Source organism: Zingiber officinale, chromosome 8A (assembly GCF_018446385.1).
Source record: "Zingiber officinale cultivar Zhangliang chromosome 8A, Zo_v1.1, whole genome shotgun sequence".
Taxonomy (NCBI): Eukaryota; Viridiplantae; Streptophyta; class Magnoliopsida; order Zingiberales; family Zingiberaceae; genus Zingiber; species Zingiber officinale.
Genome location: NC_056000.1, coordinates 128,324,630 through 128,440,266, shown reverse-complemented (window position 1 = coordinate 128,440,266; position 115,637 = coordinate 128,324,630). Strand labels below are relative to the sequence as shown.

The following is a 115,637-nucleotide window of genomic DNA, read 5'->3' as shown; positions in this document are numbered from 1 at the left end:
TGTTTCGCCTTCTTCCATCCGGAGGTTTGTCAGTTGATTCCAGAGTAGGTCCTGTCTCGCGAGCTTTGCTTCGGAGGTTCCTTTCTTGTAGCTCTAGGAACTTCTCCCAAAGTTCCTTTGCTGATTCATAATCTCTGATTTGATTGACTTCCTGGAGTAGAAGTATGCTGAGCAGGTGGAACTTGGCTCGTCCGTTCGCTACTAAGTTGGCTTGATCTTTCTTGATCCATTAGTATTCTTCTTTTTCGACTCCTTGTGGATCCTTGGGGGCTACAAAACCATATTTAATAATTAAAAGTAATTCAAAGTTTATTTTGAAAAATACCTCCATGCATTTTTTCCATGTCGTAAAATCACCCTCATACTTTGGTGGGTAGATTGTCGATCCGGCCATCGTCTCGATGCTTCAATCGGTAGTTAGTCCTTCTGAGGCGTTTTGGCTTTGATACCACTTGTTGCACCGATAGACCAGCAAGAGGGGGTGAATTGTCTATCAAATAAAATATACCTTTCTCAATCTTTCAACTCTAAATAGTAGCACAATTATACAAAATTAAATTAACAACTAAAAAGAAGAGGTAAAAAGAGTTTCTTGGTTATAACCTAGGTGGTTGTTAATTCAAGGCAAATAAACGCATTAAAAAGTCTCCTTCGTTGAAGGCAGAGAGACATTTTATACTCGTTGAACGCTAAGAAAGTTGCTAGGAAATGAATAAAGGAGTTGTTACATATTTTCTAGCTATAGGGGTATTTTTATAGTTCTTGGAAAACTTTATCCGCAGCTTGAAGGTACCTTCAAGATGGTCCAAGGTGCATTCCATTAGCTAAGTTTTATCCGTTGAGCATAAAACTCTATCTGTGGCTAACAACTATTGGAAGCCACCTTCAAGAACTGGAATGCGTCTTCAAGAGCTGGAAGGCGCCTTCCAAGTGGCAGATCAGCTCCTTAGTGGTTGATCTTTTCATGTGGGTAATTCTCTAGCTAACCAGAGTTGAGCTCACCTAAATCCAACTCCATCATTCTCCTGAAACATGCTTTCTCTTTAACTTCTCATAACGTCATACACGCCCTTCTTGTCCACGGGTGTACTCTTTGCAGCATCTCGTCCCTTAGATGCATCTCGTCCCTTAGATGCATCTCGTCCCTTAGATACACTGAGCATGTTGGCTCCTTTCTAGTGCTATATCCTTCTCGCTAGCTGCATCTTCTACTCGACTTCTTATGTTCCTAAGTGTTGGGACATTGACACCCGCTAGAGGGGGTGAATAGCGTCTCACCCAAAACGTTGCTTCCTACAATGGTTAGTGTGCACAGCGGAAATACAAGACAAATAGTAACAAGAGAAAGCAAACCTAACACATTGATTTAACGTGGTTCATAGATAAAGCTCCTACTCCACGACTGTGTGTAAGGTGGACGATCCCGATCCGTCGGTGGATGACTCCCCAGAAAACCTCCGGCTAGCTCGAATAGCTCCTTGTGGGTGGAGAAACCTCTCCACAAACTTACACAAGCACTTGATCACTTAAGAAGACCTTGGAGACTCTAATAGGGGTTAACCACCTCTATTTTCGTTAACCTTGGCTAAGCACCCCGAGCTCTATTAAATAGAGCTCGGGAGGAAACAGTTAGCTGTGTTTTCCGCTACCAGTCGACTGGTACAACCACCTGTCAACTGATCATAAGTGAAATTCGACCGTTATAAGCCAACGGTAAGATACTAGTCGACTACTATAGTACTGGTATAGTAACGCTATAGTACTGCTACGGTGCACAATAAAATTTTACCCTGAGTACAATCTCTCATGCACTCGTCCTTGCCCGCATAACCTAGACCTAGCTTTTTAGCCTCCTCCATCAGCCTTGTGCCCCTCGGATGCCTCTCCATCCTTCACACCTTGCCTTCTGGAGCTTCCATTAGCCTTGTCATCATTGTCGGGTCTTCACTGCCAAGATCTATGCTTCGGGACTTTATCCTTTGCCAAGTTACACTTGGACTTACATTGCCAAGACTACATACTTGGACTTACACCACCAAGACTCACCCTTGGACTTCCCTCCTTTGTGAAGATCACCCTTGGGCTTTCCTTGTTGTACCCATATCCTGCACACTCATAATGCATATTAAATACAACAATAAACCTAACTTAAACCTTTGCTCAAACATCAAAACCTAGGGTACCCAGATTGCTCTAACACTAAGCTCCTGTACACTTAGACATAAGGATTAAATACAACATGATCTAACTGAACTTGGTTGACCATATCAAAATTATCTTGGGGTACTTACAACTTCTACCCTAAAAGTAAAATAATATTCTTTTCAATCTCTCTTCTTCTACTCATTCTTTTCAATCTCTCTCCTTCCACTCATTCCATAAATATAATAATAAAAAAATAGAAGAAAGAGAAGAAAATAATAAAAATTTTGAAGATAATAAAAATTTTAATGTAGTTGATGTAGTGTGTAGTGAAAAGTGATTGTTTAAATTTAATAAAGTGAGTTATTTATTAGAAATTTTTGATATAGTGATAGGAAAACTATTGTGGGTGCTCATACCATATTTGGGAGAAAAGTGAGAGTAATGAAAGTTAAATATATAAAGTTATAAAATTATCATCACTTTTATTAAAGAGTTACACATTCAAGAACCTAGTGCATCTTGCATACATTTAGGCTACTTTTGGTTGGGTGTAATGTAATCTAGCTTGTAATGTAATCAAATTTGTAATGTAATGTAATGTAATCTTGATTACATTACTACGTTTGGAAATGTAATGTATGTAATATTTGATTACAAGGATGATTACATTCTTTTGTTTGGTATCTACTATTTTTTATCAGAAATGTAATTTGTATTATTATAAAATGACAAAAATGTCCTACGACCTCTACTGATGGTCGCCGCACTTCTGTCGGAGCTTGCGGCAGCTACCGGCCGCCAACGCCGCCGACCATCGCGGCCGCGCGTTCGGCGGCCGGCGGCGGCGATCGGCGGTGGGGGGCGGGGGTCGACGGTGGACTAAGGGTATATTCGGTATTTAAATTTTGGTGGGATGGTGACCTCGTAATGTAATCGGATTACATAGCATTTGCTTTGTAATACAGATTACAAAACTTCACTACATTTTGTAATCTAGATTACATTACATTACAAATTTAAAAGTGAAATAAACAAAATAATCTGCCTTGTAATGTAATCATGATTACATTACAAGGCAGATTACGCCCTACCAAACGCAGCCTTATTGATTAAGACTTACGCATTTAAATAATTGTAGCTCATTTATTAAAGTCAGTGTCGGTGTCAAAGTCAGCATCTACGTCGGCATCAAAGTCAGCGTCGACGTCGACGGAGTGCGAGCATCGGGCAATGCAAGTGTTTTTTGTCTCAACGCAAATAATACCTAAAACAACGATTTTTGGAGTTAATATAATAAAACAAGGATAAAACTGAAATATAAATTTTTTAGTTCTCCTTACCCTTCCTTACATCCTAAATCAGGGTGTAAGAAATTCTTTTATTTCATGGGTATGGAAGGTTAAAGCTTACCCTTCGTTACCTTTCCTTTCTGTAGCTCACTTCCTTCCAAACAGGATTTCAAATTTTCCTTCTCCTTCTTTAGCCTTCCCTCCCCTCCCCTTATCTCCTCCCAAACAGTGCGTTAAATATCTGATTCACCGTGGCACCATTCTCTACCTTGAACATAAAAAGGAAATCTCACTTTTGGTGATGTCCCTGTGATTTGGTGTGGCGGAGATGAGCTGGAGGTTAACGTGGAACGCGTGAGAGAGGAAACACATTAACTTGTGAAACGAAACGCTTCAAAAACACCGCACACCCTCCCTTTCCCGAAAACCCTAGCTGAAGCTCTCTGAATCGTCGCAGCTCCCTCTCTCGCCTCAGTTGCTCGTCGTCGCCTCCCACTTAATTGACAAGAACCCTAGCTTCTCTCTCCCCATGCCTTGGTTCCTCGCCACCACGAAGCCTCACAGGTGCCCTTCCCTCCTTGATCCGTTGCCGGTGGGAATGAGATAGATCTCTCTCGCAGCGAGCTTTCTCAAGTCGCGACGCCCCTCTCTCGCCTCAGTTCCTTGCCGCAAAGCAGTTTCTCGCCGTAAATCTCTCTCGCAATGAGGTACTTTGTTTGCTCTGATTCTGCGTTCATAGATTAAGCTTGTTTCCCTTGATTTGGGTTTCGAAGACTAGTGGTTGTTCAAGGGTTTAGGGAGATTATCCCTCTTATTCTGTGTACTTCAATTCTCTCTCGCATTCATTGTTGTCCTCTATTTTACAACGCTTTGTTGCACTCCAAATAAAGATTTCACCATCCGATGATGAATTGACATTGCAATTGATTTTGTAAACATCGTGTTTGTTTTCGCCGATAAAGAGATGTAGATTTCAAAGTCTCTGTTCTTGGTTGTTGAACTCAAACTTGATTAGCTTAGGATTCCAATCGATATGTTGATATTCTATATGTATTTTCTTGTTTACTTATTAATAATTGTATAATCTTCCATTATCATTAATTAATATGGGAAAATAACTATCAAGTTATTTTCTTATTTACTTACTAACTACTAGGTTAATTAATATAGAAAAAAGTTTATTTTAATTTCTATCACAATTATCAATTTGGACTTGATTTCTGCTACAATCTATTGATTCATTATAGTTATAATAGTTATGCTTTACTTACTACTCTGTCTTCTAAATAATATTTTTCGATAAAGTTTAGAGCTATTTCTAGTTTGTTGGCCTAACTATTGAATTTATGTCATTCTCTTTTTGTTTTCAATCAATATTGAATTAACAATAACAATGATATAATCAAGCCTTTCCAATCAGAACATCTTGACTAATTTATTTAGTTTTTGTGGATTTTATTATGTTATTCTACTTTATAAAAATGTTAAAGTTTAGTGTCTCTGCCAAGTTAATTGGAATAGTTGTTGTTTATTTATCTACTTATCTATTGTTAAATATAATACGAGTGCGTCCAGAAATAAAAGAAAATAGAGTTGATGATCAAAAATTTAATCCTCAAATTGTAGATGATCGAGAATAAAAAATTAAAATAAAATTCATATCACTAAAGGATACATATTTATTCTATAACTAATATGTATGAGAAATTAGATTTAGTTCAAGGAATAACACAGAGTAGAAAAAAATAAAATCAGATTTAATTTATAACTAATGTAACTAATATGCATGAAAAATCAGATTTAGTTTAGGGAATAACCCAGAGTAGAAAAAAATCAAGTCAGATTTAGTTTATAACTAATATAACTAATATGCATGAGAAATAGATTTAGCTCAGGGAATAGCACCATGTAGAAAAAAATGGTTAAACGGAGGCCTATCGGAAAAGATAATGATGCAAATGGTTAAACACTCCCAAATACTCTCAGAAATCTACAAATAAAAAAATTGCCAAGGCCAAGTCATTCGTAGTCCTTCAGCAACATCAAAGTTATCTACTCGTTGGTTTAGCGTCTGCTGTTTAAAGTGACGATCACACAGCTGCGTGTGAAACGATAATTCGCTTTGCATGTGACGAACGCACAGCTGCGTGTGTCGTTGTTTCCTGACCTTTGCGAGCAGAAAAGGAGAGGCCGGGCGTTTTGATCTCTTCTTATACAACGGCGGAAGGCATGTCTAGTTCACCCAGGAGAGAGGAAGATGGCGAACGCGGGGAGGGAGGGAGGGGGAGAGAGAGAGACAGCTCAGATGGCTGTAGGAGCATCGGAAGTAGAGATTTTGAAGCCCCGTTGCGACAAACGAGAGTACAGGAGGATCGTCCTCCCAAATTCTCTGGAGGCACTCATAATCAGCGATCCTGAAACTGATAAGGCGGCCGCTTCGATGAATGTCTCAGTTGGCTCCTTTAGCGATCCTGATGGTCTCGAGGGTTTGGCTCATTTTCTCGGTAAGGGTTTGATGAATTATCTTTCTCTTTGAAAGTATCCCTAAATTTCTTCAGGCACATCAATATGTCGATATCAACGATCCGGCAGGCAGGTTTTGGTTGAAGTCTGCTGCGATTTTAATTTATCAAACTAGTGAAATACTGAATTCAGACTGAGAGACATATAAAATATAAATATAGGAGCCACAATTTACCGAAAAATCATGTGAAAGGTCTTATATACTATAAGTCTATCTAACCTCCATCCAGGTGATATATATGACGAATTATTTCAACCACAGGCTTTTCTTCTTTTGATGTTACATTTTGAGATCTTATCCATGTTCCTCTTCCGACAAAAATATCTTAGTCAAACAAAGTAGTAATTGCTTGGGTGTTAGTAGATTCAAACATTGAAAAAGATGAACTAGTTCATTAGTTCTTCCAGATACAAATTAATTTAGAATAACATATTCCTCATTGTATACTATAATGTAAATTGTAAGATAGGAGATCTCTCACAACAGAAGTATGGTGCCGGCCTGCTGGACCAAAAGAGTATTTTGCCATAAACATATGAGATTAATTAGGAAATCTTCTTAGGGCTTTAGACAAACTTAATTGAAAAATATTTTGTTGGAATTTGTTATATTACCATTCGGTGTGCGTGACCTCACTGCAAAGCTCTAGAGCAGGAGACTTAGTAAGTGATTACTTTAGAAAAAAAGTTAACTGTCAGAAGAAAAAGTCTTCTTGGTATTGCAAAAAAAATTTTATTGGATATGAGATCATTGTAACTTTGTGTAGATTGTGTTTGACTCAAATAGTCAGCGAAGACTAGTATTCTTGTTTGTCATTTTTGAACTATAAACATTCTATTTTGATTACAATTTTTCCTTGACTCAAGTAGTTAGTTAAGAGTATTCAAGTATTCTTGTTTGTCATTTTTGAACTATAATCGTTCTATTTTGATTACAATTTTTCCGTCCAAAATCGTCACTGATTTTGTGTTCTTGTTTTTTTAATAGAGCACATGCTTTTTTATGCTAGCAAGAAGTATCCAGTTGAAGATAGTTATTCAAAATTTATCACTGAGGTAATTGATATTGCCTTTGTTATTTGCCATTTACTTCAATATGACTTTTTTATGCTTATATTTTCTCTACTACTCTCTTAGTAAGTTTTATTTTTCTAACCCACCCTTAAATATTTTGTTTCAGATTGCGAACTCAATCATTCTCTCTCCTTTTGACTAATAACTAACCTTTGTTTTTTTTATTATTTCCATAGTTCTTTGTTTTCCTAAAACATTTCTAAATTTTTTTGTCATTTTGATAAAAAAGATTCCAATTTAGAATTATAAGTAATGCATGCTTCAGCATTTAAGTCTATAGATTTTTGGTTCAAATCTTGCAAGCACTTGAAGGGGAGCCTTGGTACAATGATAAAGTTGTTGCCATGTGATCTTGAGGTCCTGAGTTCGAGTCGCAGAAATAGTCTCTTGCAAAAATACAAGGTGATGCGGTGATATGATGAGGGGCACACCCCACTGCCACGGTGGAGGTCAAAGTCAAGACGGTCAACGGGTGGATGGTGTTTGCTGGTTGGGCAAATCATACTCCGACGAGGATTAAGCACCGACCCACTGTCTTTGACACAGGGAGTAATCAAATCGACGCTCAAGGGACGCACAGAAGCCGAGCTGAGCGGCTCTTCTGCTCGGCCTAGCAGCAGACTCGACATCAGCCGAGCACGCGGACAGTGAACTTCCCGCCGAGCGGCTATCCCGCTCGACCCAGCAATAGAGCATATGGACAGTGCACTTCCGGCCAAGCGGTTATCCCGCTCGACCCGACAACGGACAATACTTGGACAGTGGACTTTCGGCCAAACGGCTATCCCGCTCGGCGTGACAGCAGACAGTACATGGATAGCAGAATTCCGGTCGAGTGGCTATTTCGCTCGGCCAAGCAACATACACAACAGAATATCTTTTGACATCCTTTTGGGAGCTAGTGCCGCTGACAGGCGGCATGGTCAGACAGAGGATCGTACGACGGAAACTTCCACTGTCACTTCAGAGATATCTTCGGCCCGTTAAGGCATTATGTTAGGGACACTTTACTTACACGCCATTTTAGGGAAGACTTTGAGATGCGTGCTCGTCTTGGGAAGCGTGCACGCATGCTTTCGGAGCTCTATATAAAGGGGGTCCAAGCATTGGCAGACGTATGCGTTGCATGCGATATTTATTGTTGCGCTATAGTTCTCATTGCTTCTTCTTCTTCTTGCTTCGCCGGAGACTGACTTGAGCGTCGGAGGGCTATCGCCAGGGACCCTTCCCTGGCTCGACACTAACGCTGCTTGTGTTGTAGGTCGGAGCGAAGTTCACCAGAGGTTAATAGGAGCGCCACATCTCCAGCATCCATCTCATCGACTTTCGGACAGGATTATATTTGGCGCCGTTTGTGGGAATGTCACCTGAATCCGACTGAGAAGATGGATGATGCTGGACGACTAACCACCGTGACGCTCACTCAGGAGGAGTTGGAGATGCTCGTGCAAGCACGAGCAGTGAAAATGATCGAGCAACAACAACAACAGGCGCTAGCCGATCGGCTAGCGCCGCACCCTACAACATCGGCGACCAACAGGCGAGCGGGGCAAAAAGACCGAGCGGAGCAACTCTCCGTATGGGGGCAGAACCGAAGGCCTACCGACACCTAGGGGGAAGAGAACCCGCGCCAGTTCCTTTCCATCGAGCTCTGTTCTAAACCCCCTCAGAGATAGCCCAAGCGCATCAGGAGCGAGGATCGTCTTCAGACGATGCTTCCGTTCGGGACGCACGGAAAGGAAAAGCGCCCCGAAGCAACACGTCTTCCGAACGGATCAACAGACAATTCTCAGAGGAGATCTTACAAGACTCTCTGCCCTGACACTACATTTCGTTGGCGATTGAGACGTACAATGGGTCGACCGATCCCGATGATCATCTGGATCGGTTCGACAACGAAGCTACGCTGCACCAGTACACGAGCGGAGTGAAGTGCAGAGTCTTCCACACGACTCTCTCCGGATCGACGCAATGCTGATTCAGAAGGTTGTCGGACGGCTCGATACGAAGCTTCAAGGATTTCTGAGCCGCATTCCAGCATCACTTCGCTAGTAGCCGACGCTACCAGAAGATAAGCGTCAGCCTCTTCGCCCTGAAGCAAGGGCCCAAGGAAGTGCTCCGAGCGTACATTCAGCGCTTCAATCAAGTGATCATGGACATCCCCTCGGTCTCGTCTGAGACCATGACGAATGCCTTCACCCAGGGGCTTGCCGAGGGAGATTTCTTCCGGTCACCCAGGGACTTCAACCACATGCTCAAGAAGGCTTGCCGAGGGAGATTTCTTCCGGTCACCCAGGGACTTCAACCACATGCTCAAGAAGGCCAACGAGTATATCAATGTGGAAGAAGCTCAGGCAACCTGAAGGTGCCGACTGAGAATACGGCACCGACCGAGCGCCGACCGGCAAACAGCCATCTACCGCCCAAGGGGCCGAGGGCTGAAGGAGCACGGCTGCACCAGGAGACCATGACATATGTCATAGCATGTGGCGTCCGATCGGCCTAAGGCATTGAAGGGCAAGGTATGGACACCTATGCTTTGTTCATTCCACCAGTCGGCGACGCACAACATGTGGGACTGCTGGGGACTGACACCAATTGTCAGCTGACCGACTCCAAGAGGATACCGCCGCCAATCACCTTCGCCCGATCGATGACCACGACGTAGATCCGCTGAGCGTCGGGACGACAGAAGGTCACCCGAACGCCATCACCATCATCAACATTAGCGGAGGGAAGACACCGATCCGTCTCGAGCCCCAGCCGAGCGAGATAGACCATCCGCTCGGGAAGAAGAAAATAGGAATAATGCTTCCCGAGGAGAGATAGGCATGATAACCGGTGGACCGACCGACGACGACTCCAACTGAGCCAGGAAGTCATACGCTCGGCCGTTAGAGATCCATGTTGTGAGGTGCAGCAAGGAGAAGGCCGAAAGGCCTCAGATCAGCTTCGGCCCTAGCGATCTGGAGGGTGTAGAGATCCCTCATGATGACGTTTTGACCATCCGAGCGGTGATCGCCAACTACACCATTCATCGGACCTTCGTTGACACGGGGAGTTCAGTGAACATTATTTTCAAGAAGGCGTTCGATCAACTGTAGATTGATCGAAGCGAGCTGCTGCCCATGGCGACCCCGCTTTACGGATTCACAGACAACGAAGTTTTGCCGATCGGCTAAGCAAGGTTGGCCATCTCGCTGGGAGAAGAGCCGTTGAGGAGGACCCGGACCACCAACTTTATAGTGGTGGACGCGTCATCGGCCTACAACGTCATTTTGGACCGACCGACCCTCAACGAGTTCCGGGCGGTAGTGTCAACTTACTGCCAGAAAATAAAGTTCCCAGTGGACGATCAGGTGGGCGAGGTGAGGGGCGACCAACTGGCTGCTCGGCGCTGCTATGTGGAGATAGTTAAGACTGAGGCCAAAGTTGCTCGGAAGACTCCACGACTAGAGGTAAATGCTATCACCGAAAAACCTCCCACTTTGGTATATGAAGAGAAGGAGGAGATCTAGATCCACCCAAGCCAGTCGGAAGCCACGACCTCCATCGCCACCGACCTGGAGGAGGAGAAGAAGGCTGAGATTATCGCTCGTCTCAAACAAAATCACGATGTGTTCGTCTGGTCGACGCATGAGCTGCCCGATATCTCCCGAGTGTGGCTCAACATGAGCTTCATGTCCGATCGGACACTCGACCGGTCAAGCAAAGGAAAAGGAATTTTAGCGCGGAGCAGAACGTGATCATCCGGGAGGAGATAGAGAAGCTATTGGAGGCCGGCCATATCAGGAAAGTCCAATTCCCAAGCTGGCTAGCTAATATTGTGCTAGTTTCCAAACCGAGTAACAAATGGCGGGCCTGCATCGACTTCCGCGATTTAAACAAAGCATGCCCGAAGGACTTCTATCCGCTGCCTAGGATAAACCAAATGGTGGACTCGACGACGGGCTGTGAGTTGATCTGTATGCTTGATGCATATCAAGGCTACCACTAAGTGCGGCTCGCCCGGGAAGACCAAGAGAAGGTCAGCTTCATTACGGTCGATGGGACATATTGTTACAACGTTATGTCGTTCGGACAGAAGAATGCTGGAGCCACCTACCAAAGGTTGATGAACAAAGTGTTCTGACGGTAGATCGACCGTAATATAGAGGTATACGTCGACAATATACTGATTAAATCCCTCCGAGCTGTTGACCTATGCGTAGATATCGACGAGACTTGTCGGACGCTGAGGACATATGGAATAAAGATGAACTTGAGCAAGTATCTATTCGGCGAAGAGTAGCCGCTTCCTGGGCTACATTGTCACCGAGCAGGGCATCGAAGCCAACTCGAGTAAGGTCCAAGCTTTGCAGAACATGTCTTCGCCTCGGAATCTGAGGGAAGCTCAGAGATTGACTGGTCGGATCACGGCGCTATCCTGGTTTATATCCAAGTCGTCCGATCGGAGCCTGTCGTTCTTCAAGGTGTTGCGCCAAGCAACGAAATTCCAATGGGACGCTGACTGCGACCGGACGCTGGAGGAGCTGAAGGAGTATCTGAACTCCCTGCTTGTATTAGCCAAGCCGGTTATGGGTGAGTCGCTATGGATCTACTTGTCGTCCAATGAGCATGCAGTCGGGTCGACTCTAGTTAGGCAGAACGATCAAGAGCAGCAGCCTGTATATTTTTTGAGACACATATTAAAAGATGTTGAGTCCCGCTACATTAGTACTCGCCGCGCGGAGGCTTCACCCGTACTTCCTGGCACACTCAATAATTGTGATGACTAACAGCGCTTTGGGAAGAGTCCTTAATTCGGAGGCGTCCGGGCGGCTGATTAAGTGGACGACAGAACTTATTGAGTTCGACATTCAGTATCAACCCCGAGCGGCGATCAAAGCTCAAGTCTTGACAGATTTCGTTATAAAAGTCCAGAGTGACGAGCCGACAGCAACATGGAAGATATATTTGGATGACTTGTGCACTCGGCAAGGCAGCAGGATTGACATATTGCGTATCTCACCGCGGGAGGACCGGATGCAACTGTCTGTTCGACTGGACTACCGAACCACTAATAACGAAGCAGAGTATGAGGCGCTGATAGTCGGTTTACAGGCAGCTCGACACGTAAGAGTAGTTAAAGTCCTCATCCACTCGGACTCCCAGCTCGCCGCCCAGCAGCTATCTGGGACCTTCGAGATAAGCAACACATGGCTAAGGCTCTATGCAGAGGCTTTTGAGAAACTGAAAGTCAACTTCCAGGAGGTCGTTATACAGAAGATCCCCCGATAGGAGAACCAGGTGGCAGATGAGTTAGCGAAGCTAGCCAGTTCGTTAACGTCGATCGTCATAGGTCAGCCGATCGAGCAAGTCTCACTTGTGGCATACATCGATCGGATGGAGGGAATAACCTTCTCGAACGACTGGAGGATGACCCTCACAGAGTTCTTGTGGTCTGGAGCTGCGCCCGCCGATCCGGAAGAAGCTCTCTTGCTGAAGAAGAGGGTCGGGCGGTTCACCTTGATCGGGGATCAGCTCTACAAGAGAGTCTTCTCCAGACCCCTCCTCAAGTGCGTCGGATCGGAAGATGTCGACTACATCCCGAAGGAGGTGCACCAAGGCTCTTGTGGAGGTCACCCGAGTGGCCAAGCGCTAGCCCGTAAGATACTCATGGCCGGATATTTTTGGCCGACCCTCCAGGAGGATGCCGCTCGGACGGTGGCCACCTGCTTATCCTGCCAGAAGTATCACAATCTGTCGCACCGATCGACCGAAGAAATGAAGGCGTCCACGGTATCATGCCCGTTCGACCAATGGGCATGGATATCGTTGGACCGTTCCCAATAGCGACCGGTCAGCGGAAGTTTTTGCTCGTTGCAGTCGACTACTTCTCTATGTGGGTGGAAGCTGAGCCGCTTGCAAGAATCATCGAGCAGATGATTACCAAATTTATCTGGCAAAATATTATTTGCCGGTTCGGTGTTCCACACCGACTCGTGTCCGATAATGGAAGACAGTTCGCCGGTTGAGAGCTTAGAGAATGGTGTGATGGCTATGGCTTCCAACAAGCCTTCACCTGAGTGGCCTACCCTCAGGGCAACGGGCAAGCCGAAGTCGCCAATCGGGAGATCCTCAGAGTCTTATGCGCTCGGCTCGACCACATGGGAGGTAGCTCGGTTGATGAGCTCCCCAGTGCGCTGTGGGCTCTCTGGACGACTCCAAAAGAGGCGATCGGCGTAACCCGATTTCATTTTGTGTACGACGATGAAGCAGTGGTCCCCGTAGAAGTCGGAGTGGAGTCCGATCGGGTGTAGCTCTACGACGAAGGGAACGCCGAACGGAGGCATATGAAGCTCGACCTGGTGGGCGAAACACGCGCTAAAGCAGCCGTTCAGCTAACGACGTACTGGCAACGGATGAAGCAAAACTACAATCGAAGAGTAATCCCAAAATCCTTCTAGGTCGGCAATCTCGTCCGGAAGAAAGTGAAGCCAGTCGACGACGTCACCAAGCTCGAGGCCTCATGGGCAGGGTCTTTTAAGGTCGTACAGAAGCTCCGTTCGGGCGCCTACTATCTAGAGGACAAAGAGGGAAGACAGCTTGAGAGGCCATGGAGCGCGAACCATCTTCAACCCTACAGGGCTGGATGAGAGGTGCGTAAGTGAATACTATGTCATGTATTTCTTGTATGTCTCTCGAGCGGAGGGGAAAATTTAAATAAAAAAGCAGAAGCTCCTTGAAGTACATCTTTCTCAAACGGTCGAGCGGCGACCTTAAACGCGAGTATGCACTAAATCGTCGAGCGGAGACGTTAAACTCTCGTCTCCATTAACGGTCGAGCGGCGACCTTAAATCCTTGTCTCCATCGACGGTTGAACGACGACCTTAAACGCGTGTCTAAGATTGATGTCCATATCAAATCATTGAGCGGCGACGTTAAACGTGGGTCTACATCAAATCGTTGAGCGACGACGTTAAACTCTTGTGTTCGTCAGTGGTCGAGTGGTGACCTTAAACGCGTGTCTGCGCCAACGGTCGAGCGACGACCTTAAACCCTTGCCTCCATCAGTGGTCGAGCGGCGACCTTAAACTCGAGTCTTCGTCAAATCGTCGAGCAGGGATGTTAAACTCTTGTCCCCATCAACGGTCGAGCGACGACCTTAAACCCGAGTCTACGACAAATCTTCGAGCGACAACGTTAAATACGAGCCTACAACAAATCGTCGAGCGGCGACGTTATACCCCTACCTCCGCCATCGGTCGATTGACGACCTTAAACACTTGGCTCAGTAAGAGAATAAACAGTGGCTACTCAAAGGCCTAAGTCCGCAAAATACAGTGATCGTTCGACACTGCTCTTCAAAGCGTCCCCAGGACCAATCGGCGGTGCATAGAACTAGTGCGCCACTGAATTCGAAGTGGATCGATCGTCTAGGAGAACTAACTGTGGACGAGCGGAGTTATAGGGCCGCGAGTTCGTTTCAAACTCAAAGGAGTCAAAAAAAACATGCAAGGAAATAAAGTCGTCCGAACGGACGAGCATTCATTAAAACTTGAGGATTACAGATTACAGGGCTCCGCCTCACTCGAGATAGTCCAAGGCGTCGTCGGGCAGCGCGGCTATAAGCTTGTTCCGACTTATGACCTTGCTGGTCAAATCGGCCGGCAGGTGGCCTCCCTCGCGAAGCTGATCGATCGTCTCGTCGATCGCCAAGTCGAATAGTCGGAGGGCCCGGTCGGTGACTTTATCATAGAATGCATCCGAGCGGATGTAGGCTTGCTTCATGGCATCAAAGCTACTCCCCTCGGCATCTTGATAAATCCTTAATGCCGCTCAGGATCCCTCCAGCTCATCCTTGGCAGCGGCTAGCGCAGGCGGAGGGCCGTTTCTTCGGTAGAGCGGGAGCGGCTATTCCGCTCTGCGATCAGGAAGTCTTCAGCCTCCTTCAGCTTCTGGGCGAGAGCCTAGGCCTCCTTATTCTTCTCGTCCAGGTCGGCGATGGCCCGGTTCTTCCTTGTGTTCGCCGACTCGATCTTATTATCGAAAGTGGTTACCTGCTTATTCAGCCGCTCCAGCATGGTGGCCTACCCAGTGCTCTTGGCCTGTTCGGCCTTGAGCAGCTTATCGCTCTTCTCCAGAGTGGTTTGGAGTCTCGCCACCTCGGCGTCTGTCTTTTCCTGAGCGGCGGAGGATTGGCCGCTCGGCGCCTTCAGTTGTTTTACTTCCTCCTCCAAAAACACGAGACTGTGGCATATGGCCAGGCTGTGGACAAGCAAAAAAGAGTTCGTGAGTGCCGATCGGAGGTAAATTATGAATGTACATTAAAGTGCTTACTCCAATGGACATTTGGGTGTGACTGTTCGCGAGGGCGCCCGGAGGCATCATCACCGCACGGGCTCGTCCATCCTCCCAGATCTTGGCAAGCGGGCCCTGGATAATGATCTGATGCTTAGGGCCTCGATTCCCGACACTCGGTTTGTTGTACTCTTCGGTGGGCAAATGGAGGATCGTAGTGATATGACGTTGGCCGCTTGGGGCCGACTGCGCCGAGGTTGCCCGACCTGAGGGGCGAGACATCGTCGCCGGACGGATGCGGGACTTCTAAACTTTTGAGGGCTTCGAAGTCGGGGGCATGAAGGCCACCGACGGCGCGGCGAGAGTCCCTTATGGCAGATCGGCAAGGGACGGTGTCTGATCAGATGACACGGAAGCCGTCGTTTGTTGAACTGGAGTTGGGGTCGAAGTTTCGACCCGCTCGGCCGACTGCGCCCTCGAAGTGGCAGAACGCGATGAAGGTTCGGCTCAACGCCTCTTGCGCCTGTTCAGTGGCATATCGGAGGAGATCGAGCCCGATGGCTCCTCAACGGGAATGATAGGGCGTTGCTTAGCTGGAGGCTGTGAGCCCGGGGCAGCTCCTCCGCTCAATGCATGGCTAGCCTCGCCTTCGCCTATAACAACGGGCGTTTCCTCGCTCTCGCCGAGCGGATCGTCATGTGGGCCGACCGGCTGCAGGCCTTGGTTCGCCAGTTCTTCAATGGCCACCGCATCGATCGTGGCGTCCTTAAGCTTCGCCTTGCCGGTCACACGTGTTTGCATCATGACTTTGGCTACAAGAGAGAAAGAGAAATCAGTTAGCATCAAAGGAAGAATTAAATGAGCTTCGTACCTAGGTTGATCGACAGCCGGGTGCAGATCGGACTCAGGCCGAAGATGTACAGGACACCCGCTAGCAGCAGCCTATGGATATCGTATTTCTGACCGGTCGGCATGGAGGCTGCATGTAGGTAGTCCGATCGGCTCTTGTAGCTCTTCAGAGTAGGCTGAGGCGCCACTTCGAGCTGCCAGCTGGTCGAGAAGTTTGGCCACTCGGGAAGACGCATAAAGAAGAAATACTCTTTCCAGTACTTATTGGAGGTCGACATCTTGTCGAAGAATACCAAACCGACTCGAGACTGGAAGAGGAAGGTCCTCGGATTGGACAGTTTAGGGTAATAAAAATAATGAAAGATCCGGGGGTAAGAGAAATGCCGTGCAGACGGAATAGGATAATGACTTCGCACAGCAGCCGAAAGGAGTTCGGCACAAGCTGAGGAAGGAAAATGTGAAAATATTTACAAACTACTAGAATAAAAGGATGAAGGGGAAACCGCAGGCCGACGATAAATTAGTCTCGGAAGAAACAAAGGCAGCGGTCGGCGGGGAATTGAGCCGATCGGGCGAAGAAGGCAGAATGATCTGATGATCAGAAGGAATTTTAAAAGCATCGCGCAGGCTTTTAGCGTCACCCCCATCAAACCTAGACTCCATGGATGTATACTAGAGTCCAGGGACAAGAGTAAGCGGCTGAGAAGAGCTTGCCATCGCAAAAACAGACGAAAAGGGGAAGAAACGTGATCGAAAAGGAAGAAAAAGGTCGCTGGAATATCGCCGGAACAAAAAGGAATACCGAAAAAAGATCGAAGGTAGAAGCGATGGGGAGAAGGCTTATGGGAGAAGGGTCGTCGGGAAAGCCGAGATCGTTGGAGAGGAAGCATGGAAGATCGCTGGAGAACGAAGGAAATAGGAACTTGAACGCTAGGGAACTCGCATGCGAAGTGTGCGAAGGAAGTGGCGCAGCGGGCTTATAAGGCCTGGGCTGGAGCTGTCCGATTTAGGTCGCGGAAACCCAGGCCAAGATTTCACCGTTGAATTTAAATTGCTAAACGTCACATCACGCCTGTCATGTCAGATGTGCGGCGACAGCGGGCGTGACACGTAGTGCACCACCATGGGTCGATAGTTAATGAAGGCGTGGGAGCGTGCTCAACCTTAATGAGCAGAGAATGCACAATTTCCAAGAAATTTGGGTGACGTCAGCCTGGCTCGCGCTCGCCCTCGCCTGAGACAACTCAAGGAGAATTTTTACAAGTGCAAACCTTCGTCATGCCGATCGGATCGAGGCAACGTACTTATGCTTGAGCGACGAGCTTCAACAGGTCGATTGGCGAGGATCAGACCTATCCCGATTGGAGGCCACACAATGACGAAGGCCAATCGAGACGGAATCTGCTCACACAATTATCCAGTCAGTCGGACTACAACCTCCTTCGACTAGACTTGAAGGGGAGGCTTGTGATGTGGTGATGATGAGGGGCCCCACCCCGCCTAGCAACAGACTCAACATCAGCCGAGCACGCGGACAGTGAACTTCCTGCCGAGCGACTATCCCGCTCGGTCCAGCAATAGAGCATGTGGACAGTGGGCTTCCGGCCGAGCGATTATCCCGCTCGGCCCGACAACGGACAACATTTGGACAGTGGACTTCCGGCTAAGCGGCTATCCCGCTCGGCGTGACAACAGACAACACATGGATAACAGAATTTCGACCGAGCGGCTATTCCGCTCGGCCAAGTAACAGACACAACAGGATATCTTTTAACATCCTTTTGGGAATTAGTGTCGCTGACAGGCGGCATGGTCAAACAAAGGATCGTACGATGGAAGTTTCCATTGTCACTAATGACAGAGATATGCTTGACTTGTTAAGCTTCCGGCCAAATGGCTATCCCGCTCGGCGCAACAGCAGACAACACATGGATAGCAGAATTCTGGCCGAGCGATTATTTCGCTCGGCCAAGCAACAGACACAGCAGGATATCTTTTGACATCCTTTTGGGAGTTAATGCCGCTGACAGACGGCATGGTCAGACAGAGGATCGTACAGCGGAAGTTTCCGCTGTCACTTCAGAGATATGCTCGGCCCGTTAAGGTACTGTGTCAGAGACACTTTATTGACACATCTTTTCAGGGAAGATTTTGAGATGCATGCTCGCCTTGGGAAGCATGTGTTAAGGTACTGTGTCCGGAGCTTTATATAAAGGGGGTCCAAGTATCGACAGATGTATGTGTTACATGTGATATTTACTGTTGCGCTACAGTTCTCGTTGCTTCTTCTTCTTCTTGCTTCGCTGGAGACCGACTTGACCGTCAGAGGGCCATTGTCGAGGACCCCTTCCATGACTCGGCACTGACGCTACTTGTGTTGCAAGTCGGAGTGAAGTCCACCAGAGGTCAACAGGAGCGCCACATCCTCAGCATCCATCTCATCGACTTTCGGACAGGATCACAAGGTAAGACTGCCTACAATAGACCCAATGTGGTCTGATCCTTCCTTGGGACCCGCACTTGCGGGAGCTTTGTGTATTAGGTTGTCCTTCTTGCAAGCACCGAAATAAGCCACAAAATGAGAGAGAATTTAGTGAAGAAAGATCTTTTAATAGGACCTTCCTAATGTCTAGGAAGAGAAAATATAAAACTTTGACGGGGGAAACAAAATACAATACAACTTCATTGTGTTTTAGGAAGAAACAAAATAAAATTCTCATCTTATTCATGTTGACTCCATCTCAACATCAACTCCGACTGCCTCTTAGATGTAAGATGGTTAATGGGTGGAGTTCAACTAATAAAAGGTTTCAACCATAGACAATAATGAGTTTCTCTAAAACAGATTACATACATCTGCAAGAAATAAATTTATATCCTTTTGTGAGTACAAATATACTCTTAGATGCACAAATTGTGTACTTAACTAAATCCTTAAATGTGTAAGTGAATGCATAATTTGTTATCCTTGTTATCAAAAGGCTGGAAAAGTTGAACTAAGAAATCTTATTGACAATGGATTAGTCACTAGTGAGGAAATTTCATTTTAGATGACATATTTTTATAAGCTCCTCAGATAAAGGTATAGAATGATGTTAGATGTAATAATACACTATGTTTAATTAAAATTTAGTTCATGGAATCATGATTTTTAATCTCATACCGTGCCGGGCGAAACAGTTAAAATGTATCATTCCAGTAAATTATCGAAGCTCGATATCACTCAACACAGATAATGTCTCCTTCCTATATTTCATCTCTTTCCCCCTTTAACCTCCGATCCATCACCGACATCATGCATCGAAATGTCATCACGATACCAGTTAAAGTTCAAAACTTGGGCACGGTTCGAGATTTTAAACCTTTGCATGGAATAAAATTGATAAGTAATAGGATAGATATTATTCAAGGAGCTAGAATAGAATAGGAACAAGTGTGTTGCTAAGTTTTGTTCTTGGAATAACTATTCCAACTTATCATGATAAGTATTCCTGGATTTAAAAGGAATACCTTACAAGATTTGAGAGGGAGAACAATTCGGTGGAAATTGCTATTCTAGACTCATTTTGCAACCAAATATAGGAATAATTATTCTGTCAGAATAATCTAGAATGGAATAGCTATTTGTAGAAACCAAACATGCAGTTTATGACATCTCTGTATAGATGAACTAATTTTGATATATAACACATTCTTTTACAAGTGTGTAAACAAGTAAAATTACAAGCCAGCTTATGAATGGGCTTTAGTTTATAATGCAGCTTGTAAGTTATAACTGAACATATTCATGAGTTTAGGATCAGTCGATTCATTCTATTCATGAACTTTAAATATGCCAAGCTTACATGTCATCAAGCTTGATTCACTGATGCTTTGTTTGCTTAATCAAATGGAATTGACATGGAACAAAATGGTTATTCTTTGTAAATATGATGGAATAGGAACAGAAATTGAGTATTTGGTTCATAAAATAATAATTCCAGCACATGAGAATCAAGGTTTAACGTCTATCTTTTTACTGGTTGGAACGAGATGGTGCCTATGACATATTGAGGAGTCACTGACACTGATCAAGAGGAGGACGAGGAGGGGAATGAAACGCAAGAGAAAGAAAATAGAAGGGATGTTGTACCAGTTTTCAAGCCGTACTATGGCTCTCATATGGGAAGAAGATGTTTCAAGCTGACATAGTCAGATACTAGAGGGGCTTTTGCCCATGGATTGAGTTGTTCTTGGTGTAGCCCTCAATCGTGGAATACCACACATCTCACAAACTATGAAGCTGGAGGAGTTGCTCGTGTCATGGAAGCCTTGAGTGATAAAGAAGTATCCACGAGGAGGAAGACCCTCTGCCTATGACTTTAATGGCTCTATCCATTCCACATGCACTGACCGACATGGAACACAACTTTAAATAATGATAAGAACATATATTCCTGAGCTTTGGTACAATTCATTCTCATCTTTTCTGCTTGTGCACCACAATACTGTACTAAAGTTTTTTGAACATGTACTGAAATTTGTTCAAAGTTTCATGCTTCTAGTTACCCTGTTGCATATTATGTAAGAAACTATTACGGTGTTATAAAATTTCTTATTTTATTGTATGGAAATTCATTAGAGGCATTTCTGTAGTACATATTGTTATTTGTTAGGCCAAGTTTGAACTTCAGATTTACCGTGTGCATGCAGCATGGTGGTTCCACTGATGCATATACAGCGTCTGAACACACAAATTATCATTTTGATGTAAATGTTGATTCCTTCGAAGAAGCCTTGGATAGGTAAGTTTATACTCCAGCATTGTTTTGAATGAAGTCTATTATGATCTAATGCATTACTGAATTGGATTTTTTAAAATGAACTATCTCCATCTTATGTGGCTTTTCTAAAGAACAATAGGATACAATGGTGCATAAATTTGTGCTAATGTTATACTAAATTCTCCAAAATGACCATGACTTTTAATTTATAAGATAATTAGTTCCAGTAATGTTACATGACATATGTGGTCAATCTACCAATCAATTGGTATTGCATAGATGCGTTAGTCTTAATGAAACAACTACAAAATTTAAGTGCAGCTAATTCCTGAAATTAGGAGGCAATGAATTACTGAAAAATAATAAGTGAGAGTAAACAGAGTATGTGACCACAAATATAATCATGCCAATCAAAAATCGCATCAAAATATCAACGATGCACCACACCCTACTGATTATTAAGAATATAACAATAGAATTACTAACAATCAAAAACACTATTAGAATTGATTGGCTATCCATTGATAGAGCTCAAGCTATTTGGCAAGAAACCAATTTATATATTTATTTTCTTAATACCTTTTTTTTATACTCATTTGTCTCAAATCCAACACTTGAATTGTTGAGATAATTATTTTTGGCATAGGTTGGATTCGAAACTTTGGATATCCATCCCTGCTCTATTTTGATACTATGTTAGAGATGAGTGACTAACCACTTACCCAAAAGCTCAAGTTGTTAGTAAATGAATCAATTTATGTATCTACATTCTCAATACATATAACAAATGAAACCATGCAACCAGCAACTAATGCCAATGCAAGTTTCAAGTCAAATATGTGCATCATGCCCATGGCTGTCATCATTGAAAATTTACCTGTATATGGTGAGAGGTTCATATCCTACAACTTAACCAGAATGGTTTTTTTGGAGAAGTATATTCAATATTAGAGAAGAGGAAAATCATGGAGGAGGCAAGGGTTTATTGAATAGGTATCTTTTCTTTCACCCCTTCTCTTCTTCCACCTCAGTTCCTCCAAATCAGTGTGTGCCACCAACTGCCAACAAGTCTGCACAAGGGATGAAACTTTAAACGTGTATGACCATTTGGGGACTTCGCTTAGCTTGATTCTTTTGGATGATCCAAAGTGCTGAGAAGCAGCACAAAATCAAAGGTCTATTATAGGAGAGGAAATTCCTAGAGGAGGCAAGAGGCTCCTAGGAGATTATTTAATGGTGGTTCTAATTATAATGCTTCTGTATGAGAATCAACTGTTGCAAGATGTAGAGATGACTATGATGCAAGTAGAGAGGGTGAAGCATGGATTAAAATATCATGTTGAGCTGGTCGAAATGGGTGAAACATTTTATTCTACTTATTGATAGACACGACCTGACACCAGGCCCTGCGGCCTGCCGGAGTTGTCACGTGATCCCCGCGCCTGCGTCGGAGGGTCACGTTAGGTTGGCGAGCAGTCATTTTTTAATTAAACTTGAAACTTAGGTTGATTATCTCAATTAACTCCTAGCTATAATAGGGATAATCCAAAGAGACTTAATTAAATCCTAATAAAATTATCTAATTAATTATATTTTATTTATTTATCTCCATATATATATATTTTTAAATTATTTTTTCTTTTTTCTTTTTAAATATTTTATTTTAAATTATTATATTTTATATTTAAAAAATACTAGGAGGAATCACGTGACTCCTGCTGCCGTGGAGTGGTCGCATGAGTGGGTCAGGGGATTTTAATAAAATTGAAGTTGATTATCTTAATCAACTCCTAACTATGATAGGAATAATCTAAATAGACTTAATTAAATCCTAATAAAACTATCTAATTAACTATATATTTTATTTATTTTAATTCTAAAAATATATAATAAATTATTTATTTATTTATCTCTATTTTTTTTTTAAAAAAATTATTTTTTATGTATTTTTATTTTTTTAATATTTATGTTAAATATTTTATTTTTAGTTAATATAATTTATATTTAAAAAATACCGAAAACATATCGGTACGGTATGATACGATACCGAAATCATATCGTTCAGGTCATATACCGTGATACAGCTCAAGATTTTAAACGTTTGGGTGAAGTAGTTTTTTCTTTCAGGAATCTTGTATGTGAGATCTGACCAGATCAGATGGATCTGATTTGGAACTTAGATTTGAGAAAGAATTATGTAGAGCCCAATTGTTCTGATTGGTGAAGAGATGGATTGAGAGGGGAATTCTAATCCTTCTGGTTGGTGGAGAACAGTCGTGATGTTAGATCTGATGTTGCAAGGAACCCAATGATGATTGGAAAAACTCGCCTGTTGAAGGTTGCCTGAAAGATTGAGACTGCAGAACTTTTGGTGATGGATGATTTGGCAATGCCTACAGCAGAACACCTGGAAAGAGAGACAGAAGCAGTTAGATCCTGGAGACAGTTGGTAATCTCCACCTGCAGAGATCAGAACAGAAATCTACAGTTGCAAGTTGCAGGAGCTCTTCACCTGCAGAGATCATTTCCAAAGATCTGCAGATATTTTGCTTGAAGGAGATGTATTTTGGGTAGAAGGACCATCTGATGGCAGAGAAACACGTGCTGGTGAAGAAAGGGAAAAAGAGGTGCAGGAAGACGTCTGGTGATCTGATTCCATGTTAGCAGGAATTGGAGATTAACTCCTAATTGTCCCCTTCTACCCATATGTATATATAATACCAAATGATGCCACTCCTGTACCTCAAATCTTCACTATTAGTTCGTCAACAAAAATAATTGGTGGTTCCCACTTTCTTACTGAACTATTGGTGCAACTATGGTCAAAATTCATGCTCATGAATCTGTTGGCATAATTTCATGATGACAACTAGAGCCTAATGGGATTCTCTATCTTTTATATCTGTGTTTGCAGTCCAACATCAGCAGTGTTACTTAGAACTATGACTCCATTTCTTGATTAACAAGATATGTTAACCTTTTATTTTCCTCTGTTATGTATTTTGCAGATTTGCTCAATTTTTTATCAGTCCTTTGATGTTTCCTGATGCTACCCTTAGGGAAATAAAAGCTGTTGATTCTGGTAAGTGACTCTGAACCAATGACATGCTTTTTTGTGTTTGGCTATCTTATTGAATTGCCATTTTAAGACAATGTTCATTTCTTTAGAGAATCAGAAGAATCTACTCTCTGATGGTTGGCGGATGTCACAGGTGCTGGTTTTCTCTTTTATTTCTCAATATATCCCATTGCCTAATTTAGGAGTTGGAAACATTTGTATTGAGTTTATTACATTCTGCAAATTTTATAATAGGACAATTCTGTGATATCAGATGATTTTTCTTGATTTTCATTAGATGATTATTTTATCCAACCAAACTCTGATCAAGAATATTCTTCTCCGTCCATAGACATGGTTCAGTTCTGCCTTGGAAATGCAAAATGCAAAACTACAATTTTCCTAGACTTGGGTGAAAAATTCTGATAAAGCAATTTTTTTCTTAGAATTCTTAATAAATTGGAATTAATTATAAAGGGCGAGGTACAAAGTTTGACAACTATATCTGTATGACACAATAAACCATCAACACCACTAACTATAAGTTGTGGTCCATGTAGTTAGAGTCGGCTAATTATATGCATGTGTTTAGGCATAGAAAGTTGAGATGCAAAAGCTCCATTTTGACACTTGAGTTTTATAGATAATACTCTATCAATAAACATTCAAGAAGATTATTAATTCATGCCATTTCAGTATGAAGTCATTTCCTTTCTTTTATCTAAAATTTTATTATTTTGTTAGAGGTTAACATAGTATCAAAACCATTTTGCTAGAGTTAGTTTTACAAATAAGAAAAATCCTCTACGGAAGGCTCATGATTTCATCTCCCCTCAATTCCAACATCTCCTCTCAATCATATTTTTGTAGTGTTCTTTTATATTTGTGATACATATTTCCTTCTTCTTTGTGCCCAAGAAAGCTCCCTATAAATATTATAAGATTCCTTAGTCTCAATCAACATATAAAATGCCGAGCTGTGTGGGCCAGTACTGTTTTGGTGGCCGAAAGGCACCGACACGATGAGGCCGCGGAGGCAGCCGTGACCTCGCAGCAGGTCATGACGATAGGCTGTTATGACTGACCCATTTTTGTTTCTCTTTTCCTTTCTTCCGTTTCCCCAATTTTTATGTTTTTATTTTAAATTTTTTACACAAATAATTCTAATTTCTTTTTAAATTTCGTTCCTTGAACTATTTTTTTCCCTCGTTCATTCGTTAATTTTTTCCCTCCTTTATTGTTTATTTTTTACCTCCTTCATCCCTTAAATAAAGAGGAAAAACCCCATTAAACCTCTTTTAGGATGGTTGTTTTTTCCCTCTTTCTTTTTCCCTTATTTTCCTTTTTTATTTTTTTAAACAATTAATTTCAATTTCTTTCTTTTTGTTAATTTTTTTCTCTCTTTCATTAGTTCACTTTTTTCCTCCTTGACGTTAATTTTTTCCCTCGTTCTCCTTCATTTGTCTACGAGGTTAAACAGAGAAAAAAAATTTCTTGATCTCTTTAAGGATGGATATTTTTTCCCTCTTTCGTTTATCTATGAGATAAATAAAAAAAATATATAATATAATTTCTAACTTTATAAAATATACTGCAACAACGATATCTAAATCTTATCCCACTGGAAGGGGGTTTATTGTATGGATTCTTCTATGTCATTAGACTTTATCTCCTACTATATGATCATCTATATTTAAATAAATTTTAACCAATTTCATCGTTGCTAACCAAGCTATCTTTGGTTTTCCTCTTCCTATTAAAGGATATTTAATTTTTTTTCCTCCGTTTGTCCATGACATAAAAAAATAGAAAAATATAATATAAATTGTAACCTTACAAAATATATTACAACAACAAGTTTTGTCACGCTCCAAGGAGTCCTAGCCAGAGGAAAAATCTGGTAACATCTCCCCTGTACACGTGACAATCTGAATCATTTCTACATCCACAGATATACATCAACCACACACGGCTGGAATATATACACAACCACGCAGTTTATATTCAACTCACTCGGCTATAACAACAAAAATACAACCACGCAGTTATATATATATATCTAACAACCCACTCGACTGTACTAAAAAGAAGAACATAGCGGAAATACCACAGAAAATCATTACAAACCAAAAGAATAACTACTAACCGGCTAGACTTACACAACACAACAAAACAACACAAGATACCACATTACAACAAACCAGAAACAAATCCGGAATATACAAAGCTAAGTACACCGAATACATAAACCAAATAAAATACAAATCAAAACTAGAAACAGGTCTTCGGATGTGACGTGGGAACCGGCAGACAGGATACTCCAAGCGACTCCAAAAATCTACCTGCTACCTGAAATAGAAATAGCTCAACGGTGTGAGTTCAAAGAACTCAGCGGATATCAAGTTAACATGCCTAGTAAGATATAACTAACAGTAATAACCATGGAGTACAGTCTTCTGATCAATAAGAAGAAATGCAAACTGAAAAGATAACAGAAGAAGAACTGTACTCACCAAGACCTCCTATCAGATGTAAGAGTCGTCAGACCAGATATATAATGTCTCCTGTATGCATGTCAATCATATGCAATACTAAAATGCAGCAAACAAAGTGCAGTAATCACAAACAATAAATGCAATCAATGCATATGATGCAAAAATGACATGTGTCACCCCTGACGCCAGTCAACCATCTCACACGCAATGGTGAGACCGAGTGGGTAGGGCTATGATAACTGTGCACTCTGCCATCACTGCTTTTGAGTGACCGAGTGGACAGGATGTTGTCGGAGTACACCTATCCTCTTACCCAAACAGAGTGGGGGAGCTCAATGCTCTCATCTCCCTGAGTCAGTCCCGAGGAGGGATCCCTGCCCACTACACGCTGTAATCATCGCTACCCATAAGCGGACCAGCGGAGCCCTGACAGAGTAAACTGCAACACACACCCTATCTGAAATACCACTAACCCATGAGTGGTTGTGTGTGCGCAGGTTATGTAACTGGCGATACGCTCAGCAATAATGGAGCCGACAATCGCATATCATGCAATCATGCAAGATGGTGCATGACACTAAGCATGTAAATCCTAACCATAATCACCTCCACATAATATGTAGCAAATAGGAAAATAAATCATACCATGACCTAGGTATCACAGATCTAAGTACACATGTCAGATAATAAAATTCAGAATACTAGTCCTATACTCAGTGAAGCCTAGTATGTCATTTACTCTAGGAACTAAGGTACACATGGCAATAATCAAGAGATATAAACATGGATACATAACAGGCAACAAACAGAGCATACTATAGGTATCAAATAGTGACATACCAAGGGCAAATCTAAGCATGATCATTGCTACTAGCTATAAATTACCATGCATATCAAAGTGACAATATCATAAAAGATAAGTCAAGAGATATCTGCCTTTATATGTAGATCGTGTCAAACCAATTCCATGTCGAGACGCTCGCCTCGAATCAAAGTCCTGCGATCACATAATGTATTTAGTTAATATATATGTAGCAAATAGCTAAATAAAATCCCCAACCTAATTAGGGAAAATCCTAATCGAAATAATTAACCTAATTCATTACTCCAATTAGGATTAACTCAATCCACAGTTCCTTCACTTCAATCCTACTTATGAGTTAATCAATTTAATCATGGTCATCTTCTAAGATCAATTCACACTTAGTTCATTACCGATTCATCACTCATCAACAATTAACCAAACCACCACATAATAACACATTCTAAAACTAATATCAATATATTTATTGATCGGATCAATGCTTACCATGAAAACTAACCTTAATAACCACCTTCTTTCCAAATCTTTCCAAATACTCAGCAGAAACAAGATCGCCACCGCAATACAAAGCCCTGAATTAAAATCAACACATCCACCTCAAGGTATCAACCCAAAACTCAATCCAAAAACTCACCCAATCTGGATGCGTAGCTGTTGCTCCCTCGCAAATGGTTGATCCCTGCAGATGCTGTTGGCTACTGGAAAAATATGGCCGAAGGGTGATATTTGGTGATTGCGGCGTGCCACTCACGACCATATACCGGCTGGAGAGAACCAGGTGAGAGGAAACTCGGTCTCCATCCAAGGGTTGGTCGGAGCAATAAGCTCCGGTGGTTAAAATCGCAACAAACAGGTGTGGCGACAAGGATTTAAAGCTAGGGCTTGGATCCCTTTCCTCGTGACCGGAAATCAGCCTGTGCTGGAGCGGGGGCTCGGAAGGAAGATGAGTCGAAACTCCCAGCTGACAGTGTCACTCCCCACGCCGATAAGGGTTGCTGTGTTGCTGACAAAACTCAATGTGGATGGCCGGCGATAGTGGCGTCAACGTGCGATGAAACGAGGCTGGGAGGGCTTAACGATAGATCTAGGGCGGAATGCGTGAGGGCTGGTGCTGACCCTTCCTTCCGGCGATGGCTGCACTTGGCGACGACGGAGACGACAGAGGAGAGGATCGGCGATGGATCGGGGAGAAAGGGAAGAGCTAGACGGTGTGCGGCTCGGGAGGGAAGAGGAGATGAAGAGAAAAGGGAAGGGGTTCGGCGACTGGAAATCAAGGAGAAAAGATGAGAAGGAAGGGGCAGTCGACGTTTGGCGTGGGGCGATGCGCGGAGAAGAGGTGCGGCGTCGGGCGCAAATCGCACGGGAAGGAGAGGGGTTCGGGTGGAGGAGAAGAAAAAGAAAAATAATAAAAATTAAACCTAGGGTTTTAATTATATACCTAAGTTAATTTTCTCAATCAATTCCTAACTAAATTGGGACATTAAAACATGCTTCCTCGTAGCCAAATAATTGATCCCCTTAACCTACATTATACGAGCTCCGAAAAATTCCTAAAAAATTCCTTTAATATTATTCGTCCTAAAACTTTATTATTTTATTATTATTTGATTACGGTATTTTATAAATTTTATCCCACTAGGTGGGGTTGGCTATATGAATTCTTTTATGTCATTGGGCTCTATCTCTTTCTATATCATCATCTATGTTTAAATATTTTTTTAATAAAAAATACTATTGATGAATTAAATTATTCTATATATAAATTTGATTTAAAATTTTAAATTGGTCAAAATAAATCTAAATTAAATCCAATTTAAAATAAATCTAAATTAAATCCAATTTAAAACTACTTGATCATGCTAGCTAATCTTAAATTGACTTCTATTAACCCCAAATTGACTTTTACTCCATAAACATCAAATATTCCATGAGATAGTATCAAAACTTTAATTCAACATTCAACATCTGTAGTCACACACTATCACTTCTTGGATGCTGGCCCTAGGGCGTCTTCGCACTAAAGACACGCAGAGTACTTGGAGGATAGGCAATGCGCATTTTGTCGAAAAGTGTTGTAGACGCAGGAGCATTTGTTTTTTGAGTGCTCCCCTACTGTTGAGTTATGGAGGAGGGTCAGAGACGGGCTTCATATGCGGTAGGAGATGTCCACTTTCAAACGGACTCTAAGGGTGTTTCGGAGATGTTATCGTGGGAATAGGGTACTAACAAAGGCTTGACACTTGGCTTTGTCTTCATTAATACACTATGTATGGAGAGGTAGAAATAAATGTATTTTTGAGAATGAACAATTGAATATTGAGTGGATATTCAAGAGTGTGAGTATACATATATATGGGTCTTTAGGGGTGTATGATCTGATGTTGTGTCAGATATAAGTATCCGCTATAGATCATTTGCTGTACTCTTGATCTATGATAATGATATTTTTTCTTATCCAAAATAAAAAACATTAAACATCTCAAATATAACTCAATAGTAAACATCTATAATAATCAAATATTAGTATTTTTTTAATTAATATATTTTATATTTAAAAAATATCGTACAATATCGAAAATGTATTATTTTGGTCATAAATTGAAATTTCTGCTTGACTCAAATTTTAAACGTTGTCTCAATCCTCTTCTTAATAGTTAGAATTTTGATCTTGCAAGCCACTCGAGCTTCCTATGAGGCTAGAGCACTTGGTCGGTATGACTCTTCCTTGTCGCCAAATCCAACAAACAACTTCCTTTGCTTGTGATCCTTCTATGTGATTAGATCCATTTAAAATTGTTGTTGTCAACTGCCACTCTCCTCTTTATTAATTATCAACTCAGGAAGAAAAGGCTTGTGCAATCCCTAACCATACTCTCTTTAATCCTTAGGTGAAGTTTTATTGCCTTTCTTTTATAACCATTGTAATTCTACATCTCTTCTAGCGGATTGCACATTCTTTGCGAGGTGTGCTTCTATTTTAAATTTTGTTTTCCCTTCCCGACCCAACCTGCACGAGAAGAGGGATGGGGCTGGGATGGGGAAGAATGATTCCTCTCATGACCCGCCCTACTCTGCCCCACTTCACCCCACTCCATATATGTGGCTGGGATGGGAAATCAATGCTTCACCCCACCCTGTTATCATCCCTACTCTAACAAGGCTCTTAGGGCCTTCTCACCAACAACTAGCACTTCACTATCACTCATGTTGCCTCTTGTAGGAGCTCAACACTACCCAACATGAATTCAGTTCTTTTTTCATGTCTTTTTCACCATGTAAAAACATAAGGATCTACACTTTGGATTTTTTTTTTTTTTTGAGAAGTTCATGAAGCTGTTAACATTGGAACTTCAGGACATCGAAGCTATGAAAGAGGAGCCAATACAGCCACATGGGGGCATACAAAAGCTCACTGCTGTGGATCAGAAGCTGATAAATCATATCAGATGCTTTCTATACTTTTCCTTTTCCATCTTTCCTGTCTCAGATTCTTCAAATCAGATTAAATAACTTCGGTTTGTGTTTCAGTCATTCTTCAGCTCATTTCGGATTCATTCATGGTGCAGTCTTCTTCTGGTAGTTTTTATTCTCTTAGTTCCCTACCTGATCTTGGCTTTCAATTTCTTATCTCTGTACACCCATCTTGTTAAGGTTGTGTCCTGTGGGGGAGTCAGTATTTGTCTTCCTTTTCCTTCCTCCAATCCGTCATTTTTTTTTTCTTTTAACATATCCTTTTTTTTTCCAATGTGTTTTACATATGTGCCACTGCCACAAAAATCTGGACAAAAAGCCTAACAATTCTGATTTGCTAGCAAATGATGGAGCTGTAGTTTCTCATGTTCTAATTTTGCTAAATCTAGAAACGGTCATTTTGTCTTTCTTTAGTCTTTTGTGTTGTTGTAGGCACCGCTTCAGGGTGAAGCACACTTGAAATTTTTGTTCCTGAGATATGTCTTCATTCTCATTTTACTTATTGCAGTATACTAGGCATACATAATACCTATGCTCTAGTTTGAGTTGAGTGTTGGAAGGATTAGGTGTTAATAGGGTTATTGGTGATAGTGAGATTATCCTCTACTGGTTTTTCTACATTTTCCTTTCGTCAAATTCTACATATTTTCCCTTATATTGTTAAATATTATGATCTCTTGGAAATATAGGTAAATTCTTTTTCTGAAAATAATGTGCTCACTACATGCATCTTGTATAAACAAGTGAATTTGTGTGTCATATCTGTACGAATATCTTGAGTAATTAAGACAAGAAATTCATTGTGCTCAGTTTTGATTTATATTTTCGTACTTGTGTCTCAGCTCCAGAGTCATTTATCTTCGAGAAACCATCCATATCATAAATTTGGTACAGGTGCGCAATTTGATGGTCTTGAGATCCTTTTTTCTTCTAACTTCATCTGGGGAAAAAATAATGACAAGTTTAGTTTATTGATTGATATGAGAGGATTGTTTTTACATGATTCTTTTAATGCAATTAAATTGCAATTACGTCCATTCTGTCCTTTCAATGCAATTAAACTGTTAATTATTGTGTTTATGCATTCCTTTAGCCAATTTATTTCTGCATAGTGACCTTGTAAGTTCTTAGGAAAATTAAAAAAATAGTAAATTTATATGGTTCTCATCATCAATAATATAGCCCTTGACCTTCTTGGTGCACTAACAAGAGAAATTATTTGCAACAATAAATTAACAACTAGAAATTAGCTGATTGAACTTGACTTGTCTTTGTTTTCCAACAAGTGTTGAAATGCTAGCTGAAGTTTCTTAACAACATATTAATTGTGACAGTCTGTCTAGTTATTCAGAAAGGTGAGCTTCCAATAAACAGTTATAGGCAGTCATTGGTAAGAAAAAAAATTGATTAATATTTGGGTTGATGTCATAATAGTTGGTGTCAGGGATTGATGGGTGATTGAGGGGAGCAGAATAGCGCTTTAACATGAAAATTAGAAATTCACTTTCTCTTGCAAATAACTTGTTATCGGTTCACACTGTGCTTGTGTATTTATTCAAGTTACGGTAAGCAGAAAGCAGAACTAAATAATGATAATAACAAATATAAAAATACAATGCTAACAAAAGGATTTACGTGGTTCAAGCCTCTGATTCTACTCCATGATCTAATGATTTATTAGATGGATTAAACCAAAAAATCGCACTAATAGAAAACTCAAATATCAGAGGTGGATAAACCTTAACAAAAAATAGGAAATTAAAAAAAGAAAGAAGATAGTACCAAAATGGCCTTAGAAACCTAAGAATACCTAAGAATAAGCTTACTTAGGATGAATACTTGTTGTGTGAGAGTTATCCATCTCAGTTAATTCTTGATAGGCATGATGTATTCTAGGTAGAACACCAATAGTATTGCCTTGATATTTCTCTTGGAACTTCTTTTCTAGATGACTTCCAATTAAAGGTGGCATTTTCCTGTAGAATTTGCTGGAGAGTTCTTCATTTATAAACTTTCTTCCAGTCTTTGCAGCTAATTCCTTGTATTGATTCATATATGAGACTAAATTCTTTGTATCAGGACATGTTAATCTTTCAAGATCTAAGTAGGCCTGATTCTGCTCTGCAGTTGATCCTGATGTTGGATCCTCCAGGGTAATGATTCGTCTAATTTGAGCTAGCACATTCTGAGTCTCATCAGCTGCTTCAATTAACCGATCATATTGAGTAGGGAACATCATCCTCCATTGAATGAAAGTCTTTTTCTCTATTTCTCCTAGCAAATTTTCAATGTATTGGACCTTGGTTCTGTTGTCAGTCCAAATTTTTGAATCTACTACATTAGTAGTAATAGATTCCCACCTGGAAATCACATCATTATATAACCCAATATTATCAGGAAGTACAAGCATAGCACCTGTTGATTGCTGGGCTGATGGAAGTTTCCATTGTTCATTGTTATAAGCCCTCTTTAGTTTTCCAATTTTTGCGCTGAAGTAATCTGGACTTTCATATACGTTCGGGACTTTAGGCCTTTCACCAGTTGCTGGTGCATATTGGGGAGGTCCCATGATTGAATCAGCCTGTGGATTATAAGTAGAAATGGCTGAGGAAGAGGCAAATATGGCTTCCTTCTGGGCAGGATAATCAAGTTCAGGCTCACTATCATCAATCATCGCAACATATTCATCCATTTCCTCAGAAAATGCAGATAAATAGTCAGTGGAAAATGAATCAAAAGAAGAAGAGGGATAGCTTATTCCACCACCTTCCGCAAATGGGTTAGTCCATTCCTGTTGTTGTAAAACATAAAGAGAGTGATGATGCTGTCTACTTGGAATATCATTTATTGGAGTCTTCATCACAGGTAGCAGCTGATTCATTAAGTGGTCCCACTCTGGAGTATGCATTTGTCCTGTTGAAGTGGTAGTATATATTTCAACCTCATCGTCTTTAGGATGGTTGTCTGTTGATCCAAAGCCTCCAGATCGGGAAGTGGAATCAAATTCTAGAACTTGGACCAATGTAGGAGTACTAATGACTTCCAGAATTAATTGAGCCACTGCTTCACCATGTTTGAGAAACAAGACATCATATGTCAAATTAAAAACGACAATTTTTACCTCATCTCGGTAATCCGAGTCAATTACGCCAGCCCCTATGGAGATGCCTTTCTTCCATGCAGCACTTGATCTAGCTGCAATTTGGCCATAGTGTCCTTCAGGAATATGAAAAGTGTTGTGAGAAGCAAGGGTAGATTAGTCTTTTTTATCTTTTGTTAATAAGTTGATGCTTAGGGTTGTGTGGCTATATAAGCATATGTAATTCTCCTGAAATATGATGAATATTAAAAACTCTTTATTACAACATGGTATCAGAGCAAAGTTCCAATCCCTAACCCTAACCCTAGCCGTCGGCGCATCTTCTTCCTCTTTGCCCTAGCGTCGACCAAGCTTTCCTCTTCCTTTCTTCATCGCGATCTCTTGGCGCCGACCAAGCTTTCTTCCCTTCTCTCTGCCACGTGCAGATCTTCTTCCCGAAGGTGCCCACAAGGTTGCCACCGCCCCAACTTCATCGGCAAAGCTGCAGTGATCTGCTGGTCACCGGAGAGCAGCAGCTTTTTCAAACTGCTGTGAATTCCTGCACTTCACCTTCTCTCGAATTCTTTTTCTTCAGCCCAGTCTACTGCCGCTACCCCTTCCAGAAAAATTTTAATGGCGGACAACACTAACGAAACCTCGGGAATTTCTGCGAACCCTATGTCTTCTTCAGGACAGGTACAACCGATTTTCACAATGGCAGGCACGGGAGGGTCCGGTCTTCAGATAGTATCAGAAAAGTTGTTTGAGACAAATTATGCATCTTGGGCAGTTGCTGTTGAACTTTATGTCGAAGGCCATGATAAACTTGATATTCTTCATGGCACTAAAGTGAAACCAGATGAAAAGGATCCTAGTTTTCGCACTTGGCGGCGTGACAATATTCAATTAATGACTTGGATGCTTAACTCTGTTAATTCTGGCATCAAACAAGTCATTCTTCATAACAAAACAACGTATGACATGTGGAAGACACTGGAGCAGATGTATGGACGCCGACATGATATTCTGTGTACTTATCAGATCAGCAGTCAAATTTTCAAACTTGAACAAGGTTCTATGTCAGTCACCAACTATTTTGCTACTCTGAAGGGACTGTGGGATGAGTTTGACTACTACCGAATGGAAAATTGGAGTTCCATTGATGATCATCAGAGATATTTAAAGCTTCTGGAAAAAGACAGAATTATTAAATTTTTAGATGGACTTACTGCAGAGTTTGAGAGTTTAAAAGGGCAAATTCTTGGGCTTGATCCTACTCCTTCTCTAGAACAGGTTTACTACAAAATTCTAAGTGAAGAAGGTAGAAAAAGGACCATGAACAAGAAGGGGATTTCCACTGGAGGTCCTCCGATTAGGGAGACCTCTGTCTTTATTGGTTCTGCAAACAAGTTTCGGCTTGGTGGAACTAAAAGACAAGGGGACAGATTTTGTCGGCACTGCAAGAGAACTAATCATGATTCAGATTTCTGTTGGGAAAAATATCCAGAAAAGAAACCTGAAAAATTTAAGCACAATGCTAAGAAGGCTCCTAATAGTAGTAATATTGCTATCCAAAAGTTAGAAAGTGAAGAGACTATTGGTTCCTCTGTGTCCTCTATCACAGGATTGTCTTCTACTGATATTGTTAACCTCCAGCATCTTCTCTCTCGGCTTCAGGCTTCATTTTCGGCCTCTACTCCTGCAGATTCTACTCCATTTCAAGCGCACACAGGTATCCGGGGCCTAGGATTAAGTGTTACAGCCCCTGGGTCATTGATTCAGGAGCTACGGATCACATGACAAATGCTGCTAACTCCTTTATTTCTTATTCTTTATCCTCTGGGCAGGAGAAAGTGATCATTGCAGATGGAACCAAAGCCACTGTTGCTGGCAAAGGTTCTATAAAACTTATAGATCATTTTTTCCTATCCTCTGCACTTCACGTTCCTTCCGTCTCTATTAATTTACTTTCTGTTAGTAGCATTACTAAACGACTACACTGCTCCGTAACCTTTTTCCCTGATCATTGTGTCTTCCAGGATCTCGAGACCAAGCAGACGATTGGGATTGGCCGTGAAGTAGGGGGTCTTTATTATTTCCAGCTTGAAATAACATCTGCTCTGAAATCTGCAGCCAAGTGTTTGGGAACTAAGCATCAAGAAATTCTTTTATGGCATTCTCGGTTGGGACATTTGTCTTTTCAGTCTTTGAAAATTTTATTACCTAGTTTGTTCCTTTCTATTTCTCTTCAGTCATTTCAATATGAAATCTGTCAGTTATCCAAACATTGTAGAACACATTTTTCTGAGTCTTTAAAGAAGAGTTCGTCTCCATTTGATCTTGTTCATTCGGATGCGTGGGGGCCCTCTCCTGTGACTTCTTTGGATGACTATCGATATTTTCTATCTTTTATTGATGACTACACCCACTGTACATGGCTGTATTTGATGAAAACCAGGGAAGAAGTTCCTCGTCTCATTCAAAATTTTTGTAGAATGGTTGAAACCCAATTTAACTCAAAGGTGAAGATTCTTCGTTCTGACAATGCCCGTGAGTACTTTGCCCAGTCTCTAAATACTTTTCTTGAAGACTCAGGAATTCTTCATGAGTCATCTTGTTCCTACACACCACAACAAAATGGAGTGGCCGAGAGAAAGAATCGTCATATTCTTGAAACAGCCCGTGCACTTTTATTTCAACGTCACTTACCCAAATATTTCTGGGCTGATGATATTCTTGCCGCTGCTTATCTCATCAATCGATTGCCATCTAAAGGTCTTGGGAACCGGTGTCCTCTCACTATTCTTCATCCTAGCGTAGAGTTGTTCTCCCTTACACCTCGGGTTTTTGGTTCACTTTGTTTTATACATGTTCTTGATCCCAAATCTTCTAAACTTGATCCTCGTTCTATACGAGGAGTTTTTATAGGGTATTCCACTTGCCAGAAAGGCTACAAGTGCTTTGATCCTATTACTAGGACGAGATATATCTTGAAGGATGTTACTTTCTTTGAGTCTGAGTCTTATTATTCTCCTCAGTCTCATCCTCAGGGGGAGAATATTACCTCTTCCTTTGTGCCTCAAGTGGTCGTTCCTCAAGTTCTTCAAGTGATTTCTTCTCCTATTCCACTGGATGTCATAGAAAATAGAAAAGATGCCCCATCACTGGGAAAAGATGCTCCATCACTAGGAGCACAGTCTTCACCAGATATTATTACTTATAAACGACGAAGACACAAGCAAGAACCTACTATTGATCGGCTGGTTGAATTGGATGCTCTGGCTCCTGATCCTGTGAAGCAGTTATCCTCATCAGTTGAGTCAACCGCACCTCTAAATATGAACGAGCTGGACCTTCCGGTTGCTGTTAGAAAAGGTGTCAGGTCATGTACTCAACATCCTATCTCCAACCATGTTTCATACTCTCGTTTGTCTCCTTCATATCATGCATTTGTTTCACAATTATCAAACCATGCTATACCTTCTTCCTATTATGAAGCTGTAAGGGATTCAAGGTGGCAGGAAGCAATGAACGAAGAAATGGAGGCTCTTAACAGAAATGGTACTTGGGAATTAGTTGATCCCCCAAAGGGGAAGAACTTGGTTGGTTCTAAATGGGTCTATGCTATCAAGTATAACTCAGAGGGGGAAGTGATTAGATATAAAGCCAGACTTGTTGCCAAGGGATTCACCCAAACATATGGGGTAGATTACTTGGAAACTTTCGCACTAGTTGCAAAGCTAAACTCGGTTAGGGTAATTCTTTCTCTTGCTGCTCAATATGATTGACCTCTATTTCAGTTAGATGTTAAAAATGCCTTCTTGAATGGTGACCTTTATGAAGAAGTATACATGTTGCCACGGCCTGGAATTGAAACAAAAGGAAAGGTTTGCAAGCTAAAAAAAGCTTTGTATGGGCTTAAACAATCTCCCATAGCATAGTTTGATAGGTTTTGCAAAGTCATGATATTGTTTGGTTTTAAACAAGGGAATGCTGATCATACACTCTTTATAAAAAGGAAAAAGGATAGCACTACCATTCTTTTGGTTTATGTTGATGATATGATAGTTACAGGGGATGATGAGGTAGAAATTCAGGCTCTTAAGTCCAAGTTAACATCAGAATTTGAAATTAAAGACCTTGGATCATTGAAGTACTTCCTGGGTATTGAAGTCGCTCGATCAAAGAAAGGGATCTATGTATGTCCGAGAAAATATGTGTTGGACTTACTCAAGGAGACAGGGAAGCTGGGTTCTCGGCCAGCGTCTACTCCTATAGAAGTAAATCATGATCTTACTAGTTCTAGTGGGGAAGATCTTACAAGTCTGGAAAAGGGAACGTATCAAAGGCTGGTTGGAAAATTACTCTATTTATCTATGACTAGGCCTGACATCACCTATGCTGTTAGTGTAGTAAGCCAGTACATGCATGCTCCTAAAAATATCCACATGAAGGCTGTTGACAGGATTCTAAGGTACTTGAAATCATGTCCTGGAAAAGGCTTGCTGTTTAAAGGAGGTGGTGATCTGAAGGTGGAATGCTATTCTGATGCAGACTGGGCTGGTTCTCGAGATGATAGAAGGTCCACTTCTGGCTATTACACTTTTTTGGGAGGAAACTTGGTAACTTGGAGGAGTAAGAAACAAAATGTTTGTGCACGGTCCAGTGCTGAAGCTGAATATCGAGCCATGGCACATGGTCTTGCAGAGATGTTGTGGCTAAGTTTTCTGTTGACAGACATAGGATTAAAGGTTGAATTACCTCTCAGGCTGTATTGCGACAACAAGACAGCAATCAATATTGCAAATAATCCAGTACAACATGACCGGACTAAACACATTGAGATTGACCGTCACTTTATTTGGGAGAGACTTGATTCTGGAGAGCTATGTCTGCCTTATGTTAAGTCTGAGGATCAACTTGCTGATATGTTTACAAAAGCTATACCCCAAGTTGTGTTTGACTCTTGTCTTAGCAAGTTAAACATGTTTGATATATATGTTCAACTTGAGGGGGAGTGTTGTGAGAAGCAAGGGTAGATTAGTCTTTTTATCTTTTGTTAATAAGTTGATGCTTAGGGTTGTGTGGCTATATAAACATATGTAATTCTCCTGAAATATGATGAATATTAAAAACTCTTTATTACAACAAAAAGCTAATCCTGTGGATAAGAGAGCACAACCTCCAGCAGGTATCTCATAATTCCCAATGATAGAGAGGTCATATCCTGCTGATCCTGCAATTTTTCTTTTAGGTATAACGACATCTGGATGTAGTGTTTGAACCTCAAAAAGCAATGGTTCTTTTATAATTAAGGGAGCTAGAATTTCCTGCTCTGGTGAACCAATTTCTTCATCATGTTGATTGACTCGTACTGATGGTTGCTCCGAGATAAGTGTATATCCTTCAAATTGTAAGGATATACTTCCATCTAATAACGTTCGAGTTTGGACTCGTGTAGGTGCCACCGGATTTCTTTGAATTGATGGTCTTAGGATCCATCTCTGTTGTTGTAATTGTTCAGTTGTGAACCTGGTGCCAGGTAATGCATGCACCCCTCTACTAGCTAATTAATCTGTCACATTCTGCACATTATAAGCAAAATTAGTGAAACTTATATTAGTCAGCCTACCAATTAGCATTCTGGTAATTAGGAGATTGCTTGATCCTCCTTGCCATTCAGTATAACCATGTGTTTGAAAAGAGATTTCCACATGATTGGCAAAAGTCTTCAATGCTCATCATTACATCTGGTATAACATGGACCATTTGCGTGCCACGCGTTAGATCCATTTCCATGGTGGCGATGATCGAATGATCATCTCTCCATCGAGTATCCCGTAATACGACCAATGCCAAGACTCCGGTATCTCTTCTATGTAAGGCATAGATACGAATCATAATAAGGCCGATATGAATATGATGAAATCCAGCTTCATGTAAAACCTGCTGACTCTGCTCAGTAATAAGTGGCAAGTCTACTTGATTATTTTCCACACATAGAATGTCTTCTTCAGAGAAGTGCTGATAAACCCTATGCTGAGTTGGTCTATATCCTGTAGAATACAGAACTTCAGCCGACACCATCCCAGCTCGCTGAGATATGGAGAGTTCGAGTTGGGCTTCAGGACTTAATTGAGTCTAGGGGTGGCAATTCGGTTCGGGTTGACGGGTTCGGGTTGGCAGGTTGGCGAATTAGCAAATGACAACCTGAACTCGACCTGATTATTAATTCGGGACAAACTATTCAACCTGAACCTGATCTGTTTATTTACACTTAACCTGAACCCGACCCGTTTGACCCGTTTAACCCGTTTGACCCGAACATGACCTGAATTCATTAAAGAAATTTTGTATATTAAATTAAAAATTAAAAATAACATTTATCTACACAAATTGAAAATCCATATCATAAATGATAAGTCATAGCAACATTGCAATCAATAGCATATCTCTATGTTTAGGGTTTTTAACTTTTTTAAATTTGTAATTTTAGTTTAAATTTGTAATTTTAGTTTAAATTTATAATTATTTATAAATGGGTTCGCGGGTTGTAATTGGATCATTTCAGGTTGACCCGAATCCGACCTGTTTATTAATTGGGTCAATTGGGTCGACCTGATTTCGACCCGAATCCGAAACTACTCAACCCTAACCTGATTTTTTCGTGTTCGGTTCGGGTCGTGTTTTTATGTCAGGTCAAAAATTGTCACCCCTAATTGAGTCTCAATAGTTCTTTTGAATCGTCGCTGGCTTGGTAGAAGACGTCTTTGCATATTATATAGTCGTCGTTGATTTCGACGGTAGTCCCTGATTTGATCTTCAGTACTAGGGACGGTTGCTGCTGTTGTTGTAACAGCTGGGGGACGAGTAGAAGTACTCATCTTCGCCTCTCGTTTTTGAGAATCTCTGCTGAGTCTTTAAAGACCAGAATAGCTCCTTTCTTTTTTGGGATTATAGGATCACTTCCTAAATTTAATCCTCCAAGCCTTTTGGTGAGATCAGCAATTGATATTTCCAGCTCTGTTGAACTTGGCGTTGGGACAGTTACTGGTATAATCTTTCGTATAGCTGCTTGCAAGTCCTGCACTTGAGTGGTTAGATTAATAAGCAAAGAGATTATTGTATTATTCTGTCTCACTAATGCCCTTTGCAAGTCAAAAGTTGTTTTTAATTCAGCTGGAGCAAGAAAACCAGAGGCAGGTGTTTCTATTGATTCGGTGATATTTAACGCCTTTTTATAATCAATATTAGCTTGCTGCTCTTCTAGGCTCATCCACCTATCACTGTTTTTACTTCCTTGAGCAAGTATTCAACCTTTCGAACACTTTTCTTTAATTCTTCAGTAAGTTTAAGAGCCTCTTTTTCGACTAACTTTGGTTGTTGTGCTATTTCTCTCACCAACTCCCTTACCTCAGTTTTAGTTAAAGGTTTCTGACGTAGGACCTCCTTTTCTAGGTTGCCAACTACCTTCTGAAGTACGAAAATTTCGTACCTCAGTATTCTGTTTTCTTCCTTTAAAGCGTAGGAGTGCTTTAATGAAACTTTTGAAAGTAAGGACACTCGATCATATACAACTCCTATGTTGTTAGCTATCGTCGACGTTTTTGGTTCAGGGGTATCTGCTAGGTCAAGATATTCAAGGCTTACGGTTCAGGATTTTGTTATATCACTCTCTTATACTCTGTTCAAAATTTTCAGTCATAAAGGAAATACTAACATTTAAGCTTTTGTTTATGGCTTAGGAATCCATAAAACTTTCATGCTCACCTGACTGGCTATAGCCCTTTAAGAGATTTACGTGCACGACAGTTTTTTGCAATCAGTTAACAGATTCGGTCGCCTTATCACAAAAGACTCAAAGTTAATATTTTGTTTTTATAAAAGGTATATGAAGATATCAACTAGTTGGGCCTTCCAGCTTATCGTCTTACGCACTTACTAGCCTTGCGGGATTCCGGACGAAGGATGCATGTCGAGTCTCCACCTTTCAGCCCTTTAGTTCTTCTTCAAAGAATACCTTTTATTTGAGCTATTTAATAAGATTTCACAGATGAATAGGGTGGTTAAACAAGTGCCCCTTACCTTAGCCTTGAACTTAGAAATTTAGCCTGCCATGAGCTTACAAACAAAGCTCTGATACCATAAAAGGATCGTCTTTCAGGAAATGAAATGAAACCTGAGCTATGCCCAGAGAGTTATTTCCCTCTGAAAGAAAAGACTTACAAACCCACAAGTACACACAAGCTCTTAGGCTAAAGGATGAACGTCTTGGTGATTCTCAAGACTTGATCAAACTTCTCACACTTATGATCGTTTTATAAGGAAGAAAAGGTTGAACCATTATTGAGGCGGGTACACTTTATTTGCCCCATCGTCCCTCAGATAAGATTCCCTTGTCTCCAAATAAAACTTTACAACACAATCCTCACTTTACACACACTCCTATTATCTTTACACTATTAAATTTATTAAAGGATCGACTCTCCGAGGCTCAAATCCTTTTAAGTAGTAAGCATAATTTGGATGTTGTGGGAAATGGGCCCACCATTTGCTTTTTATGGTGGTACCTATCTTATCTCACGGCCTATCTGTTGCATGCGCTGGACCTCATTAAACAGGTCCTTTCTGCTTTCTATCACATCATCATAATGGTTTCTCCAATAATTATCCACTCCTCCTTCCTTATGCCGACGCGCGTTGAAATCATATTCCTTCATTTGTAAGATAAGTTCCAGCTCACGCATTTTGTTCAAGACGCCAATAATTGCTTCATCTTCAATTCTGGCCATACGATTTCTTTTGTCATGTTCTTCTTTTAAGAATATTTTGGGAAGAGTGTCATGGATTAAGTCGTTATATTCCGTTAGTAACGGAAATCTTGTGGACGCCGATGCTTCTTCTTCAGCTTCTATTAAGACAGCCAGGGATTTTGGTTCTTTCTACTAGGCATGATAAAGTATCTGCGAGAATGTTAAGTTTTCCATCTATTGATAGATCGAATTAGTGCGATAGAGGGGGGGGGGGGGTCAATATCGCGTTTTTAAAAACTTTTCTTTATCCTTTTAAAATCAGAGTTGTGCAGCGAAAAATAGAAAGAGATAAGTTCATTTACTTCGTTCGGAGCCTAGCTCGACTCCTACTCGAAGGCCCGTGATCCTTGATCGCACCGATGAGCAAATCACTATAACCCTTCTTTCCGAAATCCTTCGGAGAGAAACAGATCGTACAAATGAGTAAGATAGTAACACCCTACTATCTTACTAAATAATAAGTACAATGCAATATAAAATATTATACCGATAGAAATAGAATATGAAGCGCAGTCGGTACTTCTGGATAGTGTGGCTTGTTGAGCTGATGAAGACATGTAGCACGAGTTGCTTGCAGAACAGAACTTTTATTGATCAGAGAGTATACCTGAGCCTCGGACCTCGAGCTCCTTTTATAAGTGTCATTGTTGTTCGGTCGACCGATCCCTCTGTTCGGTCGATCGAACCCGCTCCCTTCCTTCATGGCTGGAGTTTGACGCTGGCTCGATCTTTTGCATTAACTGATCTTTAATGGTTCGGTCGACCGATCCCGTTGTTCGGTCGACCTAACAGTGATCTTCCTTGTTCGTCGAGATCCGCACTTAATGCTCCATTAATGATTTTATTGTTCGGTCGACTGATCATCTTGTGATACCATGTTTGCGAGCCTGAACTGTTTTGCCAAATTTGCCTGTTTGGTCGACCGAACCTTTTTTCGGTCGACTGATAAAATGCCTTGATCGGTCGACTGAACCTCCTGTTCAGTCGACTGGACCCTTGGTAAATTGAAGGTTTCTGAGTGCTGGACGCGTGGCCACTGACAGAGCCTGATTCTGAGTTCTGAGTCAAAAGTTGCGACCCTTTGAAGCTCAAGGGGTCATATGATTCTGCAACACAAAGTTAGTTCGATATAACAATAGTATTCCTATAAAACAAAGTTAGCACAGTTATAATACATGAGTAGTAATATGCATGAGTATAACAGTTATGACTGTCTTGATCTCAACTTGGAAACTTTCCTGGTTTCTTCAGTTGGATCAGCGACCTTAGGTTGTTCCTTTCAGGAATCCGACCTCACTGGCGCTCCTCCAGTTATTTATCTCAACCTACCTGCCAAACGTTGGGTCCTCCAGACATGTTTAGACTTTACTCTCTAGCCGTGATTAGGCCTTTCTCGATTGAGTTAATAGCCTGCACACTTAGCCAAATCATCAGATCATGACAAGACTTAACTTGAACCTTTGACAACATCAAAACTCAGGTTTGATTCTGGTGCACCTTGCACCAACAATCTCTCCCTTTTTGATGTTTGGCAACCAAGGTTCACAGTTAAGTTTAAAATGTCACGCCCCAGAGGAGTCCCCGTCCGAAGAAATTTCGGCAGCATCTCCCCTGTACGGTGGACAATCTGAAATTTCTACATATCACATATACATCAACCACAGGCGGCTGGAATAATAACAATAAATAAAAAAAACATTCACCACGCAGTTTATAATAGTAACATCACAATAATACTCTGACTCAAAATCCACCCTACTCTACTACACTCGTAAAAAACTCAAATCTGACGAAACTCACCTCTTCTGTCGTCCAGGCAGGCATGTAGTAAAAACATATCAAATAGAACATCCATCAATATCAAAAGAAAAACATACGATGTCCAAATATCCAAATAACCAAGTACACACATAATCAAATAGGAACCAAACTAAATGATAAATAAATCATCGAGGTCTGCAGGGATCTAGCACTATATGCAGTGAGGACTAGCGACTGGAACTCCCTCCTGACAGCATCAACCTGAAAATAATAACAATTGAGGCGGGGTGAGTCCAAGACTCAGTAGGTACAATTGATATACAAAGTAAAGAAATAACACCTAGCACTAATCATGCGTACAGTCTCCTGATAAAATAAAGGTAAATGCAAACCGAAGTAAAACAGGAGAGAAACTGTACTAACCAGGACCTGGGTATCAGGACAAACAGTCCGAGTGATATAGAAATCCTGTATGCATGTCAAACATAGGTATCCAAACAATATGCAACATATAAATGCAGCAAACACAAACACAAGCAATAAATGCATCATGCATATGATGCCAATGTCATGGTCACCCCTGACGCTAGTCAGCCAACTCACAACAAAAGTGGGACCGAGTGGGTAGGGCTGTGACGACCGTGCACTTTGCATCACTACCGCTGATGAGTGACCGAGTGAACGGGATGCTGTCGGAGTACACACATACTCCTACCCAAATCATAAATGGGGGAGCGCAATGCTCTCATCTCCCAGTACACTATGACGGGGAGGGATCTCTAACGTGCTACACGCTGCGTCACACTATCCATGAGCGGACCAACGGAGCACCGGAAGAGCAAACTGACGTGCTACCACGCTGCGTCACGCTATCCATAAGTGTCACAACGGAGCACCGAACAGTGATGAAACTGGCGATGTGCTCGACAATAATGGAGCAATCTATCACACAGCATGCAATTATGCGAATGGTGCATGACACTAAGCATGGTAATATACTGAATCAATCTATATACATATATGATGTGCACCGTAATCAATAAATCATATCAAGAGTTCACAGATCAGATAGGGTATCACACCTAGGTCCTGAACATGGTGAAACATGGTTATATCACTACCTCTAAGCATGTGTAATCAGGTAAATAATAACATGAGATGCAAAACAAACAAACAACCAAACATATAACTGGTATCGGGTAGTGACTAACCGAAACAAATAAGAAACATAATCTTTGCTATTTGTTAAATTCATTACTATGCATATCAAAAGACATAAGTCAAAAGTACCCGCCTCCAATAGGAATGTCCAAATCTGACATCGAGCAACTCGTCTCGCGTCAAAGTCCTAAGTCACGAACAATCAAATATATTTTATTTAGCTACAATTTACATAAATAGCTAAATAAATTCTTAAGATCTATTTAGGACAAACCCTAAACCAACCTACTAACCATATAATCAAAATTCACTACAAAATGTACCACGATCCTACACTTTACCTCAAATCACAGCCGCTGCGGAAACCAGGTGCTATTGGAGGGAATTTCTACCGGAAATCCCACAGAACAAAACCTTGCCTCACTGAAAACAACCGGATACAGAGAACAAGATTAGAATCCAACACATCAACCTATCACCAACACAAGTTTAATTTGACCTCCTTACCACAGATGAGTGTCAACAGTGCAAGGACCAACGATGGCACAGATCCATTATCGCGTGGAAGCACGGAAGAAGGCACCGACTCGATCTGGTGGCACCGGACCAAACAAGGGTTTGTAGATGGCACGACAGAACTTGGTGATCAGCCTTGTCCTCGGCGCACACTCCCTATCCCCGGTGATCTAAGGCACGAGTCGCTGTGAGGCAGGCTCGACTCTGATGAGAGGAGATCGGGGAATTAGGGCACGGTGTGGAGGAGGTCGGCACAGAGGAGGTCGGAGAGGGGCGGTGGCGCTAGGTCGAACCTAGTGGCCGGCGAGGTCTCGGGAAGAAGAAAGGAGGGAGTCGCGGTGGCCGGCGCTGCTTCGGTCCAGAGAGGGCAGCAGTGACGCTGTGCAAAGGCTAGGGCAGAAGAGGAGAGGAGTTCGACTCGGGGGAAGGAAGAAAATGAGAAGAGGGGAAGAAATCGGCCTCGGAGAAGAGGAGGAACCGCTGGGCCGGCGGTTAGGGCACGCCGGCGGCTCGGTTGCGCGAGGGAAGGAGCAGCGGGCTCGGTATGGGTTCGGCGTCAAGGGAAAAAAAAACGGAGAAAAGAAATAAGAAAAAGGAAAAAGGAATTTATAAAATAAACAATTCCTCGTTTAAATGGGTAGCCTAAACAGGCTTTTTTCCCGGCCCCGTTCTTGTCCCCGTTAACTCGTCCATACGAGCTCCAAAAAATTCCCGAAAAATTTCTAAAAATTCTGGAAAATTCCCTTATCAATATTTGCCTATTTTCCAGTATTTTACATAAAATATACAAAGTTAAGTAAACAAGCATTTAACTCTCCCCCTGAGTTTAATAACTCTCCCTAAATTTATTTTCTCTCCCCCTTTGACACACATCAAAAATAGGTGTAATACTAACCAACCCCCTTTAATCAATAATAGTAAAATTTTTTTTAAACTTCATAAAATATTTTCATAAAAACTTAATTGAATTAAGTTAAAATTTTTGAAAATGTTTTTATAACAATTTAAAATTTTCATGAATAAGTGTAAGTAAAAAAAAAAGTAAGAAAGGATAAATTTTATGATTTAATAGAAAAATTTCCTAAGGAAAACTTTAGAAAATTTTATAAGAGAAAATAGTGAACTAAGTTTTGAAATTAATCTTTAGATTTTAAAAAAAAAAACGTTGATTCAAAAGTTAGGTTTTGAAATGCTGAAGCAAAATATTCTAATTAAGAACATTTTTACTTTTTCAAGAAAATAAGTGTATAATTTTTGAAATAGCTGGAAAGAGAATTTTAAAAATCCATAGGTCTAAAAGAAATATTTAACCAATAAGTTTTGAAAACATGATATTTTAAAAAAAAAAAATTCTAAGAAAGATTGGTTTTTAAATGATGTTAAGGCTCCCCCTTAATTAAATAATCCTAAGGTCCAAGCGGGATATGAAAAATATATGTTAGACCAAAATTTTGGAATAGTTTTTAATTTAATTAATTAATCTCACCATTTCTAAGTCATGACACTAAATAAACCTATAGTTGTGTGAGATGATTCAAATTATTTTGGTAATTAGGTTAAATTAATACTTAATTAAAGTTTAATTTATGGTTAAAGTTTAAAATTAATTTAATTATTGTTTTAATTAAAATAAATTAGGTTTGAGATTAAAAATTTATTGATTTATTTAATTTCTAATTTATTGTATAATTATTTAGAATTAATTAATTAAGGATTACTTTAAAGTTTATTTTTAAGTTAATTATTTAAAACATAATTAATTTAGGTTTACAAATTGATTCATTTATTTATTAGATTAATTGATCAAGTGTTTTTTTTACTTTAAGTTTATATTTTTAAGTTTTAATGAATTAATTTATTAACCTTGAATTTAGTTAAGTTAAGTTTTAATTAATTTAAGTTTATTATTATTATTATTATTATTAATAAAATTATGTTTTATATTAGAAATTTCAAGATTAATTGTTAAAGAAAATTAATTAATTAATTAGTGATTTCAAGTTTAATTAATTGATTAATCATTTAGTTATGAATTTAGAGTTGATTTAGTTTTCCTTTAAGTTTACGATTTTAAGTTTTAATTATAATTGTTAAAAAAAATTATGTTTGAGTTTAATTAAGTTTTAATAAAGTTTTAAAAGAAATTTAATTAAGTTTTTAAGAAATTTAATTAATTTTTGAAATAATTTAATTAAGTTTTTAATATTTTTTTTTAAAAAAAATAATTAAGTTTTAATTAAGTTTTTTTTAAAAAAAATAATTTTAATTAAGTTTTTAAAAATAATTTTAATTAAGTTTTAAAATAATTTTTTAATTAAGTTTTAAAATAATTTTAATTAAGTTTTAAAAAGATTTTTTTAAATTTTTTTAATTAAGTTTAAAATAATTTTTAAAATAATTTTTTAGTTAAGTTTAAAATAATTTTTTTTAATTAAGTTTAAAATAGTTTTTTAATTAAGTTGAAAATATTTTTTTAAATAATTTTTTAATTAAGTTGAAAATGTTTTTTTAAATAATTTTTTAATTTAGTTGAAATTTTTTTTAATTATTTAAGTTTTAAATAATTTTTTAATTAAGTTTAAAATAATTTTTTTAATTAAGTTTAAAATATTTTTTTAAATAATTAAGTTTAAAATAATTTTTTTAATTAAGTTTAAAATATTTTTTTTAATTAAGTTTAAAATAATTTTTAATTAAGTTTAATATATTTTTTTTAGTTAAGTTTAAAATAATTTTTAATTAAGTTTAAAATATTTAAAATATTTTTTTTAGTTAAGTTTTAAATAATTTTTTTTAATTAAGTTTAAAATATTTATTTTTATTAAGTTTAAAATAATTTGTTTAAGTTTTAAATAATTTTTAAATTTTAATTAGATTTGAAATTTAATTAGGTTTGAAAAAAGTTATTGAACCTATGTTAGATTCAAACTTAGCTTTGGGTTAATCAAGCAGGCTTCCTAAGGATAAGCTTTCAGTTCAGTGGCGAGGGTTATGGCCTTCTTGTGTATCAACGGTGGACCACTTGCTGAAGACTTTCCAAACTGTTCCCGCTCAAAGAACTTAATACTAAATTTTGGTCCAACTAGCCCATGTTTGATTGGGGTAGCTTCGGTCAGATCCACTAAGTCTAGTGCACCAGGTAGAATTCCATATTCAGCCTAGACTTGCCTTCGACAAAGCTTCCTTGACGTACTATCATCCCAATCCATTCCGATGCTATGTTGTAGGGTTTGGTAAACCTTTTTCATCTAACCATTTTTAGCAGAAAATAAACCTAATTCTAAGTGTATGAGTTTGGTTAATCAAGTTGGTTGTATTGTTTTTCTACTTGCTCCCCTGAGTCATAGCTTAGATAAGGTCTATCTAAGTAATGAATTTGACTCTTAGGGATTAAGTAGAGGTTTGGTTTAATTGGTTTGGTTAAACATTTTATTGGAACTCATGCTTGGACTTGACTTCTAACATTTTGACTGATTAAAGATAAGTATGGTTTGTTTGTTTTATTTGGTTTATAGCTGAGTCCCGATTTGTTGTACACAGCTCGTTGCGACCCAAGTACCATATTTAGACACTTGGATCCCAGTTCAAACTTTTCCAACATTTCCTTGAGTTGCTTGACTTGTCCTTTCAAGTTGGAATTTTCTTCCTCAAGTTTTGTAACTTGAGTCGAAGTTCCAACTTGAACTTGATTAGTCGAGTTACTCAAGTTAACTTGCTCCTTAAGGTGGTCTATTTCCTTAAGTAGCTAGTTTTTTTGTTTTTTAGATTTTGTTAATTTTTTAAACAAGCATTTAATTACTTTTAACATTTCAGACTTCGAATTGAAGGTTACCTTATCGGGTCCTTTTGAAACGGATGCAAATCGATGGCTTATCTCAGACTCGTCGTCGGACTCTGACTCATACTCATCTTCAGACTCGGATTCAGACTCTTCAGTCTTTGCCATAAATGCTATATAACTTAAGTGCTTTGGTTCTGGTTTTGGTCGGGGCTTAGCTTCCTTGTTTGGCCCTGCATACAAAGCTAACCCTTTCTTGGCTTGACTCAAGTTAGTCTGTTCATGTAATGTTAATTCACAAAATAATTCGTCTAATTTAATAATGGAAAGATCCTTCGCAAATTTATAGGCATCTATAATAGATGCCCATAAGGAGTTTCGAGGGAATGAGTTAAGCATATACCTGATGATATCACGATTCTCAAGTTGATGGCCGATGATATGTAGTCCATTTAGGATGTCCTTAATCCTCATGTGTAGTTGGCTTGCCGACTCACCATCTAGCATTTTAATATTTAGTAATGAATTTAATAAAAGATCACGCTTTATTACCTTTGTATCATCTTTGTATCATTTGTCCCTTCATGTAGTTTAACTAACTCATCCCACAAATCTTTTGCATTGTCGAAGGGGCCGACTCGTTTTAATTCTTCTTTTGATAATCCACATTGTAAAGTGTTGAGTGCCTTTGAATCAATTTGTAATTTCTTCTTTATTTCTTCTGTCCATTCCTCTGGATTGTTGACTGGTGATGTGTAGCCGCATTGGATAATGAGCCATTGATCAATGTCTGTTTTGAGAAAAACTTCCATCCTCTTTTTCCAGTATGGGAAATCGCTTCCATCGAATAGCGGAGGACGCACGATTGAATATCCCTCAGATTGTGTCATTTGTTCTTGCACTAAAAATTGAGAAACAAAAAGAATTTCCAAGACTCTTGTCTTGGGATTAGCAGTGCTTGAAAAATAAAAAAAATATTTTAAGAAAAAAATGAAGAAAAGAAAAAGTTTTAAAAGATGCTTTGAAAAATGGTTAAGTAATTTCAGAGCTAACTTGGCTTTGATATCAATTGATAGATCGAATTAATGCGATAGATGGGGGGTGAATATCGCGCTTTTAAAAACTTTTCTTTATCCTTTTAAAATCAGAGTTGTGCAGCGGAAAATAGAAAGAGACAAGTTCATTTACTTCGTTCGGAGCCTAGCTCGACTCCTATTCGAAGGCCCGCGATCCTTGATCGTACCGATGGGCAAATCACTATAACCCTTCTTTCCGAAATCCTTCGGAGAGAAGCAGATCGTACAAATGAGTAAGATAGTAACACCCTACTATCTTACTAAATAATAAGTACAATGCAATATAAAATATTATACCGACAGAAGTAGAATATGAAGCGCAGTCGGTACTTCTGGATGGTGTGGCTTGTTGAGCTGATGCAGACGTGTAGCACGAGTTGCTTGCAGAACAAAACTTTTATTGATCAGAGAGTATACCTGAGCCTCGGACCTCGAGCTCCTTTTATAAGTGCCATTGTTGTTCGGTCGACCGATCCCTCTGTTCGGTCGATCGAACCCGCTCCCTTCCTTCATGGCTGGAGTCTGACGCTGGCTCGATCTTTTGCATAAACTGATCTTTAATGGTTCGGTCGACCGATCCCGCTGTTCGGTCAATCGAACAATGACCTTCTCTGTTCGTCGAGATCCGCACTTAATGCTCCATTAATGATTTTATTGTTCGATCGACCGAACCTCATTTTCGGTCGACTGATCATCCTGTGATACCATGTTTGCGAGCCTGAACTGTTTTGTCAAATTTGCCTGTTCGGTCGACCGAACCTTTTTCCGGTCGACTGAACAGGATGTCGACTGAACCTCCTGTTCAGTCGACTGAACCCTTGGTATTTTGAAGGTTTTTGAGTGCTGGACGCGTGGCCACTGACAGAGCCTGATTCTGAGTTCTGAGTCAAAAGTTATGATCCTTTGAAGCTCAAGGGGTCATATGATTCTGCAACACAAAGTTAGTTCGATATAACAATAGTATTCCTGCAAAACAAAGTTAGCACAGTTATAATATATGAGTAGTACTATGCATGAGTATAACAGTTATGACTGTCTTGATCTCAACTTGGAAACTTTCCTGGTTTCTTCAGTTGGATCAGCGACCTTAGGTTGTTCCTTTCAGGAACCCGACCTCACTGGCGCTCCTCCAGTTATTTATCTCAACCTACCTGCCAAACGTTGGGTCCTCCAGACATGTTTAGACTTTACTCTCTAGCCGTGATTAGGCCTTTCTCGATTGAGTTAATAGCCTGCACACTTAGCCAAATCATCAGATCATGACAAGACTTAACTTGAACCTTTGACAACATCAAAATTCAGGTTTGATTCTGGTGCATCTTGCACCAACATCTATGTGTTCAAAATTTACCTTGACTCCTATTCCCGTGATGTAGTCAGTGAAGGAAAGCCATCTAACTCTTGATGGTTTATTCTTTGCAGACTCATTATGAAAATTGATTATTGCTTGACAGTCCGTCTTCAAAGTGATTTCCTTCTTATCCATGTAGTGAATTTTTAAAGCAGACATTGTCTTTTGAGGGTCCCTTGCACCCTTATTTATAATAGTAAGGATAAGGATATTTATTGACCTCCCCTCCAACCTTTTTGCTAATTAAGTCAACTCATATGAGTTTAGTCAATTGAAATCCTCATATGGAGCCACATCTTCTCTTCAATCGACTCAATTTTTATCTATTCAGTTCAAATCTATTTCAATCGATTCACTTCATTTCAGAATAAATCACAAGCTTATCCACCAATGAATGTCACCTTTAGTCGAGCTTTAGTTGACTTAAATCCAACTTAATCTACTCAAACCTTTTCAGCCAACTAAATTGATCGTTTTAGCGAACTAATCCATGAACAAATACTTTTGAGTTGACTCAATGATATTTCATTTGACTCAATTAAACATAGAACAAACCTTCTCTTTTGTCGATTCGACATTCTTGTCATTTGGACACTTATGAACTCACGCAAAATTTCGGGATTATACCTAGTCATAGACTATAGCCAGGAACTTATTGTTTCTTAGTCAAAGGATCTCAATCAAGTTGACTAACCTAAAATTACGAAATCCGAGATTATAATTCCCACATTGTGTCTCATAGCTCATCGTGTTTAGGTCTTCACTTCCTTGCTGGTTTTCACCATATCACAGCGTTACATTATCTAAGAGTACACCTCCCATCAGGTCTTTCGAATGCACGAAGTCTTCGACTCATTCCACTTGTCATTATTAGGTCACTTATGTAGTACACCTCTTGTGGTTGCCATCAAAGCTATCGAATCAATTTCATACTTGTTATCTTGTTCCTCGAATGTCCCATACCATCTTTCACCAATCTATTGTCACCAATCTCCAACAGTCCTTTAAGCTATTGAGTCAAACTAACTTGGCTATGCCAAGTCACCAAGTAAAACTCAACCTCTTTGAGTCGAAGCTCCATGAGCATTATGTGCATCTTAACAAGTTCCTGCAAACTTCATGCACACATCAATAATACAAACAAATCTAACTTAAATCCTTTACTAAGCACGTCAAAACATCTTGATGGAACACAACTACTTGGGGCACAATTACACCAATAGTTGATTGGTTGATACACAATTAAGGATCATTTAATGTTTGTCCAAACTTCAATAATAGTAGTGTGATTTACATAAAGAATAATATCTAACATTTGAAAAGATTATATGTGACGATTATGCATAGTCTCGTAAATTAAACTACTTGTACTTGATCAAGTTATAATTGTTCTCTTTATAGCTTCTCCATATTGTCTCTCCTTGAAATAAAAATGTCATTGTTGAGAATTATGAGTATATAAGTCTTTTTCTTTCTTAATAGGTTGAGATTCTGAAATAAGTGGTTAGTCAATTAGCTTTAATATTGTAGTAATGTCTTTCTTAATTGCTTCAGAAAAAGGTCTGGGTTCATATCAACCGGTGTAAAAAAATCATCAGTGTTTGGTTGGGCAAAACAAGTGAAGTATACCGCCCATAAATGAAAGGGAATGCTAAGAATATTGAAATATAAATTGATCTCTTTCTTTATAACTCATATCTTTTGGGATAAATGATTAGCCAATCAATTTTAACAGACTTTGAATACATTCGACCTCCTTGTTACTTCTAATTATTTTCTTAATATGGATTCCTAATTGATTTTGGTTATACATATATATTACTATTGTTATTTGTCAAATCACGAAATTTGTTCAAATTGTACATGTTGCTAAATAAATATGTCAAAAAGTTGTTATCATAGATTAGTTACTGGCTTTGGTATGTCCTACAGGATAAAGGATAAATCACAAAAGGTTATAGTTAGGGCACATAACAAAATAAAGTATCCTACAGGATATGCCAAAGTCAATGGGTAATACTTGACAGCTACATTTTGACATTTATTTAGTAACTAGTGCAATTAGGTTAGCACAATTTTTTTGATTATTGATTTAGTTGTTCTAGCAGATGGAATGTAGGAAATTATACTTGGATTAACAACAATAAATATATAAAATTTCCCTCTAAATTTCCAATTACTTGCAATAGTAAATTTGTAATTTGGCCAAACTCATGAAACTGCAATGATTTGTTATGCTTACTCAAGGAGGAATAATGTAACAGGCAATTGGAACACATTGGAGGTTCAACCAAAATTGAAAGGCTTGGATACAAGGCTTGAGCTTATTAAATTTTACGAGAAGAATTATTCTGCAAATCTTATGCACCTTGTTGTTTATGCAAGAGGTTGGAATTGCAATTTTGTTTCTGTATTTGTTTTTTATTTTATCTAATCAACTTAAGTATGTTAGACGGTCTTGATGCCATCCAAAGCCTGGTTGAACAAAAGTTTTGTGATATTAAAAACAGTGGACGAAATAACGCCTATTTCCCTGGTCAGCCTTGTTCGCCTGAACATCTGCAGGTACACTAAAGTCAGCATGCAACTCAGCCAGGATGAATACTTTACATAAAGATGATGCTTGTTGCAATAATTTTAGAAATAATACTTAACTTCTAAATTGTCATCTTTGGTCTTCAATTGCTTTATTATGCAGATTCTTGTAAAGGCGGTTAGGATAAAGCAAGGACACATACTGAGGGTCATTTGGCCAATTGCACCTAGCATACAGAACTATAAAGAAGGTCCTTGCAGGTACTTAAGTCATCTTATTGGACATGAAGGAGAAGGATCTGTCTTTTTCATTCTGAAGCAATTAGGTAATTTTAACTTTTGATTGTGTAAACCACTTTGTAATTTTTGGAGTTCTGTAATCTATTCATCCTAGTCATATTTCATTCTTCATATGGTCTTTTCTATTGACTTTTCAAGCCCAATCTTAATTAGTCATCATTCTCGAAGATGACAGAAATAGTTGACTAATAGGTTGTGGGAAATCAAAATCAAATATAATGAGTGTCATAAAAATTATCCTAATACAAAATTAGCTAGGTCTAATCTCATCAAAAACTTGCTTTAATTGGGCACTCTAGAAGGAAAAATGAGAGACTGAGTGAAACAAGAAAGAATGATGAGAGGTTGGCTGCTTTTGGATGAAGCCATTGAAGTTGCATTCTTGTCATACCCTGTAGTCCTCTTGTCCGTTGCTCCAGTTGGGGTATAAGTATTTGACACATATTTAGATTTAGCTCAAGGATTTAAATATCAGTATGTTTCAATTGACAAGTATGAACAGTGTTCCTCTCATGCAATGAGATTGAACAATTTGCCGTCATATCACTCATTTTGAGTGATTCATGGATATTTAGTTGTCTTTATTGGACTCGATTGGTGCGGAGGGTCATTAAAGGCAAGTAACAAATAGCATGATCTCCAAAGGCGACTCCAAGCTCTTCCTCTTCTTCTAAGTCACCTCTAGCTGGAAAGGATTTCACTTTCCAATTGCCTCCTCTCTTAATGTCATAGGTCATGAGCACAAAAGAGAAGTCATGATGAACATTGATTTGATCACCTCTTTGTTGTCTTCTAGGGACCGAATGAGACCCCTCCCTCGTATATATATCTTTGCGCTTGATGGATTTGTTAAATTAATGAGTTATAGTTAACAAAACCTAATGGTATAAGTGGGCTTCTCTCTTGATGTCATAGGCCATTATCACAGAAGAGCAGACATGATCTACATTGATTTGAGCGCCTCTTTGCTGCCTCTAGGAACTGAATGAGACCCCCTCCCTAATATATCTTAATGGATTTGTTATGTTTACACGATGAAGTTAACAAATCCTAATGTTATAAATGGAGGTTCTGGTTCTTGTTGATAGATGAGTGGTTTCTGCAGGAGTGCTGATTCCTGTTGTTCAACAAGGAGCAATTCTTGGAGGAACTCACCTCATTTCGGCGTGACTTTACATTTTCCTCTTTTTCTTCCTTCATTGCCTCCTCCACACCACTATAGCAGTTTGGCATGGCTGATCTATTGCAACCTGTTTTGTCTGTTGGCATAGGTTGAGCTATATTCAGAGCTCTTCCTGTCAGAGATCAAAACTATTATGAAACTGATATTTTAAATTGTGAGAAGGGGATTTAAACAATCACAATCATCAAGTGAGAACATAGTGTACTTAAATGGATACTTAATATTTCTATCGATCATGTGTAAAAAATTCTAGAAATTGCTGTGCCAGACACTCGGATTCATATTCATTTTAGATACTTGTATGCAAGTTTGAGGAATATGGGTGTCCTCTATTGATCCATGGAGGGCATCTATGTCACTTACACCTTTGGGCCTGAGCTCAGGTGTGGCCAGTTTGAGACACCCACCTAATCATCCCACCCACTGTGAAACTAGGCAGTAGTTAGCTTGCAAATCCATTTCCACTGAGAAGCTTGTTCGCCAAGACAACCTCAGCAATCATGATCACACACCATCTTGCTGGCCACCATAACATTATGGAGCTTAAAGGGCTTATGAAGACCAACAATTGATCAAACTTGTGATAGAGCTCTATGAAAGCGGAGAACTCTTTTACTGAGGTGGGTAGAGGAAGCCATGTAGTAGCTCGAGGGGGTTGGGTGAGAGGAGGGCCTTGACTCTCTTTTGACTGAGGCAATCAAAGGTGGTGATCACGTAGAAGTAACTAGGGTGGGGTGGGAAACTCTGAGCTGGGTTCCCCTCTGTCTGAGATGGGCAGTGACAGACACAAAGGAAGTTGTGAAAGAGTGGGGAATAAAAAAGCCATCCGTGGGATGGCCATGGGTTGCATGCAAAAGAAACCCAAGTCACTCTTCAACTTCTAGTACAAATATATTGTGATTATATAAAATTATAAACATTTAAAAGGTGAACCACATGGGTCATAATTGCCAATCATAAAAAATCTTGTTAAAATTTTGAATTATTAGTATTGATGGAAGTGCTAGCTGGCCTTATCTTACCACCAGACAAAAACATCTGAGAAGATTGTGCGCATTTCAGTATAATTTAGTTTCTTTTTCATGTTTCTTTGCATATGTAATTTTTCTTTCTTATGACTCTGCAGGATGGGCATTAAGTTTGGAAGCTGGGGAAGGGGATTGGAGTTTAGAATTTTCCTTTTTCAGTGTTTCTATTGAACTCACTGATAAAGGTCATGGTTAGTTTAGATTCTCATGCTTCATTTTCCTGTAAACACACTCCATTAGGTTCCTATTTAACTCTAATATTTCCATTTTCTGTGGAACTAATTATTCACTGCATATCGTGTTTATCATTTTCTCATTTTGTTTATTCAGAGCATATTGAAGATATTGTTGGGATATTATTCAGATATATTGATCTTCTGCAGAATTCTGGAGTTAATAAATGGATTTTTGATGAGGTAACTGGGTGATTTGATATTATAAGATGATCAAACGATTCAAATCTCTGTAATTGTGTTGTCACTTCTTGACATTACTGTGACATGTCTGTCTCATATATGCTCACAAATGTGGAATGGGGAAGGCAAAATTTCATTAAAAAATTCTTTAGTTATCATCTAGATTGACAATGGAGGCAAACTCTTAAAAGCTATTGATCAGTCATTCTACAATTGTATTTCTGATCTTCAACTGAATCACTAAAAGAGAATGGAAAATTGTGGGTGTTGTGAGAAGCAAGGGTAGATAAGTCTTTTTATCTTTTGTAAATAAGTTGATGCTTAGGGTTGTGTGGTTATATAAACATATGTATTTCTCCTGAAAGAATAATGAATTCCAAATCTCTTTATTTCAACATGGTATCAGAGCAAGGTTCTGATCAACCCTAACCCTAGCCGCCGGCGCATCTTCTTCCTCTCTGCCCTAGCGCCGACCAAGCTTTCCTCTTCCCTTCTTCATCGCTGCCCACTGGACGCGTTTGGCCTCTGGTGTCCTGCTGCCGACCACAAGAGGCGCCTCTTGCTTCGCTGATCGCATGCCGGTGGTCCTACCTTTGCTTCGCCGATCGCCTGCCGGTGGAACTGGAGAAGGCGAGAGAGGGGAACGACGCCCTCTCTGCTCGCGCACGTCGCCGCCGCCGCGGACGCCTCCCGTCCACCCAATACCGCGGACGCCCCTGCCACCGGCCAGAGCCACCAGCCGTAGCCTCTAGCAGTGCCGGACATAAAGCACAAGAAGGAGAGTCCTCCCTGCGCCGCTATTTCAACCCTGTACATCAGTAGTGTTGCCGCCTCCGGCGTCTCTCCGGCCTCTGGAGCCCTCCAGAGTTCTCTGCCTCCTGCACTTCACCTTCTCTTGAATTCTTTTTCTTCAGCCCAGTTTGCTGCCGCCGCACCTTCCAGAAAAGCATTTTTTTGTGTGTGTGATTTTAATGGCGGACAACGCTAGCGAAACCTCTGGGATTTCTGCGAACCCTATGTCTTCTTCAGGACAGGTACAACCGGTTTTCACAATGACAGACACTGGAGGGTCCGGTCTTCAGATAGTATCAGAAAAGTTGTCTGAGACAAATTATGCATCTTGGGCAGTTGCTGTTGAACTTTATGTCGAAGGCCATGATAAACTTGATATTCTTCATGGCACTAAAGTGAAACCAGATGAAAAGGATCCTAGTTTTCCCACTTGGCGGCGTGACAATATTCAATTAATGACTTGGATGCTTAACTCTGTTAATTCTGGCATCAAACAAGTCATTCTTCATAACAAAACAACGTATGACATGTGGAAGACACTGGAGCAGATGTATGGACGCCGACATGATATGCTGCGTACTTATCAGATCAGCAGTCAAATTTTCAAACTTGAACAAGGTTCTATGTCAGTCACCAACTATTTTTCTACTCTGAAGGGACTGTGGGATGAGTTTGACTACTACCGAATGGAAAATTGGAGTTCCACTGATGATCATCAGAGATATTTAAAGCTTCTGGAAAAAGACAGAATTATTAAATTTTTAGATGGACTTACTGCAGAGTTTGAGAGTTTAGAAGGGCAAATTCTTGGGCTTGATCCTACTCCTTCTCTAGAACAGGTTTACTACAAAATTCTAAGTGAAGAAGGTAGAAAAAGGACCATGAACAACAAGGGGATTTCCGCTATAGGCCCTCCGATTGGGGAGACCTCTGTCTTTATTGGTTCTGCAAACAAGTTCCGACCTGGGGGAACTAAAAGACAAGGGGACAGATTTTGTCGGCACTGCAAGAGGACTAATCATGATTCAGATTTCTGTTGGGAAAAATATCCAGAAAAGAAACCTGAAAAATTTAAGCACAATGCTAAGAAGGCTCCTAATAGTAGTAATATTGTTGTCCAAAAGATAGAAAATGAAGAGACATTTGTCTTTTCATTCTTTGAAAATTTTATTTCCTAGTCTTTTCTTTTCTGTTTCTCTTCAGTCATTTCAATGTGAAATCTGTCAGTTATCCAAACAATATAGAACACATTTTTCTGAGTCTTTAAAGAAGAATTTATCTCCATTTGATCTTGTTCATTCGGATGTGTGGGGGCCCTCTCCTGTGACTTCTTTGGATGACTATCGATATTTTCTCTCCTTTATTGATGACTACACCCACTGTACATGGCTTTATTTGATGAAAACCAGGGACGAAGTTTCTCGTCTTATTCAAAATTTTTGTAGAATGGTTGAAACCCAATTTAACTCAAAGGTGAAGATTCTTCGTTCTGACAATGCCCGTGAGTACTTTGCCCAGTCTCTAAATACTTTTCTTGAGGATTCAGGAATTCTTCATGAGTCATCCTGTCCCTACACACCACAACAAAATGGAGTGGTCGAGAGAAAGAATCGTCATATTCTTGAAACAGCCCGTGCACTTTTATTTCAACGTCACTTACCCAAATATTTCTGGGCTGATGCTGTTCTTGCAGCCGCTTATCTCATCAATCGATTGCCATCTAAAGGTCTCGGGAACCGGTGTCCTCTCACTATTCTTCATCCTGGTGTAGAGTTGTTCTCCCTTACACCTCGGGTTTTTGGTTCTCTTTGTTTTATTCATGTTCTTGGTCCCAAGTCCTCTAAACTTGATCCTGGTTCTATACGAGGAGTTTTTATAGGGTATTCTACTTGCCAGAAAGGCTACAAGTGCTTTGATCCTATTATTAGGACGAGATATATCTTGAAGGATGTTACTTTTTTTGAGTCTGAGTCCTATTATTCTCCTCAGTCTCATCCTCAGGGGGAGAATATTACCCCTTCCTTTGTACCTCAAGTGGTTCCTCAAGTGATTTCTTCTCCTATTCCACTAGATGTCATAGAAAATAGAAAAGATGCTCCATCACTGGGAAAAGATGCTCCATCACTGGGAGCACCTTCACCAGATATTATTACTTACAAACGACGAAGACACAAGCAAGAACCTACTATTGATCGGCTAGTTGAATCGGATGCTTTGGCTCCTGATCCTGTGAAGCAGTTATCCTCATCAGTTGAGTCAACCACACCTCTAAATATGAATGAGCTGAACCTTCCGGTTGCTGTTAGAAAAGGTGTCAGGTCATGTACTCAACATCCTATCTCCAACTACGTTTCATATTCTCGTTTGTCTCCTTCATATCATGCATTTGTTTCACAGTTATCAAATCTTGCTATACCTTCTTCCTATTATGAGGCTGTAAGGGATTCAAGGTGGCAGGAAGCAATGAACGAAAAAATGGAGGCTCTTAACAGAAATGGTACTTGGTAATTAGTTGATCCCCCAAAGGGGAAGAACTTGGTTGGTTCTAAATGGGTCTATGTTATCAAGTATAACTCAAAGGGTGAAGTGATTAGATATAAAGCCAGACTTGTTGCCAAGGGATTCACCCAAACATATGGGGTAGATTACTTGGAGACTTTCGCACCAGTTGCAAAGCTGAACTCGGTCAAGGTAATTCTTTCTCTTGCTGCTCAATATGATTGGCCTCTATTTCAGTTAGATGTTAAAAATGCCTTCTTGAATGGTGACCTTTATGAAGAAGTATACATGTTGCCACCTCTTGGAATTGAAACAAAAGGAAAGGTTTGCAAGCTAAGAAAAGCTTGTATGAGCTTAAACAATCTCCCAGAGCATGGTTTGATAGGTTTTGCAAAGTCATGATATTGTTTGGCTTTAAACAAGGGAATGTTGATCATACACTCTTTATAAAAAGGAAAGGGGACAACACTACCATTCTTTTGGTTTATGTTGATGATATGATAGTTACAGGTGATGATGAGGTAGAAATCCAGGCTCTTAAGTCCAAGTTAACATCAGAATTTGAAATTAAAGACCTTGGATCATTGAAGTACTTCCTGGGCATTGAAGTCGCTCGATCAAAAAAAGGGATCTATGTATGTCAGAGAAAATATGTGTTGGATTTACTCAAGGAGACAGGGAAGCTGGGTTCTCGGCCAGCGTCTACTCCTATAGAAGTAAATCATGATCTTACTAGTTCTAGTGGGGAAGATCTTACAAGTCTGGAAAAGGGAACGTATCAAAGGCGGGTTGGAAAATTACTCTATTTATCTATGACTAGGCCTAACATCACCTATGCTGTTAGTGCAGTAAGTCAGTACATGCATGCTTCCTAAGACTATCCACATGAAGGCCGTTGACAGGATTTTAAGGTACTTGAAAACATGTCCTAGAAAAGGCTTGCTGTTTAAAGGAGGTGGTGATCTGAAGGTGGAATGCTATTCTGATGCAGATTGGGCTGGTTCTCGAGATGATAGAAGGTCCACTTCTGGCTATTGCACTTTTTTGGGAGGAAACTTGGTACCTTGGAGGAGTAAGAAACAAAATGTTTGTGCACGGTCTAGTGCTGAAGCAGAATATCGAGCTATGACACATGACCTTGCAGAGATGTTGTGGTTGAGTTTTCTGTTGACAGACATAGGATTAAAGGTTGAATTACCTCTTAGGCTGTATTGCGACAACAAGGCAGCAATCAATATTGCAAATAATCCGGTACAGCATGACCGGACTAAACACATTGAGATTGATCGTCACTTTATTCGGGAGATACTTGATTCTGGAAAGTTATGTCTGTCTTATGTTAAGTCCGAGGACCAACTTTCTGATATGTTTACAAAAGCTATACCCCAAGCTGTGTTCGACTCTTCTCTTAGCAAGTTAAACATGTTTGATATATATGTTCAACTTGAGGGGGAGTGTTGTGAGAAGCAAGGGTAGATAAGTCTTTTTATCTTTTGTAAATAAGTTGACGCTTAGGGTTGTGTGGTTATATAAACATATGTATTTCTCCTGAAAGAATAATGAATTCCAAATCTCTTTATTTCAACAGTGGGCATAAAGGCTTTCATACTGTTCCTCTGGGGAATCTGATTGATTCATTATCCTGTTTGATAATTGCATGGCCAATTTTTTTTACATGTTTAAGTTGATATGATCTAACTTAAATATAAATCATTTCTTATAATTCACAGCTCTGTGCAAATGAAGAAAGGTCCTTTTCTTATTAGTTTGAATGTGTTGTACAGCGTTCTTTATTGTTCCACCATTCTTTCAAATTCTACAATAATTTGGCAGGAAACAGATTAACTTTCTCGCCGTTATGCTAGTCTCCAGTTGTTCTAATTTGAATATCTTAAATGCCTGTTTTTCGATTTTCTAAAAAGATGATAAACCAGAGAGAAGTGATATGTTACTGAATATTGTTTTACATATTAACATCTTTATTTTAGACCTTTTGTAATTAATTCTGATTTGTCCCCTTTATCTGAAAGCTTGTTGCAATCAGTGAAACACAGTTTCACTATCAAGATAAGATCTCCCCAGGCCGTTATGTTGTGAATATCGCATCAAACATGCAGGTGAACTGACAAAATTAACTTTCCAGGCTATGCCACCTCATTAGTTTTTTGAATTTCAAATCTTTGGAACTTGAACATTTATATTTGCTTTATAAATTCAAAGGTGTTGTCTATATAGAATTATTCCTTTATGGTAACCAGACATACTTGTGTTTTATGTTTGACTTGCACCTGATATATCTGGTCCTAGCAAATTGACATGGTTCTTATGTGTTACATGTGACAATCAATATAAATGATTTTAATACCTTGCTATTCTATGCATAACCTTGGTTTGTTAGGTATCACCCTTTGTGATTTGTTGGATTGCCACTGAATGACATCATAAGACAGGCTATATAAAATTTTAGGTGAAGCATGTGCCCTGTTCCACAGACCATACTCACAGTCCTCTTCCAATATGCCTGCCAAACTTGTCAGGATCAATTGATTATGATCCAAACCAATCAAGTTGATGGGCTCGCCTCAGCGCGTCTGGTTTCTGAAAAAATGTACATAGGATGGTCAACTTGCTCTATTCAACTTTAATATGCAGAAATTAGAATTGACGGACTCAAAATTGTTCATCATAAATTTTGTATACTTCAGTTAGCCTAATTGATTTGCAACTCATCACAGCTTATTCTTGCTGATACTAAAAATTAATTTTGAAGTCTCTTTCCTGTTTTTCAATCAGAGGTGGTGCTCCCTTGCATCTCTATAAGACAATAAATGGTAAATAAGAAACAATAATTGAGATTGAAAATAGAGATTCACGAACTTGCATTTTGTATTTTTTTTTTTTGTTTGCTTCCTCTTTCTATTGTCAAAATAATCCTAAACTATCTGTTTTGATCTTGTGAAAGTATAGATAAAGAGTCTGACCTCTCTCTCTCTCTCTTGTTTTTTTATGTTCACTTTAGAATTTTCCACCTGAAGATTGGCTTGTCACATGGTCATTGCCTTCAAATTTTGTTCCAAATACAATTCAGAAGATATTGGATGAACTGACCCCAGAAAATATCAGGTGAACTTTTAACATATGAGTCCAATAGTTTTTCATGATTCCAATGCTGCTAGAAGTTTTTTTGGCTTACATCATTCTTGTTAGATGTCTCACTTAAAATTTTGTAGATTAAATTTAACTGTCATCTTTTGCTATGGAATTATTTTATACTTCTCATTTAGCCAAAAAAAAATTGTAGTTTGATTAATGCCATGTAGTTTATAATTTAATTTAGCCAAAACGTTTGTAATTTAGAATCTACAAGTAGTTCAACAAATTTTCTAAACTCTTGAAGAAATATTAGTTTTGTATAATTGCTGCTTGTTCTTTCACTAAATTTCACAAACTATTTCTTTGACGGTGATTGCTGTGAGGACGAACCTATTTGATCAATAGAATAATTTTTGTAAGCTTTTAGTTAGTAGGTTTTGACAATGTATTCTATGTAAACTTTTTGGCTAATGTCACTCCCCAAGTTCAGATGAAAATAAATTGAGAATTGCATTAGAACTTAATGGTCGTTGTAAAAAGTGTCTAAACCCTATGAGCATCAACATGTTTTTTAATCATATTTAGATGGCGAAAGGAAAACATTTATAGGGAATAGGGTTATGGTATAACCTGTCATATTTTATATTTTACAGATTAGAATGTTTGTCATGAAACAGCATTTAAAATAATAATGTAGTAAAGTCTATGATGAATTTGCTGAGATACTAGAAAAGCCAAAATTAATACTATTACTATCCAGAAGCAACTAAGTGTACCAAAGAGAAGCTAGATGATATAGTATGCACATTTTCAATGATCATCACATGTTATGTTCTATAGTTAGACAAGTTACAATGGTAGAGGAAGACCAAAGGAAACTCTAATTCACATACTGTGACATGATTTAAGAGATTTGAGTGGTATAGCCTATCATAGATAGCAATGGAGGGATAAGATTCACATGGCCAACTTAGATAATTGGGACTAATATGGTTGTTGAACTATGATTATAAGTTATTCTGTTGCTTAAATGTGTGATGTCAAAATGAGAATAATTAACATTCACCTAATGCTAGGTATTCATTTCAGAATGTTCTGGGAGTCTAAAAACTTTGAAGGATGTACAGACTCAGTTGAGCCTTGGTATGGCACTTCTTACAGTGTTGAAAAAGTCACAGTTTCTACAATCAAGGTTCAATTCAGTAACTAATTTGACAACTTTTCCATTGTCTGTACCTTTCGTTTTCTTTCCATTTATTGGACTATAAATATGAGCTAATTCAATTTAAGAAATTTTCTTAGCAATGGATAGCAAAAGCTCCTGAAGTTGAATTGCATCTTCCAAAACAAAATGTATTCATTCCATCAGATTTGACAATAAAAAATCCTCAAGAGAAGGTACAGAACCATAACCTCAATAACCTTTTAGTAAATCATTTGTCAGTTTAGCAATAACATATTATGTTCCTTAGCAGGTTAAGTACCCCATTCTCTTGAGGACGTCAAGTTTCTCAAGATTGTGGTATAAACCTGATACCATGTTCTCGATGCCTAAAGCTTACATCAAAGTTGAATTTAATTGCCCGCAGTCGATTGTTTCTCCAGAAGCTGAAGTTCTTACTTATATCTTTACAAAATTACTAATTGATTATCTAAATGAGTATGGTAAGCACCTATTTGACACGTAATTCTGTATACATGTGTACACAAAAATAAATTGGCTCTTACGATTATTATTCACCATATATCTTGCTCGATGTTGCATTTTTGGTGTTCTTTATCCGGTGAAGGAATTGCCATTCTAGCAAAGTACCAAGAAAATTGACACTAGGAGCTTGTGGACCATTATATGCATCCATGATTTAACATGTATTTTTGCTTTGATGTTTACAAGGTTGTGGCTGTTTATTGCTTTGTATGCATTTCATTTTAGATGAAGTTTAAGGGTTGTGGTTATTTTCTGTTCTACGTGTTTTTTTTTTTTACTTTTTAAGTTTTCTTGTACTGGGTAACTAATTTTCTTCTTGATAAGGTGGTTCAAACCAAATTTGACTATGATTAAAAACTGAAAATTAAATATTAAGATGCCTTCAAATGTTTAGTTAAGGTTGTAGCTCATATGTATCAATCTAACTGATTGCAAGAAAATTTGCCACATGTCTAAAGTTGGAATAGGTAAGAATCATAAGATAAAAAAAAAGGGTTGCCCGGTGCATGAAGCTCCCGCCATGTGGGGTCCCGGGGAAGGATCCATTATATGCAACCTTACCCTGCTTTTTGCAAGAGACTATTTCTAGGATTTGAACCCGTGACCTTTAGGTCACAAGGCAACAACTTTATCGTTGCGCCAAGGCTCCTCTTCGTAAGAATCATAAGATACATATCATTATTGTAGAAAAATTGAATTTTGATAATCAACTTTGCATTAGCCAAATTCTGTTAAGAAATTCAGATACCAAAAGTTAAAAAGATTCTTTTAGGTAACCATTTTAACTAAAATTTGTTTGCATACTGCACCAGGTAATTTGGATGGTATTTGGTTTCTTTCACTTGTAGCGCATTTTCTCTGTTAAAATTATAATTTCAATTAATATATTCCCAAAATTTTGGTATGGCATAGTTTCCATGATATTAGGAGTTTTATATGAAACCCTTCTCCAGAGTTCTATAAGATAAACAAGAGTAGATAAATGAATCCTATTGGAAGTAAACGAGTAATCTCATAAAGTTTTTGTTTAAGTTATCCAATATTCCTTCTTTTGGTGGAGAAAAATCTAGCACCTAATGGTTTCTCAATGCTTTTCTAGCAAGAAATTAGTGTTAATTAATTCATAATTGTTATGGAGTCAAATCTTTACCCTCTGTTTGTATTCATGAAGGAATAGAGCAGCCCAATCAGTGAATTTTGACTAATCAACCTAGTGAAGTAGATAAGTAGATAGGTATTCAGGGCCTTATGTGGACAATTATCTGAAGGCTTGATTGAGTATTGGAAGATTTTGTATCATAGAGTTCTAGTATCTAAAATATGTACTCTAGCGATTGCATTGAATTGTTGCAACTTGCAAAAATGCATTCCACATATTTCAACTTCTTCCATGGTATACAATAGTAGGTCTGTCATGGGCCTCATGGCTTTACCAATATAAACTGCCTTCTTGCAATGCTATCTCTAATATGATGGTTTCAGCATACTATGCCGAAGTTGCTGGTCTTTACTATGCCATATACAACACTAGCTCAGGATTTGAGGTAATTTATTCAACATTTGTTCTTAGTTATCCATACTGTTTTATCATATTTTCTCTTGTTTGCCACTTATTGAAGATATATTTATTATGCTCAGATAGTAGTACTTTTTATCTTAGCATTCTCGTGAATGTGATATTAACTTTTTGTACGTATTTCCTCATTCCCCAACCCCTGTCAATAAACTATGGTCACACCATAGTCATAAAATTCCCTTTAGTTGTTCAGTACTCAATGATCACACAAGTCCTAGAAGTTCTTGTCCATTTGAAACAATCACTTTATTTCTTCATTAATATCTCCTTGATAAATAATATAATCAATATATCTCTATACCTCTACTCATAGGAATTTCATTTTATTATTTTGTTTTTTTTATACAAATGTTTGATTTTATGTTGTTCATCTTAAATATGATTGGTAAGTTTATCGAGTGCTAATATTAATATGAAATTAAGAATTAAAACCGACCACCCTTGATGTACAGTTCAGAGTCATATCTACCTTTGACTTCTACTTTATATTTACCCTTGTGTTGTATTTTCAATACTAAGACTTGGCCATGATATCTACAGAATCTGCATAACAAGGCATATTAATATGTCTTGTCATATCTAGTCCAGAATCAACCTTTAGCAATTATACTTTAAGCTCTGTTTGCTTGGATGGAAACTCTGGAGGGGGAGGGAGAAAGGCTCACAAAATTACTTTTTGAGCTTCATCATTCATGTACATTTTTGTGTCACTTTCCCTTGCCCCCTTGATATATTCCATCCGGTCCCCTCGGGACGGTCCAGTGGCTAGCACATGAGGTGCTGCCAACTTGAGGTCTGGGGTTCGAATCTTGGCATAGCCAAGGTAAATGTCTCCCTCATGCGCTAGTCACTATTCCAAGAGCTAGTAGCCACCCGTGATTTACCTCCTCCATGTTGTCCTTGGGACGGGTTGACGGGAGCGCTGAGGGTGAGCGCAGTCGCCTTTTGCCAACCTGATATCTTCCATCCAAGTACGGACATCTTTAATCAAGAAAATATTTTGGTTATCATTTGGTAGACCCAAAGTTAGACATGCATTTTATAGACATCCTTCCTATCTAAATGTGAACTAACATATTGATTGATGGTTTAGGTGATTGTGGTGGGTTATAATGACAAGATGCAAATCCTCTTAGAAACAATAGTTGGTAGAATTGAGCAATTCGAAGTGAAGCCTGACAGATTTTTTGTGATCAAGGTAAGTTTTAATACATTCAAAATTCACTCATCTATCACTACAGATAAGTGATTTTTTTAAATCACAATATTGGTTTTTGATCTTTAAATATTACTTCGGTCCAGAAATCCTTGCATTGAACTATTGAGCTCTGAGATATGTTTAAATATCAGACATCATGGTGTGACTTGAGTATTGTACAATAGCAAATAGAAAGTTGTGCTGCAAATATGGTTTTATTGTGGTCTACTGTTATAGATGACAGATGTAACGTTAACAATAAGTTGGTTAAGAATATTGTTACTCTTGATACCCAACCTGTTCAAGTCCGGGTACTCTTTTGTGCTAATCTGAACGTATTCTGTTTTTATCTATTTGATTATTTGCAGATAATATGCAGGTTCAGGTTTATGCTAATTGGAATACGGAGACCTGAAATTATATTATATTATATTATATAATCTAGTTTTTAAAAATATTTTTTTAGTGATTGTTGTTTAGATGATTTTAATAATTAAGCATGATTATAGTATTAAAACTACTGGATTTATTGATGTTTTACATGTGTGTTGCAAAGTTTATCTTTAGTACATATTTAGCAAAAGTTTATATGTTTAGGTGTCAGGGATACCTTTTTGTTTTGGTAATCTTGTTTCCTACCTTACCTATTTCATGTTGATTTCTAGTACCCAACATGTACTCTAATTAAAGAGGTATGGGCAAATTTTACTCAGGTTTTAATTTGTTGGGCATCTGTAAAGTAAATGGGTGTATGTTCTAGTGGAGGATAAAAATGCACACACTATATCCGTTGCGTCTCTAGTTAGTAATGTGAGACATATCACTACCTAGTTGTTGCTAAATAAAAGATCAGGATTGGAGCTCTAGAAATCATGGTTTAAAATCTCGAGCCGTGCCGAGGTTTCGGTTCCGGACTGGAATGATACGGTTTCGGTACCGTATCATGTTGTTGCAACATAGTTTTGGTATTTTTTAAATACAAAATATATTAACTAAAAAAAAATTTAATATAAATATTTATATATAAAAAATAATATATATATATATATATTAAATTAATGGGATAATGATATTAGGCTATAGTAAGCCTATTTAAATTATCCCAATCATAGTTAGGAGTTGATTAAAATTATTAACAAAGGTTATTTAGTTAAATTAAAACCTCCCCCCAGCCCCCACCCTGTTTTAGCCAGTGCGATGCGTTCATGCGTTCGGAGGCGTTGCGCGGGCTCGATGAAGCATCCGGAGGCATCGCCGGGCCAACACAATGCATCCATGGGGCCTCGGGGCGTGCCAACACCGGACGTAATGTTTCACCCACGGCACAAGATTTTAATCCATGCTTGAAATGACTCATGACATTGTGATTTTAATGGGAAATAAAAAAACTGGTTTTCTCAGATGTTTCCTATGGATGATAGAATGAGTCATCAAACAAGATTAGCTTCTACCACAAGGGAATTACAAAGTACAAGATTTTAATCCATGCTTGAAATGACTCATGACATTGTGATTTTAATGGGAAATAAAAAAACTGGTTTTCTCAGATGTTTCCTATGGATGATAGAATGAGTCATCAAACAAGATTAGCTTCTACCACAAGGGAATTACACAGTACATTAATTGATCAGGAGAATTTAACAGTTTACTTCATTAGAGGCTAATGGATAGGATAGAAAACTGAGGGATTAGGAGAATTTGTATAATTTTTTTCTTGGCAACTAGTGGATTATGGAGAAATCTTCAACCGGATGCATTTAATACCTAAAATATACATTAAATAGGTATATTTCTGGATAAGACTTCAAGAATTTTATTCTAGAGGATGGAGAATTAGTCAGATTCCAACAATGTGTAGCTTTTAGGAAAAGTGATAGCATGTGAGATAAATTCTTAGACACGAAAAGGATTGGCTTTACATACTGATTTCCCCTACTAGCTGACACATTTTGCCTGGTGATCATGTTAAAGAAAACAAACAATGGTTAATTATTAGGATAGTATCCTTTTGAAATTGAAAAAATAATTGATATCTACAACGCCTGCAGCACAGGAAAGTACAATCATAAATATGAAGGAATTCCCATTTTCATATGAATCATGGAGGAGAAGGGGAGCCTTAGCGCAACGGTAAAGTTGTTGCCATGTGACCAAAAGGTCACAGGTTCGAATCCTAGAAACAGCCTCTTGCAAAAAAGCAGGATAAGACTGCGTACAATGGATCCTTCCCCGGTACCCCGCATGGCAGGAGCTTCGTGCACCGAGCTGCCCTTTTTTTTTGTTTATATATGAATCATGGAGGAATGCTTGCCGCCACGGGTTGGCGCAGTTGATATTTGCATGGGTAGTTGCTCCAATAGGTTTTGGCATCAATTCCAAGCGAGTGCAAAATGCCTCACTGGTCCTAACCTCCTCATGCAAAGGGTCGTTTCGCTAGGGCAAATGTCCCCCGTGATTTACCTCATTCCAAAGAGTGTGGGGCCGCCTTAGAGGGGCCGCTCAGGTGACGACTTCACCTTTCCTCCAATGGAGGAATGCTATGAAATTTTTCATTAGGTAATTTGCTGATCTCTAGTCAGACCAGCACGTAGAATGTACATGTACTTAATGTAGTACATGGTATAATAATATTTGAACCTAGCCACATGTAGGCTGTACGTCCATGGTATATGTTGCTTACAAAATCCTGTTTTGATGAGAAATACCTGTGAGATTAGCAAGTCAATCTGTGAAAACTTTAGTAATAAATAGATGGACTGATTGCACCAAAGAAGTTGGTTTCTTGAGTGGTAATATTCAACAAGAATAAAACATAGGCTGTGTCCAGACTTTGCAGAACTAAAATATGGTTGTGAAAGTTGAGATTGCGATTTCAACATTATATGTTCCTGAGATGGGAAAATGTACTTTAAAGACAATTTTGACAAGAAATATGCCTTATGGAACAGAATGTTGGTGTGCAAAAAATATTCTTGCAAAAGGTTAGTGAAGTCGAATTTGATTCACGAGTTTACCAGGAAAATTATAACAAAAATGTTGTTGTTTAATAAACTATAAGAAAAATTGTCCGCCTTTTGTAGGAGGCTTGTCCTTCATTCGTTCCATCTTATCTATCCACTTTGGCATTTCCATCTTCCCTAGGTAGAGTCATGTAGATTTCCAAAGGTAAAGTTCTATAACATGAGAAAGTTTGAAAGATAAGGAAACATGTGGCTGCTAGTTGATTGGTTGAAAGTATTATCAAACAAAAAAAAGAGGCCATCTGTGCTCAGAAAAAAATTTACTAATTTATCGCGTATGATCATTGATTTTTTTTTTTTTCAAAAAAAGGATAAAGTATATATGACTTTTTCTTGCTTTGCCTATTTTGTTGAATGTTCAGATTCATTAACAGACAATTAGTTCATTTTTCTACATGTTTATGAGCATTACAGTTCCTACCTTTATGGTTCTTTGATGATGATGCTCATTTATTTATTTGGCTGTTCTTCACCGAAACTTACATTGTATTTGCTTCATATTAATTAGGAGTCTATTACCAAAGAGTATGAGAACTTCAAATTTCAACAGCCATATCAGCAAGCATGGCATTATTCTTCATTATTGCTGGAGTACAACACTTGGCCTTGGAATGAAAAACTTGAAGCTCTCCCACATCTAGAACCAGATCATCTTTCTAAATTCTCAAACATCTTATTGGAAAAGGCATTTTTAGAATTCTATACTGCAGGTAAGCATTAGTCATGAAGGTAAAAATATCAATCTTCCCATTAATTTTCACGTATCATGTTATTTATTATTTTATTGTAGGAAACATCGAACCAAGGGAAGCAGATTCAATTGTTCAGCATATTGAGGACGTATTGTTTAAATCTACTCATCCTAAGTGCAAACCTCTCTTCCCATCCCAGCATCTTGTAAACCGAATTATAAAGCTTGAAGAAGGTTTACGTTACTACTACCCTGCTGAAGTCTTGAATATTAAAGATGAAAATTCTGCCCTGATCCACTATACTCAGGTATCTTTCTTCATTCCTTTTGTCAGGTTTTAGGCTGTTGTTAGTTCATGCAGTTGTGCCTTCTCTTCATGCATGATGTCATTTAAGGAAAAAGTGTTTGTTTTCTTAGTGTAATTATTAATATCAAATATGTCAATCATAGTGAATAATTTTTCTTAATATCCTAGAAATATAACATCAGATATGTCAGTGGTAGTGAATAATTTTGCTCAATATCCATGAACAAGAATTAGTTTTGCTTAGACACAAGGGAACTCTTCATTCTAGAATAGTATGGCACAGGATGCTTTTCCGTAGTTCTATAGATATCCCACAAAATTCACCTTATCAGCAGCTGAGCAATCAAAACTTATCTAATTTTTTTTCCCAGTTATCATCCTTAACATAAAGTTGCAATTTGATAGACTATCGGACAGTCCCGCAGTAAGAAACTGCAATATGATAGATAGGAGGAATAATAGATAACTAGGAAAATGAGAACTTGAGATATAGGGGCCAACATAGAAATCATCACCATGATTAATTGCAAACTAGATGAGAGAATGCCAATTTGTCAATGAGCCATGTTTCCACTTATTTCTTGACCATGTTCTCAAGCATGCAAATTACGTTTTATCAGATCATAAAGAATGAACATTCCATCACGTGTCAAAAGTCCAACAATCTACTTGTCTACATTCCTTGCTTCTCACATAACACAATAACCTGGTTCATTCATGGAATATACTGCCTCAATATATGGGGTTGAGGCTAGATAAAGTGTACCAAAAACATAACATAGCTAACGTGGCTAGAACTCATTAATGTAAAAAAAAACTATTCAACTATCTCTTAATTTGGAGTTTGAAAATAAATAATGCTTAGCCTGTCACATGGCTTGAAGCAAGAAGTTACCCAAAGCTTAGTGCAAATTGCTCCATTAGAGGATAGAGTTACAATCATCCTTGACATTGTCACATTAAGAATGAAGTGACAATCTGCCTTTGTATGCTTGGTGTGCTCATGAGAAACATGATTAGTATATGTATCATGTTGCTTTATTGTAAAACATGATTAATGTATATCATGTAACTTTATTCTCAATGCATAAACGTTGGTTCTGAAATTTGATGCCAAATTCTTCCATCAGAATTCCAAATATTCTCACTAGCAAATAAGTCATAGCTCGATCTATGTAGATAGCGTCATGTGACATATGGGCTAAAGCCCTTACATGTGATAAACGACGATATAGCGCACTCGCATATATAAATACTTAATCGTGGGTGACTCACGCTACCATGCCTTATGCACAGTCAGGTATTGTGTTAAAAGGCTAGGATAAGAGTTTCATTTTTTAATATTTACTTTTGTCATTTATACCTATTGTTAATTTTAAATCTTTATTATGCAATAGTTATTCCACTTTGGGTTTACATATTATTTAATTATGTCATTCTCAAATAATGATCACTTCGAAGGACTAAGTAGCGATTGAAATACTATTCCGTGCCGCCCGACACAGATGGATTTTACCGTTCTGCCGATGAACTGAAATCGGCACGTCACACGCGCGCGTCTCGAGCAGCAGGGAGGCATCGCCGAACGCTTCTGGTGCCGCCGGAGGCGTCTGTTCGGAGTCGACATCATGGACGATGGCGTCTGCGAGGCGTCGCGATGCGATGGCGGAGCATGGGACACTTTCGGCAGCGCAGGAAGCGTCGCTGGACGTTTCCGGTGTTGTCGGATGCCTCCGGCGCCGTTGTGGGCGCACGGGAGTCATGAGCGGGTGGACGTCGCGAGCGCAGGGGTGTCACGAGAGTGCAGGCATCGCGAGCACGTAGGCGCGTGGGGGCGCGGGCGTCGGGATTGTTACTGTGCAAAACTAATATTCCTTTAATAAATCAAACAATTCTCATTCCCAAGTGTGATATTTTAAAGAGACTTTCATAAATCCTAATTAAATTATTCCAATAAAATATAAAAAATATATTTAAAGTTTTAATAAATTTTATTAAATAATATTCTGAAATTGTTTTTAGTATTTTTAATTTTATTTATAAATTCTAATTTTTTTAAAAAAAAATCTAAAAAATTTATAAAAAATATAATAAATCAAATTTATATTCTGATATATATTTTTTAATTATTTTATATTTTTTTTACTATTTTAATGTTTAATTGATATTGTAATTTTTTTACTATTTTAAATATATATTATTTAAATTATTAAATAAATAAATAAATAGTTAATTTATATAATTATTATATATAAAATAGTACAACAACAACCAAGCATTTTCCCACTAGGTGGGATCGGCTGTATGAATCATTTTACGCCATTGAGCTCTATCTCCTATTATATCATCATCTATATTTAAATAAATTTTATCTTGTTTTATTATTGCTAACCAAGTCTTTTTTGGTCTTCCTCTTCCTTGTTTGATATGCATGTTTATCATAGTTTCACATCGCCTAACTGGAGCATTTATTGGTCGTCTAAGTATATGTCCGTACCATCTTGAACGTGTCTCTCGGAGTTTTTCCTCAATAGATGCAACTCCGACTTTCTTTCTAATACTTTCATTTTTTATATTTTCATCCTCGTATGTCCACACATCCACCTTAACATCTTCATCTCTGCAACTCTCATCTTCTGCTCATGTGCTCGAGTCATAGCCCAAAATTCAGCTCCATATAACATAGTAGGTCTAACTGCGATTTTATAGAACTTACCTTTAAGTTTAAGAGGTACTTTACGGTCACATAAAACACTTGACGCTCCCTTCCATTTCACCCATCCTGCTTATATTCTATGTAAGACATCTCTCTCAATCCCTCCATCATTTTGCAAAAATAATCCTAAATATTTAAATCTCTTGGTTCCGGGCAACTCGTCCTCTCCTATCTTAACAATTGTTTCATTACTTCTAATATTGGTAAATTTAAATTCTATATATTCTGTCTTTAATCTACTAAGGTTAAAATCTTTCCTTTCTAGTGTTTCCCTCTAAGATTCTAGTTTAGCATTTACTCCTTCACGTGTTTCATCTACCAAAATAATATCATTTGCAAACAACATGCACCACAGTACTGTATTGAATGTGTGTAGTGAGTTTGTCCATAATTAGTATAAAAAGATAGGAACTTAGAGCTGATCCTTGATGTACCCCTATCTTTATTGGAAATGCTTCAGTTACTCTGCCTGAAGTCTTTACTCTGGTCGTTACATCCTCATACATATCCTTAATTAGTTCAATATATGTTATGCTAACACCTCTCTTTTCTAAATTCTCTATATAATTTCTCTTGGGACTCTATCATAAGTTTTTTCTAAGTCAATGAATATCATGTGTAGATCTTGTTTTTTCTCCCGATATTTTTCAATTAATTGTCTAAGAAGATGTAACGACCCGACTCCTGGGTACTAAGCTGTGAGCCGGATCGCTACCTTAACTACTGAAGCTACTGTGCTGTACTGAGCGGAAACTGGGTAAAATAAAACATTACCAAACTATGGTAGTTGCCTCTATTAACACTGTGAGAGGGATTTTATACTTAACTACCTTCTAGATATTCATAGCTATCTTTGGGTGACTGGAACTTTGGATCGGTCAGTGGAGCGATCCACTGAGGCGTTGGTGGATCGGTGCCGGCCGATCCTGCTCATGATCGGTCGGTGACCGATCGATGATTTCGTCCGAACTCTGTTCGCGGATGGAGCGGTCGGTGACCGATCGGGGAGATCTGATGAGCTCTGTATCGATCGGTCGGTAGACCGATCGAGAGAATAAATAACCTGGATCGGTCTGGCGACCGATCCAGCTGCTCCTGAAACGAAATCAGAATTTCTGATTTCCAGCACTGATTCGTGCCCATAATCACATACATAAGCTCTAGATACATGAAAAACACTCTAGCATGTAAGTACTAACATTCTAAACATGATAAACTAAACAAGACATAGTTTACTAAGCTATAACAACCAGTAACAAGACTAAGTCATAAAACTAGACATGTTAAGTACTAAAACTAAGATAAAAGCGTATAGATCCCAAGGATCTTTATTCCAGACCCCTTGCACACACACATCATCGTAGCATCGCCCTCCAGCCTCCGCTAGTCCACTTTTCTTTTACCGGTATCTGCAGTATAAGAAAAGTAGCATCTGTAAGCTAAGAAGCTTAGTAAGAAACCATCTACCTCACAAAAATATGCAACGATGCGATAATGTTTTTAAAACATGCTGTTTGAAAACTGAACTGAGCATGGTAACATGGCATGGCATACAAACATGTACTGAACTAATCATGGCATACAAACAAGCTGAGCATAGCATACTGTATCTGAAATTAAGCATGAATATTGAACTGGTAATGCATATACATCGAACTGGTCATGAACTCAAATCATGAAACTTGACTGAGATAATTAACTGAAACTGAAACTAAGTTAGTGTTTCCATCACTGATTACATATTTGGAAAACTATATATAATAATAGATGAAAATACTAAACATCTTCTTTGGGGCAATCAGCATTGTATCACAAGATCCCTACGAGACACAGGATTGCAAGTTCGAATCCGCGGGGTTACTAGGTTATCGCACCTAGGGACGATGTGGGAGTCCACCCATGGATATCGATCCAAGTACAGTGAATAAAAGTAAAATCTTGAATCTTTATTTTACTTTGCTGTTCTAGGTTATCTAAACCTAGAGCTAGGTTATCTAAACCTAGAGGCTACTGTGGGAGCCCACCCAATGGATATCTGATCCATATAGCTGTAATAACTGGTAATAAGCTGAATAAAATGTTTCTAATACATTTTACATGCTGTTAGGACGCCTACTGGTGCATCCTTCTGAACTGGGCGTGCACTAAAAGCACACCCTAAAACTGAAAACTGTATAACTACTGAACTAACGCCAAAACTAACAAGCGAGAGCAATTATACTGCAGGTGAGGGGTTTCTTACCTCCTGTTCGTAATTTCTTACGATTCTATTCGCTAGGATTCCTGTGGAGATGATCTTCTCGACGATCCGCTCACGTCTCCGCGTTCCTCTCGCGGAGAAGAACCTTTTTCGTGTTGGAGTCGTCGCCGGAAGATGTTCCCTTGACCCTTGGCTTGGTGTGCCGTGCGTGAGGAAGAGGGGAAGAAGGAAGAAGCGGCGGTTTTAGGTTTCGGGTGAGGAAAAACTACGGTGAGAAATAATCTAAAACTTCTCACTTAAATCCTTATTTATATTTACTGATTAATTCATCCAAAAATCAATTATAAATATAATTGATTCCCTCTTCTTTCAGCACGGCCCTGCTGGGTTCAACTGGTTACTAGCATTATCCCTTACACCATAGGTCTCGGGTTCGATTCCCGCCTAAGCTATTTTGCGGTTCTAATTATTTTTGCTATTTCCGCTACTCGGAAAAAGTTCCGGAAAAATATCTAAAAATTCCAGAAAAATCATAGAATAATTTTAATGCAAGTTTGAGAATTTTCGGGCGTTACAGAAGATGTATAGCTTCTATTGTCAACCTTCCAGGCATGAACTCAAATTGATTTTCTGTCACTGTGGTCTCCTTCCTTAATCTTTTTTCTATTACTTTTTCCTAAAGTTTCATAGTATGACTCATTAGTTTAATACCCCTATAGTTTTCACAATTTTGTATGTCTCCTTTGTTCTTATATAAGGGAACTAGAGCACTTATCCTCTATTGATCAGACATTTTTTTCATTTTCAATATCATGTTAAATAATTATGTAAGTCATTCAATACCTTGTTTCCCTAAGCACTTCCATATCTCTATCGGAATATCATCTAATCCAACAGTTTTTCCATTATGCATCTCATTTAAAGTTTGTTTTACTTCTGAAGTTTGAATTCTACGATAAAAATTAAAATTTCTATGCTCATTTGACCTACTTAAATTACTTAAGTTAAATTGGTCACCTAAACCTTCATTAAAAAGTTGATAAAAATACCTCTTCCACTGCTCTTTTTTTTCTCCATCGTTTACTAATACCCTATTACATTTATCTTTAATACATTTTATTTGTTTAAGATCTCTTGTTTTCCTTTCTCTCACTTTAGCTATTCTATAAATATCTCTTTCCCCTTCTTTTTTATCCAATTTTTGATATAACCGTTCAAAAATTCATTTTTTGCTTCACTCACTACTTTCTTAGCTTCTTTCTTGGCTATTGTATATTTTTTTAAGTTTTTCTCGTTCTTATAAATATATAATTCCTTATAAGCTATTTGTTTTTTCCTTTACTTTCTCTTGTACTTTTTCATTCCACCACCAAGATTCTTTACTTAGTGTTGCATGTCCCTTTGACTCACCGAGTACACTCTTAGCTACTATTTTCAATTTTGATACCATCTTATCCCATATTGTATTAGAGTCATCGTATATTTCACCTAATGCTTGTACTTCTACCTTCTCCTTAAATATATTTTGCTTCCCATTCTTTAACTTCCATCACTTAATTCTAGGAATTATATATATTTTCTTTCTATTGATAGTACTTTTGAGGCGTATATCCAACACTACTACCCTATGTTGGGTAGTTAAGCTTTCTCCAGGGATGACTTTGCAATATCTATAAATCTTTCTATCCTTCTTCCTAACCATAAGAAAGTCAATTTGCGATTTATTTTTCCCACTTTTGAATGTGACTAAATGTTTTTCTCTTTTCTTAAAAAATGTATTAGCTAATATAAGATTATATGCTATTGCAAAATCTAATATAGTTTTCCCTTCCTCATTCCTTGTTCCAAACCCATAATTTCCATGTTCTCTCTCAGATTCCTCATTTTTCACTCCGACATACCCATTTAGATTACCTCCTATTAAAATCATTTCATTTGGTGGAATATTTTGTAATATTTCATCTAAGTCCTCCCAAAACCTTGATTTGGTAGCTTCATCTAATCCTAGCTGTGGTGCATATACGCTAATTATGTTCATAATTTCTTTCGCCACTATTATCTTAAGGGCTATAATTCTATCCCCTTTTCTAACTACTCCTACAACTTCATCCTTTAACAAATTATCTACAATAATACCCACTCCATTTCTTGCTTTACTCTTTCCAGTACCATAACTTAAAACCCGAGTTCTCTATCATCTTTGCCTTCTCGTCTGTCCATTTTGTCTCTTGGACACACAAAATACTAATTCTTCTCCTAATCATCATATCTACTACCTCCATTGATTTACCAGTGAGAGTTCCTATATTTCATGTTCCAAATCTTAGATTATTAGTTTTCCTATCATATTTGTTCTTATCTAACCTATGGTGTGAGAACTCTGGCCTATTTAACACTACACCCAAGTTCTCATGGAAATGTAGCGGTCCTTGCTGAGACGTTACAGTCGGATCCTGTAACACGAACTCTTGCCTATTTAGCACTACACCCGAGTTCTGGAGATGTAGCGGTCCTTGCCGAGACGTGCAACGCGTTCCTTCCGAGAAACAACCTAGCATTAGCACAATAGTTTAATGGATCCATTCATTGAATATTTGTCATAGTTTGATGTTAGCTGGCAACCTAACGCAACCCTCCTCCTTTATCCGAACTTGCGATCGGCCATGACCGGTCGTCATGGGCAGAATTATTATATATAAAATTGTATTTTATATTAATTTATATAATTATGATTATTTAATCTGGACATTGAACTATAAAAATTATGTATCAATTTTAATTTGAGTTATTGATAGATCAATTTTCTTTAAAGAAAATTTTAATTATTTTTTTAACAATATTAAGTTGTTTAATAATAAAGAACTTATATGAAAACAATATACAATTTATTTTTAAATTATATACAATAAATATATTTATCTAATAATTATTATATATAAATAAAAAAAATACCGAAATCGTATCGACATGGCACGATACGATACCAAAATCGTACGTTCCGGTCTGGGACCGAAACCTTGGCACGGGTCGAGATTTTAAACCTTGGGACTAACCTAAGTCAATGTTTGACAAATGTTGCACTAATTTAACCATATATTAAAAGATGCTATCTAGATAACAAGAGGGATAAGGATGATGGTAAGCAACAGGGTGTTTCAAATCATGCATGAACAGGGTGAGAGAATATGATGAGGGGTTGCTCCTAGTTGTACATGAACATGAATGGGTGCAAAATAAGGAATCTGCTCAGTAGCTTTTTTTTGTTAACAAGGCCTTCTCTTCACAAGAAGGTGGCAACAAGAGATAAGTGGTGGGGGAGTGGGAAGATAGGACTTCATTTATGAAGGAGGAAGACAACACTCAGGATGTAAGTATGGGCTTTTAGTGGTAAAGTGTTATGTTGCTTCAGATGAGCAACACTCAAGATGGGTCGGTTGCAACAATAGAAGAATCCCAACAAGGTGAGGCGGTGTGAAGGACATGTGAATCTGGCTTTGGATCTATATTCAGCGAGCCTACTTCTAATATCAATTGTGCACGAGTAGTGTGCCTCATTCTACAGCCATGCCATAAGAGAATAAAAAAAATGAGTATGAAAATAATTTTATTTCTTTAATAACTAATATGGCATTATAGCATCTTGTACAGGAGTTTACAACAATCTGATCTTGTTAGACTCAAACAAAATAGATTATGAGTTGAAAATAGAGAAAGGAAAAGGAAGTTATTTAAATTTTTCTAATTTGTTTGCATCATAAGATCAATAATGTATGGCTTTGTGGAACAAAAACAATTCATTTGTCAATTTGTGTGATAAGATGATCAATACAAGGAAAAGGAAAAGAGACATATTCATAATCATAAACTTAACCTAGTGTATGGAAAATTCACAAGATCGAGACTGATGAAATTTTAGGAAGAAGAAGAAAGCCCATTCAATTTTCTTTGCATCTTACCTCCTCACTTTGAAATGCAATGTAATTAAAGCAGAAAAGGTTATATTATATACTACAAAGCTTCAAAGTGCTTTCTTTTTAATTAGTTTTTACCAAATGTAACAAAACTTCCTCTTCCTTTTTATATATGCTCTGATGAATGTTTTGAGTTACTAGTGGTTCACTTCCTAAATATAAGGTTTCAATCCACTGTGTATTGTAGTTAAAAAAACTAACAAATGGTCCCCAGGGCGTAGCACAAATGGGGAGTGCATGGTTCTGTGGCCGAAAGGTCCAGGGGTCGATCCCCGGGGTGTCACTGCCTGGGGTTAACGTCTCTGCCATGCACTTTCTACCTGTGTACCTGTATTTACCTCCCTCTATATCCGTGGGACCGGCTCTAGGGGGGCCGCTGATGTGGCGGTTCCACATTTTTTTAAAAAAAAACTAACAAATGCTTGGAAATTTAATTAGGCATGGAATCAAAGTTCAAAATCTTAAGCCAATTGATATTTTGGTCTTTAACTAAGACGATACTATGTCGGTATGGTGTTGATAGTAAATTGAGGATGGAAAGAGGAAAGAGATGAAGCAACAGAAAAAGATAAACAACTACATAGTTCAGTGTTTCTTTTCCATCTGGAACGTTATGATTTTGGCATAATGTTGTATGGAGACAAACTACAAAATAAAAAAAATAATAACATTATCCCAATTTTAGCATACTAAGGGATGTTGAGTGTTGACATGAAATGATACTCGTTGATATGATTGATACAACAACATCAAGACATTGTCTTGGGGCTGAGTATCGAGTTTTGGTAATGTATCGGAATCATGCATGGTACAAGACTTCAAACCATGCATGGAATTCAGATGAAATGTTCATGTTAAATAATACTTCATTTTTAGTTTCATCACTGCACATCCTAGCATTAACAACTTATATTTTATATAGGCACTGTTCTCCAATAATTGTATTTAATTGAATTTTAGATGACCTTTTTTCACTCTGATGAAAATATGTTTGATGTAATGAATGTGAAGTCAACTTGATATAAAGTTTATGTATTATGTTCGTTAGAATCTTTTTTTTCCTTCAGGGAAGGTATTTTATAGTCATGCCTCTGGCTTTAGTTGTAGTTTGAATCATAATCAAAATGTTTCTGCCCTTGTTCAGAAAGCTCATTTTGTCTTCTTTACCATCAAGAGTGATATGAGACACAAAATATGAAACTGATCGTGCTATCATGTTGTATTTTTTTTTATTGTGATTTGGAGGATTATGGTTCACATGAATATCATGTGCAGATACATCAAGATGAGATCAAGCTTAATGTTAGACTTCAATTGTTTGCCCTAATAGCGAAGCAAGCAGCATTCCATCAGCTTCGAACAGTTGAGCAACTTGGTTATATAACCGTGCTTACGCAAAGGTATGAAAACTATGTTTTTTACTGGCTCTGTGTAGATTCACTCTTTCATGACTAATAATAGATAATGAACACTCAGGAATGATTCAGGCACAAGAGGAGTTCAAATTATAATTCAATCTTCAGTAAAAGTAATTCTGAACTTATGTTCTTTTAGTATTATGTTTGTTTTCCTTTTCTGTCAATAATAACTTTTTTTTAACTTTCAGGATCCGCCATACCTTGAGGCTAGAGTTGATGCTTTTCTAGAAATGTTTGAAAGTAAATTTCATGAAATGACAAACGAAGAATACAAGGTTGGTGGCATACATGTTTTTCGACATATTTCTTGCTGCCTCGTTTACTTTTCATAGGAAATTAGAATGATTAGATGTATGCGAATACTGGTGCTTAGGACTGCAAATCTTTTAGTCAGGATATAGGGAATTTGCTGTTAACATATTGGAAACTACTGGTCTAATTTGATATTAACTACATGGACATACTGAAGAAGTTTAAGCTTGCTAGTTTTCACATTGCATATTCTTGGAACAGTATTTATATAAATGAAGTTGATTAAATTATGTATTAAGCTTACTGATTTTGACATTGCATATTCTTAAGGTTAATTAGATTACGTAGTTACTTTACTCTCTTAAGTCTAAACAGCATTGCAGCATTACTACTATTTGTGTATAGTCAAATTTATAAATTAGCAATCCACCTGTCCATATCGAGACTACGGAAAGTCTTGTTGCTTCTTCTTTTTTAGCCCTTCTGGGATTAATTATCACTATCATTTGCAAGTGAAAGAGAGGAATACTCTTGAAAATCTTCTCATTGTAATGACAGAACAGCAAACTTGTACTTTGTAAATCAGGGAGTGGTATAATACTAAGCCATGACACCCAAGTATTTTCGGTTAATTACAACGATTATCCCTCCGTGAGAATTATTCCTATTAATATAACATGCTCGTAAATCTGAACATCATTGCATCTTTATTTACAATTCGTGGATAGTCAAATTTATAAATTAGCAATGTACCTCTTCATGACTACAGAAAATCTTGTTGCTTCATTTTAATTTTAATTTTTTTGCCTTATGGGAGTAATTATCATTAGCATTTCAAGTGAAATAGAAGAACACTCTTGAAAATGTTCTGAGTGTAACCAACGAGCAGCAAACTTGTACTTTGAAAATGTTCTCACTGTAACCAAAGAGCAGCAAACTTGTACTTTGTAAATCAGGGAGTACTATAATACTAAGCCATGACATCCAAGTATTTAGGGTTGATTACATCGATCATATCCTTCCATAAGAGAATTATTCCTATTAATATAGGCACATACGTATAAGAATTTGTTTTAGTTGGAACAAACGGCTTGGTTCAGGAATGGTTTAGCATTTGAATATAGAGGTTTGAGATCATCAATCTAGCCAACTATTATAAGTAATTGAAAATCTGATCCTGTGACAAATTAGTGAATAGTAGCTCTGGATCCCGTCTATTACTTCTCTGAGAACAATGCATAAGATAGAGGACTAGACACTAAGGTAAGAACCAAACAACACATTGGTGTATAAAGCGTCAGGGCATTGTCCTGCTTTGACATCTGGACTGACAATTGCCAGCTTTACTGCTCATCAATCTTGTAGTTAAATAATGTGAAAGGTCCCCCTGCTTCGATGTGCCAAGTCTCATCAGAAGGAATTGATGAATGTGAAGCACACTCCATGATCACAACAAGAAGTTGATAACTGAATTGACTGGTTGATTGACCTTATTATATTCATGTAGCTGAGATTTGGAGAGCAGAGCCCCTTTAGTTGCACTTAAAAGTTTCCATCAGGCTGAGGCTGCAGATCCTATGAAGCCTTATTCTTTGATGAATCTGATCTAGATAAGTAATTTCATCAAATGCTTTTATGTTTTTAGATCTTAACGAAATTTTTGGTTTAATTTTTGGCCATTTCTTACACTCCCTGATGTTGTGAATTGCCTGATAGATTTCTTGGAATTCTGATTAGCGATATTTCTATCACCATTGTTTTAATATGTTAATGGCTCAATTTTCAGAACTACGTTAATGCCCTGATTGATATGAAACTTGAGAAATTCAAGAACTTGTGGGAGGAGTCTGCATTTTATTGGAGAGAAATTGTTGACGGAACTCTCAAGTTTGATAGGGTAGACTCTGAGGTATGGGCTCTGGAGATTGCATTGTGCATCGTTTGTTGACTACTATTGTGCCTCTAAGTTCTATGTATGTCTTACAGGTTGCAGCATTAAAGGAACTTGACAAGGATGAACTGATAGATTATTTCAACAAGTTCATCAAAATCGATTCACCACAAAGAAAAACACTGTGTGTCCAAGTCTACGGCGGCCCCCAGACTGCTGAATACAAGAAGGTGATCCAACAAGATGATGCGCCCAAACTTCATCAAATCAAAGATATATTTGCCTTCAGAAGATCAATGCCCTTGTTTGGTTCCTTCAAGGGAGGCCTCAGCCTCACGAAACTATGAGCTCTTTTAAGATGAACAACAAGCACAAAGCCTCCCCCCCATTCAAACCTCATGTTCTCATTCTTAATCCATTTTCTTGTGATAATTTTATAAACAAGTCAATACCGACTACCATATCATTTCCCATTCTGATTGTCGCAAGGAATGTAATATACAATGACACTCCTTTCCACTCTATTTGATTGTTTCAGGATGCAATTAAGGTATTTACCACTACACTTCCTCGTATAAGAGAAGCTCTTGCTAAGTGGTAATATATTCTGGGTTTTCCTGCTAGACCACGAATTCTAGAAAAATACAACAATGTGCTCCTATGACAAGGAAACTTAGCAAATGAGAGAACAGTATAGAACACCCTATGGTTGGCATCGGACCAGGAATGTAAGGAATATAATGGAATTGTTTTATTTATTTGTTTGTTTTTAGTTGTTTGATTAGTGGAATAAAATGAGACAACGATTCATTCTTATTTTTATGCTTGATTTATCACAGTATTGTGGATGCTAAACAAAGAATGATGTACAAAACTAAAAATTCTTAGAAAAAACATTTTGTTCAGGCTGGTTGCTTTGTCAGGTTCTCGAATACCACTAAACCGACTTGATTTATGCAGTACACTTACCTCGAACCATTTAGCTTGTATGGCTCGTCTGGTTTATTTGGGTCATTTAACTTGCTCTATTCATTTGGATCAATATTAGGCTTCTTGGTAACTACCCTCTAATTTTGTCATGCATTCGTCTCAACAATTATTTACCATCTAATTTTCATTGTAATTAACATTTTATTAAGTATGTTTAATTGGCAATACATAAACTAATAAATGTTACTTGTTTGGCTTTATTTTTTTTCCCACCTCTTATCAAGACCTATGAATGTTGATTTCGAATCTAGGATTTTTTTATATATAGATCATTTCAAATTTTCAAATATTTATTATCTATTAAATACGTTTCAGCTATGAAATAAGATATAATTTGGGTGTTTTAATAAGAAACAATTGACACGATTGATGAGAGTAAAGTTAATATCATTCCTCCTAAGTGGATGAGTATCATCAGCCTTACGGTAATATATAGATAGGTAAATTATAATGGAAATATTTTGTCCTAACGCAACAGTCATTTGTATGAAAATGTTAGATATCTAACGAGATATTTTATCTCCGTTGAAAATTAATCTTAAGATTTATTAGAACGTTGTGTAAGTACCCATCATGTCAATCTGTGAGGATATGATTCATTATAATAAAAGGTGAAATTCGTCATCCCAGTGGCCTCATATGGTCGTCTCCATGATCATCTGTGAAGAGGTAAATCGGGAAGTTGCAAATGACCATTGAGGAGGACATTTGTTTTTTTTTTTTTTTTTTCTTTGAAAGAATCGACCCCTTGTTCATTATAGTGATAACTATCTTGTAGTAGTTAACTCAACCTTGTTCGGAGGCATAAGGATATGATTCATGTTCCATATAATTCGAATAGTCTTCCTACCCCGTTGTACCATATTCTTAGCAAATCAAATTGCACGGGCTACAGGACTGGTATCAAAGCTAAGCTTTGGCCAAAAGGAACCAAATTTGGACGAAATTTCAAGCAAGATGGCTGGAGGCAACCACGAAATCAGAGAACGAGTTTCCATTCTTGAAGCCTTGATCGGTGCTGTCCCTGAAGGCGATGTTGCTAATTATAATTTTATGGAGAAGATTGCTTATGTGGAGGCTTCGATGGAGCAAATTCGGGGGTCTTCGATGGAGGAACTCATGCAAATTCACAAGGCCTATGATGCCTTGCACTTTGAGATAGATGAGTTTCCATTCTTAAAACCTTGATCGTTGTCCCTAACCCTAAAGGAGATGTTGCTGATTACAATCTTATGAAGAAGATTGCCTATGTGGAGGCTTCGATGAAGCAAATTCGGGGGTATTTGATGGAGGAACTGATGCAAATTCGCAAGGACTATGATGTCTTGCACTCCGAGATAGTTGTTCTGCGAAGAGCAGTTTCTACAAGTGCAGAACATGGAAGGGATCGTCCTGTGGTCAAAGTTCCATAACCCAAGTCCAATGGGGGTGCACGGAGTGCCAAGGAACTTGAGAACTACTTGTGGGGCATGGAGTAGTATTTCCCTACTGTTCGAGTGCCTAAAATAGAGAAGGTGACAATTTCCAGCATGTACCTTGGTGGTGATGCGAAGTTATGGTGGAGAACTCGCATGGTGGATGATGTCGATGCTGGTTGGGAAAAATAATTAATACTTGGGCTTGGTTGAAGAAGGAATTGAAGGCACAATTTCTTTCAGGTAATGTCTCGTGGATGACACGAGATAAACTGAAATGTCTCAAACAGAAGGGCTCTGTTAGAGACTATGTCAAAGAATTTACTTTTTTGATGTTGGATATTTCCAACATGTCCGAGGAGGACAAACTATATAACTTTCTATACGGTTTGCAACCGTGGGCATACATTGAACTTTGAAGGCATAATGTGAGGGATCTTCCCCGTGCTATTGTTGTTGCTGATGCCTTGGCCAATTTTCACTCCAACAAGGAGAGTTTGGAGGCTTCTTCACCTCCCAAATTTATAAAGAATCGAAAGGAGGAGGAGGCAGAACGGAACAAGGTTCAGCTAACAATCGGTGGAATGGCAGGAAGGATCATTCTGTAGCCCAAGGAAACAACAACTTGAAGAACCAAGGTTGTTTCCTATGCAATGGGCCTCACTTGGCAAGGGATTGCCCCAAGTAAGAGAAGTTGAATGTTCTCTTAGCAAAAGAAGATGATGGGTGCCACGAACAGGAAGTTGTTTCTCTGGTTAACCCTTTACATTTACTGAATTCAATTATTAGTATTGATGCTAACGAAAATGAAGGAAACATGAAGGTATACGCAGAGAATACTAACAAAGTCGTGGGGACTATGCTAGAGCGGGAGGCCAATCTATGGAAGTGTTCGACGAGGGCGGCAAATTCTTCTAGTGGGGGTGGTTTGTTAGCCCCCTAACTTTGGACAGCGTGGGGCTGTCCAAGCCAAGTCTTGCAGGAAGGAGACTTGGTGTTTCAGCAGGCGTGACATAGGCGCTAGCCATGACAAGCAGCTGATCGACAGTGCGTGGGGCATTGTTTAAGCCCAAGTCTGCAAGAGGTAGACTTGGCTTTCCAGCGGGCATGGCATGGGCGCAAGCCATGACAAGCAGCGGAGCATTTGGGCGGCGCAAGGTTGTCCAAGCCCCGGTATGCAGGAGGCAGACTTGGAAAAGAAGTGGGTGTTACATGTGCACAAGACATGCCAAGCAGCTAGTGGAACGGCAGCGCGAGGCTGCCCAAGCCCAAGTTATGGAAAAGGCAAAGACTTGGCAATCCAGCGAGCATGGCATATGCGTAAGGCATGCCAAGCATTGGAGCGGTGCACGAGGTGCTGCTCAAGCCCAACTATGCAGGAGGCAGATTTGGCAATCTCCCGAGCATGACCTATGTGCAAGGCATGCCGAATAGTGGAGACGTGTGACAGTACGTGGGGTGTTGTCCAATGCACCAGATATGCAAGAGCAGACTTGGTGATCATGCCGGCAAGGCATGTGTGCTGGACATGCCAAGCAGCAAAGGAGCGGATAGATGCACTTATCCGTCGTGCGGGCAGATGTACTTGTCCGTGTTGCCAAAGGAGCGGACCGATGGACTTGTCTGTGGCAACAAAATGTGCGGACATATGGAATTGTCCGTGACGCCAAGTGAGCAGACAGATGGACTTGTCTGTGGTGCTAAAGAGACAGAACCATGAGCTGAGCACTTGGTGTGCATACAGACTTTGGCGCGGGGCCAAAGAAGTGGAGCCATGGATTGAGGGGACAGATGGACTTGTCTGTGGTGTGGACAGATGGATTGTTCGTGATGCCAAAGGCGGATAGATGGACTTATCCATGGTGCCAAAGATACGGAGCCGTTATGTGAACACTAGGTGGACAGATGAACTGTTTGTGGTGCCAACGAAGCCAGTGTGCAGATTGGCACTTGGCATGAACCAATGCAGTGAAGCCATGGGAGCGAAGCACAAGTGGTGCATGCTGCCAATGCAGCATGATGATGGGACAAAGCACAAGGTGTGCAGGCTGCTACTTGGCATGGAGCCAATACAGCCAAGACATGTGGACAAAATTGTTTTATAGAAGTTGAGTCGGTTTTGTACATATGGCATTGGTGGTTGGGGGCAACTACCATGTAACTTCCTTATAACCACTTGCCTATGCATGATAAATAGGCAAGGTGGGTCATTGCCAAGAGTAGTGCTAAGGAGTGCCAAGAGTGGTGCCAAGGAGTGCCAAAGGGGAGAGACATTGAGGCAAATCTTATTCTAGATTCTAGGCAACTACCAAGGGGGCTTTGTTTAGGTGGATCGTGAAGAATTGTGAGTAATATCGTGAAGGATTTATATGGGTGGATCCTAAGCGATTTGTAAGCAATTCTGTATTATTCCACTTGTATTCCTTTGTTATCGAGTTAATAAAGGCTGGGAGTTTTACCATACTCGTTGGTGTTGCTGGCTAGCTTGAGGCTTTTGTTGTGCCTTTATATTGAGCGTTCTTCGTACCTCGGTGGTGCATTCGTTGGTAGGCTGAGTCAAGTGCGGGACTTGATTGCCACACAGGGAATTTTCTAAGGTGAAAATTTCCTCCTGCATACTTGGGCTTGAGCAACGCCCCGTGCATTGCTCCAATGCTTGGCATGCCTTGCGCACATGCCATGCTCGCTAGATTGCCAAGTCTTTGCCTTCTGTATGACTTGGGCTTCGGCAGTCTCGTGCTGCCGATCCACTGGCTGCTTGGCATGTCTTGCGCACATGCCACACCTGCTTCTTTGCCAAGTCTGCCTCCTGCAAACCTGGACTTGGACAGTGCCCTGTGCATTGCCAGTCTGCTACTTGGCATGGCTTGCGCTCATGCCACGCTCGCTGGAATGCCAAGTCTGCCTCTTACCAGACTTGGGCTTGGACAACCCCGCGCTGCCCAAATGCTCTGCTGCTTGGCATGGCTTGCACCCATGCCACACCCGCTAGAATGCCAAGTCTGCCTCCTACAGACTTGGGCTTGGACAGTGCCCCCACATTGCCAGACTGCTCGCTGCTTGGCATGGCTAGTGCCTATGCCACGCCCACTGGAATGCCAAGTCTCCTTCCTACAAAACTTGGCTTGGGCAGCCCCGCGCTATCCAAAGTTAGGGGGCTAACAAACCACCCCTACGTAAGCTAGCAACACCAACAAGTACAGATAAACTCCTAACCTTTATTAGCATGATAACAAAGGAATACAAGTGAAACAATACAGAATTCCTTACAAATCGCTCATGATCTGCCCATACAAATCCTTCACGATCTTGCTCACAATTCTTCACGATCCACCTAGACAAAACTGCTTGGCACTTACCTAGAATCTCGCATAAGATTTGCCTCAATGCCTCTCTCCTTGCCAATGACCCCCTCTTGCCTATTTATCATGTATAGATAAATGGTTACAGAGAAGTTACACTAACCACCAATGCCACATATACAAAACCGACTCAACTTCTACAAAACTGTTTTGTCCACATGTCTTGGCTGCATTGGCTCCATTCCAAGTGGTAGCTTGCACACCTTGTGCTTTGCCCTATCATCATGCTACATTGGCCCATGCCAAGTGTCAACATGCACCGTTTGTGCTTCGCCCCCATGGTTTCACTACATTGGTCCACGCCAAGTGTCAATCTGCACACCATGTGCTTGACCACGATCTGGCTTTGTTAGCACTATGAACAAGTCTGTCTGTCAGTCTAGTGTTCGCACAACGGCTTCGTATCTTTGGCACCATGGACAATTCCATCTGTCTGCCTTTGGCACCACGGACAATCCATCTATTCGCACTATGGACAAGTCCATCTGTCCACTCAATCCATGGCTTCGCTTCTTTGGCCCTGTGCCAAAGTTTGTATGCACACCAAGCGCTCGGCCCACGGCTCTGTTTCTTTGGCATCATGGACAAGTCTATCTGTCTACTCCCTTGGCGCCATGAACAAGTCCATCTGTCTGCATTTTTGTTGCCACAGACAAGTCCATCTATCCGCTCCATTGGCAACACGAACAAGTCCATCTGCCCGCACCACTGACAAGTCCATCTGTCTGCTCCTTTGCTACTTGGCATGCCCAGCACACATGCCTTGCTCGCATGATCACCTAGTTTGCCCTTGTATATCTGGTGCATTGGACAGTACCCCGTGTACTGCCACACGTCTCCACTATTCAGCATGCCTTGCGTATAGGCCATGCTCGGGAGATTGTCAAGTCTGCCTCTTGCATACTTGGGCTTGAGCAGCGCCCCGTGCACTTCTCCAATGCTTGGCATGCCTTGCGCACATGCCACGCTCGCTGAATTGCCAAGTCTTTGCCTTCTACATGACTTGGGCTTAGGCAACCCCGCATTGTCGATCCACTGGTTGTTTGGCATGTCTTGCGCATATGCCACGCTTGCTTCTTTGCCAAGTCTGCCTCCTGCAGACCTGGGCTTGGACAACCCCACGCTGTCGCTTCGCTTGGCATGCCTTGAACATTTGCCAAGTCTGCCTCCTGCAAGACATAGGCTTTGGGCAGTGCCCGGCACTGCTAGTCCGCTGCTTGTCATGACTTGCGCCCATGCCACTCCCACTCTAATGCCAAGTCTGCCTCTTGCCAGACTTGGGCTTAGACAGCCCCACGTCGTCCAAATGCTTCACTGCTTGGCATGGCTTGCGCCCATTCCATGCCCGCTGGAATACCAAGTCTGCCTCCTGCAGACTTGGGCTTGGACAGTGCCCCGCGCACTGCTAGTCCGCTACTTGGCATGGCTAGCACCCATGCCACGTCCGCTGGAATGCCAAGCCTCCTTCTTGCATGACTTGGCTTGGACATCCCCGTGCTATCCAAAGTTAAGGAGCTAACAAACCACCCCCACCAAAAGAATTCGACGCCCTGGTCGAACGCTTCCAAAGGTAGGCCTCCCGCTCTAGTATTGTTCCCACGAACTTGTTGGAATCCTTCGGCGAGAACCTCCCAAATGAAGGACAAATCAACATTTTTCTGTAAATTTGAATATGTTCATCTATCAGAGACCAACGAATTTGCTCCTTTGAAGCCTCCCCCTTGGCAATCTTTCCCATCAGATTGTAATTAGCAATTTTCTTCTTAAAAGAATTGATTAAGACTTCGAGCAATGTCATCCGTTCTTTGATTTCATGGTTGCTTCTAGCCATCTTTTGTTGAATTTCGCCTAAACTTTGGCTCATTTTGGCCAAATTTTGGCTCTGATAGCAGTTATCACAAGGGCTGTCAAATCTTATAGAAGAAAGACTTGGCAATGATCCAGGCGTGGCTTGTGCACAAGGCACGTCAAAGTAGCAGATACGGTAGTGCATGGTGTGCTACCAAAACCCAAGTCATGCATATGACAGACTTGACAATTGGGCAAGCAAGGCATGTGTGCTGGGCATGCTAAGCAGCAAAGACTGTGGACAGATAGACTTGTCCGTGGTGCCAAGGGAGCAGACAGATGGACTTGTCCGTGGTGCCAAAGAAACAGAACCGTGGGTTGAGCACTTGGTGTGCATATAGACTTTGGCGCGGAGCCAAAGAAGCAGAGCCATGGATTGAGCGGACAGATGGACAATCCGTGGTGCCAAAGGTGGACAGACTTGTCTGTGGTGCCAAAGATACAGAGCCGTTGTGCGAATACTCCGCGGGCAGACAGACTTGTTCGTGGTGCCAACGAAGTCAAATCGTGGTCAAGCATAAGGTGTGCAGATTGACACTTGGTGTGGACCAATGCAATGAAGTCATGGGGCGAAGCACAAGCTGTGCATGCTGACACTTAGCATGAGACTAATGCAGCATCATGATGGACAAAGCACAAGTGTGTAAGATGTCACTTGTCATGGAGCTGCATGATTTAGTCGTGCAGTGTTGACGACAGAACTCTATTCAGATTTACGTTGTTCAAGTTGACTTTACTACTGGCCTTTTTGTAATATTAAAATCAAGAACACTGTATTAATTTTAATCTTAAGAAGACAAGGGGTGTGTTACACGCTTGGATTTCTAAAAGACAAAATGGTTTGTTAAATCAAGGTTTTGTGAACTATTGGTGATGCTAGGTTGCTACTGCATGAGTTACCATGTTTTTAGATTTGTTGAATAAAATGTGGGGTTACACCATCTATCTTGGAATTAGTCAACTACCTGGTTAAAAAAAATTAGATGAAGTTTTGCCCTTTCCAAAAGTTCAGATAACCATAAAGTCACACGTAAATTACAAAATAAGAGTTCTCATATGAATTGGTGAAATTCAAATCACTGCCACCTCAAGAACCAATGTCTATACTCCAAATTTTTTAGTGCACTTTGGTCATAAATCGTTTGGCAGTATACTTCTTGTCGACATGGTTGATCTTTTTATCAAATCTGAAAGGAATACATTATAGTTGATCTATTATGAAATGAAGTTATAGTATTCAAATGATTTTTTTTGGATTCTATTATTCCAAATAATCTAAAATAGAATATAGACTTTTATGTTGTATGAGGATTAAATCATTATACGAGTTTAAAATCATTTGAGTAATTGGAACCCCCACACACACAAAAAAAGAGCTCATCCATGCCTTTGGGCAAGTGCAGCAGTTAGGTCCTTCAAACAGTTAATTAAATATTAAAAAGTTGAATCCTAACTATGACTCACTGTAGAGATTTTTCTTAAGTGAAATGATACTCTAAGAATGATGACCACTTGGATGAGCATCGGAGCTTTTTTTGATTTATTTTGGTAGTTGGTGGAAAACTTCATTGAGACCGAACCTATGATCTTTAAGATTAATCGGTTCAGGTCAAATGACCTCATCCATCTAACCAAATTACAATATCTAAAACAAATTTAATGTGTACACAATAATTTAAATCAAGAAGTCTTCGTAGAGATCCATTCATATGATTAACATTCTTAAATCCACTTCTTACTAAAAGAAAAAACCTCTTATAATGCACCGTAATCTAAAACTCAAACATTATATCCTTTAGTTAACCATTGAATTCGGCCCATTGCCTGGGACAATAACTTCATTTCTCATATATCAAAATCATTATGATTGTTTTGAAAATGAAGGCCTATTGGAAAAGCCCCACTATGATTTTTTAGTTAGATTTATGAAAGATAATGTGAAATAATTATTTTATAAAATAACATGACGCAAATGGTTACGCTTGCAAATGCTCTCATAAACCTACCATTAAAAAAATTGCCAAGGACAAAGTCATTCGTAGACCTTCAGTTAAATCAAAGTTATTTCCTAGTTGTTTCTTGACATTTTTTTACTAGCCGAAGAAGAATTGCCGGGTGTTTTGACATCTTCTCATACAATGGTAGAAGGCGTGTTTAGTTCACCCAGGAGAGAGGAAGAAGGCGAACGTGGGGAGGGAGAGAGAGGACGCTCGGAAGACCGTGCAGTTATGACCGTAGGAGCATCGGAAATAGAGATTTTGAAGCCTCGTTGCGACAAACGAGAGTACAGGAGGATCGTTTTCCCAAATTTTTTGGAGACACTCATTATCAACAATCCATGAATGTCTCAGTTGGTTCCTTTAGCGATCCTGATGGCCTCGAGGGTTTGGCTCATTTTCTCAATAAGGGTTTGATGAATTTATCTTTCTCTTCGAAAGTATCCTGAAATTTCTTCAATCACATCAATATGTCGATGGCAACGATCCAGCAGGTAGGTTTTGGTTGAAGTCTGCTGTGATTTGAATTTATCAAACTAATAAAATACTGAAGTGTCGCCTTAACATCTTCCCAAGAGTCTTGGCCTATTCGACAAAAGAAGCAACACTTCACAATTGAACAAGATAAAGTGATTCATAACGAAGTTACCAAACTCCTGCTGGTAGGGCATATCCGTGAGGTTCAATTCCCATCTTGGTTGACGAACATGGTCCTGGTACCCAAGCCGGGGAGGTAAGTGACGAGTCTGCATTGACTTTGTGACGCCAACAAAGTCTGCCCCAAAGAGTGCTATCCGCTCCCTAGGATCGATCAACTAGTGGACTCAACCTCAGATTGTGAGCTCATCTGCATGCCTGATGCATATTAGGAATATCATCAGATCCCTTTGGCCACAGAGGATCACAAAAATGTCAGTTTTGTCACATCTGATGGGACTTTCTGCTATACAATTATGTTATTTGGACTAAAGAATGTAGGAGTTACCTACCAACGGCTTATAAATCAGGTCTTCAAGCACCAAATTGACCGCAATGTTGAGGTCTACATGGATGACATATTGATCAAGTCGGCCCAGGCTGAGAATTTGATTAGTGCATTCGAGGAGACATGCAATACCTTATGAAGGCATGGCCTTAAGTTGAACTCGGCCAAATGCTTGTTCGGCGTCAAGAGTGTTTGTTTTCTTGGCTACGTCGTCACCAAGCGAGGAATAGATTCCAAACTTGTCAAAGTTGAAGCCCTACTGAATATGGCGCCCTCGAGAAGCACCAAAGAGATCCAGAGGCTAGTCGGGCGAATTACTACATTGTCATGGTTCATCTCTTAGTCAGGCACAAATAACTTTACATGTTTCAAAATACTACTCAAGGTAACCCGGTTCTATTGGGACAAGAAGTACGAACAAGTTTTCACATATCTCAAGGCATACTTGACAAACTTGTCCATTCTGTCCAAGCCTATAGCAAGAGAACCTCTATGGCTATACTTGTCAACTTTTGAAGGAGCCCTCAACTCAGTTCTGGTGCAATAGGAGGGCAACTTATCTATTTATCGAGTCATCAACTGAAAGACATTGAAACTTGTTACACCATATCGAAGAAGTTGGCCATGGCGCTAGTGCTAATTGCCCACTAACTTCAACCTTACTTCCTCTCGCACCCATCACGGTGCTCACCAATAGCACCTTAGGTAAGGTGCTACCAATCTAGAAGATTTCAAATGCATGATAAGTGGACCATTGAACTCGGCGAGTATGACATTCAGTACTAGCCGTGGATGGCTATCAACACCCAATCCTTAGCCGTCTTTCTGATTGAAATGTCCAGTCCAAAGTCACAAGAGACCTAGAAAATCTTTGTGGATGGATCGACCACCAAGCAGGAAAGTGGAGTCGGGGTATTACTCTCGCCTCGTGGAGCTGATTATAAAACTCTACTTTCGAGCAGGCCGAGTATCAGACCTTGCTTGTTGGCCTTCAAGCAGCTAGACATGCAGGAGCCGCTCGAGTAATCATCCACTCGGACTCGTAGCTAGCGGCTCAGCAGCTCGAAGACACCTTTGAGATTTGCAATGACTGACTTTGACGTTATATTGAAGTCTTCAAGATGTTAAAAGCTAACTTTTAGGAAGTCATCCTACAACAGGTGCTTGGCCAAGATGACAAGTGCCTTGGCAACTTGGGAGCTAGTGGAGCCCATAGCTCGAGACCAACTGATAGCTCACATTCATCACATGCCTCACTCGAGTGACTAGGCTGATTAGACGACCCCCTTATCTCTTTTGTGTAGCATAAGACTCTGCCCGACAACTCTGAGCAATCTTGGACTCTCAAAAGGTAGTCTATACGTTTCACCTTGGTGGGAGACACCTTGTACAAGCATGTTTTTTCAAACCCCTTGTTAAGCGCCTAAGTTCTGAAGACGTTGTCTATGTTATGAGAGAAATCCATCAAGGTTGTTGCGAGAATCACACCGAAGGTCGGACTTTGGCGCGAAAGGTTCTCCTGCCGCCTACCTTACAAGCTGACATGTGGACACCTGTCTCAACCACCAGAAGCATCATCCTTTGCCTCATTATCCTATTGCTCCTCGATTAACCAATACCGGAGGGGTGGTTCTGCTCCGGCGCGGCAGTGAGTTCGCACATCTCTCGGCTCAAGGAACAGGCGGCTCAATCTAGGGTTTCCTTGTTTAAGTGATTTTGCTCCGGCAAGGTGTCCCTTCTGCATCTCTTCCTCATAGAATCCCCTGTGGCATGGTTGCAAGGGCAGAGGGTTCTTTCTCAAGCAATCCGGAGCCTAATCAATGGCTACATTAAAGCCAGATACCTCAATTTTTACCAACCATATCATTGCACCCCTCTCTTCCAAGCAGTTGGATGGTAAAAATTATATCTCTTGGGCATCTCACATTGAGCTTTGACTTGTTGGACAGAATTACGAGACACATCTCACTCAAACTGAAGAAGATGTTCAAGTCGTCGATCGTCCTTTATGGAAGAAGGTTGACGCTCAGTTGTGTTGTATTATCTGAGCCACCATCCATCCATCTCTTAGAAATATCTTCCGTACTCACAAAACCTGCAAAGTTGTTTGGACACAGGCTCAACAACTCTTTACAAACACCTCTCAGGACTCTATCAAGTGTGTGAAGATCTCATGACCATTCTCAGTGCCCATCAGATCAAGGATTCAATGTCAACTTATCTGGGTTCTGTCTCTAGTCTTCTTTGTGACTTCAATGAACTGCTACCACTTGCCGCCAATCCTGTTGAAGAACTTGAAAATCGAAAGAAATTTTTTATGTCTTTGGATTTATATGGCCTGCCCGCAGATTATTCTCATGTTCGTGATCAGATCCTGGGCAGTCCCACAGAAGCTACCATGGACAATACTTGGGTGACTCTCCTTCGTGTCCCGACCAAAGTCTTGACGATGCCTCCTTCCGTTCCTGTTGACTCGTCAGCTTTGGTCTCTCAACATAACAACAGACCTCCGCCTCACAAGGGTGGCAAAGGTCATCCTTGGTGTGATCATTGCCACCGTCCGGGCCACGTGATTGATAAGTGCTGGGGTCTGCATGGTTGACCTCCTCGCGTTGCTCAAATCGTTCAAAGTTGTGTTGCTTCTTCAGCTTCCACTTCACAGTTAACACCGGATCCAAGCCCACAACCTTCTTATAATGACTTTTTGAAATGGTTTGAGGATCGTCAGACTTCTGATTTCACTGCTACTGTTGCACACACTGATAATTCCTTTACTTGCATATCTCGCTCTTCAGATCCTTGGGTTCTTGATTCTGGGACTACCGATCATATCACTGGTAATAATTCTCTATTTTCTTTTCTCACTACTTCTAGTTATTTATCAATTGTCACCATGGCCAATGGTTCCCAAACTGAATCCAAGGGTATTGGTATTGTTCATCTTTCTTCGTCTCTTCCCATTCATAATGTTCTTTATGTTCCCGGAGCTCTCTTTAATTTATTGTCAATTAGTCAACTTACTCGGTCTCTTGATTGTGTCATTTCTTTTACTAAAACATTTGTTTCCTTACAGAACCGGAGTACGGGGAGGATGATTGGCTTCGGATGTGAGTCTCATGGCCTTTATCGGCTTCAACAACCCTCTCTTGTTGGTTCGGCGGCAACATCTCCACTTCTTATTCTGGGACTACCGATCATATCACTGGTAATAATTCTCTATTTTCTTTTCTCACTACTTCTAGTTATTTATCAATTGTCACCATGGCCAATGGTTCCCAAACTGAATCCAAGGGTATTGGTATTGTTCATCTTTCTTCGTCTCTTCCCATTCATAATGTTCTTTATGTTCCCGGAGCTCTCTTTAATTTATTGTCAATTAGTCAACTTACTCGGTCTCTTGATTGTGTCATTTCTTTTACTAAAACATTTGTTTCCTTACAGAACCGGAGTACGGGGAGGATGATTGGCTTCGGATGTGAGTCTCATGGCCTTTATCAGCTTCAACAACCCTCTCTTGTTGGTTCGGCGGCAACATCTCCACTTCTTATTCATGCTCAGTTGGGTCATCGAGGTCTTGATAAGTTAAAAAAAATACATCCTAGGCTTTCTCACTTAGAGTCTTTGTCTTGTGAGTCGTGTCAGTTAGATAAGCATGTTCGTAGTTCTTTTTCTCCTCGCACTGTGAGTCGGGCTACGCCCCCCTTTGCTTTGGTTCACTCTGATGTTTGGGGTCCGAGTCATGTTTCTTCTACATTGGGATCACGATATTTTGTTACTTTTATAGACGATTTTTCCCGTTATACATGGTTATATCTGATGAAGGAACGTTCAGAATTATTTTCTATTTTTCAATCTTTTTTTCATGAAATCAAAACTTAGTTTGGTATTTCTCTTCAAACTTTGCAAAGTGATAATGCACGTGAATATCTTTCTACTCAGTTTCATTCCTTTTTAGCATCTCATGGTGTGCTGCATCGCACGTCTTGCTCTCATACTCCTCAACAGAATGGGGTTGCAGAACGCAAGAATCGTCATCTCCTTGAGACCACTCGGACTCTTCCTCCCCATTCTCATGTTCCTAATCAGTTTTGGGGTGATGTCGTACTAACTACGTGTTATCTCATCAATCGCATGCCTTCCTCCACTCTCCAGGGTAAAATACCTCATCATATCCTCTACCCTCATCATCCTCTTCATCCTTTACCACCTCGGGTTTTTGGTTCTATATGTTTTTGCTCATAATCTTGATTCTAGCATTGATAAACTCTCTCCCCGGTCTCATAAGTGTGTTTTCCTTGGGCACCCATGGTCTCAGAAAGGGTACAAGTGCTATTCTCCTACTCTTCGTTGGTACTTCATCTCTGCTGATGTCACATTCTTTGATTCGGTTTCATTTTTTGGGCCTCCCACTTCCCAGTCTGAGGTTTCTCCCTCTCCACATGCACCAGTGACTCTCTTTCGCCCTCCGGAGGCGCCTCTATCATCCCCGGCCTCGTCTCCTCCTTTGCAGGTTTATCAACGTCGTCCTTGTCCTACTTTACCGCCGACTAGCATTGATACTGCCGTGGATACATCTTTGGAGCCAAGTCCTTCGCCATTTCCTCCGGTCCCGTCTCTTGATTCGGATATTCCTATTGCACTTCGAAAGGGTATGCGTTCCATTCATAATCCTTCTCCTCACTATGTTTCTTTGAGTTATCATCGTCTTTCTCTTTCCTATTATTCTTGTCTTTCTTCCTTGTCATCTGTTTCTCTTCCTAAGACTGCAGGTGATGCCTTTGCCCATCTAGGATGGAAACAGGCTATGCTCGATGAAATGTGTGCTTTACAGAGTAGTGGGATTTGGGACCTCGTTCCTCTACCACCTGGGAAGTCAGTGGTTGGTTGTCGATGGGTGTATACAGTAAAGGTTGGTCCAGACGGTATGGTTGGTAGACTTAAGGCACGTCTCGTCGCTAAAGGCTATACTCAGATCTTCGGATTGGATTATGGGGATATTTTTTCTCCTGTTGCCAAGATGTCTTATGTACACCTATTCCTGTCAATTGCTGTGATTCGCAATTGGCCTCTTTATCAATTGGACATCAAAAGTGCATTCTTACATGGTGATCTGCTCGAGGAAGTCTACATGGAGCAACCTTCGTATTTTGTTGCTCAGGGGGAGTCTTCTGGTGTTGTATGTCGTCTGCGGAAATCTTTACATGGCCTCAAGCAATCACCCAGAGCATGGTTTGGTAGATTTAGTACTGTTATTCAACAGTTTGGCATGACTCGGAGTGAGGCTAACCATTCTGTCTTTTATTGTCACTCATCTACTGGTTGCATCTACGTAGTGGTTTATGTTGATGATATTGTCATCACATGTAGTGATCATCTTGGGATTTCACAGGTGAAACAACATCTTTCCAAATATTTCCAAACAAAGGATCTCGGCAAACTTAAATATTTCTTGGGGATAGAAGTAGCACAGTCTAAACAAGGGATCGTCATATCCCAAAGGAAGTATGCAATGGATATTTTGGAAGAAACAGGAATTTTAAACTCAAAGACAGTCAACAATCCTATGGATCCTAATGTCAAGGTTATGCCAAATTAGGGGGAGTCTCTTCCAGACCCTGAACGGTATAGACGATTAGTAGGGAAACTAAGCTACCTTACTGTTACTCGTCCAGATATCTCATTTGTGGCAAGTGTAGTAAGTCAGTTTCTCAATTCTCCATGCAAAGAACATTGGGATGCTGTGACTCGCATTATTCGATATATCAGAGGCGCACCAGGAAAGGGTCTTTTGTATGCGGACAAAGGATAGGATACTCTAATGCAGATTGGGCAGGATCTCCCATTGATAGAAGATCCACTTCTGGATTTTGTATATTTGTCGGAGGTAACCTTGTTTCTTGGGAAAACAAAAAATAGAATGTTGTGGCAAGATCCAATGCAAAGGCAGAGTATCGAGCTATGGCCATAACTAGTCAAGAACTTATATGACTAAAATGGTTGCTTCAGGAACTCAGGTTTGGGGAGGTTATACAAATGTCACTTATATGTGACAACCAGGCCACCATGCATATTGCCTCGAACCCAGTTTTTCATGAGAGGACAAAGCATATTGAAGTTGACTGTCACTTTGTTAGAGAGAAAGTCATATCGGGAAAAATATCTACTAGTTTTGTCAGCTCACATGATCAACTAGCAGATATATTCACTAAGTCACTAAGAGGTCCCCGAATTGACTACATATGTAACAAGCTTGGTACATATAATCTATATTCTCCATCTTGAGGGGGAGTGTTAGAATATTATAACATAACTAGGGGTATTATTGTAATTATGCTGTATATCCTCCTCTATATAAGTCAATAACTCTGTGGTGTCTAAAAACACAGATTTCTTTCATAACAGGGCTTATGAAGACCAACTATTGGTCAAACTTCTGATAGAGCTCTATGAAAGTGGGGAGCTCTTTTACTGAGGTGGGTGGAGGAAGCCATGCAGTAGCTCGAGGGGGTTGGGTGAGAGGGGGGCCATGACTCTCTTTTGATTGAGGCAGTCAAAGACCGTGCTCACGTAGAAGCAACTAGTGCGCATTGTAGTATAATTTAGTTTCTTTTTCATGTTTCTTTGCATATGTAATTTTTCTTTCTTATGACTCTGCAGGATGGGCATTACGTTTGCAAGCTGGGGAAGGGGATTAGAGTTTAGAATTTTCCTTTTTCAGTGTTTCTATTGAACTCACTGATAAAGGCCATGGTTAGTGTACAAAGCAAAATCTAAAATCTCGTGTGTATTTAGGAACCACGAGTTAGGCCTTTATATAGAAAAGAAGAAATACACCAAAAGACCAAACTACCCCCATACTTATTCTAATACTCCCCCTCAAGCTTGAGAATATAGATCATATACACCAAGCTTGTTACATATGTAGTCAATCCGAGGACCTCTAAGTGATTTAGTGAATATATCTGCTAGCTAATCATTTGAGTTGACAAAACTAGTAGATATTTCTCCAGATATGACTTTCTCTCTAACAAAGTGACAGTCAACTTCAATATGCTTTGTTCTCTCATGGAAGACTGGATTTGAGGCAATATGCATAGCGGCCTGGTTGTCATATATGAGTGACATTTGTGTAACCTCTCCAAACCTTAGTTCCTGAAGCAACTATTTTAACCATATAAGTTCTTGACTAGCAATAGTCATAGCTCGATATTCTACCTCTGCACTGGATCTTGCCACAACATTCTGTTTTTTGCTTTTCCAAGAAACAAGGTTACCTTCGACAAATATACAAAATCCAGAAGTGGATCTTCTATCAGAGGGAGATCCTGCCCAATCTGCATCAGAATATCCCACGACTTGAGTATGTCCTTTGTCTTCATATAGAAGACCCTTTCCTAGTGCACCCCTGATATATCGAACAATGCGAGTCACTGCATCCCAATGTTCTTTGTATGGAGAGCTAAGAAACTGACTTACTACACTCACTACAAATGAGATATCCGGACGAGTGACAGTAAGGTAGCTTAGTTTCCCTACCAATCGCCTGTACCGTTCAGGATCTGAAAAAGGCTCCCCCTGATTTGGTAGGAGCTTGACATTAGGATCTATGGGACTGTCGACTATCTTTGAGTTTAACATTCCTGTTTTTTCCAGAATATCCATTGCACACTTCCTTTGGGATATAATGATCCCATCTTTAGACTGTGCCACTTCTATCCTTAGAAAATATTTGAGTTTGCCAAGATCCTTTGTTTGGAAATGTTTGAAAAGATGTTGTTTTACTTGTGAAATCCCAAAATGATCATTATCTGTGATGACAATATCATCAACATAAGCCACTACATAGATGCAACCAGTAGATGAGTGGCGATAAAAAACAGAATGATCAGCCTTGCTTCGAGTCATGCCAAACTGCTGAATTACGATACTAAATCTACTAAAGCATGCTCTGGGTGACTGCTTGAGACCATATAAAGACTTCCGCAAGCGACATACAAGACCAAAAGACTCCCCCTGAGCAACAAAACACGGAGGTTGCTCTATGTAGACTTCCTCGAGCAGGTCACCATGTAAGAATACATTTTTGATGTCCAACTGATGAAGGGGCCAATGGCGAATTGCAGCAATAGACAGAAAAAGATGCACAGAAGACATCTTGGCAACAGGAGAAAAGTGTCTCCATAATCCAATCCAAATACCTGAGTATAGCCTTTAGCGACAAGACGAGCCTTAAGTCGATCAACCGTGCTGTCTACACTAACTTTTACCGTAAACACCCATCGACAACCAACCACTGACTTCCCAGGAGGTAGAGGAACGAGGTCCCAAGTCCCACTGCTCTGTAAGGCACTCATTTCATCAAGCATAGCATGTTTCCATCCTGGATGGGCAAAGGCATCACCTGCAGTCTTTGGAAGAGAAACAGAAGACAAGGAAGACAGGCAATAATAATAGGATGGGGAAAGACGATGATAGCTCAAAGAAACATAGTGAGGAGAAGGATTACGAGTGGAATGCATACCCTTTCGAAGTGCAATAGGAACATCAGAGTCAGGAATTGGCTCCAAAGATGTGCCCACAGCAGTGTCAGTGTTGGTCAGCGGCAAAGCAGAACGAGTACGACGTTGATAAACCTGCAAAGGAGGAGGCGAGGCTGGAGAAGATAGAGGCACCTCCGGAGGACAAAAGATAGTCACTGGTGCAGGTGGAGAGGGAGAAACCTCGACCTGTGAAGCGGAAGGAGCAAAAAAAGAAACCGACTCAAAGAATGTGACATCAGCAGAGATGAAGTACCGACGAAAGGTAGGAGAATAACACTTGTACCCTTTCTGAGACTGTGGGTACCCAAGGAAAACACACTTATGAGACCGGGGAGAGAGTTTGTCAACGCCGGGATCAAGAGCATGAGCATAACATATAGAACCAAAGACCTGAGGTGGTAGAGGATGAAGGGATTGATGTGGATAAAGTACCTGATGAGGTATTTTACCCTGGAGAGTGGATGAAGGCATGCGATTGATAAGATAACACGCAGTAAGTACGGCATCACCCCAAAACTGATGAGGGACATGAGAATGGAGAAGAAGAGTCCGAGTCGTCTCAAGGAGATGAAGATTTTTGCGTTCTGCAACCCCATTCTGTTGAGGGGTATGAGGGCAAGACGTGCGATGCAACACGCCATGAGATGTCAAGAAGGTACGGAATTGAGTAGACAAATACTCGCGTGTATTATCACTTTACAAAACTCGAAGGGAAGTACCAAATTGAGTTTTTATTTCAAGGAAAAAGGATTCAAAAATAGAAAATAATTCTGAACGATCCTTCATTAGATATAGCCATGTACAACGGGAAAAATCGTCTATAAAAGTAACAAAATACCTTGACCCCATTGTGGAAGAAATACGACTCGGGCCCCAAATATCAGAATGAACCAAAGCAAAAGGAGACATAACCCGACTCTCAATGCGAGGAGAAAAAGAACTACGAACATGCTTACCTAATTGACACGACTCACAAGATAAAGACTCTAAGTGAGAAAGACTAGGATGTAACTGTTTCAACTTATTAAGACCTAGATGTCCTAACTGAGCATGAATAAGTAGTGGAGATGTTGCCGCCGAACCAACAAAAGATGGTTGTTGAAGCCGATATAGGCCATGAGATTCACATCCGAAGCCAATCATCCTCCCCATACTCCGGTCCTATAAGAAAACAGATGTGTTAGTAAAAGAAATGACACAATCAAGAGATCGAGTAAGTTTACTTATCGACAATAAATTAAAGGGAGCGCCGGGAACATAAAGAACATTATGAATGGAAAGAGATGAAGAAGGATGAACAATGCCAATACCCTGGGATTGAGTTTGGGAACCATTGGCCATGGTGACCATCGGTAAAGTACCAGAAGTAGTGAGAGAAGAAAATAGGAATTTATTACCAGTGATATGATCGGTCGCCCCAGAATCAAGAACCGAAGGACCCGAAGAATGAGATATGCCAGCAAAGGAAGTACCAGCGTGTGCAATGGTAGCAGTGGAACCAGAAGCCTGACGATCTTCAAACCATTTCAGAAAATCATTATAGGAAGGTGTTGGAGTCGAATCAGGTGGTAACTGTGAAGTGGAAGTTGAAGAAGCAACAGAACTCTAAACGATCTGAGCAGCACGTGGAGGACGACCATGCAGACTCCAGCATTTATCAATCGTGTGTCCCGATTTGTGGCAATGATCACACCAAGGACATCCTTTACCACCCTTGCGAGGTGGAGATCCTTTGTGTCGAGAGATCAAAGCTAACGAGTCGACAGGAACACAAGAAGGCATTGTCAAAACTTTGGCCGGGACACGGAGAAGAGTCGCCCAAGTATTATCCATGGTAGCTTATGTGGGACTGCCCAGGATCTGGTCACGGACATGAGAATATTCTGTGGGCAGACCATATAAAGCCAGATCACGGACATGAGAATATTCTGGTCACGGACATGAGTTTTGTAGTGCTCCAACGACTCGAACATGAACCCAACAGGAGATGGGGAACTATTTGAACATCCTGAGAGGTATCGAAGGTTAGTTGAGAAATTGAATTACCTTACCATGACTAGTCTAATATTGCATATTTGGTTAGTGTTGTTAGGCAATTTATGTCATCTCCAATAATTCATCATTGGGCAACGTTAAAGCAAATTTTCTATTACTTGAAAAGAACACCCGGAAGGGGTATCATATATGAAAATCATGGGCACACTCATATTGAATGTTTTTCAGATGCAAATTGGGCAGGTTCTAAAATGGATAGAAGATTGTATCTTTGTTAGAGGTAATTGAGTCTCATGGAAGAGTAAGGAGTAAAATGTTGTCACGATCCAGTACAGTGTCAGATATAAGGCTATGACACAGTCTGTGTGCGAGATAATATAGAGATATCAACTCTTGATTAAAGTAGGACTTAAAATTTTAGTACCGCAAAACTGTGGTATGATAACAATGTTGCTCTTCATATGACATCGAATCTTGTGTTTCATGAGCAAACTAAGGATATTGAAATTGATTGTCATTTTGTTCGTGAGAAAATTCTGTTAGGACCCTTGGTGACCGGTTAGAGGGAGGTGAATAGCCCCTACACAAAAATAAAACAAAAAGAACCTTTCTCAGACTTATAACTTAATTAAAACACTTGCATAAACATAGAAAAAATAATAAACTAAAAAGATGAGACTCGACAAATTTAATTGGTTACAATTGGGGAGGTTGTAATCCAAAGCAGATAAAAAAGCGCACTAAAAATCTCCTCTGGACGGAGAAGCCTCTTACAGCATTCAAAGTTCAAAAAACAAAGCTAAACTCAGATAAACTCAAGCACAAGTGTTGTTACTCTGTAACTTTTGTTGTTTTTAGCTTCTGGGAGCAGGGTTGCTTATATAGCCCTACTCGGAATGCTTGCGTTCCAGGCTCCTGGAATGGGATAGAAATTTATCCCAACACAACGTTCTAATGCCACGTCATTGTGGATCAAAATTTTGGTCCCGGCCTCCTTCGGTTCCGCTCGCCTTGGTCCGGGTCTTCCGCTCCGGCTCCGCTCGCTTGAGTGGTTTCGACCATCTGGAATAGGGCTCATCCGAACCCAACTTCCAGCCTTCTCGAGCAAACTTCCACTCCGACTTCTCGTCCCTCGAAATCGCTGCTTGCTTCCTTCTCGTCCGCCAGCATTCTCTTCCAGAACTTTTCGTCCCTTGGGAAGCTGCGTCTTTTGCTCCTTGAGCAATCTTCCGCTCCGGCTTCTCGTCCCTCGAAAATACTGCACACTCCCTTCTCGTCCGCCGGTGTACTCTTCCGTAGCACCTCATCCCTCAGACGCACCGAGCCCGTCGGCTCTCTCCCGTGTTGTCCTCCTCTCTAGCTGCGTCTTTTGCTCGACTTCCTCCTAATGTTAGGGTTGATTTGTAGCTAGAGGGGAGGGGGGTGAATAGCTCGTCGCGCTTCGGTTACTTGCTTCGTGATGATGAAATGCAGCGGAAATACACACAAAGCACACTCACGACATTAACGCTAGGATTTACTTGGTATTCACCTCAAGAAGAGATGACTAATCCAAGGATTCGGCCCTCACACACACATCCACTAAGAAAACTCTCCTTTTTGGTAACTACTGGATGTGAAGAAACCTCGTACAATCTCCTCACAACAAGATACACTCAAACAAGAAGAAAATACACAAGTGTATAAATAAAACCCTTTTCTTGCTTGCTCTTGTTGATGTAGATCAGCTCTTGACTCTTGGAAGTGCACCAGCACTTATCCCCAAGAAGCTTCAAGAACTGGCGGAAAGATCATCGGAGAGAATCGTGTGTCAAGGAAAAAGCACTACGGAGAAGAAGCTCGCCAACGGCTATATACTTTGCACTTCTAGGGCTCCCAATCGATTGGGCATGCTCCCAATCGATTGTCATGTCAGATCCACGCCATCCCAGCCGTCTATGACTCGCTACCTGCACAACGGTCACATCCTAATCGATCGACTGATCGATTCACGACTGATCGATTGGGGAAGCTTGAATCGATCAGTCGATCGATTCAGCCTCTCTCGCGTCCACGCGCGAGAAACAGCCCCCAATCGATCGGTCGATCACCAATCGATCGGCTGATCGATTGGGAAGCATTCTATTTGCGCGATATAAGCTCCTAATCTATCGAATGATCGATTGGGCCACAACCAATCGATCGACTGATCAATTGGACTACGGTCCAATCGATTGGCCTCCTTTTGACTTGCTTAAATCAAGTCTAGGATCCCCAATTCCAACATTCAGTCAATCATGACCTGTTGGAACTCCTCGTGCCTAGCATCCGATCAACCTTGACCTGCTGGAATTTATTCACTAAGTGTTCGGTTAATCCTTTGACCCACTTGAACTTTTTCCTTCGTGCCAAGTGTTCGGTCAACCTTGACCCACTTGGACTTACCGTCTCGTGCCAAGTATCTGGTCCTCCATGACCCACTTGGACTTCCACTAGATGTTCGGTCAATCGTTTGACCTACTTAGGCTTCCCAACATAGGTGTCCGGTCAACCTTGACCCACCTGGATCGCCATGTGTCTAGCTTCACTCACCAGGTTTTTCCATCTACCTATCTTCACTCACTAGAACTTTTCATCTACCTGGCTTCACTCACCAGGACTTTCACCTAGCTTCACTTACTAGGGTTTTCATCTGACTTCACTCATCAGGATTTTTCCACTAACCGGCTTCACTCACTGGGACTTTCACTTGCATAGCTTCACTCACTAAGTCTTTCACCTGACTTCACTCATCAGGATTTCCTAACTGCCTAGCTTCACTCATTAGGTCTTTCACCTGCCTAATCTCTAGTTAGGATTTTCCCAATCAAGTATCCGGTCAACCCTTTGACCTACTTGACTCTTCTTCACATCTAACTAGTCAGTCCTTGACCAAAGGAGAATTATATCAACAATCTCCCCAATCAGATGATTACATCTGCAATCTTCATATATTGTCAAACATCGAAACCTAAACATCAAGGCTCAAGCTTGAGCCAACTCAAGCTTAGTCAACCAGGTCAACCTTGACCTAGGGATATTGCATTAACAATCTTCCCCTTTTTGATGTTTGACAATACCTTTAAGTTAAGCTAATCCCATAGTCTCAACTTTCTTTCATGTCAATGCATGAATGAGGGTTTCCTTCATTCTCTCCCTTTCCTAGAGAGCAATGAAGGCCTAACTTAAACATTATATTCTCCCCCTATTTGCACACATCAAAAACTCTCCCCTGAAGAGTTACTCAACGTTGTTCATAACCTCACATGTTATTCACAACACTACAATGAAGGCCCCATACCCTTCATTATCTTCAATGCTCACTCTTGAGCATTAACAATTTCAACAATGAAGGTCTCATACCCTTCATTGTATCCAATGCTCACCCTTAAGTATTTTGCTTTCCAACAATGAAGGTCCTATACCCTTCATTGTAGCCAATGCTCCTCCTAGAGCATTCTTCTTTCCAACAATGGAGATATCCGATCTACCATTGTTTCCCCATGCTCAACCTTAAGCATTTTACAAAACGAAGGTTTTACCACCTTCTATGGTTTCAGAAAAATATTTCCATGTTTTTAAAGAGTACCTCCCTCTAAAAACATGCTTCAAACTTCTGTCATTGCACCAACAATGACTTGGAATCCCTAAATCTTTAGGAAACCCAAAAATTTGAAATTTTGAGGTTTAAAAGATTCAATATTGAAACTAACCTCATCCTAAACTTCAACCTATTGTTCCTTAACTATTTCTCCTTGTTTTCATCATGAAAACTACTCTTAAATGTATATAAACATATTCCAAGGGTTTAGGAGTGGTTAAAGAGGCTAAACATGACTCAAAGTGCTGAAATCAGACTTTCCCAGCCAAAATCAGTCTTTTCAATCGATTGGGTTGGGACTCAATCGATTGACATACTTTCAATCGATCGTCTGATCGATTCCGCGAGTTTCTGTTGGCGGAAATTTCCTCTGAATCGATCCATTAACCGATATAGGCAAGGTTGAATCGATCTGATGATCGATTCAGTGAGCTTCTGCTCGTGACAATACCCGTCTCAATCGATTGCCCGATTGATTTAAGGTTTGATTTCCTGAAATTCAATTTCAGTGAAATTCATAAATACCCTAAAAATTTTATAAAATTCTAAAAATCATGAAAATTATTGTAGATATTATTTAGGATATATATTATCAAGGAAAAATAGTTTTCTAAGAAAATACATCTTATTTTCAAAGATTGACACAAAATTAGAAACTTGTAAAAACTTCAATGTTTCTTCCAAGTTTGTGTCTAACTTTTCAACGATGATTACTATCAAAAAATAGCATTCACTAAGGTTTTCCAAAGTATATTTAAAATAATTTTCAAAACTAATTTCCAATCATATTCTTTGGGCTCAATGCACATGACTTGTACATTAGCTTTCCCAATGATTGTAGTATACATTAGTATGTGTTTTGATGTAGTCAAAATTCAACTAGATGCACTAAATCAACATATTGAGTCTTGTTCATCATCCTAACATCTTACTTGTATCTAATGTGCACTAAAACACATACAAGTCACCTTATGGTTCTTTGTGAGATGTAGATTTTGGTTTTGCCTTAAACTAGGGATCATGTATATCTATCTAGACATTTTGAACATCCACCTAGGATGTCACTTGTTAGTAAATGTTATTGTCCTTGATCCGGCGGTAAAAATCCGGAACCCCATAAGGAGTCATCGCCGAGGGGAGGTCAAAGGGTCCAGTGGCTCGCCGGAAAAGGGCGAGCCGACCGGACTCAGAAGAAAGGGAAATCTGGTAGTAAAAGGCACCCTGGTAGGGACCAGGGGTCCGACGCTCAAATAAAGCAGTGCGTAATAACCGAGCGGAAGGAGGTGCCGCCCGGACGGCGCAAAGAATCAAGGCCGTCCGGACGACGTTCATCGCCCGCTCGGCGGGCCAGGCACCCTAGTCAGACGGTGGGTAAAAGACGGGGACATCTTCTGACAGCCGTCAAGTCGTATGGTTGTGCCATACTTCTAGTCTGACAACGGGTGGTCCTGCCGTCCCATCAAAGAACATGCTCGGACTGTGGCAGCATGGTGTCAGGTAAGCTCTCTGACAAGTGCATACCGTGGTATGGGTTGCTGACACGTACGCACCTCGGTGGGCGTGCATCAGTTCCTTCTCCGTCTTATATAAAGAGGCTATTACTTCGCCAAAGGTACGCAGAATACGAATTTGGCAGCCACTTTCTCCACCACTTATCTGACTTGAGCGTCGGAGGACCGTCGCCGGGATAGTTGCAGGTTCGCCGGAGCACTCGAGGATCCAGCAGAGAGCGCCACGTGCCCAGCGTCCGCTGACTCTTGGTTCGGACAGGATCAAATTGGCGCCGTCTGTGGGAACGCTCCTGCATCCGATCGGAGACAATGGACGAGGCTGGACGACAACACACGGTGACGCTTTCAACAGAAGAACTCGAGGCTCTGGTCGAGATAAGGGCCGCCAAACTCATGGAGCAAAAACAAAAAGCATCCGCCGAGCGGGCGGAGCAACAAGCAACATCTGCGTCTGGTGGCCGAGCGGAAGCACCTCCAGTCACCGTCGCATTCCATCGGGCCTTATTTCGCACCCCTGAAGCCATACCAGCCCGAAGAGATAGAGGATCTTCCTCAGATGAAATGCCAAGGCGGGATGACAGGAAGGGAAAAGCTCCCCGAGCGGACTCCTCCCCCGAGCGGATCAATCGCCAATTTTCGGAGGTTATCCTACGAGACCCTCTGCCCAAGCACTACGTGCCTCCGACGATCGGGGAATACAATGGAACAACGGACCCGGATGATCATCTGGGTAAGTTTGATAATACAACCACGCTCCATCAGTACACAGATGGAGTAAAGTGTAGAGTTTTCCTTACCACCCTCTCGGGATCGGCTCAACGGTGGTTTCGAAGGTTGCCGGACGGATCCATCACGAGCTTCAAGGAATTCCGAACGGCCTTCCTCCACCACTTCGCCAGTAGTCGGCGTTATCAAAAGACAAGTGTCAGCTTATTCGCCATCAAGCAAGAGCCGAGAGAATCGCTTCGAGGCTATATTCAGCGATTCAACTAAGTGGCGATGGATATCCCAACGGCCACATCGGAGACGATGATGAATGCCTTCACGCAAGGCCTTGTGGATGGGGACTTCTTCCGGTCGCTCATCCGAAAGCCGCCCCGAGATTATGATCACATGCTACATCGGGCCAACGAATATATAAATGTGGAAGAAGCGCAAGCCGCTCGGAAAAAGGAAACTCCAGCCGAGCGCGCACCTGTTCATGCCGAGCGGAAACAGCACACCGCTCAGCAGCCACCCAAAGGACCGAGGGCCGAAGCAATTCGATCCCCTCACGTCAGATCGCACGTACAAGAAGTGGCTGCCGCTCGGCCCAAGCCAAAGAAGAGGTGGACCCCTATGTTCTGCAAATTCCACCAAACGGATACGCACAACACGAGGGATTGCCGAAGCCTTCCCTTTGTGTCCAATCCTGTTCCGAAAGCCGAACGACGGTCGCCTCCCATCGACAGGAGACGTAGGACTCATGAAGCTGACCGGACCCGCACCGAGGGACGACACCAGCAGACACCCGATCGGCACCGATCCCCGAGGCAGGAGAATCGCCAGGCGTCTAGAGAACGGTCACGACCGTCCGCTCGGGAGGAGGAAAATAGGAGCAATACTTCCCGGGGCGAGATCAACGTTATTGCTGGTGGGCCGACCGGAGGAGATTCCAACCGAGCCAGAAAGGCGGGCGTCCGTCAGCTGCAGATCCACGCGGTCGGCTGCAGCCAAGAGCGGGCAAGTGGGCCGGAAATCACTTTCGGACCCGGGGACTTAGAAGGAGTTGAAGTGCCCCACGACGACGCGCTGCTCATTAAAGCGGTAATAGCAAATTACACCATTCACCGCATATTTGTTGACACAGGGAGCTCAGTCAACATCATCTTTAAGAAGGCGTTCGATCAGCTGCAAATTGATCGAGCCACGACCCCGCTCTACGGGTTTACGGGCAACGAAGTTCAGCCGGTCGGACAAATCCGGCTGGCCACCTCGCTGGGAGAAGAGCCGCTCAGGAGGACCAGGACAATAAACTTCGTGGTGGTCGACTCTCCCTCATCCTACAACGTCATTTTGGGACGACCGGCGCTCAGCGAATTCCGAGCGGTTGTCTCAACCTTCCACCAGAAGATAAAGTTCCCCGTGGAGGACAAAGTAGGAGAAGTGCGGGGAGATCAGCTAGCAGCTCGGCGGTGCTATATAGAGATGGTCCGAGCAGAAGCTTGTTCCGCTCGGAAGGCGCCCCAAATTGAGGTACACGCCATAACCGAGAAACCTCCTGCTTTAATTTATGATGAAAAGGAGGAAGTCCAGATCCATCCGACCCGATCAGAGACCACGACTTTTATCGCCTCTGATCTGGGGAAAGAACAGAAGGAGAAGCTGATTCAATGCCTCCAACGAAATCATGATGTCTTCGTTTGGTCGACACATGAGTTACCTGGAATTTCGCCGAGCCTAGCGCAGCATGAATTGCATGTCCGACCGGACGCTCGGCCAGTGAAGCAGAGAAAAAGGGACTTCAGCGCCGAGCAGAATGCCATTATCCGGGCGGAGGTGGAAAAACTTCTGAAGGCCGGCCACATACGCGAGGTGCAGTACCCGAGCTGGCTGGCCAACGTAGTCTTGGTCTCCAAGTCGGGCGGCAAGTGGAGGGTCTGCATCGACTTTCGAGATTTAAACAAGGCATGCCCCAAGGATTTTTATCCTCTGCCCCGGATAGATCAGTTGGTGGACTCCACGGCCGGCTGCGAACTAATTTGCATGCTTGACGCTTACCAAGGATATCATCAAGTACCGCTCGCCCGGGAAGACCAAGAAAAAGTAAGCTTCGTAACGGCTGACGGCACATATTGTTACAATGTGATGCCGTTCGGATTGAAGAATGCCGGAGCCACCTATCAACGCTTGATGAACAAGGTGTTCAAGGAGCAGATCGGGCGGAATCTGGAAGTTTATGTGGACGACATTCTTATCAAATCCGTCCGAGCGGCCGATCTTTTCAAGGATATGGAAGAAACCTTCCGAACGCTGCGTAAATATGGAGTCAAACTAAACCCCCAAAAGTGCCTGTTCGGAGCCAAAGGAGGGCGTTTTCTGGGGTATATAGTGACCGAGCGGGGAATTGAAGCAAATCTCAGCAAGATTAAAGCACTGCAAGACATGCCGCCCCCAAGAAATACAAGAGAAGTGCAAAGGTTGACCGGTCGGATAACCGCTCTATCGAGATTCATCTCCAGAACCGCCGACCAGAGATCCTGCGCAAGGCTACTAAATTCCAGTGGGGTGAAGAATGTGACCGAGCATTTGAAGAGTTGAAGACATATCTTAATTCTCTACCAGTGTTAGCCAAGCCGGTCGGGGGTGAGTCACTTTATATGTATCTGTCGTCAACTGAGCATGCTGTAGGCTCAGCACTTGTGAGGGCGAACGGCGAAGAACAACCGGTGTATTTTCTAAGCCACATTTTAAAAGATGCTGAATCTCGTTACACTGGGCTCGAGAAGTTGGCCTTTGCTTTAGTTCTAGCCGCTCGGCGCCTGCGACCGTATTTCTTGGCTCATACCATTATTGTCCGGACGAACAGTCCACTTGGAAGAGTGCTGTTGAATCCAGAAGCGTCCGGACGGCTTATCAAGTGGACGACAGAATTAAGTGAATTTGACATCCAATATCAGCCCCGCTCGGCGATTAAAGCCCAATCCTTGGCTGATTTTGTGACCGAAGTGCAAAGGCCAGAGCCGGAAGCTATGTGGAGAATATATGTGGATGGATCCTCCGCTCGGCTTGGAAGTGGGATCGGAATATTACTACTCTCACCTCAGGAAGAAAAGATGCACCTATCCGTCCGGCTAGATTACAAAGCTACTAACAATGAAGCAGAGTATGAGGCCCTCATAGCCGGATTGCAGGCAGCACGGCATGTGGGAGCAGGTCGGGTGACACTCTATTCTGATTCACAGTTGGCCGCTCAGCAACTTTCCGGCACCTTTGAAATCAACTGTGTTCGGCTCAAACTCTACGCTGAGGCCTTTGAAAAACTCAAAGCTACTTTCCGAGAGGTGCTTATTCAGAAGATCCCCCGAACGGAGAACCAGGCTGCCGATGAGTTAGCCAAACTAGCGAGCTCAATAACGCCGGTCGCCATTCAGCAACCAATTGAGAAAATGCTGCTGGTGGCGCATGTCGACCGGATGAAAGGCCTCGCATTTACAAGTGACTGGAGGACACCTATTATAGAATTCCTCCGTTCGGGCACCACACCATCCGATGAATATGTAGCCCGGCTCC

General features: G+C 40.2%; 1 protein-coding gene across 2 annotated transcripts; it reads left to right on the top strand.

The window, feature by feature from the left end:
- The first annotated feature begins 5,448 nt into the window (after positions 1-5,448).
- On the top strand, positions 5,449-86,008 carry LOC122010203 (insulin-degrading enzyme-like 1, peroxisomal). Of its 2 annotated transcripts, none has more exons than XM_042566658.1 (25): positions 5,449-5,938; positions 6,946-7,013; positions 20,857-20,948; positions 23,936-24,009; positions 24,096-24,139; positions 31,617-31,668; positions 54,574-54,696; positions 54,762-54,874; positions 55,008-55,170; positions 57,454-57,546; positions 57,686-57,771; positions 63,093-63,179; positions 64,082-64,185; positions 65,245-65,347; positions 65,458-65,553; positions 65,628-65,820; positions 67,346-67,407; positions 68,533-68,637; positions 72,166-72,367; positions 72,448-72,656; positions 82,818-82,942; positions 83,019-83,070; positions 83,149-83,235; positions 84,999-85,121; positions 85,199-86,008. In XM_042566658.1, the coding sequence occupies exons 1-25, from the start codon at positions 5,692-5,694 to the stop codon at positions 85,448-85,450; spliced, it is 2,955 nt and encodes a 984-aa protein (XP_042422592.1). In that variant the 5' UTR covers positions 5,449-5,691; the 3' UTR covers positions 85,451-86,008. The 2 variants fall into 2 exon arrangements, with proteins under 2 accessions (XP_042422592.1, XP_042422593.1); XM_042566659.1 differs by having other exon boundaries at positions 5,450-5,938; positions 65,631-65,820.
- Positions 86,009-115,637: the final 29,629 nt, after the last annotated feature.

Coding starts and splice junctions, on each gene's coding strand:
- LOC122010203 (XM_042566658.1), top strand. CDS start 5,692: ATGGCGAACGCGGGGAGGGAGGGAGGGGGAGAGAGAGAGACAGCTCAG. Junction 65,821..67,345: donor TGATTATCTAAATGAGTATG/GTAAGCACCTAT, acceptor TGATGGTTTCAG/CATACTATGCCGAAGTTGCT. Junction 83,071..83,148: donor TAATTCAATCTTCAGTAAAA/GTAATTCTGAAC, acceptor TTTAACTTTCAG/GATCCGCCATACCTTGAGGC.